The 110,784-nt window shown below is 43.9% G+C and overlaps 1 protein-coding gene across 1 annotated transcript; it reads right to left on the bottom strand.

Moving 5' to 3' along the window:
• Positions 1-12,510: 12,510 nt before the first annotated feature.
• LOC121549976 (zinc finger protein 438) lies at positions 12,511-107,897 on the bottom strand. The gene is made up of 5 exons (XM_041862013.1): positions 107,794-107,897; positions 44,902-45,002; positions 26,659-26,752; positions 14,421-16,331; positions 12,511-13,802 (listed from the first exon to the last, which is right to left on the bottom strand). Exons 4-5 carry the CDS (start codon positions 16,289-16,291, stop codon positions 13,199-13,201), a joined length of 2,475 nt encoding a protein of 824 aa, XP_041717947.1. The 5' UTR covers positions 16,292-16,331; positions 26,659-26,752; positions 44,902-45,002; positions 107,794-107,897; the 3' UTR covers positions 12,511-13,198.
• Positions 107,898-110,784: the final 2,887 nt, after the last annotated feature.

Here is a 110,784-nt window from a genome sequence, read left to right as displayed (position 1 = left end):
TTAGTTTTTTGTATCACATGGGTAATAGTGTCATTTCACTTTAACATGTACTCTGAGTTATCTGTGTGCACTGTACCAGAATATTCATCCTGGTTCATCCTGGAATCAAAAATGATGTCTTCTCCGCCTAGCACATCGCCATTCTGTCGTGATCAAGATTTTTCAGATTTTTCTGCTCTGCTTTTGTTCTTTTGGATAACCGTCTTTAGTTAATATACATTCATCATTTGTTTGAGTATATAGTAGCTTCCATCTCTCCTGTCTCCCATAACTGCTCTTAATTGAGACACGTACATTAACAGGCCAAAGCTCGGTGCTAATATAATATTCTCTTCTAGCTACAGTTGAAGTCGGAAGTTTGCATACACATTAGCCAAATACATTTAAACTCAGTTTTTCACAATTCCTGACATTTAATCCTAGTAAAAAATTCCCTGTCTTAGGTCAGTTAGGATCACCACTTTATTTTATGAATGTGAAATGTCAGAATAATAGTAGAGATAATTATTTATTTCAGAATGTATTTCTTTCATCACATTCCCAGTGGGTCAGAAGTTTACATACACTCAATTACTATTTGGTAGCATTGCCTTTAAATTGTTTAACTTGGGTCAAACGTTTCGGGTAGCCTTCCACAAGCTTCCCACAATAAGTTGGGTGAATTTTGGCCCATTCCTCCTGACAGAGCTGGTGTAACTGAGTCAGGTTTGTAGGCCTCCTTGCTCGCACACGCTTTTTCAGTTCTGCCCACAAATGTTCTATAGGATTGAGGTCAGGGCTTTGTGATGGCCACTCCAACACCTTGAGTTTGGCCATAAGCCATTTTGCCACAACTTTGGAAGTATGCTTGGGGTCATTGTCCATTTGGAAGACCCATTTGCGACCAAGCTTTAACTTCCTGACTGATGTCTTGAGATGTTGCTTCAATATATCCACATAATTTTCCTTCCTCATGATGCCATCTATTTTGTGAAGTGCACCAGTCCCTCCTGCAACAAAGCACCCCCACAGCTTGATGCTGCCACCCCCTTTCTTCACGTTGTGATTTTTATTTTTATTTCACCTTTATTTAACCAGGTAAGCCAGTTGAGAACAAGTTCTCATTTACAACTGCGACCTGGCCAAGATAAAGCAAAGCAGTGCGATAAAAACAACAACACAGAGTTACATATGGGGTAAAAAAAAACATAAAGTCAAAAAAATACAACAGAAAATATATATACAGTGTGTGCAAATGTAGCAAGTTATGGAGGTAAGGCAATAAATAGGCTATAGTGCAAAATAATTACAATTAGTATTAACACTGGAATGATAGATGTGCAAGAGATTATGTGCAAATAAAGATACTGGGGTGCAAATGAGCAAAATAAATAACAATATAGGGATGAGGTAGTTGGGTGGGCTAATTTCAGATGGGCTGTGTACAGGTGCAGTGATCGGTAAGGTGCACTGACAACTGATGCTTAAAGTTAGTGAGGGTGATAAGAGTCTCCAGCTTCAGAGATTTTTGCAATTCGTTCCAGTCATTGGCAGCAGAAAACTGGAAGGAATGGCGGCCAAAGGAGGTGTTGGCTTTGGGGATGACCAGTGAGATATACCTGCTGGAGCGCAGACTACGGGTGGGTGTTGCTATGGTGACCAATGAGCTAAGATAAGGCGGGGATTTGCCTAGCAGTGATTTATAGATGGCCTGGAGCCAGTGGGTTTGACGACGAACATGTAGTGAGGACCAGCCAACAAGAGCGTACAGGTCACAGTGGTGGGCAGTGTATGGGGCTTTGGAGACAAAACGGATGGCACTGTGATAGACTACATCCAATTTGCTGAGTAGAGTGTTGGAGGCTATTTTGTAAATGACATCGCCGAAGTCAAGGATCGGTAGGATAGTCAGTTTTACGAGGGCATGTTTGGCAGCATGAGTGAAGGAGGCTTTGTTGCGAAATAGGAAGCCGATTCTAGATTTAACTTTGGATTGGAGATTCTTAATGTGAGTCTGGAAGGAGAGTTTACAGTCTAACCAGACACCTAGGTATTTGTAGTTGTCCACATACTCTAGGTCAGACCCATCAAGAGTAGTGATTCTAGTCGGGTGGGCGGGTGCCAGCAGCGTTCGATTGAAGAGCATGCATTTCGTTTTACTAGTGTTTAAGAGCAGTTGGAGGCTACTGAAGGAGTGTTGTATGGCATTGAAGCTCGTTTGGAGGTTTGTTAACACAGTGTCCAATGAAGGGCCAGATGTATACAAAATGGTGTCGTCTGCGTAGAGGTGGATCTGAGAGTCACCAGCAGCAAGAGCGACATCATTGATATAAACGGAGAAAAGAGTCGGCCCAAGAATTGAACCCTGTGGCACCCCCATAGAGACTGCCATAGGTCCAGACAACAGGACCTCCGATTTGACACATTGAACGCTATCTGAGAAATAGTTGGTGAACCAGGCGAGGCAGTCATTTGAGAAAACAAGGCTATTTACTCTGCCAATAAGAATGTGGTGGTTGACAGAGTCGAAAGCCTTGGCCAGGTCGATGAAGACCTGGTCGATGAAGACGGCTGCACAGTACTGTCTATTATCGATCGCGGTTATAATATCGTTTAGGACCTTGAGCGTGGCTGAAGTGCACCCATGACCAGCTCGGAAACCGGATTGCATAGCGGAGAAGGTACGGTGGGATTCGAAATGGTCGGTGATCTGTTTGTTAACTTGGCTTTCAAATACTTTCGAAAGGCAGGGCAGGATGGATATAGGTCTGTAACAGTTTGGATCTAGTGTCACCCCCTTTGAAGAGGGGGATGACCGCGGCAGCTTTCCAATCTCTGGGGATCTCAGACGTTACGAAAGAGAGGTTGAACAGGCTAGTAATAGGGGTTGCGACAATTTCGGCGGCTAGTTTTAGAAAGAAAGGGTCCAGATTGTCTAGCCCAGCTGATTTGTAGGGGTCTAGATTTTGCAGCTCTTTCAGAACATCAGCTGTCTGAATTTGTGTGAGGGAGAAGCGGGGGGGGGGGGGCATGGGCAAGTTGCAGCGGAGGGTGCAGAGCTGGTGGCCGGGGTAGTGGTAGCCAGGTGGAACGCATGGCCAGCCGTAGCAAAATGCTTGTTGAAATTCTCGATTATTGTAGATTTATCGGTGGTGATAGTGTTTCCTAGCCTCAGTGCAGTGGGCAGCTGGGAGGAAGTGCTCTTATTCTTCATGGACTTTACAGTGTCCCAAAACTTTTTGGAGTTAGTGCTACAGGATGCAAATTTCTGTTTGAAAAAGTTAGCCTTTGCTTTCCTGACTGCTTGTGTATATTGGTTCCTAACTTCCCTGAAAAGTTGCATATCGCGGGGGCTATTTGATGCTAATGCAGTACGCCACAGGATGTTTTTGTGCTGGTCAAGGGCAGTCAAGTCTGAGGAGAACCAGGGGCTATATCTGTTCTTAGTTCTGGTTGAAGACAGCGGAGGTGTATTTAGAGGGTAAGTTAGTCAGGATGATATCTATGAGGGTCCCCATGTTTACGGATTTAGGGTTGTACCTGGTAGGTTCGTTGATCATTTGTGTGAGATTGAGGGCATCTAGTTTGGATTGTAGGATGGCCGGGGTGTTAAGCATATCCCAATTTAGGTCACCAAGCAGTACGAACTCTGAGGATAAATGGGGGGCAATCAATTCACATATGGTGTCCAGGGCACAGCTGGGGGCTGAGGGGGGTCTGTAGCAAGCGGCAACAGTGAGAGACTTATTTCTGGAAAGGTGGATTTTTAGAAGTAGAAGCTCAAACTGTTTGGGCACAGACCTGGATAGTATGATAGAGCTCTGCAGGCTATCTCTACAGTAGATTGCAACTCCACCCCCTTTGGCAGTTCTATCTAGACGGAAAATGTTATAGTTGGGGATGGAAATTTCAGATTTTTTTGTGGCCTTCCTAAGCCAGGATTCAAACACTGCTAGAACATCAGGGTTGGCGGAGTATGCTAACGCAGTGAATAACTCAAACTTAGGAAGGAGACTTCTGATATTAACATGCAAGAAACCAAGGTTTTTACGGTTACAGAAGTCAACAAATGATAGCGCCTGGGGAGTAGGAGTGATACTGAGGGCTGCAGGGCCTGGTGTTCTTCGGCCTTTTTCCTCCAAACATAACGATGGTCATTATGGCCAAACAGTTCTATTTTTGTTTCATCAGACCAGAGGACATTTCTCCAAAAAGTACGATCTTTGTCCCCATGTGCAGTTGCAAACCGTAGTCTGGCTTTTTTATGGCGGTTTTGGAGCAGTAGCTTCTTCCTTGCTGAGCGGCCTTTCAGGTTATGTCGATATAGGACTAATTTTACTGTGGATATAGATACTTGTGTACCTGTTTCCTCCAGCATCTTCACAAGGTCCTTTGCTGTTGTTCTGGCATTGATTTGCACTTTTCGCACCAAAGTACGTTCAGCTCTAGGAGACAGAACGCGTCTCCATCCTGAGCGGTATGACGGCTGCGTGGTCCCATGATGTTTATACTTGCGTACTATTGTTTGTACAGATGAACGTGGTACCTTCAGGCATTTGGAAATTGCTCCCAAGGATGAACCAGACTTGTGGAGGTCTACACATTTCTTTCTGAGGTCTTGGCTGATTTCTTTTGATTTTCCCATGATGTCAAGCAAAGACGCACTGAGTTTGAAGGTAGGCCTTGAAATACATCCACAGGTACACCACCAATTGACTCAAATGATGTCAATTAGCCTATCAGAAGCTTCTAAAGCCATGACATCATTTTCTGGAATTTTCCAAGCTGTTTAAAGGCACAGTCAACTTAGTGTATGTAAACTTCTGACCCACTAGAATTGTGATACAGTGAATTATAAGTGAAATGATATGTCTGTAAACAATTGTTGGAAAAATTACTTGCGTCATGCACAAGGTAGATGTCCTAACCGACTTGCCAAAACTATAGTTTGTTAACAAGTAATTTGTGGAGTCGTTGAAAAACAAGTTTTACTGACTCCAACCTAAGTGTATGTAAACTTCTGACTTCAACTGTACCTGTACCGCCAGCATCCATCTCTCGCTCTTTCTCCAACTGAGCTCCATTTAGACACTGGGTAGATGGATCTCTCTCTCTCTCTCTCCATCCCTCTCTATCTTCATCTCTCTTTCACCAGCCTTTCTCTCTCACCCTCCATATCTCTCTCACCATCCCTCTCTCTCTCCATCCCTCGCTTTCTCTCTTTTTCTCTCGCTCTCTCTCCATCCCTTTGTCCATCCGTCTCTCTCTCCATCCAGCCTTTCCATTTCTCTCTCTCCATCTCTCTCTCTCCAGTCTCCCGTCTGTCATCTATTATTCACGCTGGTCTCTCTTGCTGCTCATTAGCTGGATAATATGGGAGGGTGCGGAGAGCAGAGAGCCGGACAGCTTTGAAACATGAGAAGACTAAGACGGAGCAGAGCAGACCAGAAGGAAAATTAGACCCTTCAGTGGGCTCCATAAGTGTGTGTGATCTCTGTGAAACACTGGAGCAGTTTTACAAAGTGTAGCCGCCACACGTCCAGTTATGATAAATCTTTTAGAGAAACCAAAGACCTGCTTTGATTATGACAGACTGATTGATCCAACTTGTGCTTGTGCATATTGGTGTGTCACAGATGTTAAGTTTTGAGACAAATATGAGGGTCATAATCTAGCATGTATACTGAACAAAAATATAAACGCAATATGTAAAGTGTAGGTCCCATGTTTCATGAGCTGAAATAAAAGATCCCAAAAAGTTTCCATATGAACAACATTTTTACATTCCTGTAAGTGAGCATTTCTCCTTTGCCAATATAATCCATCCACCTGACAGGTGTGGCATATCAAGAAGCTGATTAAACAGCATGATCATTACACAGTTGCACCTTGTGGTGGGGACATTAAAAATCCACTCTAAAATGTACAGTTTTGTCACAAAACACAATGCCACAGATGTCTCAAGTTTTGAGGGAGCGTGCAATTGGCATGCTGACTACAGGAATGCCCACCAGAGCTGTTGCCAGATAATTTTATGTTAATTTCTCTACCATAAGCCGCCGCCAACATTGTTTTAGAGAATTTGGCAGTACGTCCAACCGGCCTCAACCGCAGACTAGGTTTAACCACACCAGCCCAGGACCTCCACATCTGGCTTCTTCACCTGCGGGATCGTCTGAGACCAGCCCCCCGGACAGCTGATGAAACTGAGGAGTATTTATGTCTGTAATAAAGCCCTTTTTTGGGGAGAAACTCATTCTGATTAGCTGGGCCTGGCTCCCAAGCTCACCCATGGCTGCGCCCCTGCCCAGTCATTTGAAATCCATAGATTAGGGCCTAATTAATTGATTTCAATTGACTGATTTCCTTATATGAACTGTAAGTCATTAAAATCGTTGTTGCATGTTGCTTTTATAGTTTTGTTCAGTATATGTCAATATCTTGCGAGAGAGAGCATAAAAGGAATACTTGACCGAAGGCCTGTCCAGTCCAAGGGTTGGATGTTTTCCTCAGGTTTCACCCCTCTACCTTGTTGGCCAGGACATCTGTGGTCAGTACGGGTCACATTTTACTAGCCCATAAATCTGTCCCAGTGCTCCCCTGGTGAGGTCAGCATTGTTAAGCCAGCCCAGGACCCCCTGGGTGGTGTTTAAGGGGTTGCATTACTACTCTACTGGCTCCTCCCAGTCACATCAGTCTCAGTTTTCTCACCAAGCTTACTACTAGGGATTGAGAACAAATCCTTACCCGTTGGTCCTAAATTTGAGAGCCATCAAATGGGGCACCACAGAGAGCAAAATCTATTTCTGAACACTCTTGAGTCCATGTTCTCTTTTCTGATAAGGGTGCTTAGAGACGTTGATGTGTTGTAGCAGGAACAGGCAGTCCCCGATACCTCTAGTGTTGTGCATGTGCGTGTGTGTGGTACCTCTGTCTATCTGACTGATCCTGTTAGATGTGGGAGGGGGCGGGGTGTGGGGGAGAGTTGAATCTTTGATCTCTTCCCTGTGGAGGGGCTGCTCTCCTGTAGAGGTGGGAGGCAGGAGGTAGTCAGTGTGACGGCTGTGGTACATGTTCACTCTGATTAAAGAGAAATATGCATCACACAGCGTTATAGAGTTTTCCTTTGTATCTGCTGCTCTCACCATGGCAAAGACGACAGTATGTAGATTGGGGTTGATAGCATTTTGAGTCGTAACACTGACAGAGGTGTTACACAGTAAAGCTGCAATGCTTTTCAAAACATGGGTTGTACTTGATGTGAACGTGGATGTTTTGTATTGTGTATGTGTCAGACTCTCTCTGTGTAATTAATGTTGGCAGGTTTGTCCCGAGCACCTGAAATCACACCAGAGTTCACCTCTGACCCTTTAACCTGAGGTCATGTTCCCCCAACACAATTACAGCAGAGGGCCCGCATTCCACAAGGCAGTGACAAAAGCACTACAGAAGGGTATCACACTTGAGTTTAGAGAGAGTAATGACCTTTCTTCATTGGAAGAACCAGGAGGAAGCGGAACCAGCTCTGGAGTAAGTAATTGTTGATTCCTAGAACTAAGCAATCCATTGCAATAGAAACACAACAGGAGCCAGGAATTTCCAGAAGTTCCACCTGGTTCGGCCTCATAGCGGAGAAAGGCCATATGACAGAACAGGAGAGAGGGAGCGGGAAAAAGAGGGGGAGTAAACTCCACAGTTGAATTATCATTCCCATCCATTAAATATGAATCCATCATGAGGCGTGTGATTATTGCTTTGATTCACATCTCATTCATGCACACAACATCCTACTCCTCTGCTAAACCTCAATAGGATGTTTCTGGAAAATGGCTCCAATGGCTGATGGTGTGATGTAGCAAGAAGTCATGTTATTCTTAGTAGTTAGATGATTGTGTCTGTCTGTGTGGGAAGTGGGCAAGATACATTCAAAGAGATTCCCAAGGTTACATGTTTATGTGACCATACCTTTCTCAGATTCACAATACAACCATTCCAACATACTCCCCTCCCCGACGCACACACATTTAATCATGGGGAGATTGGAGGTTACGGTAGGAAGATGCCCTCTGTCAGACAGATGGGAGGGTACTTCACCGTGAAGGTATTGAGGTAAGGCATGTGTAGGCGCTTGATAACCCTCAGGCAACCCTAGTTAACATGGTCCAGACACAAACACAAACACTCCTCCCACCCCTAGAACCCTCACTGCACAGTGTCACTCAATTAGTTCCATTCCAAGCATCTTTTGACAGATGCACACATACACCTTCTCCCACATTCTCTCGGTCTGTGATGGGGTTATCTGCTAGAATGGAGTGTCAGTGCGGTGTGTGTGGAGTATAGGGAGACAACGACACCTAGAAGGAAAATAAACAGGAAACAGGAAACAACATGAGCATGGATCTATCCTCCAACTTTATTGTTACGTACAACAGGGTTGGTTTTACAGTTACCTGAGCAGGGAAAACATACTGTTACTGGAAATAAATATGCATTTATTTTTTATCTTGTTAGATATGTCACACAGTCCTCTTGTCATATTCAATAAAGCATATATTTGTTTTATTCTGAGAAAGGTAAGGTTTTCAGGTTCACGAATAGCCACAATCACAAACACCTTCAGCCAGTCAACACAGTCACCATTTTGTGAAACAGACATATTAGCTATGTGATTACTTTTCACACCATTGATTTGTTTGTGCTGCAAGTCTAGCCTAGTTTCACTAAGGGAGGTGAGTTCTTTCTCATTGTTGCTTCTTCCTGATATGTGTCCCAAATGGCACCCGATTCCCTACATAGTGCACTACTTTTGACGAGAGCACTAGGGGCCCTGGTCAAAAGTAGTGCACTACAGTATATAGGGAATACAGTGCCATTTGGAACGCAGCCTGGCTTGTGTCAGACATAAGCAAGGAGAGCTACGCTCAGCTTAAGTTGCCGGTTTGACGATAATAACAATCAAATCCTTTCTAGTTTTGTTTCCTCCATTAAAACAAAGCAGAATATTCACTATATATTCTATGCAAATATAAATTCTCAATATACTGTATTTATACATGGCTATATATAATCTATCTATCTATAGTAGTTTATATTAAATATATAGAGAGAATTTGGTAGGGTTTTAAAACATTCAAGGTACATTCACTTAACTTACCCTGTGACTTTTTTCACATGAAAAGGTTACAGTCTGACAAATGTTTAAACCACATCTACTCCCCCTTTACAATTTACTATCCCAACCAGGAAACACAACACTGAACATCCCCCATTGTAAGAAGCAAACAGAAGCAAAAACAGGCTTTTCTGCTGGGTTTCCAATTACCAATAGGCATAAAACATGCATAAAAGTTTACTTCAGTCTCTATAAATTTTTTTTTATCACAGACCTCAGATGCACCAATTCCACAGGTTTATACTGAATAATAGCTAGCAGCATTAGTTCAATGCTTTCATAACTTCTTCATAATGTAATAGTAACAAATAGATCTACCGTATTTTCCGCACTATAAGGCGCACCGGAGTATAAGCCGCAGCAGCTAAATTGAATGATGTGTACATATATAAGCCGCACTGGACTATAAGCCGCAGGTGTTTTAATGTTTAATTACCATATGTAAGGGTTTGTGCACAGAGGGGATTGTCGGGAAAGAAATGGCTGCTTGAAAACTTCCTTTGCACAAACTGTCTCGCTCTCGTAATGTCTGTCTGTCTTGCTCTCGTTCTGTCTCTCGTACCACTCGGTTCCACTTTTACTTTTGCGCGCTACCTGTCTCACTCTTTTCCGGCCTCCAGCTTTTCCTGCTGGAGCCCGCCGCTAAAGGTGGGGGGGCGCGGACCAGTCATAGAGCCCATAGAGTTAAAGTTGGTGGACTGTAACCTGTAAAATCCATAGATTTAGGAGGTCTTCTAGTGGCCGTTAGCTGTAAAAATCCATAGATTAGCCGCACCGTTATATAAGCCGCAGGGTCGAAAAATGGGAAAAAAGGCGCGGCTTATAGTCCGAAAATTACGGTAGTTTTGTCAGTGGTTATCAATCATTCACCCTTTCCATTACCACAGAGTACACAAACAAATATACATCGAGTGTACAAAACATTATGCTCTTTCCATGACATAAGACTGACCAGGTGAATCGAGATGAAAGCTATGATCCCTTATTAATGTCACTTGTTAAATCCACTTCAATCAGTACAGATGAAGGGGAGGCGACAGGTTAAAGGAGGATTTTTAAGCCTTGAGACAATTGAGACATGGATTGTGTGTGTCATTCAAAGGGTGAATGGGCAAGACAAAATAATTGTGCCTTTAAACGGGGTATGATAGTAGGTGCCAGGCGCACTGGTTTGAGTGTGTCAAGAACTGCAATGTTGCTGGGTTTTTCAAGCTCAACAGTTTCCCGTGTGTATCAACAATGGTCCACCACCCAAAGGACATCCAATCAACTCGACACAACTGTGGGAAGCATTGGAGTCTACATGGGCCAGCATCCATGTGGAACGCTTTCGACACCTTGTAGTCCATGCCCTACACAAATTGAGGCTGTTCTGAGGGCAAAAGGGGGTGCAACTCAATACTAGGAAGGTGTCCTTAATGTTTGTACACTCAGTGTACATAATAATATATATCATCTGTTTATAAGTCGATGTTGGTTATGAGCCAGATGTATGGGTAGATCTCTAGACTGGTATTTTTCAGAAGGCCTCAGACGTTTCAGTCAGGTGTTGGTGTAGCTAGAGACGACCCTGCTACTGTAACACACAGTTGAATTGGAAAGTTTCGTCCCTAAAGTCACAACCGAGACTTTAGACTTCAGTCAATCATTTACCATAGAAGGGATGATTGTTTTCAAAAACAAGCAATTTCAAGGCCAATAGATTTTAGGTACAGTTTGACTGTGTTACTACCAGTATTATGTTTACTCAGATAGTTTTAACAAACAGTTTCACTGTGTCTGTGGTAAATTATATCTAAAAATATATATATGTACTGTATATACAGTGGCTTGCGAAAGTATTCACCCCCCTTGGCATTTTACCTATTTTGTTGCCTTACAACCTAGAATTAAAATGGATTTTTTGGGGGGGTTGTACCATTTGATTTACATAACATGTCTACCACTTTGAAGATGCAAAATAGTTTTTATTGTGAAACAAATAAGAAACAAGACAAAAAATAGAAAACTTGAGCGTGCATAACTATTCACCCCCCCAAAGTCAATACTTTGTAGAGCCACCTTTTGCAGCAATTACAGCTGCAAGCCTCTTGGAGTATGTCTCTATAAGCTTGGCACATCTAGCCACTGGTATTTTTGCCCATTCTTCAAGGCAAAACTGCTCCAGCTCCTTCAAGTTGGATGGGTTCCGCTGGTGTACAGCAATCTTTAAGTCATACCACAGATTCTCAATTGGATTGAGGTCTGGGCTTTGACTAGGTCATTCCAAGACATTTAAATGTTTCCCCTTAAACCACTTGTGTGTTGCTTTAGCGGTATGCTTAGGGTCATTGTCCTGCTAGAAGGTGAACCTCCGTCCCAGTCTCAAATCTCTGGAAGACTGAAACAGGTTTCCCTCAAGAATTTCCCTGCATTTAGTGCCATCCATCATTCCTTCAATTCTGACCAGTTTCCCAGTCCCTGCCGATGAAAAACATCCCCACAGCATGATGCTGCCACAACCATGCTTCACTGTGGGGATGGTGTTCTCGGGGTGATGAGAGGTGTTGGGTTTGCGCCAGACATAGCGTTTTCCTTGATGGCCAAAAAGCTCAATTTTAGTCTCACGTGTTTGCTTATTTTTTTCTTTAAGCAATGGCTTTTTTTCTGGCCACTCTTCCGTAAAGCCCAGCCCTGTGGAGTGTACGTCTTAAAGTGGTCCTATGGACAGATACTCCAATCTCCGCTGTGGAGCTTTGCAGCTCCTTCAGGGTTATCTTTGGTCTCTTTGTTGCCTCTCTGATTAATGCCCTCCTTGCCTGGTCCGTGAGTTTTGGTGGGCGGCCCTCTCTTGGCAGGTTTGTTGTGGTGCCATATTCTTTAAATTTTTTAATAATGGATTTAATGGTGCTCCGTTGGATGTTCAAAGTTTCTGATCTTTTTTTATAACCCAACCCTGAGCTGTACTTCACCACAACTTTGTCCCTGACCTGTTTGGAGAGCTCCTTGGTCTTCATGGTGCCGCTTGCTTGGTGGTGCCCCTTGCTTAGTGGTGTTGCAGACTCTGGGGCCTTTCAGAACAGGTGTATATATACTGAGATCATGTGACAGATCATGTGACACTTAGATTGCACAGAGGTGGACTTTATTTAACTAATTATGTGACTTCTGAAGGTAATTGGTTGCACAAGATCTTATTTAGGGGCTTCATAGCAAAGGGGGTGAATACATATGCACACACCACCTTTCCGTTATTTATTTTTTAGAAATTTCTGAAACAAGTTAATTTTTTCATTTCATTTCACCAATTTGGACTGTTTTGTGTATGTCCATTACATGAAATCCAAATAAAAATCTATTTAAATTACAGGTTGTAATGCAACAAAATAGGAAAAACGCCAAGGGGGGTGAATACTTTTGCAAGGCACTGTATGCAATACAAAACAATCCAATCCTTTCCATTTTATTAAACAAAAATATGAAACGTCAAAAAACTAAATCAACACACGACACAAAACAAAAAACTGTGCAGTCCACAAAATACCAAAATAATAATTTGTAATGTATCAAGTGGATTCTCTAACAAACTAACCTGTGCTATAACTGACCTCTGTATGGACTAATACCCTTTTCACCATACTGAGTTGAGCTGTACTTGCCTGGTTAGTGGTTACCCATCCACCATAGTTGCTGGAAATGTACTAGAAAGGACCACTTGAAAGTCCCCATTGCATCGTTGGGGTCGGCTGGATAGTGTGAATAGGGACTAACTTGGTGTGTTTGAGAGCAGCCCACAGTGCAGGATCGGCTCAGACAGACACAGATAGTGGGTACGTTTCAGGTCATATTTATTGCAGTCAGGCTGCCCCTATTATCAGATCCCACAACGCCTGGAGAAGTATTTTTTAACATCTCAGAAACCACGTTGATATGGTATAGCAATCTTCTGATGCACAGTTCAGGCCCTTCGCTTCCCTAGAAGCTAGAAGGAATAGGTAAAGTCAATCTTCTGAGATGTGCAACGTGACTGCAACAGAGACGACCTGGAACGTGTCCAGTGCCATGTTAACGTGTGCTGTGGTCGGGCGAGTCCATCTCCCTGTCCCCCGAGTAGGAGCCGAGGGCCTCCCAGAGTACCTCGGTCTCCTCACAGTGGTGGTGGCCCATCCAGTGCTCCATCACCTCCTCCTTACTGTCCAGGACCTGACTGCACAGCACACAGTTAAACACCAATCCCTGCCTCAGGACCCCTCTCCCTCCTCGGGCTGAGCGGCCGGTCGGCTCTCCCTCTCCATCTCCATCATTCTCCGGTCCCCCCTGGTGGTGGGAGAGGATATGACGCTTCAGCTTGGAGAAGGAGAAGAACTCTTCATCACAGCTCCCGCACCGGACTAGGTTCCTCTTCTCGTTGAGCTGGCGCCAGTAGTGGGCGGCGTGTTTCACCAGCTCGTCCTCTGCCTCCCGGCCCCCCCGCAGTGACCTTCCCACCCCCCCAGCCCCGTCCCGCAGGCGCACCTGGACCTCCTCTCCGTGCACGTACAGCAGGTGCAGCTTCATGTCAGCGAAGGTGGGGGTGATGGCCTGACAGCGGCTACACTTGATCTGGAGTTCCACCGGGTCCTCTCGCTCTTTCTGGCCCTGCTCGTCCCCCAGGTCTGGAGACATGGCCCTGGAGACACAAACAACATGGGGACAGACATGATGGGAGGAAGAACTGTGGTGTTTTATGAAAAGTGAAGGGCCAGAATGTTCAAACGTCAAGACTCAAGTCCTATGGATGAGATGAGTATTCAGTATTGTTAAGAACGATCATCTGCTGATTATTCCCTATTGGAATTTGGCCTCCAGGTACCCTCTCTAGGGTACCTGGAGGCCAACATAAAGCAGGTCTTAGTAACTGAGATCTGGGCCCTTGAGCCATAACATTGGCCATGGGTGTCCTTAAGCAATTAAGACGTTTCAAATGTATAGTCTATTCAACCCCTAGGTCTCAGCCTTGATTGAATGTTTTGACTCAGGACAGGGAAGGATGAGACAACCAACAGATAAGGAGTATTTAGGTTTGCTCTCCCCGCTGGAGGGGGTGAGACTTTCTGCAAACCTCTTAGAGGAACGTGTCTGTCTTCCCATATGCATATGTCTGTCCATGTCTGTCAACATCTGTTAAACCTTTAAATATAGAAGTTGTTCACCTTATTTTTTGCATCTAGCATTTCTCCACACCTTGACTGGTTTTCAATTTCTAAAAGGTATGTAGGTTTATAATGCTGAATATTTAAGTACTCACCCCTCCACAGGCACATCATCTTCATGCTGGCTGATGGACGGCTCCACGGTCAGGATGACCTTATGCACCTCCCTCAAATGGCTGAAGTACACTCCCACGTAGCCAAACGCCTTCTCACAGAACTCACAGCGAAGCGTCCGCCGTGGTCTCCCGTCAGAGTGGTGCAGCTTCATGTGGGTGCTGAGGGAGCCAGAGTGGGCATAGGCCTTACGACACACAGGACACAAGTAAGGCCTGCTGTTTGTGTGGCTGTTCATATGGCTCTGGAGGTGGTGTTTGAACTGGAAGCAGCGGCTGCAGGTAGGGCAGCGATGGAGGGGCTGGCTACTGCCCAGGTAGACCCTCTGAGAAGGGCCCCCTTTCAGGTATAGCGGGGTAGAGGCTGGCTGGGGCTGGGGAGGACCAGGCTCCAGGACCTCGGCAGAGAGCTGATGCCCCACGAGGAGCTCTGGATCCAGGCTGTCAGAGGAGGTGAGGGAGGGCAGGCTGACCAGCTGGGGTACAGTCTCCATCAGCAGCATGTGGTGAGGTTTGGGTCTGATGCTGCGGTACTTCTTAGAGATGTCCACCTCCCTCTGCTGTTTATACAGCGGGGAGGAGATGACGGCTGAGGGAGAAGGCTTCTCTGGCACCCTCCTCCGAAAGAACGACAACGACCTCTTCTTCCTCGCCTCGAAGGCCAGAATGTCCTCCATTGTCTTCCTCTTCCTCCCCCTCTTCTTGCCCGGTGGTTTCTGGATCTGTAGCATTCCCAGCAGCGACAGGGTGCCTGTGGTCTTGGCCTGTGCCTGGTTCTGCAGCAGGGAGTTTGGCATGTGGTTCTGACATAGGGCCTCAGCAGTCTCCGGGGTCTTGGACTGGGGATCAGAGGGATAAGGGGAAAGGCCGGGCTGGCTAGGGAAAGCCTTCTTGGGGGACATGGCGTTGAGGTTGAGTTTGGCGGCGGGTATGAGGGTGCTTTTCATCTTGGAGTAGGGCAGGATGGGCAGCTTGCCCTTGGGTGGGGAGGGGATGATCTGGACAGCTTTGCTGAAGATGGCTGGAGAGAGGACGGTGATGCTGCTACTAGCTGGCTGTGGATGGGGCTGGGGCTGTTGGGCTGTAGGTTTGGGTTGGCACGGCCTGATAGCAACCTTACCGCTGCTCTCCTCCTGTGATGGTTTGACTGGGGAGCTTTTAGTAACGCCACCAGATGGGTAGTGGAGGTTCTGCAGCATGCTGGTGACAGGGCCGGGGGCGTGGGCAGGAGTGGACCGGTGGTCGGTGGTGGTGTCCACCACTGCTATTCGCTCCAGCGGAGAGCCAGAGTAGAGCACAGCGTTGTCTGGGAGCAGGGCTGTGAGGGCTGAGATCTCAGAGGAGGCTGAAGAGTCGATCAGTATGACCTGTTCTGATGGCTCCTCCTTGGGCTCAGGCAATGACAACTTCTTCTTTACTGCTGCTATTGACCGTTGTTCCCAGGATGTCACGGCAACCTTGGTGGGTGTCTTCACCCCCCTGGCGCTGCCAGCGGTGGGCGTGACTGATTTGACCTTCTCCGGGGTGTTCTTGGTCCTCACTGGCTGGTACCTGGGGATGGGCAGCTTCAGGTTTTTCTGGATTGGCTGTTGCTGCTGCTGTTGTTGCTGCTGTGGCGACTGAGGGGATACGGAGGGCGGTAGGGCCACCAGAGAGAAGGTACCCTCCTGCCCTGCCACCTGCATCAGGGCATAGTTCTGGGCCGGGACCAGGATAGACTTGGAGCTGACGGCTGTGGAGGCTGCTTCCGGGAGGGCAGAGGGGTGCTGGCAGGACAGGACGGCGGCCGGGGAGGGAACCAACGCTGCTGGGGCCTTGGGGGCGATGCTTCTGAACTGGAGGCTCTTCATCATCTGGCCTGGTATGGAGGTCTAGACCGAGACCTGTCTCAGTCTATCAATACAACAACAACAGTCAAGTTAGAGAAGTATTCCCCAACATAACATTGTAGCATTTTTGGTCACAGACCCTAATGATTGCATGCCATCATCTGGCAAGGAGGCAAGGATTGTCTGTAAAAACAACAATACTGGTAGAGATAACCCTCCCCCCGTCACCAACGTAACATCCTTGTATATTTTTGGTTCCAGTCCCCAGTGATTATGTTCTCAGCAGGAGGGTTGACCTTAGTGTTCTTAATGGTGTCGTTACACAGCGGTTCATAGTCTGAGATGAGACACAGGTTGAATCCCAAATGGCACCCTATTCCCTACATAGTGCACTACTTTTGACCTTATCTATGGGACCTGGTCAAAAGTAGTGCGCCATATAGGGAATAGGGTGCCACTTGGGATACATCCTGAGATGAGAGACAGACAGAGGTAGACAGACGTTGTCACTTACACAAACATGTCTAAGGCTTCCACAAGAAAACTATTATCCTGTGGTTCCTCCTGCACTCACACGGAACCCCCCCACACACACACACACACTGAACCTCCCCCCACAAACACACACAAACTACCCCCAGGAACAGACAGAGTGCCCCCTTTGATTTGGGCCCAGCGTGCAGCCTGGTTACCGTTGTGGCTCAGCGGGGTGCTCCCTGTACCCCCCACCACCCTCCCTGTACCCCCTTCCTCCCCCCTGTACCCCATGTACTTCCTGGAAAGATTGGTCAGTAGAGCGTGAAAGCTGCCCTAGGGCAAGACAGACAGGAGCTTTACCACCACATTAAGGGTTACTCTCTCTGTCTGTCTGTCTGTCTGTCTGTGTGTCTGTGAGTGTGTGTGTGTGAGTTACCTCTGTGTGTGTGTGTGTGTGTGTGTGTGTGTGTGTGTGTGTGTGTGTGTGTGTGAGTGTGTGTGTGTGAGTGAGTGAGGGTTACCTCAGGGTGTGTGTGTGTGAGGGTTACCTCTGATATTCACTCCTTATCCTCTCCTGACCAGCATTAGTAAAGTCTGGCTGTGGGGCTAAAACAGCCTTACTGACAAAGCCCCCCATTCTCAGACCCTAATGCCCCATACTGAGTAATGATATTTCACAGTACAACACCAGGGATTATGCTTTTAAAGTAGCCTTGTAATTCTGGATGTCGAAGATAAAAATCCCAAGAAAGGGTTGAACAAGCTTTAAGTGGCGTCCAGGTAAAAGGTGAAGAACGGACATGAACTTTATCTGAGCTTTTTGACATCTGTACTGTAGTTCCATTTCAACTCTGTGTAAAGTGTATCTTGTAAAAACGAAATAAACATTCAAGCCTAAAAAAACACTTCAATATAACAAATATCCACATACCTGCTTAAAAAGAAAGATTACAGTGGAATGTTTCAAATGGACGTGATTGTCAACAGCTGATTTTGACAGGAGTTGAATTTCATTTTTTTTATACAACTTTCAATACCAATACCCGTCTTATCGTGGGCTTCTGTCCAAGTTCTGTGCATGATACCAGCCACATTCAGAATAACCACCAGGCTCTCTATAAAAAAAAAAAAAAAAAATAAAAGGCTACATTTCACTGTATCATTTCTCTCACGTAACCTACACCCAACCACTCTATCGACTTTCAAAGGACTTGGGCGGAACCAAAGGTTGCATTCATTTCAAAAGAGGGAAACACAAAAAAAAGAGCCAAAAGCACATCGTTCAACACCTGGAAGTATTTCTGAGTGAGAGCAGAATATGTATACATTGTCCACACAGCATCTTAACTCCATGCAACTGAAAGTATTCCCTCTCTGTGTGGATAGTCGATTCCAATTCAACTGTGAGTTTGGCTGTTTGGCCGGGCGTTCAGTAGAGTAGAGCGGTGGGATATCAAGAATGCTCCCAGGACATGAAGGGGGTATAAATGGTGTCTGTGTGTGTGTGTGTGTGTGTGTGTTCATGTGAGAGTGATTTTGGCAGTGGAAGGCTACCCAGGAGGTTCCTCCCATCAACTCTGAGTTTACAGTTGAACCCCAAGAGGAGAAAGGGAGTGTATAAAGGGAGGGAGTGAATAAAGGGAGGTAGTGTATAAAGGGAGGGAGTGAATAAAGGGAGGTAGTGAATAAAGGGAGGTAGTGTATAAAGGGGCGCACGATATGGACTGTACACCCCTCCTCACCCCTTTACTCTCCCCATTCCCTCTCCCTCGGTTTGGCACAAAGCAAAGATGTCTGTTGACACCAAGCCTACCCCCCACAGAAAGGAGAATTGGGCCTCACACCTTCCCTCCCGAACACTCCTCATAGAACTATGAAAACTATGCTGCTGAGACGAAGCCAAGCAACCAACCAACCACAGGCAGTGTGTGGGCCTGCTGTCTGCTTAAATCAGACTGATGACTTCTCACGGGAAAGACTGGGTCGCAAGACTGAGTGAGAACAAAGACAATGATGAGATGGAATGGAGAATGAGAGAAAAATGAGTAGACACTGTAACTGTCCAGTGTTCTGAGTTGATCATAATTGATAGCAGTGTTACACCACTGCAGCTGTTGCGTTACAACTGAGGAGGAGGCCACCCGAGTGGCGCAGTGGTCTAAGTCACTGCATTGCAGTGTTGAGGCATCACTACAGCCTGGGGTTTGATCCCAGGCTGTGTCACAGCCGGCCGTGACCGGGGGTCCCATAGGGCGGCGCACAATTGGCTCAGTGTCGTCCGGGTTAGGGGAGGGTTTGGCCGGGAGGCTTTCCTTGGCTCATCGCGCTCTAGCGACTCCTTGTGGTGGGCCGGGTGCCTGCAAGCTGACTTCATTCGTCAGTTGAACAGTGTTTCCTCCGACATATTGGTGTGGCTGGCTTCCGGGTTAAGCGAGCAGGTGTTAAGCAGCGCGGTCATATTTCGGAGGACGCATGACTCGACCTTTGCCTCCCCCGAGCCTGTTGGGGAGTTGCAGCGATGACACAAGATCGTAACTACCAATTGGATATCACAGATTTGGGGAGAAAAAGTGGGTAAAATAACAAAAAATGACTGAGGAGGAGTAGCTGCAGCTATGCTCCTAGAGTGCGTCCCAAATGACACCCTATTCCCTAATTGACCAGAGTCTTATCGACCAAGGGGCCAGGGTTCCGGTCTAGAAGCACGGTTCTTGCTTCAGTACTGCAGTTGAATTGACGTCCGGCCCAGAAAGACAATTTCCAGAGACAGCCACATAGAGAAGTCAGATTAGAAAATTCCTAATAAGACACTTTAGTCATCACCATTGTGCACAAAACATCCATTGAATTATTCAAATAATTGTCGCTGAGGACAATTTTTTTCCATCACTCACAGCCGAAGATATTAACATTTTATATTCATCCAATGTCTGCCATGTTTTTGGATGACGTCGTCGCTGCTCACGCTGCTCCCTGTGCACCCTGAGTGCTAGTGCGCATGTGAAGTTGGGCCGTGTAAACTGGATGCAACCTGGATATAGACGGTGTATGCGAACGCGAGTAGATTACGTTGACAACAACGGTCGGACATCTTGGACGCAGTCTCCAGTTCTTTTATCCCTCAGTGCTATGGACCCTTGTCAAAAGTAGTGCACTATATAAGGAATAGGATGCCATTTGAGACACAGCCCTAGTCTCCAGAGGCTGTGTGCGCTGCTTTAGTAAAACCCATCAGAAGACCTCCTAGACAAGGCCCAGGGCTGCCACAGGAAGTACACTGGTGGGACAGACAGACAGGAGGACTGGAGTGCTGTTGATGAAGACTATAGCCTCAGGCTAGCTACATCATGTTGTCCAGTCAGTGTGTGTGTGTGTGTGTGTGTGTGTGTGTGTGTGTGTGTGTGTGTGTGTGTGTGTGTGTGTGTGTGTGTTTAAACCACAAATTCAAAATCAAAATACTAGAACTGCATCTTTCCATCTCTCCCCGCCTTATATTTCATTCTTTGCACCCTACTCCTCACCCCCTCAATAAATACCAGCCCCCCCCACCGCTCTCTTCTGTCCATCATTTACCGCTCCCTCATTTCTTCTCCTCCTCTGCCTTTCTTCAGGCCCCTCCCTCTCCTTCTGTTTCCCTCTCTCTCTCGTATAGGGATTCTCCTCTCAGTGTGTGTCCCTATCTGCATAATGAGGATGCCAAAAACCCTCCCTCCCTCCTCCCCACTTCAGCCACATGTCGACCTGCCCTGGGGGGAGGGGCCTCACTGTTGAGGCCCCCCTTTCGCCACATATCGACCTGCCCTGGGGGGGATGGGCCTTACTGTTTAGGCCCCTAGTGTCAATCACGTTTTAGCTACACTTCAGATGATGATGAGAAAGAATGAGAGCGCAAGCAAGATAGACATGAAAATATAGATAGAGAAATACAGAGGAAGAGAGAGACAAAGAGAAAGATAGTGAATAGGTAGTAAACCCCTGTAACAAATGGTCCTTTCTCTCAGTGTATGGTAGGTGGTGTAGTGGTGAATAAGGGGGTATGTATTGTGCATTAGGGGGTGGTGTTATAGTAGGGCCGGCATCCCCAGCACACCTGTAATGGTCCAGGTTACAAAATGGCTCAGTGACTCGTGTTTGCATCTCAATGTGAAAAAAACTGTTTGCATGTTCTTCACAAAGAGGGCAACAGATGCTACTGAGCCAGAAGTCTATGTGTCAGGGGAGAAGCTCCAGGGGGTATCTGATTTTAAGTACCTTGGCATCATACTTGATTCCAACCTCTCTTTTAAAAAGCATGTGAAAAAGGTAATTCAAATAACCAAATTCAACCTAGCTAATTTCCGATTTATACGAAATTGTTTGACTACAGAGGTAGCAAAACTGTACTTCAAATCTATGATACTCCCCCACTTAACATACTGCTTGACTAGTTGGGCCCAAGCTTGCTGTACAACAGTAAGACCTATTCAGTCTGTCTACAAACAGGCTCTCAAAGTGCTTGATAGGAAGCCCAATAGCCATCATCACTGTCACATCCTTAGAAAGCATGAGCTCCTGAGTTGGGAAAATCTTGTGCAATACACCGATGCATGTCTTGTATTCAAGATCCTAAATGGCTTGGCTCCCCCCTCCACTCAGTATTTTTGTTAAACAGAAAACCCAAACATATGGCAGCAGATCCACAAGGTCTGCCATGAGAGGTGACTGTGTAGTTCCCCTAAGGAAAAGCACCTTTAGTAAATCTGCTTTTTCTGTGAGAGCTTCCCATGTCTGGAATACACTGCCATCAGACACACACAACTGCACCACATATCACACTTTCACAAAATGCTTGAAGACATGGCTAAAGGTCAATCAGATTTGTGAACATGGTCCCTAGCTGTGTGTTGCCGCTTTCCATGTCTGTTGTCTGTAACTTGTGAGGTGTGGAAACACTTTGTTGCTTTTATGAATTTTGTTTTGCTGCTTTTTTGTTCTATGTTGCTCGGTCTGTATGCTACGTCTTGTTTGTCCTATGTTGCTATGTCTGTATGCTATGTCTTGTTCTATGTTGTTATTGTCTATATTGTAATTGTTTTTAATAACCTGCCCAGGGACTGCGGTTGAAAATTAGCCGGCTGGCTAAAACCGGCACTTTTACTGAAACGTTGATTAATGTGCACTGTCCCTGTAAAAATAAATAAACTCAAACAAACTCAAACTCAAACCTGCGTCGGATGATAATGATATGAGTACAGCATTGAGCAGCAGCAGAGACATACACGGGGTCGGCCCAGAGGCAAGCTGGTGGGGTTAACTGGAGCGAGAGAGCAGGAGGGGAGAAGACGAGGGAGGGGTTTTACCAACATGAATCCCACCCCACAGATTTCTGACTGCTCCTTCCAACCTGGACTCATATCAGATAGCTTCATTGTTGTTGTTTCTGCTGTTATTATTGCAGTAGACAGCATTTTGATTGGCTGAGCACACATACAAGGAGGAGATCAATGTTAATACAGGGCAGGTTAGGGTCATGTGACATGAGTATGAGCAGTGGCTCTTAACATAAAACAAATATGCCAGCAATCCATTTATTTGTATCTGATAATGTGTTCGATCCCCGGGACCACCCATACACAAAAAAAATGTATGCACGCATGACTAAGTCGCTTTGGATAAAAGCGTCTGCTAAATGGCATATTATTATTATTATTATTTATACTGTTTGAATTAACCTCAATATACTACTTTTGTATATAATAAGCTTTTTACATCAGCATCATATTCCTTGTCTTTCCCAGTAGACGTCTCTACCCAAGCCTCAAAGGGAACATGAGGTCACAGACGGAGACACTTAATCCGGTGCAAGGCTTCAAAATCTACCAGGGTTCAGGGGTCAGGGATGGGCTGAGGACAGACGGACAGGGCTTCCCTGGCAGTAAAAGTATATATATATATATATATACACACAGTGAGGGAAAAAAGTATTTGATCCCCTGCTGATTTTGTACATTTGCCCACTGACAAAGAAATGATCAGTCTATAATTTTAATGGTAGGTTTATTTGAACAGTGAGAGACAGAATAACAACAAAAAAAAACAGAAAAACGCATGTCAAAAATGTTATAAATTGATTTGCATTTTAATGAGGGAAATAAGTATTTGACCCCCTCTCAATCAGAAAGATTTCTGGCTCCCAGGTGTCTTTTATACAGGTAACGAGCTGAGATTAGGAGCACACTCTTAAAGGGAGTGCTCCTAATCTCAGCTTGTTACCTATATAAAAGACACCTGTCCACAGAAGCAATCAATCAATCAGATTCCAAACTCTCCACCATGGCCAAGACCAAAGAGCTCTCCAAGGATATCAGGGACAAGATTGTAGACCTACACAAGGCTGGAATGGGCTACAAGACCATCGCCAGGCAGCTTGGTGAGAAGGTGACAACAGTTGGTGCGATTATTCGCAAATGGAAGAAACACAAAATAACTGTCAATCTCCCTCGGCCTGGGGCTCCATGCAAGATCTCACCTCGTGGAGTTGCAATGATCATGAGAACGGTGAGGAATCAGCCCAGAATTACACGGGAGGATCTTGTCAATGATCTCAAGGCAGCTGGGACCATAGTCACCAAGAAAACAATTGGTAACACACTACGCCGTGAAGGACTGAAATCCTGCAGCGCCCGCAAGGTCCCCCTGCTCAAGATAGCACATATACAGGCCTGTCTGAAGTTTGCCAATGAACATCTGAATGATTCAGAGGAGAACTGGATGAAAGTGTTATGGTCAGATGAGACCAAAATCGAGCTCTTTGGCATCAACTCAACTCGCCGTGTTTGGAGGAGGAGGAATGCTGCCTATGACCCCAATAACACCATCCCCAACATCAAACATGGAGGTGGAAACATTATGCTTTGGGGGTGTTTTTCTGCTAAGGGGACAGGACAACTTCACCGCATCAAAGGGACGATGGACGGGGCCATGTACCGTCAAATCTTGGGTGAGAACCTCCTTCCCTCAGCCAGGGCATTGAAAATGGGTCGTGTATGGGTATTCCAGCATGACAATGACCCAAAACACACGGCCAAGGCAACAAAGGAGTGGCTCAAGAAGAAGCACATTAAGGTCCTGGAGTGGCCTAGCCAGTCTCCAGACCTTAATCCCATAGAAAATCTGTGGAGGGAGCTGAAGGTTCGAGTTGCCAAATGTCAGCCTCGAAACCTTAATGACTTGGAGAAGAACTGCAAAGAGGAATGGAACAAAATCCCTCCTGAGATGTGTGCAAACCTGGTGGGCAACTACAAGAAACGTCTGACCTCTGTGATTGCCAACAAGGGTTTTGCGACCAAGTACTAAGTCATGTTTTGCAGAGGGGTCAAATACTTATTTCCCTCATTAAAATGCAAATCAATTTATAAAATTTTTGACATGCGTTTTTCTGGATTTTTTTGTTGTTATTATGTATCTCACTGTTAAAATAAACCTACCATTACAATTATAGACTGATCATGTCTTTGTCAGTGGGCAAACGTACAAAATCAGCAGGGGATCAAATACTTTTTTCCCTCACTGTGTGTATATATATATATATATATATATATATATATATATATATATATATACACTGCTCAAAAAAAATAAAGGGAACACTTAAACAACACAATGTAACTCCAAGTCAATCACACTTCTGTGAAATCAAACTGTCCACTTAGGAAGCAACACTGATTGACAATAAATTTCACATGCTGTTGTGCAAATGGAATAGACAACAGGTGGAAATTATAGGCAATTAGCAAGACACCCCCAATAAAGGACTGGTTTTGAAGGTGGTGACCACAGACCACTTCTCAGTTCCTATGCTTCCTGGCTGATGTTTTGGTCACTTTTGAATGCTGGCGGTGCTTTCACTCTAGTGGTAGCATGAGACGGAGTCTACAACCCACACAAGTGGCTCAGGTATTGCAGCTCATCCAGGATGGCACATCAATGCGAGCTGTGGCAAGAAGGTTTGCTGTGTCTGTCAGCGTAGTGTCCAGAGCATGGAGGCGCTACCAGGAGACAGGCCAGTACATCAGGAGATGTGGAGGAGGCCGTAGGAGGGCAACAACCCAGCAGCAGGACTGCTACCTCCGCCTTTGTGCAAGGAGGAGCAGGAGGAGCACTGCCAGAGCCCTGCAAAATGACCTCCAGCAGGCCACAAATGTGCATGTGTCTGCTCAAACGGTCAGAAACAGACTCCATGAGGGTGGTATGAGGGCCCGACGTCCACAGGTGGGGGTTGTGCTTACAGCCCAACACCGTGCAGGACGTTTGGCATTTGCCAGAGAACACCAAGATTGGCAAATTCGCCACTGGCGCCCTGTGCTCTTCACAAATGAAAGCAGGTTCACACTGAGCACATGTGACAGACGTGACAGAGTCTGGAGACGCCGTGGAGAACGCTCTGCTGCCTGCAACATCCTCCAGCATGACCGGTTTGGCGGTGGGTCAGTCATGGTGTGGGGTGGCATTTCTTTGGGGGGCCGCACAGCCCTCCATGTGCTCGCCAGAGGTAGCCTGACTGCCATTAGGTACCGAGATGAGATCCTCTGACCCCTTGTGAGACCATATGCTGGTGCGGTTGGCCCTGGGTTCCTCCTAATGCAAGACAATGCTTGACCTCATGTGGCTGGAGTGTGTCAGCAGTTCCTGCAAGAGGAAGGCATTGATGCTATGGACTGGCCCGCCCGTTCCCCAGACCTGAATCCAATTGAGCACATCTGGGACATCATGTCTCGCTCCATCCACCAACGCCACGTTGCACCACAGACTGTCCAGGAGTTGGCGGATGCTTTAGTCCAGGTCTGGGAGGAGATCCCTCAGGAGACCATCTGCCACCTCATCAGGAGCATGCCCAGGCGTTGTAGGGAGGTCATACAGGCACGTGGAGGCCACACACACTACTGAGCCTCATTTTGACTTGTTTTAAGGACATTACATCAAAGTTGGATCAGCCTGTAGTGTGGTTTTCCACTTTAATTTTGAGGGTGACTCCAAATCCAGACCTCCATGGGTTGATACATTTGATTTCCATTGATCATTTTTGTGTGATTTTGTTGTCAGCACATTCAACTATGTAAAGAAAAAAGTATTTAAATGAGATTATTTCATTCATTCAGATCTAGGATGTGTTATTTTTGTGTTCCCTTAATTTTTTTGAGCAGTGTATATATATATATATATATATATATATATATATATATATATATATAGCGAGAGAGAGAGAGAGAGAGAGAGACAGAGACAGACAGAGAGAGAAACAGACAGACAGAGACAGAAAGAGAGAGAGACCAGGAAACCGTGGCTATGACGTCCGAGCCAGGCCAGACCTTCCCAGGGTTACCCAGATAAGTAGGTAAGGCAGAGAGGTGAAAGGTCAGGCCTGGTGTTTACGTTAACAGCCAGGTCGCCAGTGTTACGGTAGGGCCAGGGCAGTGCTGTAGTCGGACCGGTTCACTTGACGTATCCATCCGCGTGGAATGGAATGTGCTGAGGAGGCCGGATGGATCAGATGGATGGTGGATGGATAAGGCCCAGCGGTCAATAGGTCATGTAAGCATGGTTGTGCTGCAGCCAGATAGACAGAGGCTGAGTCCTCAATGATCCCCAAATGAGCCCTGGTCAAAAGTAGTGCAATATATAGGGAATAGGGTGTCGTTTGAGACGCAGACAGACAGAGAGAGCAGCCAGTAGCCCAAACAATACACTGACCGGCCGCTGATCTGGTGTCTCCCTGATTGGTTGACATGTGGGAACATAGGCCTATAATTTGTTGTAATGACAACCCAGTTAAGAACGGGCATATCAAGCACAATGTTGTGGTCTAGGAGCATGCATTTCCACTCTCTCTCTACTGTTTTGGCCCTTGATCGTATTATGGTTTTGGCCCTACTTACTTTGTGCTTGAGGTTGGAGGTTTCAGTCAGAGTGTGGAGTCCAGCCTTCTATCCGGCTCAAGACTGGTCATGGCTCTGTCCCAAGGCAGATGTCCTGCATAAACATGAACAAACAGTACAAGACATTACGGAGAATGAAATGAACTGAATTGTGTTAATTCTATCTTCATCCAATTCCACAAGACAACCGATAAATAGGGGCAGTATGTACTGAGCGTCTCAGAGTAGGAGTGCTGATCTAGGATCAGCTTTTCATTTAGATCACAATGAATAAGATTACATCAACAGTAAGGACCTGATCCTAGATCAGCACTCCTACTCTGATATGCTTGATACATACAGTCCCAGATGGAGCAGTGCTGGTCTTGTCTCAGTCAGTGGAATAAAGAGAGAGGAGGCTTCTCTTAATTCTCTGCTTCTTTTTGTAGTAAAAAATCCATCAAGAAAACCTGGTGCTTCACGCAGAGCTAGAACAAACAGAACTTTCAAACAGCAGGAGGACTGACAGAGAGAGAGCCATACAGCAGCCACACAAAGAGCTAGGCCTGGTGAGAGACCTGTAATCCCTCCTGTAGGTGAGAGTGCTCATCTGGAGCTGAAAGATAAGAGCTGCATCCCAAGTGCCACCTTATTCCCTATATAGTACACTACTATTGTCTGGTCAAAAGTCGTGCACTATATAGGGAATAGGGTGCCAGTTGGGACGTAAACACAGGCTGGAGGAGGACGGGTGGAGGTGGAGGATGGAGGGGGGTCTGGAATGGAGGGTCAGGGGGACAGGGAAGGGGGGGAACACAACAGCAGCAGCCGGCCCAGGGGAGGCCAGGCCAACCTCCCGCAGGTCTTAGCCCAGATGAAAGCTCTGGATCTCTGCTAGATAAGGGCAGGATGCGGGTGGTCGGGGCCAGCTTCCATAGCCAGCCATGTCCAGCAAGCATGTTCCCAGCCACCCTTCCATAATCACGGTACTCTCCTCTACAACACCTCACATCTAAAGCTCTCTGAGTGCGTGTGATACCAGAACTTCAATTATATTAGGATCTGTGCGGTATTTAGTATGAGTGTGTACACTAGGTATCGGGAATTATCTACAGTAAAACAGATCTGACAGCACATGCCATTTCAGTATCAAAACACAGAGCTGCATTCTACGTATCCACCAGTGGGAAGGAATCAGATAATTCCATATTTGTTTGTGTCGTGAGTTCACTCAAGATGTCTCTGTGGTCGATTGCTTTTTCTTACATGCATACTAAGCACTAATTTCTCCCGTGGAGGCTAGGGATTCGTCCAGAGGTGGAGGTGTGTCTGTGTGTGTAGAGTAGGATCTCTGCGGTCTCTCTGAGGAGCGCAGGGCGGTCAGGGGGAAAATTAAATCAGTGTTTGCAGAACTACTTGTTTTATCCCAGAGAGGATAGAGGGAGGGAGGAGAGAGGGACAAGGAGGTAGCGACCGCATTGGGAGGAAGAGACAAAGAAAGGAGGGGGTTCTTCAGCTGTAACTCTTACAGCACAGACACAGAGGTGTAGTGTAGTGTAGTGGGGGAGGACAGAACATACCGAGTGTCCCAAATGGCACCCTATTCCCTATATACAGTACATATACAGGTAACTGCCAAAATAAAGGAAACACCAACATAAAGTGTCTTATTTGATGATTTCTTCTAGACATGGTAGCCAAAATAATGGGCAACTGGGCATTTCTATACATGACCCTACCCATGGGATGGGATGTTAATTTCTTAATTAATTCAGGAACCACACCTGTGTGGAAACACCTGCTTTCAATAGAAACTCAGCAAAAAAAGAAATGTCCTCTCACTGTCAACTGCGTATTTTCAGCAAACTTAACATGTGTAAATATTTGTATGAACATAACAAGATTCAACAACTGAGACATAAACTGAACAAGTTCCACAGACATGTGACTAACAGAAATGGAATAATGTGTCCCTGAACAAAGCGGGGGGGTCAAAATCAAAAGTAACTGTCAGTATCTGGTGTGGACACCAGCTACATTAAGTACTGCAGTGCATCTCCTCCTCATGGACTGCACCAGATTTGCCAGTTCTTGCTGTGAGATGTTACCCCACTCTTCCACCAAGGCACCTGCAAGCTCCTGGACATTTCTGGGGGGAATGGCCCTAGCCCTCACCCTCCGATCAGACAGGTCCCAGACGTGCTCAATGGGATTGAGATCCGGGCTCTTCGTTGGCCATGGCAGAACACTGACATTCCGGTCTTGCAGGAAATCACGCACAGAACGAGCAGTATGGCTGGTGGCATTGTCATGCTGGAGGGTCATGTCAGGATGAGCCTGCAGGAAGGGTACCACATGAGGGAGGAGGGTGTCTTCCCTGTAACGCACAGCGTTGAGATTGCCTGCAATGACAACAAGATCAGTCCGATGATGCTGTGACACACCGCCCCAGACCATGACAGACCCTCCATCTCCAAATCGATCCCGCTCCAGAGTACAGGCCTCGATGTAACGCTCATTCCTTTGACGATAAACGCGAATCCGACCATCACCCCTGGTGAGACAAAACCGCGACTCGTCAGTGAAGAGCACTTTTTGCCAGTCCTGTCTGGTGAGGACCTGCCTTACAACAGGCCTACAAGCCCTCAGTCCAGCCTCTTTCAGCCTATTGCGGACAGTCTGAGCACTGATGGAGGGATTGTGCGTTCCTGGTGTAACTCGGGCAGTTGTTGTTGCCATCCTGTACCTGTCCCGCAGGTGTGATGTTCGGATGTACCGATCCTGTGCAGGTGTTGTTACACGTGGTCTGCCACTGCGAGGATGATCAGCTGTCCGTCCTGTCTCCCTGTAGCGCTGTCTTAGGCGTCTCACAGTACGGACATTGCAATTTATTGCCCTGGCCACATCTGCAGTCCTCATGCCTCCTTGCAGCAAGCCTAAGGCACGTTCACGCAGATGAGCAGGGACCCTGGGCATCTTTCTTGTGGTGTTTTTCAGAGTCAGTAGAAAGGCCTCTTTAGTGTCCTAAGTTTTCATAACTGTGACTTTAATTGCCTACCATCTGTAAGCTGTTAGTGTCTTAACGACCGTTCCACAGGTGCAAGTTCATTAATTGTTTATGGTTCATTGAACAAGCATGGGAAACCGTGTTTAAACCCTTTACAATGAAGATCTGTGAAGTTATTTTGATTTTTACTAATTATCTTTGAAAGACAGGGTCCTGAAAAAGGGACGTTTCTTTTTTTGCTGAGTTTACTTTGTATCAAAGGTAGTGCACTACATATGAAATAGGGTCCCATTTGGGACGTAGCCCATGGTATTCAGCGCCATGCAGAGTGGACACACAGGAACAGAAGCACACCACCGTATGTCGTTAGCTGTCACCTGTCCTGAACAGATCAATGAGAGAAATCCATTCCAATTACGATCTAGCCGCTTGGCTCTAAATAGGGATGTGGATCAATCAATATCCATCTCAAAGCAAAAAAAGAGAAGTGTGTGTTTGTTTGAGTATGTTTGTCATCGTTCAGATTTCCCCCAAAAAACCTAGAAAGGATTCCATTCAGCTAATTTGTTAATTAAGCAAAATCTTGCTTAAATGTAGACTCACCGAAATGACATTGCCACGAGAAGCACCGCAGATATTGAGATGAACGAGATGCAAGGAGGACTGTGGCTCTCACACAGCCACACACAGTATCTGCGCATGTGCATGGGTTCACTTCACGCTGTTACAGCATGGTAGCCAGGGGAACAAAACAGCTGAGAAGTTGAGCCTTGCGCTTCAACGCTCTTAGTTGTTGCGGAAATTGACCCACTATGCCGTTTACGTTCTTCATCTATGTCCTATCGCTGAGTCTACCTTTAATTGTTACAGTAGTAAAGACGGGATATTCTGGCTACTTTGTGAAAAAATCAGATCAGTTTAAGCCAATCTCTGTATGTGATTTATTCCAACATTCTCAGGCCAAATATGGCTGTAGACTTCCAGAGTGATAATTCTGTCGGAAGGAGCCACCGTGGACAGAGCTTTCCTGTGTGGAACAGAGTGGAGGAGAAAGGCAGAATGCTGTAAACCAGCCAATCACCTTTGACCTGGCGTAGCTGTTGACGAGGCTGTGAGGGTGTAATTTCCATAACACTACCAGGGTTCAGTCACAGCTACACATGCTCACACACACACACACACACACACACACACACACACACACACACACGAAGCCGTGTGTGTGCAAGCGAGCGTGCGTGTGTATCCGTGACAGAACCCTGGTAGTGTTATGGAAATGACACCCTCACAGCCTCGTCAACAGCTACGCCAGGTCAAAGGTGATTGGCTGGTTTACAGCATCCTGCCTTTCTCCTCTCCTCTCTCTTCAACACAGGAAATGAATACCTCTCTGTCCACAGTGGCTCCTTCAGAATGATCACTCTACAGACATATTTGTCCCTATCTGTCACTGGGCCTAGGTGATGTCACTGTCACCTCCAGGTTAGAGGTCAGATAGGAGCGCTTGTAACAGTGTAGTGTTCCTGTCTCAGCTCTCTGGATGTATAGGGCACTATAAAGGAAATAGGGTGCCATTTGGGACACAGCCTTTTGGATGAGACTAACATCCCCAGAGGGTCACGGAGCAGGAAGTGTGTGCTGGTCATCTTACTGTGTTCCACACTAAACCTTTACCTGCCCTTTCATTTCACTGTAGGGCTCTGGTCAAAAGTAGTGTACGAGGGAATAGGGTGCCATTTGGGACGCAGATGCAGAATAGGTCAAACATAACTAAAGTGTGGTAAGAAGGAAGAGAGGGGGGATGGGGGGGGTTGTGCTGTCAGAGAAAATATATAGATGTAAGCCTAACTAGTATAGAAAGATGAGAAAGCACAGGAAGGAAGTAACAAGTGATGCGTTGCTCTCCTTACAAAGTGGCTTTCCCTTTCTTTCTTTCTCTCCCTCCCTCTGTCTCTCTCCCTCCCAAAGGCACACAAACACATTCCTTAACAAACAAACACAATCTCTCTCACACACACACACACCCTCTCCGCCAGCGCTGGCTCACAAACTATTTTAATTAAGCCTCCCAGTGGGGGAAAGTAATACCAACCTTGAGAGGGCCACCAAGAGCCTATTCACACTTACACTTTTTGTAAAAATACTGTCGGCTACAGATATTGAAGGATGCAGATGTTACCTTTCCCCTGGCCCAGATGGGATCAGAGCGCATAGGCTTCTCTTGGCTACCTGCAGCTGTGGTTATCAGACTGAAGCACAGACTAATTGTGCATGTTGACAAATCATGAGGCATTTTTTTTTGGGGGGGGTTCAGCGTGGCAGATGTGTTGTTACCTACCCTTACCACCTGGGGGCGGCCCATCAGGAAGTCCAGGATCCAGTTGCAGAGGGAAGTGTTTAGTCCCAGGGTCCTTAGCTTAGTGATGAGCTTTGAGGGCACTATGGCGTTGAACGCTGAGCTGTAGTCAATGAAATGCAATCTCACGTAGATGTTCCTTTTGTCCAGGTGGGAAAGAGCAGTGTGGAGTGCAATAGAGATTGCATCATCTGTGGATCTGTTGGGGCAGTATGCAAATTGCAGTGGGTCTACGGTTTCTGGGATAATGGTGTTGATGTGAGCCATGACCAGCCTTTCAAAGCACTTCATGGCTACAGACGTGAGTGTTACAGGTCTGTAGTCATTTAGGCAGGTTACCTTAGTGTTCTTGGGCACAGGGACTATGGTGGTCTGCTTGAAACATGTTGGTATTACAGACTCAGTCAGGGACAGGTTGAAAATGTCAGTGAAGACACTTGCATGTTGGTCAGCGCATGCTTGGAGTACACGTCCTAGTAATTCATCTGGCCCTGCGGCCTTGTGAATGTTGACCTGTTTAAAGGTTTTACTCACATCGGCTACAGAGAGCGTGATCACACAGTTGTCCAGAACAGCTGATGCTCTCATGCATGCCTCAGTGTTGCTTGTCTCAAAGCGAGCATAGAAGTGATTTAGCTCGTCTGGTAGGCTCGTGTCACTGGGCAGCTCGTGGCTGTGCTTCCCTTTGTAGTCTGTAATAGTTTGCAAGCCCTGCCACATCCGATGAGCGTCGGAGCCGGTGTGGTACGATTCAATCTTAGTCCTGTATTGACGCTTTGCCTGTTTGATGGTTCGTCTGAGGGCATAGCGGGATTTTTTATAAGCGTCCGGGTTAGAGTCCCGCTCCTTGAAAGTGGCAGCTCTACCCTTTAGCTCAGTGCAGATGTTGCCTGTAATCAATGGCTTCTGGTTGGGGTACGCACGGTCACTGTGGGGACGATGTCATCGATGCACTTATTGATGAAGCCAGTGACTGATGTGGTGTACTCCTCAATGCCATTGTAATGTTGTAAGGTAGGCTTACTGTACTTTTATATTTGTATGAGAGGGTTAATCGTTCATTTTTGATAGGCTAACGTTGAAGACATGCTGTTATAGCAACTCTGTGCTTTGTCTTGAAGCTCAAATGTAATGAGTGTAGCCTACAGACGAGACAATAAACTGTTTGTCTGCACATACAGTATATGCTTGTGAATTGTTGCATTATTCAATCGTGTAATATGTTTTAGAAGAAAAGTTTGTCATTGTTGAATAGTTTGTGCTTACTGGCTAGTGGCTACTGTGATATTTAGGGTCAATTTGAGCTGCACACTAAGAATGGCACATTGCCAGCCACTACAAAAGGAAAGGCAAGGATGTACTGTAATGTGAATTGAAAAGTAGAATTATTTTTCGCCACCCCGCTCCTCAGACTCTCTTTCATATCTCGTAGTGGGAATAGGGCCTAAGAAAACACCTGTTTCTCTAGTCCCACCTTAATGACCACACAACACAGCAAATCACAGTGCTATGGGAGAACTTGTTTAATGGGGCTCCGCAGGGAAGGAAGGGATCTTGTGGCTTTCTAATTTTAGACACTATGTAATGTGTACACAGAGCAGATGAAACGGTAGAACGTGGGGCGCAGTCAGAGAGGTGGGGAAATTCTCTGTCTGTCTGTGTGTGTATGTATAAACACAGCTCTGTCTGTGTGATGCTAATTAGAGCCAGTTCAGGGACGTGACGAACGGAGAGACCGATAAACAGAGAGGAGGAAGGAGAGGAAGAGGAGGAAACATCCCTCCATCCAAGGGCAATACACCTCTATCAGTGGACTGGGTGGTGAAGGACAGAGCGGCTTTGACCGCACCTCGAGGAGCTGTTTGAAGTGAAGGGCAGCTTCATGCTTCAGAGAAGGGCGATCTTGCGGTGGGGGAGTGGTAGTGCTAGCAGCACCAGGTAGCAGAAGGGCTAGCGTAAGAGGCATCCAGTCTGTCTCACCATCCTCTTTTCTTTAATGATGATGATGATGATGATTCTCCCTGAGACCTGGTTGATGGAGATCAAAGGAATATGTAGATCATCCCACAGGTTCTCCTCCTCTAAGAGGTGATATGATGTTTCTAAAAGCAGGTCACCTCAAGGCAAGGCAACACTCTCCTCATTTACATATACAGTGGGGAGAACAAGTATTTGATACACTGCCGATGTTGCAGGTTTTCCTACTTACAAAGCATGTAGAGGTCTGTAATTTTTATCATAGGTACACTTCAACTGTGAGAGACGGAATCTAAAACAAAAATCCAGAAAATCACATTGTATGATTTTTAAGTAATTAATTTGCATTTTATTGCATGACATATGTATTTGATACATCAGAAAAGCAGAACTTAATATTTGGTACAGAAACCTTTGTTTGCAATTACAGAGATCATACGTTTCCTGTAGGTCTTGACCAGGTTTGCACACACTGCAGCAGGGATTTTGGCCCACTCCTCCATACAGACCTTCTCCAGAACCTTCAGGTTTCGGGGCTGCCGCTGGGCAATACGAACTTTCAGCTCCCTCCAAAGATGTTCTATTGGGTTCAGGTCTGGAGACTGGCTAGGCCACTCCAGGACCTTGAGATGCTTCTTACGGAGCCACTCCTTAGTTGCCCTGGCTGTGTGTTTCGGGTCGTTGTCATGCTGGAAGACCCAGCCACGACACATCTTCAATGCTCTTACTGAGGGAAGGAGGTTGTTGGCCAAGATCTTGCGATACATGGCCCCATCCATCCTCCCCTCAATACGGTGCAGTCGTCCTGTCCCCTTTGCAGAAAAGCATCCCCAAAGAATGATGTTTCCATCTCCATGCTTCACGGTTGGGATGGTGTTCTTGGGGTTGTACTCATCCTTCTTCTTCCTCCAAACACGGCGAGTGGAGTTTAGACCAAAAAGCTATATTTTTGTCTCATCAGACCACATGACCTTCTCCCATTCCTCCTCTGGATCATCCAGATGGTCATTGGCAAACTTCAGACGGGCCTGGACATGCGCTGGCTTGAGCAGGGGGACCTTGCGTGCGCTGCAGGATTTTAATCCATGACGGCGTAGTGTGTTACTAATGGTTTTCTTTGAGACTGTGGTCCCAGCTCTCTTCAGGTCATTGACCATGGTCCTGCCGTGTAGTTCTGGGCTGATCCCTCACCTTCCTCATGATCATTGATGCCCCACGAGGTGAGATCTTGCATGGAGCCCCAGACTGAGGGTGATTGACCGTCATCTTGAACTTCTTCCATTTTCTAATAATTGCGCCAACAGTTGTTGCCTTCTCACCAAGCTGCTTGCCTATTGTCCTGTAGCCCATCCCAGCCTTGTGCAGGTCTACAATTTTATCCCTGATGTCCTTACACAGCTCTCTGGTCTTGGCCATTGTGGAGAGGTTGGAGTCTGTTTGATTGAGTGTTTGGACAGGTGTCTTTTATACAGGTAACGAGTTCAAACAGGTGCAGTTAATACAGGTAATGAGTGGAGAACAGGAGGGCTTCTTAAAGAAAAACTAACAGGTCTGTGAGAGCCGGAATTCTTACTGGTTGGTAGGTGATCAAATACTTATGTCATGCAATAAAATGCAAATTAATTACTTAAAAATCATACAATGTGATTTTCTGGATTTTAGATTCCGTCTCTCACAGTTGAAGTGTACCTATGACAAAAATTACAGACCTCTACATGCTTTGTAAGTAGGAAAACCTGCAAAATCGGCAGTGTATCAAATACTTGTTCTCCCCACTGTAAGTAGCCTGGAGTATTAGTACTTATTATGTAGAGCCTGATGCTAGTATTAAAATGGGTATTGTGGCTCAAATCAAATCAAACATATTTGTAACTTGGCTCGTAAACAACAGGTGTGGACTAACAGTGAAATGCTTACTTACGGGCCCTTCCAAACAACGCAGAGAGATTTTATTTTGAACAAATATAAAAATAATAACACGAGGAATAAATACACAATGAGTAACGATAACTTGGCTATATACACAGGGTGCCGGTACCGAGTCGATGTGCAGAAGTATGAGGAAACTGAGGGAGATACAGTGCATTTGGAAAGTATTCAGACCCCTTGACTTTTTCCACATTTTGTTACGTTACAGCCTTATTCTAAAATTGATTAAATCGTTTTTTTTCAGGCCAAAGAGTTCAATCTTGGTTTCATCAGACCAGAGAATCTTGTTTCTCATGGTCCGAGAGTCCTTTAGGTGCCTTTTGGCAAACTCCAAGCGGGCTGTCATGTGCCTTTTATTGAGGAGTGGCTTCCGTCTGGCCACTCTACCATAAAGGCCTGATTGGTGGAGTGCTGCAGAGATGGTTGTCCTTCTGGAAGGTTCTCCCATCTCCACAGAGGAACTCTGGAGCTCTGTCAGAATGACCATCGGGTTCTTGGTCACCTCCCTGACCAAGGCCCTTCTCCCCCGATTGCTCAGTTTGGCCGGGCGGCCAGCTCTAGGAAGAGTCTTGGTGGTTCCAAACATCTTCCATTTAAGATTTTATTTAATTTTGTATTTGATTTAACCTTTATTTAACTAGGCAAGTCAGTTGAGAACGAATTCTTATTTACAATGATGGCCTAAAAGGCAAAAGGCCCCCTGCAGGGACGGGGGCTGGGATTAAAAATAAAATTATAGGACAAAACACACATCACGACAAGAGAGACACCACAACACCACATAAAGAGAGCCCTAAGACAACAACATAGCATGGCAGCAACACATGACAACAGAGCATGGTAGCAACACCACATGACAACATGGTAGCAACACAACATGGCAGAAGCACAACATGGTAGCAGCACAAAACATGTTACAAACATTATTGGGCACAGACAACAGCACAAAGGCAAGAAGGTAGAGACAACAATACATCACGCGAAGCAGCCACAACTGTCAGTAAGAGTGTCCATGATTGAGTCTTTGAATGAAGAGATGGAGATAACTGTCCAGTTTGAGTGTTTTTTACAGCTCTTTCCAGTCGCTAGCTGCAGCTAACTGAAAAAAGGAGCGACCCAGGGATGTGTGTGCTTTGGGGATCTTTAAAAGAATGTGACTGGCAGAACGGGTGTTGTATGTGGAGGATGAGGGCTGCAGTAGGTACAGTGAGGGAAAAAAGTATTTGATCCCCTGCTGATTTTGTACGTTTGCCCACTGACAAAGAAATGATCAGTCTATCATTTTAATGGAAGATTTATTTGAATAGTGAGAGACAGAATAACAAACAAAAAAATCCAGATCCAAATCAGATTCCAAACTCTCCACCATGGCCAAGACCAAAGAGCTCTCCAAGGATGTCAGGGACAAGATTGTAGACCTACACAAGGCTGGAATGGGCTACAAGACCATCGCCAAGCAGCTTGGTGAGAAGGTGACAACAGTTGGTGCGATTATTCGCAAATGGAAGAAACACAAAAGAACTGTCAATCTCCCTCGGCCTGGGGCTCCATGCAAGATCTCACCTCGTGGAGTTGCAATGATCATGAGAACGGTGAGGAATCAGCCCAAAACTACACGGGAGAATCTTGTCAATGATCTCAAGGCAGCTGGGACCATAGTCACCAAGAAAACAATTGGTAACACACTACGCCGTGAAGGACTGAAATCCTGCAGCGCCCGCAAGGTCCCCCTGTACAACAAAGCACATATACAGGCCCGTCTGAAGTTTGCCAATGAACATCTGAATGATTCAGAGGAGAACTGGGTGAAAGTGTTGTGGTCAGATGAGACCAAAATGGAGCTCTTTGGCATCAACTCAACTCGCCGTGTTTGGAGGAGGAGGAATGCTGCCTATGACCCCAAGAACACCATCCCCACCGTCAAACATGGAGGTGGAAACATTATGCTTTGGGGGTGTTTTTCTGCTAAGGGGACAGGACAACTTCACCGCATCAAAGGGACGATGGACGGGGCCATGTACCGTCAAATCTTGGGTGAGAACCTCCTTCCCTCAGCCAGGGCATTGAAAATGGGTCGTGGATGGGTATTCCAGCATGACAATGACCCAGAACACACGGCCAAGGCAACAAAGGAGTGGCTCAAGAAGAAGCACATTAAGGTCCTGGAGTGGCCTAGCCAGTCTCCAGACCTTAATCCCATAGAAAATCTATGGAGGGAGCTGAAGGTTCGAGTTGCCAAACGTCAGCCTCAAAACATTAATGACTAGGAGAAGATCTGCAAAGAGGAGTGGGACAAAATCCCTCCTGAGATGTGTGCAAACCTGGTGGCCAACTACAAGAAACATCTGACCTCTGTGATTGCCAACAAGGGTTTTGCCACCAAGTACTAAGTCATGTTTTGCAGAGGGGTCAAATACTTATTTCCCTCATTAAAATGCAAATCAATTTATAACATTTTTGACATGCGTTTTTCTGGATTTTTTTGTTGTTGTTATTCTGTCTCTCACTGTTCAAATAAACCTACCATTAAAATTATAGACTGATCATTTCTTTGTCAGTGGGCAAACGTACAAAATCAGCAGGGGATCAAATACTTTTTTCCCTCACTGTATCTCAGATAGGGGGGATTGAGGCCTAAGAGAGTTTTATAAATAAGCATCAACCAGTGGGTCTTGCGACGGGAATACAGAGATGACCAGTTTTCAGAGGAGTGTAGAGTGCAGTGATGTGTCCTATAAGGAGCATTGGTGGCAAATCTGATGGCCGAATGGTAAAGAACATCTAGCCGCTCGAGAGCACCCTTACCTGCCGATCAATAAATTACGTCTCCGTAATCTAGCATGGGTAGGATGGTCATCTGAATCAGGGTTAGTTTGGCAGCTGGGGTGAAAGAGGAGCGATTATGATAGAGGAAACCAAGTCTAGATTTAACCTTAGCCTGCAGCTTGGATATGTGCTGAGAGAAGGACAGTGTACCGTCTAGCCATACTCCCAAGTACTTGTATGAGGTGACTTCCTCAAGCTCTAAACCCTCAGAGGTAGTAATCACACCGGTGGGGAGAGGGGCATTCTTCTTACCAAACCACATTACCTTTGTTTTGGAGGTGTTCAGAACAAGGTTATGGGCAGAGAAAGCTTGATGGACACTAAGAAAGCTTTTTTGTAGAGCATTTAACACAAAATCCAGGGAGGGGCCAGCTGAGTATAATAGGCAGTAGCTGAGACAGCAGATGTTCTGACTTTATACACTGCCCTCTTTGAGAGAGGTAGTTAGCAAACCAGGCCAAAGACCCCTCAGAGACACCAATACTCCTTAGCTGACCCACAATAATGGAATGCTCTACCGTATCAAAAGCTTTGGCCAAGTCAATAAAAAATAGCAGCAAAACATTGCTTAGAATCAAGGGCAATGGTGACATCATTTAGGACCTTTAAGGGTGCAGTGACACATCCATAACCTGAGCAGAAACCAGACTGCATACCAGAGAGAATACTATAGACATCAAGAAAGCCAGTCAGTTGATTATTGACAAGTTTTTCCAACACTTTTGATAAACATTGCAAAACAGAAATTGGCCTATAACAGTTAGGATCAGCTTGATCTCCCCCTTTAAATAAAGGATGCACCGTGGCTGCCTTCCAAGCAATGGGAACCTCCCCAGAGAGGAGAGACAGGTTAAAAAGGTCAGATAGGCTTAGCGATGATAGGGGCTGCAACCTTAAAGAAGAAAGGATCTAAACCATCTGACCCAGATGGGGTCAAGTTTAAGGAGCTCCTTTAGCACCTCAGACTCAGTGACTGCCTGCAGGGAGAAACTTTGTAGCGGGGCAGGGGAACAAGAGGGAGGAGCATCGGGGCTAGTCGCATTAGAAGGGCTGGGAGATGAGGAAATGTTGGATGGGTAATGAGGCATGGCTGAGTCAAATAGGAATCCTGACTTAATGAAGTGGTGATTAAAGAGCTCAGCCATGTGCTCCTTGTCAGTAACAACCACATCATCAACATTAAGGGACATGGGCAGCTGTGAGGAGGAGGGTTTATTCTCCAGGTCTTTAACCGTTTTCCAGAACTTCTTGGGGTTAGACCCACAGAGAGAGAATTTCTCCTTAAAGTAACTAACTTTGGCCTTCCGGATAGCCTGAGTGCACTTATTTCTCATTTGCCTGAACGAGAGCCAGTCAGCCTGAGTATGCATGTGCCGAGCCTTTCGCCAAATGGAATTCTTGAGGTGGAGTAACTCTGCCAGATCACGGTCGAACCAGGGGCTGAACCTGTTTTTAATTCTCGTTTTCTTTATGGGGGCGTGTTTGTTAACAATACCACTGAAAATATAAAAAAAAAGAAGATCCAAGTGTCTTTGACAGAAGGGATCAAGCTGATTCTATACCAATTTACAGAGGCCAGGACATGAAGGAAGGCTTGCTCATTAAAGTTTTTTAGCAAGCGTCTATGACAAATCAGGACAGGTCCCATTAGGAACACAGGCTGTAAAACAGTGATCACTAAAGGTCACTACAGAAAACACCAGACTGATACCTATCAGGATTATTTGTGAGGATAACATCAAGGAGAGTAGCCTTTTCTGGCTGTTTGGAGTCATACCTTGTGGGATTGGTAATAATCAGAGAAATATTTAGGGAGTCCTATTGCTTTAGGACTTGGTCAGGTGGTTTAAGCATGTCCCAGTTTAGGTCACCTAGCAGGACAAATTCAGACTTAGTGTAATGGGCCTGGAGAGAGCTTAGGGCAGGTAGGGTACAGGCCGGTGCTGATGGTGGACGATAATACCCAGCAACAGTCAACAAAGAGCTATTTGAAAGTTCAATGCTTAAAACCAGCAAATCAAATTGTTTGGAGACAGACAACTGAGCACTGAAGGTGTTCCTTGGTAAAGATTGCCACTCCACCCACTTTGGAAGATCTGTCTTGCCGAAAAAGGTTATAACCAGAAAGGTTATCATCAGCGTTCAAAACACTCTCTTAACCACGTCTCAGTAATGACCAACACATCTGGATTGGAGCTGTGAACCCACACTTTCAATTGATCAATTAAACCCATGCTTTTACAAGAGCAGAAATCAGTGAAACATATCAGAGCACAAGTCAGAATTGGGGCTAGCAACAGTAGATGGGCCAGGGTGTACATGCACATTTCCAGATATCATCAGCAGTAATACAATCAGGGCACGGCAGAGGACAGGGAGAGCTCTGCAATGTTTATTTTTTATGACATTTGAATGTGCATCAGATGGCAACAAGATATTGTACAGCAATTTTATCAGGTAACATGAATACAAAGCCGGCGAGAGGTGGTTAGAATAGGATGGGAGGCCAAGAGTCTGTGTAACCAATAGAGAGTCAGAGTCCCGAGTGTGGGAACAAACATAGTCTGTCCCACAGTTGGGTAAACAAGCAAGTTCATAGTCAACAAAGTCAACAAAGCACGAAGAATGATGGAGGCCACTGTGTTCTTGGGGACCTTCAATGCTGCAGAAATGTTTTGGTACCCTTCCCCAGATCTGTGCCTTGACCCAATCCTGTCTTGGAGCTCTATGGACAATTCCTTCGACCTCATAGCTTGGTTTTTGCTCTGACATGCACTGTCAACTGTGGGACCTTATATAGACAGGTGTGTGCCTTTCCAAATAATGTCCAATCAATTTAATTTACCACAGGTGGACTCCAATCAAGTTGTAGAAACATCTCAAGGATGATCAATGGAAACAGGATGTACCTGAGCTCAATTTCGAGTCTCATAGCAAAGGGTCTGAATACTTATGTAAATAAGGTATTTATTTTATTTTTTCTGCTTTGTCATTATGGGGTATTGTGTGTAGATTGATGAGAATAAAAAATAAAATAAAATTAGAATAAGGCTGTAAAGTAACACAATGTGGAAAAAGTCCAGGGGTCTGAATACTTTCCAAAGGCACTGTATGTACATCTAAGTAGGGATAAAGTAGATAGATATAAACAGTGACAGCAGCGTATGTGTTGAGTCAAAAGAGTTAGTGCAAACAGGGGTCAATGCAGATAGTTAAATAGTTAACCAATTGCTACCCGGACAAACTATTTAGCAGTCTTATGGCTTGGGGGTAAAAGCTGTTCATGGTTCTGTTGGTTGCAGAGAAAAGAGTCTCTGACTTGGGTGGCTGGAGTCTGACTCCGGCTATGTTTGAGCACCTGTTTACAGATAAAAGCTTAGCTCAAATTACATACACTAAAACTCACAAAGCGACTAGGCAATCAGGATAGATAATAAACAGAGTAGCAGCAACGTATGTGGTGTGAAAGTGTGTGTGTGTGTGTGTGTGTGTGTGTGTGTGTGGCATCAATATGCATGTGTGTGTGTGTTTTGTGTGTGTGTATGTGTGAGTAGAGTCAGTGCAAAAAAGGGTAAATGCAATAGTATGGGTAGCCATTTGATTAACTGTTCAGCAGTCTTATGGCTTGGGGGTAGAAGCTGTTCAGGTGCCTTTTGGTCCCAGACTTGGCGCTCCGGTGCCACTAGCCGTGCGGTAGCAGAGTGAACAGTCTATGGCTTGGATGGCTGGGGTCTTTGACAATTTTCCGGGCCTTCCTCTGACACCGCCTGGTATAGAGGTCCTGGATGGTGGGGAACTCGGCCCCAGTAATGTACTGGGCCGTCCGCACCACCCTCTGTAGCGCCTTGTGACTGAAGGCGGTGCAGTTGCCATACCAATCGGTGATGCAGCCAGTCAAGATGCTCTTAAATGGTGCAGCTGTAAAACCTTTTTGAAGATCTGAGGGGCCAATGCAAATTGTTTTCAACCTCCTGAGGCGCTATTATGCCTTCTTCATGACTGTGCTGGTTTGAGGACCATTTTAAGTCCTTAGTGATGTGGGCACCAAGGAACTTGAAGTTCTTGACCTTCTCCACTATAGCCCCGTCGACGTAGTCCACGATCAGCTCCTTTGTCTTGCTCACGTTAAGGGAGAGGTTATTTTGCTGGCACCACACAGCCAGGTCTCTGACCTCCTCACTGTAGGCTGTCTCGTCGTCGTCGGTGATCAGGCCTACCACCGTCGTGTCATCAACAAACTTGATGATGGTGTTGGAGTCGTGCATGGCCATACAGTCATGGGTGAACAGGGAGTACAGGAGGGGACTAAGCACACACTGGATTCAAAACGTATTTTAAATATTTCAAGGACTAACTGTATTTGTTTGAGCTTGCCTGGCGCAATGGAACCAATGGAATAGTCCAGAAACTGCAAACCCACACGTCTAGGCACTCCAATCAAATGCTGAAAAGTATTTGAAAATTAATCTAATACCACTTGAACCCAGGTCTGGTTAGTTAGCGCTGAACCAAAAACACAGTGCTCATTCCTGAGTTATAGAGAGAGAAAGGTGAAAGCCTGTCTGTCTCTCTTTTGTCTCAGCAGAGTTAGAAAAGGTTACTGCACTAATTCTTTGATGGGCATTAGAACCTGGGAAACATTGTCTGGCAGGATCAAAGGGAACCCTGGGTAATTACTGTAGTTACCTTCAGTGATGCTGTTAAATTAACCACACACACAGACAGACAGACACAACCTTACCCTCACTAGCTAGTTTTAATGGGCTTCGAAAGAAGAGGCATAAAGCAGAGGGAAAACAGTGGCAGTGTCTCAATCGAGACAGCTATCTTCCTTTTCTTGTGTCCTTTCCTCAGCTAGCTTCCTTTCCTTGTGTCCTTTCCTCCATGACCCCCAACCTGTCATGGCCAGGACAGGAGAAGGCCATTGAGGATCAACTCATCCAGTCCTGTCAGCCATTACAGTACAGAGTTGATGAAAAGAGAAAATTGAGGAAAAGGGAGATAGATGGTAAAAGATGTGATCGCTGAGTTAGATTATCTATTTTTATAACGAGATCAATGATGGCTGAGGGATTTGACTCTCCTGGGATGAGGAGAGGAGGATCACACACAGGAGATGAGATGTGGATACGTTCGTTTGGCGCTCTTTTGCTCTGGCTGTCTGTGTAAACAGGACATGATAAGGAGCGAGGAGAGGAAATGGCAGGCTTTTGGGAGTTTCTCCCCCTTTACCTCGACAGATCTTTGTGATGCATGGAGAAGCGTTTAACCTGTCAATTTCCTATGATATAACAATATTCTGTGCAGGTCTATCTCAAACTAGGGCTGGGCTGTATACCGTATTTTACTATACACCGGTATTGATGCACGGACCGGTTTGGGTTTTTACTTACCTTCTATCACGGTATTTGAATGTTTGGTTTGTTAAATGTGATACGCTGTGTGTAATGTCAATTTTTATAGTTTACACCGCTACTGGAGTCATCTCTCTCCGCTCTCTTGCTCCATGCTGCTTTCCACACAGACCTAGTCCTGCCCCCTGTCACTCAAGGAGCGCATGTGTTGTTGCTCGACCATGAGACACTTGCGTTAAGTCTGCATGGTCAATGCAGCAGCACATGCAACAATGTTGATGACTACAATGCGGTTTCCACTTTGCTTCTTAATATAAATCCACAAGCGTTCTACAATTACACTATTAGTTTGTGTTTCTTACATCTGCAAACAGCTAGTTTGTCTTTTCTTAGCAAGACCTGTTAGCCGCTAATGCTAATCACTAGTTAGCTGGCTAGCTAATAAATGTACTGAGTCAGAGTAAATGTAGCTAGTTATACAGCCTGGTACCAGTGATGGTGTAGGCCTAAATCAGCATGTTGTTTGTGCAACAATATCTTCTAAATCAAAGAGGAATAGGCGAAGTAGCTAAGAGAAAACATTTAATGTAGCCAAAGATTATAGGGTCCCCTAGGATTGTTTTTTTGTGTTTAAGTTTAACTGAACATTATAAAACAATCAGAATTGAGAGAGACCGATTGAAATCACTTAGAATGTATGTGTTTCCAACCGTCAAAAATTCAAAAAATACAGTGATATTATGTTTTTGCCATATGGCCCAGCCCTATCTCAAACACGCAGAATAAAAAAATAAAAAAAATAAAAACATCATTACCAATGGGCTTGTTCAGTCCTCCTCCCTCTGTTGTGGCCCCTCCTCTCTCCCAGGGCCGGTGCCAGAGGTCTGCTCCTCTCCCTGACCCTCTCCACGGGCCCCTGGAACACAGTACATATAGGCTGAATGAAGCTAAATATACTACTGTAAAATCACATTATTTCTGACAGTCTTTTTAAGGCATCCATTAGACACAGATTGTGGTGACGCACGGCCGAGCGCCTGCTGCCCCAACATTAGCCAAAGGGACGTTTCGTTTAACATACCAGGCTACCAGCCAGGCGAGTGATTGGGGACCCCTGGCCACTCTGTCAGGCTCTATATTCAATAAACCAAGAGCATTCTACTGTGTAAATTATTCAGTTAACACACCTTATCCTCTTCAAACAACCTTGTTAGAGAACCTCAAGAGTGAAAAGCAGGATGAAAGGGAGGGGAAAAAAGACAAGGGAAGGAAAATAAGCAATACAACTCAGACACCATCATTCACCTGCAACTCAGCAAAACTCTGGGTACATCTCTAAGCTCTCGGAGTACTCAGCCAGAGAAAAGAGATAATTCACCCTGACACCTCCATTGTTTCAGAGTAACGGTAACACACGTGCGTGTGCACACAGACACACACACAGAACATTGTTTTCAGTACATATTTGTTATTTTTATTTTACCTTTATTTAACTAGGCAAGTCAGTTAAGAACAAATTCTTATTTACAATGACGGCCTACACCGGCCAATTGTGCACCGCCCTATGGGACTCCCAATCACGGCCGGTTGTGATACAGCCTGGAATCGAACCAGGGGTCTGTAGTGACGCCTCAAGCACTGAGATGCAGTGCCTTAGACCGCTGCGCCACTTGGGAATAATGGCTCTAGATCAGGGATTGGCAACTTTGATGGGGGTGGGGGCCACAAAAAAACGGAACTCATCATGAGGGGCCGCAGTGGCTCGTGGGTCTGCGTACCCACATCCATACAAATGTTTTATTTGTCCGCGGGCCTACATAAGGGAATGATGCCTCTGTTCTTCTGCAGTTTTAAAACACATAGAGAAATGCTTAAGTCAACCCATATGCAACATATGTACACTACCGGTCAAAAGTTTTAGAACACCTACTCATTCAAGGGTTTTTCTTTATTTTCACTATTTTCTACATTGTTGAATAATAGTGAAGACATCAAAACTATGAAATAACACATATGGAATCATGTAGTAACCAAAAAAGATTCTTCAAATAGCCACCCTTTGCCTTGATGACAGCTTTGCACAATCTTGGCATTCTCTCATCCAGCTTCACTTGGAATGGTTTTCCAACAGTCTTGAAGAAGTTCCCACATATGCTGAGCACTTGTTGGCTGCTTTTCCATCACTCTGCTGTCCGACTCATCCCAAACCATCTCAATTGGGTTGAGGTCGGGGGATTGTGGAGGCCAGGTCAACTAATGCAGCACTCTGTCACTCTCCTTCTTGGTAAAATAGCCCTTACACTTGTTGGAGGTGTGTTGAGTCATTGTCCTGTTGAAAAACAAATGATAGTCCCACTAAGCCCAAACCAGATGGGATGGCGTATTGCTGCAGAATGCTGTGGTAGCCATGCTGGTTAAGTGTGCCTTGAATTCTAAATAAATCACAGACAGTGTCACCAGCAAAGCACCCCCACACCATAACACCTCCTCCTCCATGCTTTACGGTGGGAACTACACATGCAGAGATCATCCGTTCACCAACACCACGTCTCACAAAGACACGACGGTTGGAACCAAAAATGTCCAATTTGGACTCCAGACCAAAGGACAAATTTCCACCGGTCTAATGTCCATTGCTCGTGTTTCTTGGCCCAAGCAAGTCTCTTCTTCTTATTAGTGTCCTTTAGTAGTGGTTTCTTTGCAGCAATTCGACCATGAAGGCCTGATTCACACAGTCTCTTCTGAACAGTTGATGAGATGTGTCTGTTACTTGAACTCTGTGAAGCATTTATTTGGGCTGCAATTTCTGAGGCTGGTAACTCTAATGAACTTATCCTCTGCAGCAGAGGTAACTCTGGGTCTTCCATTCCTGTGGCGGTCCCCATGAGAGACAGTTTCATCATAGCGCTTGATGGTTTTGCGACTGCACTTGAAGAAACTTTCAAAGTTCTTGAAATGTTCCAGATTGACTGACCTTCATGTCTTAAAGTAATGATGGACTGTCGTTTCTCTTTGCTTATTTGAGCTGTTCCTGCCATAATATGGACTTGGTCTTTTACCAAATAGGGCTATCTTCTGTATACCCCCCCTACCTTGATACAACACAACTGATTGTCTCAAACGCATTAAGAAGGAAAGAAATTCCACACATTAACTTTTAAGAAGGCACACCTGTTAACTGAAATGCATTCCAGGTGACTACCTCATGAAGCTGGTTGAGAGAATGCCAAGAGTGTGCAAAGCTGTCATCAAGGCAAAGGGTGGCTATTTGAAGAATCTCAAATCTCAAATATATTTTGCTTTGTTTAACACTTTTCTGGTTACTACCTGATTCCATATGTGTTATTTCATAGTTTTGATGTCTTCACTATTATTCTACAATGTAGAAAATAGTAAAAATAAAGAAAAACCCTTGAATGAGTAGGTGTTCTAAAACTTTTGACCGGTAGTGTACATATGTTGCAGTATATAGGAAAGGAACACTAAACTTTAAACATACAGGGCCGGTTTCCCAGATACAGATTGAGCCTCATCCTGGATTTAAAAGCTAGATCTATGGAGAATATCAATTAAAATGCTTTAGGGTTGGGCGGTATCCAGATTTCCATACCTTAATACCGTGCTTGTGCCATCGAGGGATATACGGTATTACCGGTAATGCACACAAGGGTGATATTTTTTTGGGGGAAACAAAAAAAACTAACTAAAAAGACGTCACTTACCAGAATGCTAACAAAATTCTAACCAGTACTAAGGAATTCTCATAGCGGATGCTAGGTAAATGCTAATGAGCGCATGCAAACATTTACTACTAGGGCAGACAACCCAGCTCATAAAGTATCTCAAAGCGCAGTTTGCAGCACGCACAAAACAAATATTAGGCAGCAGGGATCTTAATCCAGGAGGGGATTGTCTCTGCTGCTATTACCAAGCTTGATCTTGCAAGCTAACATCAGCCACATAGCTAACATTTACATGACATTTACATTTTTCTTTACATTTTAGTTATTTAGCAGACGCTCTTATCCAGAGCGACTTGCAGTTAGTGAATGCATACGTTTCTTAAATTTTTTATACTGGCAAACCCCGTGGGAAACGAACCCACATCCCTGCCGGCCAAACCCTCCCCTACCTTGGACGACGCTGGACCAATTGTGCGCCGCCCATGGGTCTCCCGGTTGTGGCCGGCTGCGACAGAGCCTGGACTCGAACCAGGATCTCTAGTGGCACAGCTAGCACTGCGATGCAGTGCCTTAGACCACTGCGCCACTCGGGAGTCATTAGCAAGTTAGCAAAACCCAGCTGGAGAGGATTTATTTGGCAGATCTTAGATAGTTAACTTAATAGTTATAAGATATATAGCTGGCAAACAGTATTGAATTTCATAATTTCACTTGATCACCTCACTTAAGTTGTACTGCAGGAGTGACTCATCTCAGGAAGCTCCCATTTTGCTCGTTGTGCTTCTTTGTAAACAAACACACGTAACTGGTTCAAACCACTGTTTTGGGAAACCTTCATAAATGAACAATTATCTAACGGGCGAAACGATGAACGCGATCTGGTTGATCTATTACCATAATGCACTGGAAATATGCATATGCAGCTGGAAAGGTAAGTCTAGGCTCCAGTTTCAGGTATTGTGAGTAAGAAATGTCAGTCACATGGTAAACAAGCATTGTATCAATGTAACAGCGATAGGTTTAGGCTACTACATGTTACTCTAATTTTCCCTATACCCATCATTCCCTATACCCATCATGCTACAACCTAGCCTTAAAATGAAAGTTTACAACGTAGGTGCACACAGGTCGAGAGATAAATTTGAGGTGACAGACACTGACATATGCAATACTGCCATGCACACTCTTGCCTGCATCTAGCTGATCTAGGGTGTAATTATTAGTTCAATAGTTGCAAACATAAGTTTCTATTGGACAAATTCAGGTATGTTTATTACCGTTTCGTTCCATTTGCTTCCGTTTTTAAGAAATGTTTTTCAACTGAATCGGCGGAATGAATACACCCCTTATCACGCGTAAATACAGTTCACTTTCATAGCAGCCACGTTGTATTCCTTCTCGCATCTATGCACTCTCCTTCTCTCAGCTTTTCCATTCGCTTGTGGACTTCAATGCACAACACATCAGCCGTATGTGACAAGTCAAAACAACCTTTCCAAGCCAAACCATATCATAACCGCTACACACAGCCTACATCGTTGTCACCATATTAGCTAAAGTAATGTCATAGTCAACATAGCAAATAGAACTAAAGCGTTAGTAAACCCGCTACAAACATGCAGTGACGTTACAGTGTACAGTCAGTAAGCAGTTTAGCACTGACACCGCCAGGCACTAGTGGCAATACATTTGTAAAACCAAAAGCTTACCTTGACTTGGAAGAGTTCCCGTGTTGTGTTGGATAGTCATAGCCAGCTAGCTAACATAGCATCCCTCTGTTTGAGCAGGGGCTAAACTAGCTAGCAGCATTTGCTAGCTAAGTAAGTGAAACTGAAAGAAAATGATGAAATCTCTATCTCTCTCTAGCTTCTCTTTCATTTTGGAAGAAATGAATTTGTTCAAAACTGTTCAACTATTGTCTTTCTCTTTCTTTGAGTCAACTACTCACTACATTTTATGCACTACAGTGCTAGCTAGCTGTAGCTTATGCTTTCAGTACTAGATTCATTTTCTGATCCTTTGATTGGGTGGACAACATGTCAGTTCATGCTGCAAGAGCTCTGATAGGTTGGAGGACGTCCTCCGGAAGTTACTGTGTACATCTATGGAAGGCGGGTGAGAACCATGAGCCTCCTAAATTTTGTATTGAAGTCAATGTACCCAGAGCAGGACGGAAGCTAGCTGTCCTCCGGCTACACCATGGTGCTACCCTACAGAGTGCTGTCGAGGATACTGTAGACAGTCATTGCAAAACAGTGTTTTAATCAATCATTTGGTGACATTAATATATTTAAAATATAGTTTGATCTAAAAAGGATAACTTTTTAAATGTTAATCTGAAATTCACTGAGGAGAATGGTCCTCCCCTTCATCCTCTGAGGAGCCTCCACTGCGGTATATACTCTCTTTCCACAGTACAGAAAGTCCTTGAAGAGTAATATGCATGTTCTTTCCACAGACAGAGAGAGAAAGAGAGAGAGAGAGAGAAAATAACCTTGAAAAGAGCGAGAAAGAAAGACAGAGAGAGAGAGAGAGAGAGAGAGCTAGTCCCAGGGCTGTGAGGCTTTAAGTCAACTGACCGACACTCCTCATTATCAACTCACACAGTACGAATTGGAGCTAACAGGCTTTGGCCCCGGCAGAGAGGCCCATGAGACAGTGTGTGTGAGACATTGTGCTGAGGAGCAGTGAAAGGGGTCAGCTCTTAAACCACAATCCTTTCCAAATAGCCTCTCAGGCTTTGTAGGATGACCGGAGCATACTTCTGACAGCTACTACCCAAGTAGCTAATATAATTTCCACACACTAAAATACTGCTGTGTGTACTTCGCTATTGGTTAGTGGCGCAAGGTTGCTACAGTATGTACAGAAGGAGGTAAAAAGTTATGCTACTGGTGTTTTATATATTCTATGACATTACATTTTATGTACCAAGATGTTCAAATAAACAGTTAAAACTTCCATTCTGTTTTTCCTCCCACCATCCCATGCAGCTATCAGGTTCATCTTCCCTCCACAGGGCTGGGCTGGCATTTACATTGCCACTCCCTCCCTCCGCCATCACCATCCAGACCAGGGCTGTAACCAGTAACCTTGCAATGTAAATTATTACATTTGTGATTCAAGCTTTCCACTTCAAACATGCTGTTTATACAGGCCCTTGATATAGCGAGAGATAAAGAGCAACGGCCAGAGCCATAGAGATGTGTGTTTTCCTCTGTTTTGTGTGTTTTCCTGGGGGTGTTGAATGTCATTAGCCTACGCCGAGGCTTTGTGTGTGTATGTTATTCATAATGGCATTCTATCTACATACTACAGGGCCATGCCTCTCGTTCTGCTAGCTTATAAACTCAACATCAACTCAGCCGCAGGGCAGTGGAATGGCAATGGCATATGTGGATTTGAATTCAAAATGATTAAGTTTCTTTAGATGGAGGTGACAGAGGAAATGGATTGCCTTTTGTTTTATAGATTAAATGAATCTAAAAGCTCCTGAAACCATTTTCACTTCAGTTCCATTTTACTCACAAATGTAGATTGGTTAACTGATTAAAGTCCAAACTGTTTGGTTCACCATCTCTGACTGCATCCCAAATGGAACCCTATACCCGGCCCCTGGTCAAAAGAAGTGTACAATATAGGGAATGGGGTGCCATTTGGCACACAATCTCTGGTTATTAAAAAAATTACTTGGTCCGACCTTAGTCCCCTGATGTTAGTTTTATGCTATAGCACAGATCATTTCATCTTGTCATTGTTTTCATTATCAAACAAAATGGCCCATCGGCAGGTGGTCCAAGCTCCCTTCCCTCACCTGTCATGCTAAAGTCTTAAACTTGGAGACAAAAACAAAGAGCAAGGTGTTTTTTTGTAAAATCACATACAGCTGCACCGTACCACCGAATCCCAAATTAACCTCGACCACATGAAAACCTGCCGTCTCCATTTCGGGTAGGGGAGGAAAATTACACCCCTCCACTCCGTGCCTTGGTATAAAACCTCAATTAGAGCACAGCAGTGATGTCACCAGTGAGAGAATAAGGGGTTCTGTTGTTGCCAAGGCAGGGTGCTTCACTAAATAGACTCGCATCTAAAAACACCTCTAAAGTTAGTTTGTTAACTTTGTGTGTAGAGGGCTAGTGTAGGCCAAGCCTTGGCTTATGGGTAGTTCAAAGAAAGTTGTTCATCCCATCCAACTGGCAAGAACTGGCCTGTCATGCTGCCTCACATGGTGACACAACGTACAGTTCAAATGTAATCATTCAATCACCACCATTTGGGCTCCTACTACTAGGCCTAGTCTACATGTTTAGCCCTGTGTATATAAAAAACTTGGTATGATACACACACACACACACACACACACACACACACACGTATGCACACACACTCCGTTTGACCTGCTCTGATCCTACTGGAGACGAGTGGGAGAGTCCTGGCTGGCTCCTGTCTGTCTCTCCTCTCTACTTCTGCCCCCATTTTAACCCTATATTAACAACTACTAGAATACACATACACAGGCCCTGTATTAGTAAGGCCTCTCACACTGCCCACCATGCTGTACTGTGCTGGGCATTCAGATATTTTCTTTCCACATTGCATTTTCTAGCACAGCTTGGCTCTCTAGAAGCGAACAGAACTCACCCCATAACATATCCCGTCCCATATGTGTGAGAGCTATATGAGAAAAGAAAGCAGGGTGGCCCTATATCGTATCATACTAACTGAATAGAGCATGGCTGTGTCCCAATTGGCACCTTATTCATTAGTGATGGGAAGAAAAAAGAAATCGATAGTTACATATCGCAATTTTATTTTTGGATATTATATATCAATATTTGACTCCAAGTATCGATTTGTAAAAAAAAAGATATATGTTTTGCTACAGTAGGTAGCAATTGCTAGCACTAGTCGGCTGTACCGGAGCCAAAACTCCAGTATTTTTCATCCTAAAGCTTGTTCTCCATCTTCTTTTTAAATAGTGAGCCAATTTGTTTTCAGTACTTTTATTTCCATGACTGATCAAAACTCGTTTTCTCATGGCTCTCGTCTCTCTGCAGCAGACATATGGTGAGCAATATGTTTGGAACATCAAATCGCAATATCGAATTGCAATACATACAGAATCGAGAGAATCGCAATACGTATCGGCACCTAAGTGTCGTGATAATATCGTACCATGAGGTCCCTGGCAATTCCCAGCCCTATTCCCTATGGTGCACTACTTTTTCCCAGAGCCCATAGGGTCCACCTGCCATGGTTGAGCGAGAGACACAGTTCAACTGTTCAGCCAGGGACAACAGAGACTGCTCGCAAGTGCCAGCAGCGTTCCTTTCCTTCTCTTTGTGACCGACGGGAGAAAAGTAGATCCACAATGTGTGAATACATTGGAGCTGTGAGCCACTTCTAACCAGAGTAACAGTACTGTGTGTCAAGAAGCAAGCTGCTCAGTGCCTACAGAAGTCAACCAGGGGGAGGCATTTTATTCTTACATTGAAAAACAGCAGTAGACTCACTAAATATGTACAACCCAATAGGTTGGTACAAAAGAAAACGTTGAAAAGATTGAAACAACTCACACAGGTGCAAACCCAGAGACACAGATACTCTGTAAAGTGGAACAGAAACCCTGTTGGATTATGAAGACAAGACTTTGAGCGCCAAGCTCCCAAAACTTAACGAGGGAGAGATCAAAAGCCTGTGTGTTCCTGGCGAGCGGAACCAATCAGCCAGGAGGGCCCGGCCAGGAGAGGAGAGGAGGAGAGACAAGCGCTTCCCTTTTAAATTGATCCCACAGAGACCCTGATGGTGGTTACCCTTGACTCAGGAGATATAACAACTCTCCAAGCCCCACGGATCTGAGAAGACTCGGTGAAGAGACACCGGAGAGAGGGAGGGATAGAGAGAGATGGAGGGATAGAGAGAGATGGAGGGATAGAGGGAGAGAGAGAGGGGGAAAAAAGAGTGAGAGAAGACAGAGTTGAGGCTAGGATAGAGAGCAGGGTGGAGACAGAGAACAGAACAAAGAGCTGACCTCAGTCTCTGGGGCAGTCAGTTAGTCAGTCAGTCAATGTGTATCCAGACAGCGTCCGATCCAAGCCCTCCCTGGATATGATGCCAAAAGACAGACACGGATTCTGGAGTATCAACTATCAAAACTAACCGATGTTACATGTCCTGATGATGTACTTTAGCAGCAAGTGTCTATTTACTCTGTCCTGTTCTGGCAGATTAAGCCTTGTCTCAGTAAGGTCTGAGATCAGACTCTGGACCACACCAGTCTGTTTAATCCCCCTGAGCATGGAGCTCGAGGGAACAATGGTATCACTTCAGCCCAGAGACCCAACATGCTCCCAGACTCTCAACACAGCCTGCCCGGTGACCAACACATCGGCTCAGACACACTTTGCTGTGTGTGTGTGTCCGTTTTTTGTGTGTGTCCTATCCGTTTTCGCTAGTCTTATTCCTTTATTGCATTAATAAAGGTGATACAGTACTCAGTTGTTGATCTCTCTAGCTGCTTGCTATAAAGATCTCATTCTCTCTCTCTCCCTCCCTCCCTCGCTTTCTCTCTCTCTGTAGACACATGAAGCCTACCTTTCAGAGAGGTGAAGGGTCAAAAGCTAGTATGTGTTGTGACTACATCTTGGTGGAGGCAATTTATTAGGTACAGTGCCTTCAGAAAGTATTCACACCCCTTGACTTTATCCATATTTTGCTGTTACAGCCTGAATTTAAAAATTGATTAAATTTAGATTTTTTTTGTCACTGGCCTACACACACACAATACCCCATAATGTCAAAGTGGAATTATGTTTTTAGAAACGTGTACAAATTAATAAAAAATGAAAAGATGAAATGTGTTGAGTCAATAAGTATTCAACTAAGTTCCCGAGTGGCGCAGTGGTCTAAGGCACTGCATTGCAGTGCTAGCTGTGCCACTAGAGATCCTGGTTCGAATCCAGGCTCTGTCATAGCCGGCCGCGACTGGGAGACCCATGGGGTGGCGCACAATTTGTCCAGGGTAGGGGAGGGAATGGCCGGCAGGGATGTAGCTCAGTTGGTAGAGCATGGTGTTGTGGGTTCGATTCCCACGTATGAAAAATAAAATTAAAAAATAATGTATGCACTAACTGTAAGTTGCTCTGGATAAGAGTGTCTACTAAAATGTAAACTCCTTTGTTATGACACGCCTAAATAAGTTCAGGAGTTAACGTTTGCTTAATAAGTTGCATGGAATCACTGTGTGCAATAATAGTGTTTAGCATGATTTTTGAATGACTACCTCATCTCTGTACCCCACGCATACAATTATCTGTAAGGTACCTCAGTCGAGCAGTGAATTTCAAATACAGATTCAACCACAAAGATCAGGGAGGTTTTCCAATGCCTCGCAAAGAAGGGCACCTATTGGTAGTCACTACAAAGAATCAGTTACAGAGTTTAATGGCTGTGATAGGAAAAACCTGAGGATGGATCAATAACATTGTAGTTACTCCACAATACTAATCTAAATGACATAGTGAAAAGAAGGAAGCCTGTACAGAATACAAATATTCCAAAACATGAATCCTGTTTGCAATAAGGCACTAAAGTCAAACTGAAAAGATTTGGCAAAGAAATTAACTTTATGTCGTGAATACAAAGCATTATGTTTGGGGCAAATCCAACACAACACATCACTGAGTACCACTCTTCATATTTTCAAGCATGGTAGTGGCTGCATCATGTTATGGGTATGCTTGTCATTGGCAGGGACTAGGGAGTTTATGATACAAATTCATGGATTAGAGCTAAGCACAGGTAAAATCCTAGAGGAAAACCTGGTTCAATCTGCTCTCCACCAGACACTGGGAGACAAATTCACCTTTTAGCAAGACGATAACCTAAAACACAAGGCCAAATATACATTGAAGTTGCTTACCAAGACGACATTGAATGTTCCTGAGTGGCCTAGTTAGTTTTTACTTAAATCGGCTTGAAAATCTATGTTAAGACTTGAAAATGGCTGTCTAGCAATGATTAACAACCAACTTGACAGAGCTTGAAGAATTGTTTAAATAATAACGTGAAAATATTGTACAATGCAGGTGTGCAAACCTCTTAGAAACGTACCCAGAAAAACTAACATGTATTGACTCAGGGGGTTGAGTACTTATGTAATCAAGATACAGTATATTAGTGTTTTATTTTTCATCATTCTTTACAAATGTTAGGATTTTTCTTCCAGTTTGACAGAGTATTTTATGTAGATCGTTGACAAAGAAATGACAATTAAATCAACAGCAAAATGTGGAAAAAGTCAAGGGGTATAAATACTTTCTGAAGGCACTGTAAAGGCTTTACATGCCCTCTCCACACTAAAACACATGCACTGTCTCCACTGGCCTTAGAGGTGCCTCTGAGATATAGAGTCTCCTTACAGGACGAGAAGAGGTGAGCCGGGGGGAGTTGAGAGGTGAGAAGCAGGAGTTGAGGTAAGGGGGAGCTAGCAAAAGTAATCTATAGCATTCCAACACACATTTACATTTAAGTCATTTAGCAGACGCTCTTATCCAGAGCGACTTACAGGAGCCTTAGATGTAGGCCTGCCAGCCAGGTCAACTACAGTTTGAGGGGGAGTGCAAACAGGGAGAGGAGAGGAGAGGAGAGGAGGGTTATGGGTAAATGCAATACAGGAGGATCCATCCATATAATTAGAATGATTCAATACAATACCTTGGAAATAAAAGAAAGAGAGGATAGCTTGTCCACTTCAGGGTTCTACACTAACTTTTTCAGTTGGTGGCACCTGCACATGATTTGGTCACACAAATGTTCTTTCAAAAATGTATAATGACTCCCATAATGTGCCTGCATTCTATACAGAACCAGGCTAATAATGACTAGCCTTCTTTTAAATTAGAATGCCCTTGTGTTCTTATGTTGATTTGGATCGATTTACTGTAACAGCAAAGAGACTGTTAAAATGTAATTATTGCAGATTACAAAAGTGCCATATTTTCTGCTAAATCCTCTAGAGGGCAGAATTAGGAAAAACAATACTTTATACCAAAACGATACTTTCAAACCCCACCCCACCAAAAAAGCGGAGAGAAGGACTGTGATTTCCCTGGTTTTTTCCTGGTTTTCGCACTTTGTTTCATAGAAAAACAAACATTGGATATTCTAAGTCCACAACAATGCTTAAACCACATCAGGTGACCATTTTTGAGAAATTCAATGTTTTTGTAGTTACCCTTTAATTCAGGTGCACACCAGCCAGACTGTTGTGTTTGGATAGTCGTGTTTCTGTAGCCATAGGCGGCGCGTGAGTTTCAAGTTTGGGGAAGCAAATTTTCACCATAGAAATGCACTGCTACAATAAATAATTCCATGCATCATCACATTTGCAAATTTATGTAAGATAGCCTACTATTCTTAATGTGATGAGTAGATTGGATTGTCATAATTTAGGCTAATAATATAACAAATCACTGTTTGCAAAAAAGACCATTCACTGCATGGCTGAGCAGGTAGTGGCATAGAGTAGGCCAAGGCTACAGCGTACAGTGCATTGGGAAAGTATTCAGACCTTCACCTTTTCCACATTTTGTTATGTTACAGGCTTATTCTAAAATGGATTATCTAGTTTTTTCCCCTCATCAATCTACACACAATACCCCATTATGACAGGTTTTTAGACATTTTTGCAAATGTATTAAAAATAAAAAACTGAAAAATATGACATTTACATAAGTACTCAGCCCCTTTACTCAGTACTTTGTTTAAGCACCTTTGGCAGCGATTACAGCCTAGAGCCTTCTTGGGTATGACGCTACAAGATTGGCACACCTGTATTTGGGGAGCTTTTCCCATTCTTCTCTGCAGATCCTCTCAAGCTCTGTCAGGTTGGTATGGCAACTGCTCGGCATCCGACCGCAAGGCACTACAGAGGGTAGTGTGTACAGCCCAGTACATCACTGGGGTCAAACTCCCTGCCATCCAGGACTATACCTTGGCCTACTCTATGCACAGCTATTTTCAGGTCTCTCTAGAGACGTTCGATCAGGTTCAAGTCCGGGCTCTGGCTGGGCCACTCAAGGACATTCAGAGACTTGTCCAGAAGCTACTCCTGCGTTGTCTTGGCTGTGTGCTTACGGTCGTTGTCCTGTTGGAAGGTGAACCTTCGCCTCAGTCTGAGGTCCTGAGCACTCTGGAGCAGGTTTTCATCAAGGATCTCTCAGTACTTTGCTCCGTTCATCTTTCCCTCGATCCTGACAAGTCTCCCTGCCGCTGAAAAATATCCCCACAGCATGATGCTCTCACCACCATGCTTCACTGTAGGGATGGTGCCTGGTTTCCTCCAGACGTGACGCTTGGCATTCAGGCCAAAGAGTCCAATCTTGGTTTCATCAGACCAGAGAATCTTGTTACTCATGGTCTGAGTCCTTTAGGTGCCTTTTGGTAAACTCCAAGCGGGCAGTCATGTGCCTTTTACTGAGGAGTGGCTTTCGTCTGGCCACTCTACCATAAAGGCCTGATTGGTGGAGTGCTGCAGTGATGGTTGTCCTTCTGGAAGGTTCTCTCATCTCCACAGAGGAACTCTGGAACTCTGTCAACCATTGGGTTCTTGGTTACCTCCCTGACCAAGGCCCTTCTCCCCTGATTGCTCAGTTTGGCCGGGCGGCCAGCTCTAGGAAGAGTCTTGGTGGTTCCAAACTTCTTCCAATTAAGAATGATGGAGGCCACTCTGTTCTTGGGGACCTTCAATGCTGTAGAAATTATTTGGTACCCTTCCCCAGATCTGTGCCTCGAATCAATCCTGTCTCGGAGCTCTATGGACAATTCCTTCGACCTCATGGCTTGGTTTTTGCTCTGACATGCACTGTCAACTGTTGGACCTTATATAGACAGGTGTGTGCCTTTCCAAATCATGTCCAATCATTTGAATTTATCACAGATGGACTCCAATCAAGTTGTAGAAACATCTCAAGGATGATCAATGTAAACAGGATGCACCTGAGCTCAATTTCGAGTCTCATAGCAAAGGGTCTGAATACTTATGTAAATAAGTATCCGTTTAAAAAACCTGTTTTCGCTTTGTCATTATGGGGCATTGTGTGTAGATTGATGAGGAAGAAAATTAATTGAATTTTAGAATAAGGCTGTAACGTAACAAAATGTGGAAAGAGTCAAGGGATCTGAATACTTTCTGAATGCAATGTATATCAGATACATTCCTTTGCCTATTATAACGACATTTAATGCAATTCTCCTACACTTTATAGGCATGGAGACATTAGCCGAATCTTTTTTAATACAACAAAAATTACCGGGTAGCCTACTCTGGTGACACTGACAAACAGATATATTAAAACAACGTTGTCTGATCAATATAATAGGCCTAAGAGAAGGGGAGAAACAAGTAGCCTACAATATGACATCCATTTAACCTGGAGGAGGAAATTGTTGTCCAAAAACTAAAACGTTCAAGTGGCACTGGCCCAACAATGATAAAGAGTGAATATGCGCACTCACGGGGATATGGCCGATGCTCTCCGCTGGTACCAATGCGATAGGGTATACTGTTCAATCAATTAAGATACACATTTGTAGAACTATAAAAAGACAGATTAGTCCATTTATTGTCTTCTCTTTACAGCAATAGCCATTTGCTTTCTAAACTCTACTTTTCACTGACAGTCGCAACTCAACAATCATCTATGTGGTATTTGCCACACGCTGCCCAAATTGCAGGCCCTTCCGACTGTAGGCAATGGGATAAAAAACATCCACTGCTTATTTCTTAAAAGAAGCTAATAATCCTCGGTGGCCAAATCATGCTTTCTGGTGTAGTAGCCTATTTTGAATGATTTTATATATTTCTGTATAGACAGGAGTAGGCTAATTAGTATATATAATTTTGCCAATTTAATTCAATTTACTTTAGGGGAAGCTTAGCTGATGGACGCGGCACCTATGTCTGTAGTGCACTTGTGATGGAGTTTTCAAAACAAATGGCCACTGGATTGATGCAAATAATCATGATTCTGCCAGGCAGGCATAGGCTGCTTTGTAGTTACCTTTTATTTGCATTTCCATCTACCCGAAGACGGTACGGCTATACAAAGTGGTAGACATCTAGGCAGTACGCGCACTGCACACACACAGACGGGAATTCCCGTGACGTTGTTTCCTCCTTAGAAAGTTGGTTTATTTTTGGTCAATTGCACATTACTGTTTGAATAAATCATGATAATAAAAAATTTAAAAGCAAATTGTGAAACTAATGTGACCAGGTAAAAAAAGATTCACTGGCACCCTTGCGACTAATTAAAAATGTGTGTCGCACTGCCAAGTTAAAACGGTCGCAAATGCGACTGTATTGGTCGCAGTATCGAACTCTGCACTTGTACAAATATGGAGTCCAATGGAGCATCTCCTAATTGGACAATATCAGGTAATAAAAGTTTCAAAACGTTTCCTCCCTACTGAACACCACCTGGTTGTAGTACTTAAGGCCACCACCAGGGGCAGAGGGGTGAAGAAGACACTTAAGACAGTAAATAATTTTTAAGACTTTCAAGTAGCGCAGCGTAGCGACCGCCAGTATTTAGCCAGACTATAATTGGCTCCAGTCAAAGCACTCAGCTCAAGCTGTGACAGATAGCCAGCACGGGGCATGAATAACTTACAGCCTCATAAATAACTAGATCACTACTAATATCATTAAAGTACCACCTGGTTGGCACAGCCACTCCTAATTCCTCCACACAGCTTCTACAGCTACGGCCTGCCTGCCTGTCGCTCCCCATAACAAACGCCCTAAAATCACATCACATCACTATTTAACATCAATATTTTGACATTTCATTCAGCTCACTCTCCAGGCCAATGCTTTTTTAAAATTAGTTGAATAGAAAATTGGCAGGATTGGGGTTACGTGGCTGGCTGGGTCTCTATTGCCACAGTTAACCTTCTTTTGAGGGATTTAGCACAGAGAATTGATTGCTTGAAAGAGCAGACTCATCATCTCGGCTAATTTTCCGTGCAAAGCGGGCAGAGCAGGGGAGAAAATAGAGAAAGAGATATAGGTGGAGGAGAGAAGGAACAGGATTAGCTTGTCATTAGGATGAGGAGCAGAGGAGAATAGAAAACATTTCTGGGGTTTAAAAAGCTGACAAACACAGTTTACTCTCTCCCTCCCTCACTCGGCCGCAAGAGCGCCTCTTCTTGACATCCCCAAAGTACCACAGAGTACAGAATGAGGGGAGGTGGGGAAGCTAGATATGATACTGTATGTATCACATAATAGCCTATCATAAAAATAGGGTGAGGAATGTTCCCAACCACGTGACTTCATCAGGAAAAATGCAGCGAATGCTAAATTACAGGACTATTTTGCTAGACTGGAATATGTTCTAGATTCATCAGAGGAGTTTACCACATCAGTCACCGGCTTCATTAATAAAGTGCATCGATGGCGTTGTCCCCACAGTGACCGTACGTACAGGACATATCCCAACCAGAAGCTATGGATTACAGGCAACATCCGCACTGAGCTAAAGGATAGAGCTGCCGCTTTCAAGGAGCCGGATATTAATCTGGACGCTTAAAAGAGATCCCGCTACGACCTCCAATGAGCCATCAAACAGGCAAAGCGTCAATATAGAACTAAGATCGAATCCTACTATGCATGATTGATTGATTGAATTTATTTGACAATTTGTAAATACATACATAAGGGCACTCCAGCCGGTGTCACCTCCACATATCCTTGATGATATTAATAAACTGTAACACAATAAAGCTTAACAGCTTATTTCCATTGTGATCCTTTTGAAGAGGGAAGGGGGAACGGGGAACGCTCGTCGGATGTGGCAGGGCTTGCAATCTATCACGGATTACAAAGATAAAACCAGCCACGAGCTGCCCAGTGACGTGAGCTAAATGCTTTCTATGTTCGCTTCGAAGCAAGTAACACTGAACCATGCATGAGAGCACCAGCTATTCCGGATGACTGTGGGATCTCGCTCTCCATAGCTGATGTGAGTAAGACCTTTAAACAGGTTAACATTCACAAGACCGCGGGGCCAGATGGATTACCAGGACGTGTACTCAGAGCATGCGCTGACCAGCTGGGCAAGTGTCTTGACTGACATTTTCAACCTCTCCCTGATCCAGTCTGTAATGCCTACATGTTTCAAGCAGACCACCATGGTCTCTGTGAGCAAGAACACCAAGGTAACCTGTCTAAATGACTATCGCCCCGTAGCACTCACATCTATACCCATGAAATGCTTTAAAAGGCTAGTCATGGCTCACAACACCATCATCCCAGACACCCTGGACCCACTCCAATTCACATACCTCCCCAACAGATCCACAGATGACTCCATCTCTATTGCACTCCACACTGCCCTCTCCCACCTGGACTAGAGGAACACCTACGTGAGAATGCTGTTCATTGACTACAGCTCAGCGTTCAACACCATAGTGCCCTCCAAGCTCATCACTAAGCTCAGCACCCTGGGACTGAACACCTCCCTCTGCAACTGAATCCTGGACTTCCTGACTGGCCACCCCCAGGTGGCGACGGTAGGCAACAACACATCCGCCACACTGACCCTCAACACGTGAGACCAGAAGGGGTGCGCGCTTAGTCCCCTCCTTTACTCCCTGTTCACCCACGACTGCGTGGCTGCGCATGACTCCAACACCATCAAGATTGCTGACGACACGACGGTGGTAGGCCTGATCACCGACAACGATGAGACAGCCTATAGGGAGGAGGTCAGTGACCTTAAAGTGTGGTGCCACCTGAGCGACCCACACACTAAAGAGAAATCCTTATCTGTTTAATAGGTCTACTGCAAGTAGCCTATATGCAGCCAAGACAGAAAGATAAACGCGGTCAGAGACCCACTAAAGCAGCACTGCCCAACAAAGCCAAAGCCCCCGGATGGGTGAGCATAATATACAAGGAATTTCTCAAAGCTGCTAATGAGAACCTTGATGACCTTGTACCTAGCCGGTGGGGATTCCGGTGGGGTGCCCCCACCCAGGTAGTGGCAGTGCTGGCAACACTTGCTGCAGTAACCCATGGGGAGGGAGTCACACTCAGACAATCAGAGAGAGGGGGCAAATGATTGTGGCCCTGGTGGCACAAAATAATCAAAAGGTCTGACTGCACAGAGATGCTTGGGAAAATGGTCACAACGGGGGACCAGTGTGTGTGTGTGTGTGTGTGTTTCAGGGTAGGGGGGTGTATCTGAGCGCCATCAGCTAGAACTTGAAATTGGTTAATCAAATCTCCCCAATCTTGCTCAATTTTGCATGCCTTCTCAAACAGCTACAACTGTATATGCAAAACTGTTGAACATCTAATCTTGTGGTTGTTTGTGGGGGAAGGGTGGGGAGTGTGTTTGTGTGCATCCCACATCTGTAGCTATGGGGAAATTATGTTAGGGACAATACAGGATGAATCACAATAATTGTTTGCCAAAATAATGATTGCTTGCCAGAAAATGTAATTTTTGTAATGCCAATCCTGGTTATAAGTAACAATCCTTCATATGAACTGCCAACATTATTACACATATTATTCGTTAATTGCGGAAATAAATTAAGATATGCAAGATTTCTTAATATATATATATTATTAAAGGAAATAGAGGGACTAACTGTACAGATAGATAGCAATAAAACAGTACCATAGAGGCACATAATACGTTAGCGGTAAAAATACAAAAGTTATGGAGGAACTTATTCAAGTAGATCAAGTGTAATATATTATAAAAATAAAGCAAATTGGATGGAATATGGGGAAAAACGCAAAACAAAATATTAAATCTTCAACATAGAAATGATACCAAAAATAATTTACTGAAACTTGTTACAAATGAGTCACCCATTATTCACCAAACTATATTTTGAAAGAAGAAGCAAAGTACTTTATAGAGCACTACTTTTGACCAGAGCCCAAAGGGTTCTGGTCAAAAGTAGCGCACTTATATAGGGAAAAGGGTGCCATTTGGGATGCAGCCTGTTGCGAGTACATATCTCTATTCTCCATAGTGTGAGATTTCTGTACCGCTAAATAAAGAGTTCAGTCTCTACTACAGCAGGGCCATGGGATACTCCACAAGTTGTGTAGAAAGTATTTTGTAACATGTCTGGAGCCTGAATGTTCTGGTGGTAGGGGGATTTGGTTGGAAATGTGGTTGACTTGAGAACACCACGTACAATACTTCTCTTGACTACTTCAATACTTCTTCTTCTAACCATAACTTGAACTTCAAACAACTTCCTAAAAGTATGAGCTGCAGTGTTTCCGCTATATGCAACCGTCACACATTTATGGGTCCTGGACAAAAGAAGTGCACTGTATAGGAAATAATAGGGTGTCATTTGGGACAAACCCATTTTCCCATTACCCTCCATGTTCTTGCCCTAGATGTCTTTATCATTTGCACCATAGTCATAATGACTTTCAGTGGGGGAAAAAAAGTATTTAGTCAGCCACCAATTGTGCAAGTTCTCCCACTTAAAAAGATGAGAGAGGCCTGTAATTTTCATCATAGGTACACGTCAACTATGACAGACAAATTGAGAAGAAAAAAATCCAGAAAATCACATTGTAGGATTTTTAATTAATTTATTTGCAAATTATAGTGGAAAATAAGTAGACACCTGTCCACAACCTCAAACAGTCACACTCCAAACTCCACTATGGCCAAGACCAAAGAGCTGTCAAAGGACACCAGAAACAAAATTGTAGACCTGCACCAGGCTGGGAAGACTGAATCTGCAATAGGTAAGCAGCTTGGTTTGAAGAAATCAACTGTGGGAGCAATTATTAGGAAATGGAAGACATACAAGACCACTGATAATCTCCCTCGATCTGGGGCTCCATGCAAGATCTCACCCCGTGGGGTCAAAATGATCACAAGAACGGTGAGCAAAAATCCCAGAACCACACAGGGGGACCTAGTGAATGACCTGCAGAGAGCTGGGACCAAAGTAACAAAGCCTACCATCAGTAACACACTACGCCGCCAGGGACTCAAATCCTGCAGTGCCAGACGTGTCCCCCTGCTTAAGCCAGTACATGTCCAGGCCCGTCTGAAGTTTGCTAGAGTGCATTTGGATGATCCAGAAGAGGATTGGGAGAATGTCATATGGTCAGATGAAACCAAAATAGAACTTTTTGGTAAAAACTCAACTCGTCGTGTTTGGAGGACAAAGAATGCAGAGTTGCATCCAAAGAACATCATACCTACTGTGAAGCATGGGGGTGGAAACATCATGCTTTGGGGCTGTTTTTCTGCAAAGGGACCAGGACGACTGATCCGTGTAAAGGAAAGAATGAATGGGGCCATGTATCGTGAGATTTTGAGTGAAAACCTCCTTCCATCAGCAAGGGCATTGAAGATGAAACGTGGCTGGGTCTTTCAGCATGACAATGATCCCAAACACACCGCCCGGGCAACGAAGGAGTGGCTTCGTAAGAAGCATTTCAAGGTCCTGGAGTGGCCTAGCCAGTCTCCAGATCTCAACCCCATAGAAAATCTTTGGAGGGAGTTGAAAGTCCGTGTTGCCCAGCGACAGCCCCAAAACATCACTGCTCTAGAGGAGATCTGCATGGAGGAATGGGCCAAAATACCAGCAACAGAGTGTGAAAACCTTGTGAAGACTTACAGAAAACGTTTGACCTGTGTCATTGCCAACAAAGGGTATATAACAAAGTATTGAGAAACTTTTGTTATTGACCAAATACTTATTTTCCACCATAATTTGCAAATACATTCATTAAAAATCCTACAATGTGATTTTCTGGAATTTTTTATCTCATTTTGTCTGTCATAGTTGACGTGTACCTATGATGAAAATTACAGGCCTCTCTCATCTTTTTAAGTGGGAGAACTTGCACAATTGGTGGCTGACTAAATACTTTTTTCCCCACTGTGTATATATATATATATATATATATATATATATATATTGTGATGTCACGAGAGGCTGTGTCCTGGAGGGACGTTACATCCCCCTGAGGTGGCTGCAAACCCAGACAGCTATGGCTCCATCTGCTGGTATGGTCGGGAACTCCACCCCTCTATGGCCAATCTTCCCACGCAGCTGAAACAAATGAGGAGCTGATGAGCTGAAGGTTTGGGAAGGGAAGAGACACACTGAGGGAGTGTGTGGGGGGTGAAGAGACACAGTCTCCAACCTGGGCTCTCTGGAGGACAAGAGTGCTGCACGTCCACTTCCATGAGGAATATAAGGATTTGGAGATACTTACCTTTGGGAAATACTCACCTTTGGATATATGCACCTGTGGAAATACGTGAGAGACATTTGGAAGGACTTTTTGCTGGGTTGGCCACTAGCTGCAACGTGGACTACAGTAAGGCTGGGGAAAAGTTATCTGAGCGAGTGAGAATTATGATTTTGGATGTGGAAGAGACATCCCTGAACTGTTAACCCTTAAAGAGCCACAAGAGAACAGAATTTTGTTATATTTTCGTTAATTTCCCAAGACCTATAATAAAATCCTTGTTTTGTTTGAACCTTGTCTCCTTGCACTACTTGAGCAATCCCGCTGAAAGCTGTGTAGCCCTCGTGACGTCACAGATGGTGGAGAATACGGGCACGCTCAAGCGTTAATAGTGCATGTCAGAGGAGGATACCGAAGGTTTGATCACCCAGTTTTCCAAGTTGGCCGTAGGCTCCCGCCCGACTGAAATGGAGGACATATTGAAAGCCCTTGTTGCTGGCCAGCAAGCCCAGATGCAAGCAAACGTGGCTCTCTTGGAGGAGCAAAAGAAAGCCAACCTTCTGAAGGCAGAGGAATTGCAGTTGCAGAGACAGAGGGTTGTCCAAAATACCCGCCCAATAAAGGCAAGTGACTTTATATCTAAGATGGGAGCTACCGATGACATTGAGGCATACCTGCATGCATTTGAGGTCACGGCCACTAGGGAAGCCTGGCCCAAGCAACAGTGGGTTGGTCTGTTAGCCCCCCTTTCTAACCGGGGAATCACTGAATGCTGTCCGGGACCTGGGCCCTGACCAGGTTACTGACTATGATGCCCTGAAGTCTGAGATCCTCAGCAGATATGGACTCACAAAGTTTGGTATGGCCCAGCGCTTTCACGGCTGGACCTTCCAACCAGACCAACCTCCTCGGGCGCAGATGCATGAACTTGTCCGAATCGCAAGGAAATGGCTGGATCCGCAGAGGAATACAGCAGCGGCGGTGGTGGAGGCCGTTGTGGTGGATCGAGTCCTTGCGCCCCACAAGAGGTACGCAGTGGCTTATTTGGATGATGTTGTTATACAAAGTCCGGATTGGGCCAGCCACATACCCCGGGTACAAGCGGTGCTGGATTCGCTCAGGGAAGCAGGGCTCACGGCAAACCCGAAGAAGTGCAAGCTGGCCTTCAGTGAGACAAACTACCTGGGGTACACCATTGGGCGGGGGTTGGTCAAACCACAGGAAGCCAAACTGCGGGCCATACAGGACTGGCCGCAGCCCATCACCAAGAAGCAAGTAAGGTCATTTTTGGGCCTCGCTGGCTACTATAGACGCTTTATTGCAGATTTTGCTACCATAGCTGCACCGTTGACGGAGCTGACGACCAAACGCCACTCACGAATGGTGAAGTGGAACCCTGCGGCGGAGGCGGCTTTCCTCAACCTGAAGTGAGCACTCTGCTCCAGTCCGATCCTGGTAGCACCAGACTTCAAGAAGGAATTCATTGTCCAAGCGGATGCTTCGGAGGTGGGTCTGGGTGCTGTCCTCACCCAGGCACATGACGGTGAAGAACATCCCATTCTCTACCTAAGCAGAAAGTTACTTCCAAGAGAGAAGAACTATTCAACGGTGGAGAAAGAATGTCTGGCTGTAGTCTGGGCCCTGGAGTCCCTTCGGTTCTATCTCCTGGGCCGACGTTTCATGGTGGTATCTGATCACGCCCCTCTGCAGTGGATGGCCAAGAACAAGGAATCAAACAGTAGAGTAACCAGATGGTTTTTGAGCTTGCAACCGTTTAACTTTTCTGTTGTCCACAGGGCTGGCAAGCACCACGGCAATGCGGACGCCCTCTCCCGGCGGGATGCCTTCTTCGCTGCCTTTACCCCGACGAGGACGTCGGTCCCGAGGAGGGGGATGTGTGATGTCACGAGAGGCTGTGTCCTGGATGGACGTTACATCCCCCTGAGGTGGCTGCAAACCCAGACAGCTATGGCTCCATCTGCTGGTATGGTCGGGAACTCCACCCCTCTATGGCCAATCTTCCCACGCAGCTGAAACAAATGAGGAGCTGATGAGCTGAAGGTTTGGGAAGGGAAGAGACACACTGAGGGAGTGTGTGGGGGGTGAAGAGACACAGTCTCCAACCTGGGCTCTCTGGAGGACAAGAGTGCTGCACGTCCACTTCCATGAGGAATATAAGGATTTGGAGATACTTACCTTTGGGAAATACTCACCTTTGGATATATGCACCTGTGGAAATACGTGAGAGACATTTGGAAGGACTTTTTGCTGGGTTGGCCACTAGCTGCAACGTGGACTACAGTAAGGCTGGGGAAAAGTTATCTGAGCGAGTGAGAATTATGATTTTGGATGTGGAAGAGACATCCCTGAACTGTTAACCCTTAAAGAGCCACAAGAGAACAGAATTTTGTTATATTTTCGTTAATTTCCCAAGACCTATAATAAAATCCTTGTTTTGTTTGAACCTTGTCTCCTTGCACTACTTGAGCAATCCCGCTGAAAGCTGTGTAGCCTCTCGTGACGTCACAATATATATATATATATATATATATGGGGATACAACCATCCCAGCTCTGCAGATTTTGCTGTGAAGAAACAGAATCATTAGATCCTTTGTTTTGGCACTGTCCATTTGTAGCTTGTTTTTGGTCGCAAGTTCAGGAATGGCTGAAGAATTGCAACATTTACCTGGAGCTAACTCTGTAAATAGCACTGCTAGATGATTTTAAAAGTCATAGTCAATCGATTAATAATATAATACTCTTACCAATAAATGTTAATCTTTAAGTTACAATATGTAGAATCTATGAGAATAGAAAGGTTCAGAACTTTTGTGAAACATCACAGCACAGTTGAAAAATGTATGGCAAATAGAAATCAAAACTGGATGGGGTTCTGAGATAGATAGGAGGGGTTGAGTGGAGCTGAAGGATGGGACAAAAAACAAACAAAAGATAACTATTGTAAACTATACTGTGCCCGTGAAATGTTTAAGCTGGAAGTAGAAGCCTAAGAGTTGTTGTCCATTAGTTTACTCCAATTAGGGGAGGGATGGTAGGGTTAGGGGAAAATAATAAAGGAAAATATATATTGTTTAAAAATACACAGTACCAGTCAAATGTTTGGACACACATACTCATTCAAGGGGTTTTCTTTATTTGTAAAAATTTTTACATTGTAGAATAATAGTGAAGACATCAAAACTATGAAATAACACCTATGGAATCATGTAGTAAGCAAAAAAGTGTTAAATAAATCAAAATATTTGTTATATTTGAGATTCTTCAAATAGCCACCCTTTTCCTTGATGACAGCTTTGCAAACTCTTGGCATTCTCTCAACCAGCTTCACCTGGAATGCTTTTCCAACAGTCTTGAAGGAGTTCCCACATATGCCGAGCACTTGTTGGCTGCTTTTCCTTCACTCTGCCGTCCGACTCATCCCAAACCATCTCAATTGGGTTGAGGTCGGGGGATTGTGGAGGCCAGGTCATCTGATGCAGCACTCCATCACTCTCCTTCTTGGTAAAATAGCCCTTACACAGCCTGGAGGTGTGTTGGGTCATTGTCCTGTTGAAAAACAAATGATAGTCCCACTAAGCCCAAACCAGATGGGATGGCGTATCGCTGCAGAATGCTGTGGTAGCCATGCTGGTTAAGTGTGCCTTGAATTCTAAATAAATCACAGACAGTGTCACCAGCAAAGCACCCCCACATCATAACACCTCCTCCTCCATGCTTTACGGTGAGAAATACAAATGCGGAAATAATCTGTTCACCCACACGCATCTGACAAAGACACAGCGGTTTGAACCAAAAATCTCAAATTTGGACTCCAGACCAAAGGACAAATTTCCACCGGTCTAATGTCCATTGCGCGTGTTTCTTGGCCCAAGCAGGTCTCTTCTTCTTATTGGTGTCCTTTAGTAGTGGTTTCTTTGCAGCAATTCGATCCATGAAGCGCTGATTCACACGGTCCCCTCTGAACAGTTGATGTTGAGCTGTGTCTGTTACTTGAACTCTGTGAAGCATTTATTTGGGCTGCAATTTTTGAGGCTGGTAACTCTAATGAACTTATCCTCTGCAGCAGAGGTAACTCTGGGTCTTCCATTCCTGTGGCGGTCCTCATGAGCCAGTTTCATCATAGCGCTTGATGGTTTTTGCGACTGCACTCTTTCAAAGTTCTTGAAATGTTCAGTATTGACTGACCTTCATGTCTTAAAGTAATTATGGACTGTTGTTTCTCTTTGCTTATTTGAGCTGTTCTTGCCATAATATGGACTTGGTCTTTTACCAAATAGGGCAATCTTCTGTATACCCCCCTACCTTGTCGCAACACAACTGATTGGCTCAAATGCATTAAGAAGGAAATATATTCCACAAATTAACCTTTAAGAAGGTACACCTGTTAATTGAAATGCATTCCAGGTGACTACCTCATGAAGCTGGTTGAGAGAATGCCAAGAGTGTGCAAAGCTGTCATCAAGGAAAAGGGTGGCTATTTGAAGAACAAATATTTTGATTTATTTCACACTTTTTTGGTTACTACATGATTCCATATATGTTATTCCATAGTTTTGATGTCTTCACTATTATTCTACGATGTAAAAAATTATAATATAATAATAATAAAGAAAAACCCTTGAATGAGTAGGTGTGTCCAAACCTTTGACTGGTACTGTATATATTTACAAAATAATGTATGGGGGATTGGAAATGACGCAGACAATTACATTGATGGAAGCCACAATCTAGCTGCAATATTAAAGCTGATCTACCCCCTAGGAAGAAAAAAAAGGAAAACAACCTCTCCCTCAACGTTAGCAAGACAAAGGAGATGATCGTGGACTACCGGAAACGGAGGGCCGAGCATGCCCCCATCCACATCGACAGGGCTGTAGTGGAACGGGTTGGAGAGCTTCAAGTTCCTCGGTGTCCACATCACTAAGGAATTAACATGGTCCACACACACCAACACAATCATGAAGAAGGCATGACAATGCCTCTTCCCCCTCAGGAGGCTGAAAAGATTTCGCATGGGCCCTTAGATCCTCTTTTTTTTTTTTTACAGCCGCACCATTGAGAGCATCTTGACTGGCTGCATCACCGCTTGGTATGGCAACTGCTTGGCATCCGACCATAAGGTGTTACAGAGGGTAATACTGCCCAGTACATCACTGGGGCCGAGCTCTCTGCCATCAAGGACCTCTATAGCAGGCGGTGTCAGAGGAAGGCCCTAAAAGTTGTCAAAGACTCCAGCCACCCAAGTCATAGACTGTTCTCTCTGCTACTGCTCGGTAAGCGGTACCAATGCACCAGGTCTGGAACCAACAGGACCCTAAACAGCTTCTACCCCCATGCAATATGAATTCTACTGTAAATAGTTAACCAAATAGCTACCCGGACTATCTGCATTGACCCTTTTTGCACTAACTCTTTTGACTCATCATATACGGTGCTGCAACTGTTTATTATCTATCCTGTTGTTTAGTCATTCTACCCCTACCCATATGTACATATCTACCTCAATTACCTCGTACCCCTGCACATCGACTAGGTACTGGTACCCGAGTATATAGCCCAAGTTATCGTTACTCATTGTGTATTTATTCCTTGTGTTATTATTTTTCTATTTTTCTCTCTGCATTGTTGTCAAGTAAGCATTTCACCATTGGGTCTACAGCTGTTGTTTACTAAGCATGTGACAAATAACGTTTTATTTTATTTTAGGTATCCAACTGTGATGGAAATTCCCATGGAAAGGCCTGGGAGGCCACAGGTTTCCCAGAGTTCCTGTGAGAGAACAACCAGGAAGGAAAGCCTCTTTCCTGGGGCTTTAGAAGGCTCAAGGCAGGGCCGCCTCTCAGAATTCTCCCTCTCCGCTCTTCCTACCACAACTCCTCACCCCCTGACCCTGACGATCATGTGTCCGCGGCTTCACCGGGGCGAGAGCGGGGACAGGAACCACACAGGAAACAGTGCTGTAACCCAACACACGGAGGAGGGTGAAAACACCTGGAGCGGTAAGTAGACTTTGCAACCAGAACCAGCACACCACCACATTGTATGTTGGCAACAAACTCAGCTAGCAAGGGTTGGGCAACCCCATACTGCCTGGCCTGGCCTACCATCAGTCCTAATGGAGCCCACGTGGTGCAGCTATCCGGTGGATGGGAGATGCTTCCTGTGTGAAAGCTGTGATAGAGCTTTGAGGGTTAGTGCTGCTGGCAGGTGTTGGTACAGTTACAGTGTGTTTCACTGGACTGGTCTGTTGAAGTATACCTATAGTCTGTAGTGCTGAGCGATAATGATTTTTGAGGTTGGTTTGGTTTCGGTTCAAAAAAAAAATTCTCACGGTTTTTGGTTTCAACCATTTATTTTAACATGAATGATTAGAGCTTTTTTATGGAAATTCCAAAGCCAAAAATAGTGAACATTCAATTGCCAGGTCAACATAGAAAAATAGGAAATTACTACGAAATAATTAAACATTTAAGTTGTGTATATTATTTATATATTTGAGGGTGGGGGTGCTTAGTGGGACTATTACTACTATAGCGCATAGAAACGTATTGAATAACACATTCATAAATGGCAAAAAAGACAACAAAAACATGTATCATAAGGAATAAGGTTTTGAAGTCTGTCCAAGACGCTCTGTCATTGCTTGTCCATATATGTATATATTCTTAAATCCCATTCCTTACTAGTTTTGTGTGTATTGGGTATATGTTGTGAAATTGTTAGATATTACTTGTTAGATAATACTGCACTGTCGGAGCTAGAAGCACAAGCATTTTGCTACACCCGCTATAACATCTGCTAAGAGATATAAGAAAGCTCAGGAAATATTGTAGTTTTTTTGGACACATATTAACCCACTTATTTTTGTCATTTTAGTTTGTAGCGCAAACGGTTCGGACGCTACAGATGTTTTTGTGAGACGACAGATTTTTGGGATGTCTCACGGTCTGACAAACACCTCTGTAGCAAGGCCACCTTCCACCGCAGATGTGGAAGGCCGACATAGACGGATGCGGTGGATTGAGATGCAGCCCACGCAAACAAATATCTATACCTTAAACTGATGTATTTTGATGCCGATTTTTTTATAATGTTACTTATACTGAACAAAAATATAAAACGCAACATGCAACAATTTCAAAGATTTTACTGAGTTACAGTTCATAAGGAAATAAGTCAATTTAAATAAATTCATTAGGCCCTAATCTATGGATTTCACATGACTGGGAATACAGATATGAATCTGTTGGTCACTGATACGTAAAAAAAAAAGGCACGACAATGGCACATCAATGGGACTCAGGATCTCATCACAGTATCTCTGTGCATTCAAATTGCCGATAAAATGCAATTGTGCTCGTTGTCCGTAGCTGCCAAATTCTCTAAAACAACGTTGGAGGTGGCTTATAGTAGAGAAATGAACATTAAATTATCTGGCAACAGCTCTGGTGGACATTCCTGCAGTCAGCATGCCAATTGCACGCTCCCTCAAAACTTGAGACATCTGTGGCATTGTGTTATGTGACAAAACTGCACATTTTAGAGTGGTACTTTCTTGTCCCCAGCGCAAGGTGTACCTGGGTAATGATCATGCCGTTTAATCAGCTTATATGGGCTAAAGACCACCCTAATTTGCCTCATGTTTGCAGAGCCCTGACATCATGGTTGATGTTGGGAACTTAACATCAGGGTAGCAGTCAGTGTTCTGGCTTCTGCAATCATTTGTTTGCTGCTCTGGGAGCCTGGAAATGATTAGGCCTCGGAGGGCAATTATCTGGAGCATCACTGGTCTAAATATAGGGCTTCCTTGGCAGGTCTGATCCTGGGTCCTGGGTGAGGTCTATGACAAGAAGTCCTTAATGTTGTTTATCCAGTCTGGGCTTGATGTATTTTATACCAATCACGCGAATCACTAGACGTTCCGTTCAGTCGGACAAGACATCGTGAACACAGCCCAAACATGTCCGTCGGTCCATCTACCAGGTGTCCCGAGAGAGATGGACCGGCGTGGGAAAAAATGTGTTGGGAGAAAGAAAGAAAGAACGTGGGAATGAGACCGCAGGAAATTTTGGGATGCAGAATTGTTTTTGTTTGGCAAACAATAACTGTCTCAAATTGCAGAGGAGGAATCCATATGCGCTTGTAAATTCTCAACGATGATCTGATCTTTAGTCCAATTGGAGTAGATTATCTATTGTAATTTAGCATAGCCATACCTCATGCTCATACGTTTGTCAATTTTCTATTGACGGACATATGCAAAAATGTGTTTCTGCTATGTCAGAAGAACCTCTCAGCTAGGCTAGTTAAGGTAGTCAATGGAACACATTCTTCATTTTGACATCTCTTGGCTGGGTCAATGAGTGGACTCCATCATTGGGCTTAGCTACCTCACAAACCCTAGAAGTTCTTAAACCTAACTCTTTGTGCAATGTATAGGCTACTGCAGGGATCATCAACTAGATTAAGCCGCGTGACCATTTTTTCTTGAGCGGATGGTCAATCACATAATGTATATCTCTCTATTATGCGTGGGAATACTTTGGAACAGATTTCCAAAATTGATATCACTTGGAGCTGATTTGCTGGTGTTTTTACAATCTTTCATGAACAACAATAAAATGAAGTGTATTTATATATATATATATATATATATATATATATATATATATATATATATATATATATATATATATATATATATATATATAGCTCTGAAAACCCAGTTGGGGAACCCTGGGTTACCGTATCAGACACAGTGTAGGCTACAAGTGAGGTTCAGCATTGCTTGTTTCCACTAAAATGTAAGGGTTGCATACATACAGTATGGTTTTATACACCTTAGCCAATTCAACAAAACATGGTTCAGGAAACATGCTTTCCCATTGCGTGGTTCTAAGGAATTCATGCAAAAAGAGAGAATGCTTTCACAACCTTCCCACCACCCACAAAATAAATAAATAAAACACTGAAGAGATTTTATCCTTAAAACACAGGAGGTTCGCCCACTTGTTCACCTGGGACAACTCTTGGCTGGTGCAGGCTAACTAGAAGGTTATAGGAGCCTGGGAATGTTTAACATCAAGAAGGCAATCAGAACATAGCAAGAGCACTGGGAATACCGCAGGAAACATGGAGAGTAACCCTTTCCTGTCTGCCAGAGGAAAGAACGGAAAACCAGGAGGAAGGCTATTGGGAATTTGACTTATTCCTGATCCAAACTAATGTGAGTGAAAGCATTGTAGGCATTTATAGGTACAAACTGTAGAAAAAAAAAGAAAATAGGATATAGAAATTGAGGTGGGTTAGCACTTTAAGTTAGACTTATACTTTAAGTTAGACATACATTAAACAGACCTCTACCTACATCAGAGAGGATGTCTAAACATTTTGTATTTATGTATACTGAACAAAAATATAAACGCAACATGCAACAATTTCAAGTATTTACTGAGTTACATGTAAGGAAATCAGTCAATTGAAATAAATAAATTAGGCCCTAATCTACGGATTTTCACATCTCTGGGAATACAGATATGCATCTGTTGGTCACAGATACCTTTAAAAAAAAAAAGGCACGACAATGGCACGTCAATGGGACTCAGGATCTCGTCACGGTATCTCTGTGCATTCAAATTGCCATCGATAAAATGCAATTGTGTTCATTGTCCGTAGTTTATGCCTGCCCATACCATAACCCCACTGCCACCATGGGGCACTTTGTTCACAACGTTGACATCAGAAAACCGCTCGTCCACACAACGCCATCCACGTGGTCTGCGGTTGTGAGGCCGGTTGGACGTACTGCCAAATTCTTTAAAATGACGGAGGTGGCTTATGGTAGAGAAATTAACATTACATTCTCTGGCCACAGCTCTGGTGGACATTCCTGCAGTCAGCATGCCAATTGCACGCTCCCTCAAACCTTGAGACATCTGTGGCATTGTGTTGTGTGACAAAAATGCACATTTTAGAGTGGTCTTTTATTGTCCCCAGCACAAGGTACACCTGTGTAATGATCATGCTGTTTAATCCGCTTCTTGATATGCCACACCTGTCAGGTGGATGGATTATCTTGGCAATGGAGAAATGCTTATTAACAGGGATGTAAACTAATTTGTGGAGAACATTTGAGAGAAATAAGCTTTTTGTGTGTATGGAAAATTTCTGGAGTCTTATTTCAGCTCTTGAAACATGGTACCAACACTTTACATGTTGCATTTATATTTTTCTTCAGGATACATAAAGCTTTTCAGGAAACAGAGGTTTTCTTTGTAACCCAGGCAGAGAACACATCACCAGTAAGTCCTGCTTTAAGTAGCCCTATGCTATGGAAGTCACATGACTGGGGGGGAGCCTATAGTGTGCAACAGACAAGAAAACCAAAACAGAATAATTTATAGAAATTGGCAGTCATCATGATGAATGTCCAGTCTAGATGATTTCAACAGACTTTAAAATAAAGACGAATGAACTACAGGATAAAGTCGAATAATGAGAAGGTCAAACCACTAACTGTGATGTCAAATATAGACAACCTAACTGAGTGTACATGGCACATTTCTAAGCAAAACACGCTGGATGCTCCAAAAAGGAGCCAGAAAGTATTGACTTTGTAAGGGAGCATTTACTGTTTTAATCACATTGCATTAGACAACATCACAACAAAGATGATTTGTACCATCACATTTTGCATCATTGATGCCATCATGCCAAATACGTAGCATAGCATAGACGTAGTTTTTAATGATCAAGTAGATCCCTACAGAGAGAATCTAGGTTCCTTCCCAAATAGCACCATATTCCCTATATAGGCTAGTGCACTCCTTTTGACCTGAGCCCTGTGGGTCCTGGTCAAAAGTAGTGCACTAGAAGGGAATAGGATGCCATTTGGGACACAGCCCTGAGTTCTACACTACAGCACTATGAGAAAAACTGTAACCAGATCCATGAATCCCTCAGAAAAAAAAAAGAGGTTATTTTGGCAGAGCATAGCAGTGATAAAAGTGTGGACATGCTCTATGGACAGTTTATAGAAATGTTTGTTTATCTATCATTTACCACATGAGGAATGGGTGAGATAATGTGGTTGGGCTTTAAGACGGTTTAGGGTAAAGTATATGGGACTATGTGATATATACTGAACAAAAATATAAATGCAACATGCAACAATTTCAAAGATTTTACTGAGTTACAGTTCATAGAAGGATATCAGTTAATTGAAAAAAGGTCAATAGGCCCTAATCTATGGATTTCACATGACTGGGCAGGGGCGCAGCCATAGATGGGCCTGGGAGGGCATAGGCCCACCCACTGGGGAGCCAGGCCCAGCCAATCAGAATGAATTTATCCCCACAAAAGGGCTTTATTACAGACTAAAATACTCCTGAGCACCCCCCCTCATACAATCCCGCAGGTGAAGAAGTCAGATGTGGAGGTCCTGGGCTGGCGTGGTTACATGTGGTCTGCGGTTGTGAGGCCGGTTGGATGCACTGCCAAATTCTCTAAAACGACGTTGGCTTATGGTAGAGAAATTAACAATTCTCTGGCAACAGCTCTGTTGGCATTGTGTTGTGTGACAAAAATGCACATTTTAGAGTGGCCTTTTATTGTCCCCAGCACAAGGTGCACCTGTGTAATGATCATGCTGTTTAATCAGCTTCTTGATATGCCACAACCGTTAGGTGGATGCTCACTAACATGGATGTAAATATTTGAGAGAAATAAGCTTTTTGTGCGTATGGAACATTTCTGGGATCTTTTATTTCAGCCAAAGAAAAATTGGACCAACACTTTACATGTTGCGTTTATATTTTTGTTCAGTATATATTGAAGAGTGTCCTTGAAGTGACATCATTTATTGAAATAAATTCAGTTGCTTGATACATGTATAGCGAATGCATAATGAACAATCATTCAGAGAGTGCATAGACAGGATTTTTACTCGGCGTAACATTGCGCTCTCCAACAGATGTCCCGGGTGACACAGGAAAGGGCAGAATATAAAAAGAGAAAATGGGATTGTTACGGTTGAATTCTGCCCCCTTTCATGAATGGTACTTTTGAAGGTTGATTTGAATATATAGACAATTTGGGGCTTTTGCTCTCTGTCTCGGCAAAGATTACAATCTTAATTACTTTCTTAATTAGCTGTGATTCTCAGGGAAAACGCAAGTCAAGTTGCTTTTACACAATCATAGGACATTGAAAATGTAGCCTAGTACTACATCCTCACTCTGAGATTCACACTTGACACTGATTATCAAGTCTGTCTTTTGCTGACATTTGGAGGAAAAAGCCCACCTTCAGCACATACAAGCTCTGTAATAATAGCCCATCTCTAATTCCAGTGGGTAGAAATGTGAACGGATCAGCTTTTACTTGTTCAGTACTGCAGACTTATAGGACAGTCACATTCCCTGGATTTACGTTGATCGTTTTCTGATGAAAAAGGGCCGGCTTGTGGAGAGGCAGACAACATCCTTCCTGTATGCTGCTCAGGACTGCTTGTGATAAATATGGTTCCTCCTCCACACATACTTCTCGCCTGGCGGATCAATGAAGCATTTAGCTAATCAAGAGGAAAGTGGCAGTAGGAAGAATAAGGAAAGGCATGAGACCTTGGAGCGATCAGTGTTAAGTAAATCTAAATTGGTTTATTATTCATTGGATAAATGGACCAGATGGATAGGTTGAGTTACCTTTCTCAGGCCAAAACAACGTTACTTGTCTCAGTAAGTTGACCATGTCTGTTGGTCACAGACTAGCAGCATACACCATTAGCATGAGACAGGTGTTTATTACCTTTACTTAAAATCAGGAAGGTTATTGAGAAAACATTCCCTTTTCCAATAAAGACCTGACCAAGAGGTGTGCCATGCTTGGTCACATGGCCTGCTATGGTGAGAGCTAGCAACGACTGGAAAGACTGGGAAAGACAAGCGGAGAGCAAGAGAATGAGAAGGAGTAAGAGGGGATTTCCACATAACACCATAATTCATGTGGGTGCTAGGAAGCAGGCTAGGTAGTGCTTGTATCAACAGCCAATCCAGTCGCTTCTGGAAGTTATGAGTTTCGATTGGTCAATAGCGTCGCGATATCGCAGAGTATGTGCATAAAGTTCAGCTTTCCCCAACTTTGGTCCCGCCCTGTTCATGCTCCCTCGCCCATGCTCGCATTGCCGAACGGTCCTCCTGCCCACTCCACTTCCCTCTATTGAAAATGAATGGGGTGCCGTTGTTTCATCGCACCCAACATGTTATGTGTAAATGCATTGTAAGAGAGAGAGAGAGATAGAGAGAGTGCAGGAGAAGGAAAGGTAAGGTCCAGCTGAGCCAGCTGCATGCTATTACCCCATTCCCCCTCCGCAGGAAATGAGCATCATTTAGTACTGACAGGTACATGATGAGCCTCGCCATCTCTGCTCTAAAACATACCAAATAATGTATTACAGCAGTTTAACATTAACCCTTTTTCAAGGTTGGTCTCATACCTTTACAGTGTGTGTGTGTGTGTACGCACGCTATAAGAGTCTGTTTTTTTTTACCTTTATTTAACTAGGCAAGTCAGTTAAGAAAAAAGTATTATTTACAATGACGGCCTACCCCGGCCAAACCCGGCCAACGCTGGGCCAATTGTGCGCCGCCCTATGGGACTCCCAATCACAGCCGGATTGTGATACAGCCTGGAATCGATCCAGGGTCTGTAGTAACGCCTCTAGCAATGAGATGCAGTGCCTTAGACCGCTGTGCCACTCGGGAGCCTCTGAGACAGGAAAAACATAACAGACAAAAACTACTAAAACATCTGAATCACTTTTCTGGTCGTGAAAAGCAGTAATTTAGAGGTCTCATTTGAGCTGTAGAAGGCTTAGCGTGTCCAACTTGACCTGGGGTGTAGCTGAAAGCCTACCTTAATGCACTGCCAGGTCTCTCACTTTAAGGAGGGAGAGGCTGAGCTATCATGCCAGGTACTGGATCTGAGGGACTATTCAGTTGCTCTCTCCACAGTGCTGGGTGAAAGAGTCTAACCACAACTAGGGAGTGATCACACTTCATCACAACAAGAGGCCAAGGGCCTCACTTAAAAATATTGCGTAGAAACTATTCTAAAATACTACTTACGAATGCAATTTAGAATGGTCGTACGTATGCATAGAAAAAGTGTGATTTATCAAACAATCCTACGAGTGTCATACGCACACTGGTAGGAGATAACCATTGGTAAATAACAATTGTTCTCAGCCTCAGTGCTCGTGCACGACCTTAACCATATATGGTGAAAATAATCCCTTTAACCCGTGGGGAATATACAAAGGTCATGAAATACAACAGCGCAACCAAAAAAAGCTACGAAAAATGTTACATTCCAAAACTGAAATAGAGGTGCTAGTGTCAGAGATTGAGTACAACCAAAATTTTTTAGTTGGCTCGCTCAGTTGTGGCTTGACGAGTAAAAATAAAAACACTAAAAAGAGAGGACCATTTCAAGTTACTTTAGCAATGGGAAATATACTTCAAATGAGTAGGCAACAGTCAACAATAAGCCATCCATTCTCAACAGCTCCCTCCTGTAGGCATATAGGCCAACATTGCGTTCCACCTGGCCACCACATTCAGCAACGTCTTTTGTGCATCACATAACCTATCATCTGCACACAAAGAGTGGAAGCCTTTTCTGTTCACATAATTGAAATCGTTTTGGGATGGTGATTATATGGAGATGTGGGTGCTGTCTATTGCTCCGTTCGTATTTGGGAACCCATTGATGGCATCATGGCAAAGAAATACCTCTTGACTTTAACCTGTTGTGCGATGGTGTATGGAAATTGTATGTGTTACTGTTTGTTTTACTAATGATTGCATCCAAAACATTGGCTCAGCCCCGGTCAGCAAGATCCTGCTGAAAAGTGCCTGTTGCCAAATACCCGAGGGTGGATAGCACTTGGATGTGAACCGGAATGGCATTTGCCTTTTTAAAGTAGGTATTTCTGAAATCCTTGCAAAAATCCTATAAGATTGGTTTTTGGAAACGATATCTGATGAGCCAATCTGTACTTTCTGCAGAAAAACTCCCAACTGTCTCTGAAAACGTGCTCTCTCCAAAATGCAGCTTTGGCCAAATATTTAAACAGAGCAAGACCAGCCACCTCTCATTCGATTTCCCATTATCTCAATCTTTTATAGTATTTCAACAATGGTTTCACTTCCACAGGTACATCTCATTTAACAAATGACTGTACTTTATATGGATTATTATTGTAACAAATGCACTGATGTGGTCAGATTATAAAGCATGTCAAGATACACTATGACTCAATCAAGCTAGTTGTCTTGACTTCTTTCTTATGTCATTCTCGTTGGCACCAAAAGTTTAAAAAGTGTTGATAGGGGACAGAATGCGGTCGGACCATCATATAATTGGCCTATACATTACTCTTACTGAATTTCCACGTGGGCGAGGATATTGGAAATTTTATCAAAGCCTATTGGATGATAACTTGTTTTTAACTAGGACAGAGGAATTTATAACTGATTTTTTCCGACATAACATAGGTACAGCAAATCCCCTTATTGTATGGGACACCTTTAAATATGCCTTTACAGACCGTGCAATTCAGTACTCATCTCGAAAACAAAAGCTATTTAGGTCAAAAGAGTCCTTACTAACAAAGGAAATAGAAGGTCTAACAGAACAGATAGATAGCAATAAAAACTGTAACATAGAGGATCAGAATAAATTAGAGGAAAAACTAAAAGAAATTGAGAAACTTATTCAAGAAAGATCAAGTGTAATACATTATAAAAATTAAGCAAACTGGATGGAATACAGGGAAAAATACACCAAATTATTTTTTAATCTTCAACATAGAAATGCTACCAAAAATAATTTACTGAAACGGGTTACAAATGACAGAGTCACCCATGATTCACCAAATGATATTTTGAAGGAGGAAACAAAGTACTTTAAGCATATGTTTTCGTTTCAGTCCCTTCCATCTCCTCTAACTGAAGCAAATTGTAGAGATTTTTTTTCTATTGATAATGTAAAATTAACAGCCATACAGAAAGACTCACGTGAAGGTGAAATTACAGAGGAGGAACTTCTGGATGCAATTAAAGACTTTAAGTCCGGGAAAACTCAAGGGTTGGATGGCATATACGACCGTTATTAGCATGTTTTAACCACTCCTATGTAATTGGTAGATTATCAGACACTCAAGAAGTAGGTCTGATTTCATTATTACTGAAACAGGATACAAGTGGAAAATACAAAGATCCAGTCCATTTAAAAGATTGGAGGCCCCTTACACTTCAATGTTGTGATGCAAAAATTCTAGCAAAATGTATAGCGCATAGAATAAAAAAGGTATTGTCGGACATTATTCATTCTAATCAGACAGGTTTTTTACATAGACGATACATTGGAGATAATATAAGGCAAGTACTGGAAACAATAGAACACTATGAGAAATCTGGGAAACCAGGCCTGCTATTCATAGCAGACTTCGAAAAGGCATTTGATAAAGTACGACTGGGGTTTATATATAAATGGCTGGAGCATTTCAATTTTGGAGAATCTCTTATAAATTGGGTTAAAATCATGTATAGTAACCCTAGGTGTAAAATAGTAAATAATGGCTATTTCTCAGAAAGTTTTAAACTGTCAAGAGGAGTGAAACAAGGTTGTCCACTATCGGCATATCTATTTATTATGGCCATCGAGATGTTAGCTATTAAAATCAGATCCAATAATAATATCAAGGGATTAGAAATCCAGGGTTTAAAAACAAAGGTGTCATTGTACGCTGATGATTTATGTTTTCTTTTAAATCCACAACTTGAATCCCTCCACAGCCTAATAGAGGATCTAGATACATGTTCTAACCTCTCTGGATTACAACCAAATTATGATAAATGTACTATATTACATATTGGATCATTAAAAAATACAATTTTTACATTACCAAGTAGTTTACCAATAAAATGGTCTGATGGTGATGTGGATATACTCGGAGTACATATCCCAAATGAAATAAATGATCTCACTCCAATAACTTTTAATAGAAAGTTAGTAAAAATAGATAAGATCTTGCTACCATGGAAAGGAAAAATCATCCTGATTAACTCTTTAGTATTTACGCCTAGCGAACAGTTTTTAAAATTATATGAGAAAAAAAGATTCCATTTTATTTGGAACGGCAAACCAGACAAAATTAAACGGGCCTATTTATATAATTAATATGAATTCGGAGGACAGAAATTATTAAATATTAAAGCAATAGACCTATCACTAAAAGCTTCAGTCATACAAAAGTTATACTTAAATCCGAACTGGTTCTCTAGCAAATTAGTAAGATTGTCTCACCCAATGTTCAAGAATGGCCTTTTTCCCTTTATTCAGATTACAACCTCTCACTATCAGGCATTTGAAAAGGAAATCATCTCCCAAATATCACTATTTCTAAAACAAGCCATAGAATGTTGGTTGCAATTTCTATTTAATCCTCCAGAAACGACAGAACAAATAATGCAACAAATATTGTGGTTAAACTCAAATATACCAATTGATTAAAAAATTAAAAAATTTGACAAAATGTTTAAAAAAGGTATAATCTTCATAAATGATGATTATAGTTAGGACTGGTGGAGTTATGTCGCACATGCAGCTAACAAAAACATATGAAAATGTCTGCTATACCCAAAATTACAACCAAATAATTGCAGCATTACCGCAAAAATGGAAGAGGAAAGTGGAAGGGGGAAAAGTAAGGAACTTGTCTGTCGGCCCTGCATTAAATAACATAATTGGTTAAAGAAAATTGTGATAAATTAAAAAGTATACCAGTTTCATTTAAGGACCAAAGGATTGACAGCCGTCCCATATAGTTTGAAAAATAGTTGGGAAGAGATTTTTGACATACCGATTCCATGGCATAGTGTTTATGAACTGATGTGCAAAACGACACTGGATTCAAAACGTATAATTTTTCTATTTAAATTATATAAAATTCTTGCTACCAATATAATGTTATTTATATGGGGGATACAATCTTCCCAGCTCTGCAGATTTTGCTGCGAAGAGACAGAATCATTAGATCATTTGTTTTGGTACTGTCCATTTGTAGCTTGTTTTTGGACACAGGTCCAGGAATGGCTAAAGGATTGCAATATTTACCTGGAGCTAACCCTGCAGATAGCACTACTGGGTGATCTGAAAAGTCATAATCAATCGATCAATAATATAATAATACTTTTAGCAAAAATGTTTATTTTCAATTTACAATCTGTAGAAACAATGAGAATAGAAAGGTCCAGAACTTTTGTAAAACATCACAGTACAGTTGAAAAATATATAGCAAATAGAAATCCAATATGGATGGTGTTAAGAGATAGATGGGTGGTGTTGAATGAAGTTGAAGGATGGAACTAATAACAACAAGTTAACTAATGTAAAGCATACTGTGTCCATAATAAGTATATAGGTTATAAGTTGAGAGCTTTTGTGAAAGAGCACAGAAAGATATGGTATATAGAAGGAAACCGGATGGACATCATGAAAATGATTGGAGAGGTTGAGGGTAGAGGAAGTTCAGGAGTAAAAACAAACAAAATATAATTATTGTAAAATTGACTGTGTCCATAAAATTTATATAGTATGTATAACCTGGAAGTAGAGGCCTAAGCATTGTTGTTCACTAGTTTACTCCAATTAGTTTTACAGCCCTCTAACCAATTGTACTATTATGTGTGTTTTTCCGCGTTATTTGTAATTTATTTTGTACATAATGTTTCTGCCATCGTCTCTTACAACCAAAAAGAGCTTCTGGATATCAGGACAGCGATTACTCACCTCGTATTGGACGAAGATTTTTTCTTCAACGAGGCGGCCGCGAAGGATATCCTACAGACACCCGACAAGGCCCAAATCCCCGTCATTCGCGTGAGGAAGAGACGGAGATATCGTGGACGTAGGGCGGGGTGCCTTGTAAGGATCCGACGGCGAGCGAGTAAACTGCCTCTTCCATCAATCCTATTAGCCAATCTTCAATCATTGGAGAACAAATTGGATGACCTAAGATAACGGTTATCCTACCAACGGGACATTAGAAACTGTAATATCTTATGTTTCACCGAGTCGTGGCTGAACGACGACATGGATAACATACAGCTAGCGGGCTATATGCTACATCGGCAGGATAGAACGGCTGACCGGTAAGACAAGGGGTGGCGGTCTGTGTAAACAACAGCTGGTGCACAAAATCAAATACTAAGGAAGTCTCAAGGTTTTGCTCGCCTGAGGTAGAGTATCTTATGATAAGCTGTAGACCACACTATTTACCAAGATAGTTTTCATCTATATTTTTCATAGCTGTCTATTTACCACCACAAACCAATGCTGGCATTAAGATTGCATTGAATGAGCTGTATAAGGCCATAAATCAGCAGGAAAACGCTCATCCAGATGTAGCGCTCCTAGTGGCCGGGGACTTTAATGCAGGGAAACTTAAATCCGTTCTACCTAATTTCTACCAGCATGTTAAATGTGCAACCAGAGGAAAAAAAACTCTAGACCACCTTTACTCCACACACAGAGACGCATACAAAGCTCTCCCTCGCCCTCCATTTGGCAAATCTGACCATAACTCTATCCCCCTGATTCCTGCTTATTAGCAAAAACTAAAGCAGGAAGCACCAGTGACTCGGTTAATAAAAAAGTGGTCAGATGACACAGATGCTAAGCTACAGGACTGTTTTGCTAGCACAGACTGAAACATGTTCCGGGATTCTTCAGATAGCATTGAGGAGTATACCACATCAGTCACTGGCTTCATCAATAAGTGCATCGATGATGTCGTCCCCACAGTGACCGTACGTACATACCCCAACCAGAAGCCATGGATTACAGGAACATACCCCAACCAGAAGCCATGGATTACAGGAAACATCCGCACTGAGCTAAAGGGTAGAGCTGCCACTTTCAAGGAGCGGGACTCTAACCCGGACGCTTATAAGAAATCCCGCTATGCCCTCCGACGAACCATCAAACAGGCAAAGAGTCAATACAGGACTAAGATTGAATCGTACTACACTGGCTCTGACGCTCGTCGGATGTGGCAGGGCTTGAAAACTATTACAGACTACAAAGGGAAGCACAGCCGCGAGCTTCCCAGTGACACAAGACTTCCAGACGAGCTAAACCACTTCTATGCTCGCCCGAGGCAAAGCAACACTGAAGCATGCATGAGAGCACCAGCTGTTCCGGATGACTATGTGATCACGCTCTCCGTAGCCGATGTGAGTAAGACTTTTAAGCAGGTCAACATTCACAAGGCCGCAGGGCCAGACGGATTACCAGGACGTGTACTCCTAGCATGTGCTGACCAACTGGCAAGTGTCTTCACTGACATTTTCAACATGTCCCTGACTGAGTCTGTAATACCAACATGTTTCAAGCAGACCACCATAGTCCCCGTGCCCAAGGACTCTAAGATAACATGCCTAAATGACTACCGACCCGTAGCACTGACGTCTGTAGCCATGAAGTGCTTTGAAAGGCTGGTCATGGCTCACATCAACAGCATTATCCCAGAAACCCTAGACCCACTCCAATTTGCATACCGCCCCAACAGATCCACAGATGATGCAATCTCTATTGCACTCCACACTGCCCTTTCCCACCTGGACAAGAGGAACACCTACGTGAGAATGTTATTCATTGACTACAGCTCAGCATTCAACACCATAGTGCCCTCAAAGCTCATCACTAAGCTAAGGATCCTGGGACTAAACACCTCCCTCTGCAACTGGATCCTGGACTTCCTGACAGGCCGCCCCCAAGTGGTAAGGGTAGGTAACAACACATCTGCCACACTGATCCTCAACACGGGCTGTAGTGGAACAGGTTGAGAGCTTCAAGTTCCTTGGTGTCCACATCACCAGCGAACTATCATGGTCCAAACACACCAAGACAGTCGTGAAGAGGGCACGACAAAGCCTATTCCCCCTCAGGAGACTGAAAAGATTTGGCATGGGTCCTCAGATCCTCAAAAAATTCTACAGCTGCACCATCGAGAGCATCCTGACTGGTTGCATCACCGCCTGGTATGGCAACTGCTTGGCCTCCGACCGCAAGGCACTACAGAGGGTAGTGCATACGGCCCAGTACATCACCGGGGCCAAGCTTCCTGCCATCCAGGACCTCTATACCAGGCGGTGTCAGAGGAAAGCCCTCAAAATTGTCAAAGACTCCAGCCACCCTAGTCATAGACTGTTCTCTCTGCTACCGCACGGCAAGCGGTACCGGAGTGCCAAGTCTAGGTCCAAAAGACTTCTCAACAGCTTCTACCCCCAAGCCATAAGTCTCCTGAACAGCTAATCATGGCTACCCAGACTATTTGCACTGCCCCCCCACCCCATCCTTTTACGCTGCTGCTACTCTGTTAATTATTTATGCATAGTCACTTTAACTCTGCCCACATGTACATATTACTTCAACTACCTCAACTAGCCGGTGCCCCCGCACATTGACTCTGCACCGGCACCCCCCTGTATATATAGCCTCCCTACTGTTATTTTATTTTACTTCTGCTCTTTTTTTCTCAACACTTTTTTTGTTGTTGTTTAATTTTTTATTAAAAATAAATGCACTGTTGGTTAAGGGCTGTAAATAAGCATTTCACTGTAATGTCTGCACCTGTTGTATTCGGCGCATGTGGCCAATACAATTTGATTTGATTTGATATATATACACATATACAGTGGGGAGAACAAGTATTTCATACACTGCCGATTTTGCAGGTTTTCCTACTTACAAAGCATGTAGAGGTCTGTAATTTTTATCATAGGTACACTTCAACTGTGAGAGACGGAATCTAAAACAAAAATCCAGAAAATCACATTGTATGATTTTTAAGTAATTAATTTGCTTTTTATTTTATTATTGCATTATATATATACACACACACACACACACACACAGCTCTTTTATTTATTTATTTAATTTATTTTTTATTTCACCTTTATTTAACCAGGTAAGCCAGTTGAGAACAAGTTCTCATTTACAACTGCGACCTGGCCAAGATAAAGCAAAGCAGTGCGATAAAAACAACACAGAGTTACATATGGGGTAAAAAAAACATAAAGTCAAAAAATACAACAGAAAATATATATACAGTGGTGCAAATGTAGCAAGTTATGGAGGTAAGGCAATAAATAGGCTATAGTGCAAAATAATTACAATAGTATTAACACTGGAATGCTAGATGTGCAAGAGATTAATTATGTGCAAATAGAGATACTGGGGTGCAAAAGAGCAAAATAAATAACAATATAGGGATGAGGTAGTTGGGTGGGCTAATTTCAGATGGGCTGTGTACAGGTGCAGTGATCGGTAAGATGCTCTGACAACTGATGCTTAAAGTTAGTGAGGGAGATAAGAGTCTCCAGCTTCAGAGATTTTTGCAATTCGTTCCAGTCATTGGCAGCAGAGAACTGGAAGGAATGGCGGCCAAAGGAGGTGTTGGCTTTGGGAATGACCAGTGAGATATACCTGCTGGAGCGCAGACTACGAGTGGGTGCTGCTATGGTGACCAATGACCTAAGATAAGGCGGGGATTTGCCTAGCAGTGATTTATAGATGGCCTGGAGCCAGTGGGTTTGACGACGAACATGTAGTGAGGACCAGCCAACAAGAGCGTACAGGTCACAGTGGTGGGTAGTGTATGGGGCTTTGGAGACAAAACGGATGGCACTGTGATAGACTACATCCAGTTTGCTGAGTAGAGTGTTGGAGGCTATTTTGTAAATGACATCGCCGAAGTCAAGGATCGGTAGGATAGTCAGTTTTACGAGGGCATGTTTGGCAGCATGAGTGAAGGAGGCTTTGTTGCGAAATAGGAAAGCGATTCTAGATTTAACTTTGGATTGGAGATTCTTAATGTGAGTCTGGAAGGAGAGTTTACAGTCTAACCAGACACCTAGGTATTTGTAGTTGTCCACATACTCTAGGTCAGACCCGTCGAGAGTGGTGATTCTAGTCGGGTGGGCGGGGTGCCAGCAGCGTTCGATTGAAAAGCATGCATTTAGTTTTACTAGTGTTTAAGAGCAGTTGGAGGCTACTGAAGGAGTGTTGTATGGCATTGAAGCTCGTTTGGAGGTTTGTTAACACAGTGTCCAATGAAGGGCCAGATGTATACAAAATGGTGTCGTCTGCGTAGAGGTGGATCTGAGAGTCACCAGCAGCAAGAGCGACATCATTGATATACACGGAGAAAAGTGTCGGCCCAAGAATTGAACCCTGTGGCACCCCCATAGAGACTGCCATAGGTCCAGACAACAGGCCCTCCGATTTGACACACTGAACTCTATCTGAGAAGTAGTTGGTGAACCAGGCGAGGCAGTCATTTGAGAAACCAAGGCTATTTAGTCTGCCAATAAGAATGCGGTGGTTGACAGAGTCGAAAGCCTTAGCCAGGTCGATGAAGACGGCTGCACAGTACTGTCTATTATCAATCGCGGTTATAATATCGTTTAGGACCTTGAGTGTGGCTGAAGTGCACCCATGACCAGCTCGGAAACCGGATTGCATAGCGGAGAAGGTACGGTGGTATTCGAAATGGTCGGTGATCTGTTTGTTAACTTGGCTTTCAAATACTTTCAAAGGCAGGGCAGGATGGATATAGGTCTGTAGCAGTTTGGATCTAGAGTGTCACCCCCTTTGAAGAGGGGGATGACCGCGGCAGCTTTCCAATCTCTGGGGATCTCAGACGTTATGAAAGAGAGGTTGAACAGACTAGTAATAGGGGGTTGCGACAATTTCGGCTAGTTTTAGAAAGAAAGGGTCCAGATTGTCTAGCCCAGCTGATTTGTAGGGGTCCAGATTTTGCAGCTCTTTCAGAACATCAGCTGTCTGAATTTGTGTGAAGGAGAAGCGGGGGGGCATGGGCAAGTTGCAGCGGAGGGTGCAGAGTTGGTGGCCGGGGTAGTGGTAGCCAGATGGAAAGCATGGCCAGCTGTAGCAAAATGCTTGTTGAAATTCTCGATTATTGTAGATTTATCGGTGGTGATAGTGTTTCCTAGCCTCAGTGCAGTGGGCAACTGGGAGGAAGTGCTCTTATTCTCCATGGACTTTACAGTGTCCCAAAACGTTTTGGAGTTAGTGCTACAGGATGCAAATTTCTGTTTGAAAAAGTTAGCCTTTGCTTTCCTGACTGCTTGTGTATATTGGTTCCTAACTTCCCTGAAAAGTTGCATATCGCGGGGGCTTTTTGATGCTAATGCAGTACGCCACAGGATGTTTTTGTGCTGGTCAAGGGCAGTCAAGTCTGAGGAGAACCAGGGGCTATATCGGTTCTTAGTTCTGTATTTTTTGAATGGGGCATGTTTATTTAAGATTGAGAGGAAATTACTTTTAAGGAACAACCAGGCATCCTCTACTGACGGAATGAGATCTATATCCATCCAGGATACCTGGGCCAGGTCAATTAGGAAGGCCTGCTCGCTAAAGTGTTTTAGGGAGCGTTTGAGAGTGATGAGGGGTGTTCGTTTGACCGCGGACCCGTTACGGACGCAGGCAATAAGGCAGTGATCGCTGAGATCCTGGTTGAAGACAGCTGAGGTGTATTTAGAAGGTATGTTAGTCAGGATGATATCTATGAGGGTACCCATGTTTACGGATTTAGGGTTGTACCTGGTAGGTTCGTTGATAATTTGCGTGAGATTGAGGGCATCTAGTTTGGATTGTAGGATGGCCGGGGTATTAAGCATATCCCAATTTAGGTCACCAAGCAGTACGAACTCTGAGGATAAATGGGGGCAATCAATTCACATATGGTGTCCAGGGCACAGCTGGGGGGCTGAGGGGGTCTGTAGCAAGCGGCAACAGTGAGAGACTTATTTCTGGAAAGGTGGATTTTTAGAAGTAGAAGCTCAAACTGTTTGGGCACAGACCTGGATAGTATGATAGAGCTCTGCAGGCTATCTCTACAGTAGATTGCAACTCCACCCCCCTTTGGCAGTTCTATCTAGACGGAAAATGTTATAGTTGGGGATGGACATTTCAGAATTTTTGGTGGCCTTCCTGAGCCAGGATTCAGACACTGCTAGAACATCAGGGTTGGCGGAGTGTGCTAACGCAGTGAATAACTCAAACTTAGGAAGTAGACTTCTGATATTTACGTGCAAGAAACCAAGACTTTTGCGATTACAGAAGTCAGCAAATGATAGCGCCTGGGGAGTTGGAGTGATACTGAGGGCTGCAGGGCCTGGGTTAGCCTCTACATCACCAGAGGAACAGAGGAGGACTAGAATAAGGATACGGCTAAAGGCTTTAAGAACTGGTCTTCTAGTGCGTTGGGTACATAGAATAAAGGGGGCAGATTTCCGGGTGTTGTAGAAAAGATTCAGAGCATTATGTACAGACAAGGATATGGAAGGATATGAGTAAAGTGGAGGTAAACCTAAGCGTTGGGTAACAATGAAAGAGATAGCATCTCTGGAGGCACCAATTGAGTCAGTCTCGGCGTGTATGGGGGGTGGGACAAAGGAGCTATCTAAGGCAGGTTTAGCTGGGCTGGGGGAACTACAGTGAAATAGTACAATTAGAAATACCCGAAATACCCGAAACTCTGGGAAAAATTAAAGAGACCACTGCAAATATTTCTTAAATCAGCATCTCTACATGTATGACAGCCATTCCATTCCAGTGTCTGTTGAATTCCAACACAGGCACACCTCATTCTACTGAATTAGGTACTGATTAGGTGATCACCTGAACCAAATCTTATTTAACGAGGAAAAGTATAAAAACCACTGCTGTGGTCATCACTACCCTCTTGCAATAGGACCAGCTGGATGGCAAAAACAGTGCTAATAGTACCTCAAAAGTAAAATTAATCAAAAAATAACTATTGACCATGCCAAAAGAGTTGAAAAGGAAAGTTTTGAGTGAGGAAAAGAAGGGTTCAATTCTGGCTTTACTGGCAGAGGGATACAGTGAGCGTCAGGTTGCTTCCATCCTTAACATTTCAAAGACGGTGGTTCATAAGAACAAGGTCAAGCAGCAGACATTGGGGACAACAAAGCTACAGACCGGCAGAGGGTGAAAACGACTCTCTACTGACCGCCAACTCATTCGAATGTCACTCAACAACTGTAGGATGACATCAAGTGACCTACAATAAGAATGGCAAACGGCAGCTGGGGTGAAGTGCACGGCGAGGACAGTTCGAAACAGGCTCCTAGGGGAAGGGCTGAAGTCGTGCAAAGCTAGAAAAAAGCCCTTCATCAATGAGAAGCAAAGAAGAGCCAGGCTGAGGTTTGCAAAATACCATAAGGATTGGACCATAGAAGACTGGAGTAAGGTAATCTTCTCTGATGAGTCCAATTTTCAGCTTTGCCAAACACCTGGTCGTCTAATGGTTAGACAGAGACCTGGAGAGGCCTACAAGCCACAGTGTCTCGCACCCACTGTGAAATTTGGTGGAGGATCGGTGATGATCTGGGGGTGCTTCAGCAAGGCTGGAATCGGGCAGATTTGTCTTTGTGAAGGACGCATGAATCAAGCCACGTAAAAGGTTGTCCTTGAAGAAAATTGCTTCCTTTTGCTCTGACATTGTTCCCCAACTCTGAGGATTTGTTTTTCCAGCAGGACAATGCACCATGCCACACAGCCAGGTCAATCAAGGTGTGGATGGAGGACAACCAGATCAAGACCCTGTCATGGCCTGCCCAATCTCCAGACCTGAAAACTTCTGGAATGTGATCAAGAAGAAGATGGATGGTCACAAGCCATCAAACAAAGCCGAGCTGCTTGAATTTTTGCGGCAGGAGTGGCATAAAGTCACCCAACATCAATGTGAAAGACTGGTGGAGAGCATAACAAGACGCATGAAAGCTGTGATTGAAAATCAGGGTTATTCCACCAAATATTGATTTCTGAACTCGTCCTAAATTGAAACATTAGTATTGTGTTGTTTAAAAATGAACATGAACTTATTTTCTTTGCATTATTCGAGGTCTGACAACACTGCATCTTTTTTGTTATTTTGACCAGTTGTCATTTTCTGCAAATAAATGCTCTAAATGACAATATTTTTATTTGGAATTTGGGAGAAATGTTGTCAGTAGTTTATAGAATAAAACAAAAATGTTATTTTTACCCAAACACATACAGTGAGGGAAAAAAGTATTTGATCCCCTGCTGATTTTGTACGTTTGCCCACTGACAAAGAAATGATCCGTCTATAATTTTAATGGTAGGTTTATTTGAACAGTGAAAGACAGAATAACAACAAAAAAATCCAGAAAAACGCATGTCAAAAATATTATAAATTGATTTGCATTTTAAATGAGGGAAATAAGTATTTGACCCCCTCTCAATCAGAAAGATTTCTGGCTTCCCAGGTGTCTTTATACAGTAACGAGCTGAGATTAGGAGCACACTCTTAAAGGGAGTGCTCCTAATCTCAGCTTGTTACCTGTATAAAAGACACCTGTCCACAGAAGCAATCAATCAATCAGATTCCAAACTCTCCACCATGGCCAAGACCAAAGAGCTCTCCAAGGATGTCAGGGACAAGATTGTAGACCTACACAAGGCTGGAATGGGCTACAAGACCATCGCCAAGCAGCTTGGTGAGAAGGTGACAACAGTTGGTGTGATTATTCGCAAATGGAAGAAACACAAAATAACTGTCAATCTCCCTCGGCCTGGGGCTCCATGCAAGATCTCACCTCATGGAGTTGCAATGATCATAAGAACGGTGAGGAATCAGCCCAGACCTACACGGGAGGATCTTGTCAATGATCTCAAGGCAGCTGGGACCATAGTCACCAAGAAAACAATTGGTAACACACTATGCCGTGAAGGACTGAAATCCTGCAGCGCCCGCAAGGTCCCCCTGCTCAAGAAAGCACATATACAGGCCTGTCTGAAGTTTGCCAATGAACATCTGAATGATTCAGAGGAGAACTGGGTGAAAGTGTCGTGGTCAGATGAGACAAAAATCGAGCTCTTTGGTATCAACTCAACTCGCCGTGTTTGGAGGAGGAGGAATGCTGCCTATGACCCCAAGAACACCATCCCCACCGTCAAACATGGAGGTGGAAACATTATGCTTTGGGGGTGTTTTTCTGCTAAGGGGACAGGACAACTTCACCGCATCAAAAGGGACGATGGACGGCGCCATGTACCGTCAAATCTTGGGTGAGAACCTCCTTCCCTCAGCCAGGGCATTGAAAATGGGTCGTGGATGGGTATTCCAGCATGACAATGACCCAAAACACACGGCCAAGGCAACACGGCCAAGGCAACAAATGAGTGGCTCAAGAAGAAGCACATTAAGGTCCTGGAGTGGCCTACCCAGTCTCTAGACCTTAATCCCATAGAAAATCTGTGGAGGGAGCTGAAGGTTCGAGTTGCCAAACGTCAGGCTCAAAACCTTAATGACTTGGAGAAGAACTGCAAAGAGGAGTGGGACAAAATCCCTCCTGAGATGTGTGCAAACCTGGTGGCCAACTACAAGAAATGTCTGACCTCTGTGATTGCCAACAAGGGTTTTGCCACCAAGTACTAAGTCATGTTTTGCAGAGGGGTCAAATACTTATTTCCCTCATTAAAATGCAAATTAATTTATAACATTTTTGACATGCGTTTTTCTGGATTTTTTTGTTGTTATTCTGTCTCTCACTGTTCAAATAAACCTACCATTAAAATTATAGACTGATCATGTCTTTGTCAGTGGGCAAACGTACAAAATCAGCAGGGGATCAAATACTTTTTTCCCCTCACTGTACCTATAAATAGTAAAACCAGAGAAACTTATAATTTTGAAGTGGTCTCTTAATTTTTTCGACAGCTGTATATTTGCGAGACAAAAAAACATATGGGGGATTGGAAGTGATGCAGACAATTACATTGATGGAAGTTACAATATATCTGCAATATTAGAGCTGATCTACCCCCTAAAAATAAAAAAGATACACTATGTTCAATTCACAATGGAAATACAATGAAATCGAAAAATCATTTAATTATTACTCTCACAATTTCATACATTTTCAACATATAATTTCCCCATTCTATGCTTGACAAGCAGTTCCCTTATTCCACCACATGGCACTGTGTTACGCATGGTCATGGCTGTGCGTAAATTTAGACACACTCTCAAGCAAACGTTCATATTGATATTTCACACTTTGCGTGGAAATGATCCCATGCATGGTTTACGCACAGATTGTGCCTACGCACGGTTGATAAATGAGGCCCCAAGAGTGGGATCTCCCGCTTCTAACAAAACAAGGCAAGGGACTATTCATCTCAAAATTCATCCCCAAAATGTTCAAATGCAGCAGTTTGTATCTATTAAACTGTCCGCTTCATTCCTAGTGACATTAATAGCCTGATTTCAAAACATCAGCAGAAAGATGCACCGTAATCAGAAAGACTTTCTGGAATAAGATCAGAGAAATAGAAGATCTCCTTGTTGCCTATAAATTCTAAGATCTGAGAGAGAGAATAATCATCCTGCTGTCTAATTGAACTCTTCAGGGCAAAAAGACGCCCTGGATATAGGTTGTCCTAAATATTCCAAACCCCATCTATAATTCTACATGAGAAAAAAAAAATCACATAAAACATCTCTCCTGTGCAAATAATGCTGCTGTGCCATACATTATGCTGCATGAATGCAAGCACACACTGCACAGGGAGGGAGGACAGAGTGGAAGGCAATGAAACAGGCTGCAATAAACAAGAGTCTGTCTGCAGCCCCATTGTTTTGTCTGTGACAGAACAACAGCCCCTCAGGCACAGGAGCCGTCCCTCGCTCCCTTGCTACTAGACAATCATTCCCAAGCACAGATGTCTAATTACTATAAAACAACTAGAGAGATGAGGAACGAACAGATCACTGCCCCGAGCCCTCCACCTCCCCGACGACATGGCTTCCCTTCTCAATTACACTGGATTACCTCTGATAGGCTGGCTGACCTGTGTCATCAGATGCTGCTATAGCTACTGTGTCTTGTGATGCGGTTGGCTCAACTTGGCTGTTGACATAATGCATATAGTCTGGTGAACCCCACCCTAGGTAACCATCTGCCTAGGGAGACTATAATGCATAGGCATTTGTCAATCATAGACTAGAATAAGGAATGGAGGAATGGAATGGCCCAAGTCTAGCCTGACCTGGAAGTCTTGTTAGTAACACCCACGATCACGACATGCAAGCAAACACACACACCAGAGATCCCACACACACACTACAATATCTCCCAGACAGCTTCTCAGATTTTTTCTTTCATTCAGCATCCATTTATCAGCCGATAAATATCAGCCAGTGAAAATCCTGCAGCGTCATGCTTTGACCAAGAAGCCTCTGTCCAGACCGTCCGACCACTCACATCCCATCCCTTCCCAGTTCCCACATCCCCCAGCAGCAGCACTACAGCAGGGTCATCCTTAACACAGTGGCAGGAAGGCCCGCATCTATGGCCTACATCACTCACTTTTATGGGAGTAGGGTGGTGTAAGGTTTAACAAGACATTTTACTCGTCAAGAGACCCGACATTACACAACCATAAAACGATGAGGTCCACAAATCTCTGTCTGACGTTGCAAGCAGGCCTTGTTGTGCAGTCGGGTCCTCGATGTACGGCATTGCCTCTAAATAGAATACTGGAGCCAAGATTCTTGGTTGCCTACATGAGCTGCAAAATATCTAGCAAAATAAGAAAATACATTTTTAGGAGTTTTAACAATGAACCCAGAAAATTATATTCAAGAACAAAAAGTATCTTTAAAATAAAATAAAACCATCCAAGAGATCTAAGATCATAATTTCTTAAACTGCAGGATGAAAGAACCTAGCTAGCTCCTAGGTCCACATCCTACTCTGTAATAGAGCATGAAATACAGCTCTGGGGTTTATGGAGAGTCAGCTGAGCCACCATTCACCCGACTGTGTCATTTTCCTCTGAGCCTATGCCATAGCTGGAGCGGCTCCACTGACCAGGGGCGTCTGTGGTCTGCTCTGTGCGCCAGGCAGTCAGCCTGGTCTGGGTCTAGGACTGGACCGGTGAGGCACTGCGGCAGGGCAGGCTCCCCGCCCGCCTCCCCGCCCCTGACACAGAGCACCCGCGCTGGGGAACATCTGAGTAATGGCAGGGTAACCTGATCCAGCCAGAGGGAAGGCGGTAGGGAGGGGGAGAGAGGGAACAGGAGGGAGAGATTGGGAGGCCTGGAGACAGGAGGATAAAAGTAAACTAAACTTCTCCCTCCTGCCTCTGAGGATACGCATGTGCCACACCCTCTGCTGGGCTAGGGAGTTACACAGAGAGATGACAGGGAGTGGGCTTGGAGTTCAACCTTACCGCATGCCATGTCATGGACATATTTCAATACAAAAAGCCCACATGAAACAAGCTAGATCTACGTTTTCTCCAACGCTTGCGCAATTAAGTGCATAGATTTGAAAAATATGAATAAATAAAACTGAGGAGTTAGAGGGGGAAAGCCCAGCACGTGTAGGCTATTAATGTGCGTCTCTACCAGCCTATATGGACCAATGTCGACCTGAGTCTAGACCTCAGTGTCTTTCTTATCGTATCCTAACTAAACAAGGTATTCTCTTTTCTGTCATTATTACAGAAAAGTCATTATTACAGCGTTTCCCTTGACTGCTTCCTTACTAAACACAGCTTCCCGTTTACATTATGAAAGATGGTTTCATTTCACGTGCCATCAGTCCAGCTAGGTGCCTTTATGACTGAAACAGGATATCATGAGGTCGTGAGTCGGCGTCATTTCAGCTTTCTCGTGTTATTATTACAACTTCATTATTGAACACCGGACACACGGTTTCCCTCTCATCAACTGACTGTGGCTCAGAACTGGCGCCAGAGAACGTGATTATTACATTGAAATACAGTATGTTCAGCCTATAACTGGACAATGAACCACTGAAATAACGATGAATAACAAATGGCTTACTAAGCATAACGCCTCATATACACTGAGTATAGCAAACATTAGGAACACCTTCCTAATATTGAGTTGCACCCCCTTTTGCCCTCAGAACAGCCTCAATTCGTCGGGGAATGGACTCTACAAGGTGTTGAAAGCTTTCCACAGGGATGCTGGCCTATGTTGACTCCAATGCTTCCCACAGTTATGTCAAGTTTGCTGGATGTCCTTTGGATGGTGGACCATTCTTGATACACACGGGAAACTGTTGAGCGTGGAAAAACCCAGCAGTGTTGCAGTTCTTGACACAAACCGGTGTGCATGGCACCTACTACCGACGGTTTCCGTTAGCCAGTAATAGCCAGCTTTTGGCCTATAACAAATTTGAAAAGCCGATAAATAAAATTGCCGCCGGCCCAATTGTCCGGGAGAAGATAAAAAAATCCCATTGCGAAATAATACTTTTTAGCCTATTCATTGATGGAAATGCCAGTCAATGTAAATACATTTCACTGGTCATGCTTATCGGTCTATAGGTTAATTTGCATTATGTAGTGGAATTAAATTGGCACGTGTTTAGTCTATAGTATATTCGTAATGTATTTGATTTGTCAGACAGTGTGAGAGCTGAGGCATGTCTTACCTTGTTTCAAAGTAGCCTTTTAGATCTCCTCTCTTTCTAAATTTCTAACGGATATTTTCAGCTCTTTCACATGAAACCGCTTGCATGTGCAGTGCCCTTTGACAATGGTGTTTTCTCACTAATTGCATTATGGAACGAACATTTGTGCGTAGCCTACTGCATTGCTGTGCTTATAATGTTAAGAAAAAAAAGTTTAACAACATTTTAAGCTAAACGTTCTGATCTGTTGCATCAGACTCATTGCTTTTTAAGTTTATTTTTGATATTGCCTAGGCCTACTGGTTGGATGAATGTAGGATCCATCTTCCCACAACTGTCCCAGAGTCTGTTTGGAATAGGCAGTTTCTTTCTCGACATGCTGACCAACAGAATAGGTAAACGTTTCTACTATGGGGGATAGTAGATTGACATAGGCTAGTGATTTTGCTGTTCGTTACTCGTCTTGTTGGCTGAGGAAAAGTAAATATGGACAGTTATTCTAACATCTTCAAAGTGCACATTAGAATTCAGAAAGAAGGACCGCACATCATTGCATCCTCGACTTGCATGTTCTGTTAATATTAATTACTATAATCTAAATGTGATTTCTGTCATTCTGAGCACCGTGGGTGGTTGCTCTAATCAGGTTATGCACCCAATGCATTAAGGTCCGGCAGATTTCTAAAATTTCCGGTAAATTAAAATGTTGCCAGTCAAACGTCCGGCGCAACATTTTCCTAACAGAAACCCTGCTACTACCATTCAAAGACACGTTAATATTTTGTCTTGCCCATTAACCTCTGAATGGCACACATATACAATCCATGTCTTAAATGTCTCAAGGCTTAAAAATCCTTCTTTAACAGGTCTCCTCACCTTCATCTACACTGATTTAATTGGATTTAACAAGTGATATCAATAAGGGATCATAGCTTTCACCTGGATTCACCTGGACAGTCTGTCATGGAAAGAGCAGGTGTTCATAATGTTTTGTATACTCAGTATATAAGGCTACTCTACTAAAAGTGCGCATCAAAAACAGCCACGTTCTTGTCAGAAAGTTAAACCACGGCCTAACCAGTGACTGAAACATTCACTAGCCTATTTCTGTACCTGTACCACATCCAGCCACCCACAATATGGACCTTATTCATTATTCAGACTTATATGCACTTTCCTTAATAGGTATGCACTGTTCCTTTTCCTCTTACAAGCTGTTCTTTTGCAGGTCTGAATAGATATTAAGGCCCTCTGATTAAGGTAGGGCTGAGTCACTATAATGTTTCATGAAACACCTTCCAGGATAATCTATACATTTTGAGGTAGGTCAGGTTGGTCAAGTTCTTTTACAGATGTTTTCATCAAAAATGGATATCCCTTTTGACAGCAAGATTACAACCTCAATGACCATAACATTGAGAATACATTACACATGAAATACAGTATGTACTGTATATGGATGTGTATCCTTTGGCATGTAGGCCTAGTCTCACCTTGCATAGCAGCTCTCAGTTTATACCATGATATTATACTTATCCTGTACAGCCTAACTATTCTCCAGAACCGACCTCCTATCTTCTATCATAAAGACTTGGCACATGTCTAACATACCTTCTTGTTCTTTCAACAATAAACACAAGGGTGAGCTTTATAATTTAAAAGTCTACAGAATTGAGATGAGTAGAGCTAAGCATTAATTCACTATCTCCATCTCTTCTCTCTTGCAACAAATGAGCGATACCGACATGATTATAATTGACCGGAAGTTTCTTTCATCCCTCTCCCCCCTCCTCCTCACCCCTCTCTCCCCCATCTCCCCTCCTCCACACCCGTCTCTCCCCATCCTCCTCACCCCTCTCCCCCTCCTCCTCCTCCTCACCCCTCTCCCCCACCCCCTCTCCCCCTCCTCCTCCTCACCCCTCTCTCCCCTCCTCCTCCTCCTCCTCCTCACCCCTCTCTCCCCTCCTCCTCACCCCTCTCTCCCCTCCTCCTCCCTCTCTCCCCCCATCCTCACCACTCTCCCCTCTTCCTCACCCCTCCTCCTCACCCCCCTCACCCCTCTCTCCTCACCAGTCTTCTCCTCACACCACATGTGAAACCACACTGTAGCTCCTAACATGCCAAAGTAAGCGCTCCACATCTTTCAAACAGAGTGTGTTTACACTAGATCAGAGTCCCACACTTCCACTGGATATCACTGTAATGTATTGGACTTTCTTAATAAAATAAAACAGAGGGAATTCCTTTTTAGTGTTACATGATACATAAGAAATGCATTAAGCCTAATCAAGAATACCTTACACTACATGACCAAAGGTATGTGGACACATTCTCGTTAAACATCTCATTCCAGAATCATGGGTATTAATATGGAATTGGTCCCCCTTCGCTGCTACAACAGCCTCCACTCTTCTGTGAAGGCTTTCCACTAGATGTTGGAACATTGCTGCGGGTACTTGCTTCCATTCAGCCACAAGAGCATTAGTGAGGTCAGGCACTGATGTTGGGCGATTAGGCCTGGCTCGCTGTCGGCGTTCCAATTCATCCAAAAGGTGTTTGATGGGGTTGAGGTCAGGGCTCTGTGCAGGCCAGTAAAGTTCTTCCACACCAATCTCGACAAACCATTTCTGTATGGACCTCGCTTTGTGCACGGGGACATTGTCATGCTGAAACAGGAAAGGGCCTTCCCCAAACTGTTGCCACAAAGTTGGAAGTACAGAATCATCTAGAATGTCATTGTATGCTGTAGCGTTAAGATTTTCCTTCACTGGAATTAGGGGTCCCAAACCATGAAAAACACTCCCAGAACATTATTCCTCCTACACCAAACTTTACAGTTGACACTATGCATTAGGGCAGGTAGTGTTCTCCTGGCATCCACCAAACTCAGATTCGTCCATCGGACTGCCAGATGGTGAAACGTGATTCATCACTCCAGAGAACACGTTTCCACTGCTCCAGAGTCCAATGGCTTTACACCACTCCAGCCGCCGACGCTTGGCATTGCGCATGGTGATTTTAGGCATATGTGCTACTGCTCGGCCATGAACACCCATTTCATGAAGCTCCCGATGATCAGTTCTTGTGCTGACGTTGCTTCCAGAGGCAGTTTGGAACTCGGTAGTGAGTGTTGCAACTGAGGACAGATGATCTTTTCGCGCAACGCACTTCAGTGGTCCCGTTCTGTGAGCTTGTGTGACCTACCACTTCGCGGCTGAGCCATAGTTGCTCCTTAGACGTTTCCACTTCACAATAACTGCACTTAGAATTGACCTGGGCAGCACTAGAAGGACAGAAACGTGACGAACTGACCTGTTGGAAAGGTGGCATCCTATGACGGTGCCACCTAACTCCTGAGTGGCGCAGTGGTCTAAGGCACTGCATCGCAGTGCTAACTGTGCCACTAGATCCTGGTTCGAATCCAGGCTCTGTCGCAGCCGGCCGCGACCGGGAGACTCATGGGCGGCGCACAATTGGCCCAGCGTCGTCCAGGGTAGGGGAGGGAATGGCCGGCAGGGATGTAGCTCAGTTGATAGAGCATGGCGTTTGCAACGCCAGGGTTGTGGGTTCGATTCCACGGGGGCCAGTATTAAAAAAATATGTATTCACTAACTGTAAGTCGCTCTGGATAAGAGCGTCTGCTAAATGACTAAAAAAAAAAAAAAAAAAAAAACGTTGAAAGTCACTGAGCTCTTCAGTATGGCCATTCTACTGCCAATGTTTGTCTATGGAGAATGCATGGCTGTGTGCTCGATTTTATACACCTGTCAGCAACGGGTGTGGCTGAAATAACTGAATCCACTAATTTGAAGGGGTGTCCACATACTTTTGCATATATAGTGTATCATTAGCAACACATGCTATTCGTTGCTATGAAACATACAGGCTGTGGTCGATTCGATAGAGATCGGAGTAGGCCTACAGTGCCTTGCAAAAGTATTCATCCCCTTGGCGTTTTTCCTATTTTGTTGCATTACAACCTGGAATTTAAATGGATTTTTATTTGGATTTCATGTAATGGACATACACAAAATAGTCAAAATTGGTGAAGTGAAATGAAAAAAATAACTTGTTTAAAAAAAGTCTAAAAAATTAATAACGGAAAAGTGGTGCGTGCATATATATTCACCCCCTATTCTATGAAGTCCCTAAATAAGATCTGGTGCAACCAATTACATTCAGAAGTCACATAATTAGTTAAATAAAGTCCACCTGTGTGCAATCTAAGCATACTGCTAAAGCAACACTCGAGTGGTTTAAGGGGTAACATTGAAATGTCTTGGAATGGCCTAGTCAAAGCCCAGACCTCAATCCAATTGAGAATCTGTGGTATGACTTAAAGAATGCTGTACACCAGCGGAACCCATCCAACTTGAAGGAGCTGGAGCAGTTTTGCCTTGAAGAATGGGCAAAAATCCCAGTGGCTAGATGTGCCAAGCTTATAAAGACATACCCCAAGAGACTTGCAGCTGTAATTGCTGCAAAAGGTGGCTCTACAAAGTATTGACTTTGGGGGGGGTGAATAGTTATGCATGCTCAAGTTCTTTTTTTTCTGTCTTATTTCTTGTTTGTTTCATAATAAAAACTATTTTGCATCTTCAAAGTGGTAGACATGTTGTGTAAATCAAATGATACAAACCACCCAAAAATCCATTTTAATTCCAGGTTGTAAGGCAACAAAATAGGAAAAATGCCAAGGGGGATGAATACTTTCGCAAGCCACTGTATTTGTCCATATGCTGCTTCAGGGAAAGCAAAATAAATGTGATATGGTAAGGAAATCACCCTAGAACACAACACAAACATGGAAGCAGACATCTTCATCATTTTGTCTAGGGCTAGGATTTTAAATGGCTCTTCCTTAGTGGAATGTTCCCCCCTTTCCATCCTGCCATCATAAATCCACCTCAGTGAATCACTTCATAGGACTCCATGCCTTGGTGTGTCCTCAGAAACACTGAGTGTGCATATTCAGTGTTTCTCTTCACATTTAGGCCAACTGCCATTCATCAGACTGCATGCAGTTCTTTTCTCTGTCATCATGAAATAGCAAATGCAATGTTTTAAGGGGAGCATGTTTAACAATAACATGTTTACAACATCTATATTATAATATGCTGGGCATTCTAAGCTGCGGGAGGATCTACTTCTATAATTTTGCGCCGATTTCCTTCATTTTAGAATCAAAAGAAGCGTGCCATCCTCTTACATTCCACTGGCCACTTTATAATGGGCTGTGTTTTGTATTTATTATGTTTTTTCCGGTTTTTGTATTTGGAATGGCACGGTTATTATGGGAGATTCAGCTGTCATAATGCAATTGATATAAGCGTTTGTGGGCCAATTTTGAATATGTAGAATGATGGCTACATTAACCTTGCTACAGAATTGTTAACAGGATATGTGATTCTCCATACCTGTTACAGGTTCGCTAATGGAAAGCCTCGCAAGGAATCGTTGAAAAAAAGCATCTTATTAATGTGTGTGTCCAGTTGCAGGTAGTTCTACAAAAAACTGCGAAAACTCAGAGATATTAAATCCATGTTTTGCACTGAGTGAGGAGTTCCCTTGCCATTTTAGCTGCGAGACATCCTTGTACACTACCGGTCAAAAGTTTTACAACACCTACTCATTCAAGGTTTTTTTTTTAAACAAATGAAAATATATTTTATATTTGAGATTCTTCAAATAGCCACCCTTTGCCTTGATGACAGCTTTGCACACTCTTTGCATTCTCTCAACCAGCTTCACCTGAAATGCTTTTCCAACAGTCTTGAAGGAGTTCCCACATATGCTGAGCACTTGTTGGCTGCTTTTCCTTCACTCTGCTGTCCGACTCATCCCAAACCATCTCAATTTGGTTGAGGTCAGGGGATTGTGGAGACCAGGTCATCTGATGCAGCACTCCATCACTCTCCTTCTTGGTAAAATAGCTCTTACACAGCCTGGAGGTGTGTTGGGTCATTGTTCTGTTGAAAATCAAATGATAGTCCCACTAAGCCCAAACCAGATGGGATGGTGTATCGCTGCAGAATGCTGTGGTAGCCATGCTGGTTAAGTGTGCCTTGAATTCTAAATAAATCACAGAAAGTGTCACCAGCAAAGCACCCCCACACCATAACACCTCCTCCTCCATGCTTTACGGTGGGAAATACACATGCGGAGATCATCCGTTCACCCACACGCGGTTGGAACCAGAAATCTCAAATTTGGACTCCGGACCAAAGGACACATTTCCACCGGTCTAATGCCCATTGCTCGTGTTTCTTGGCACAAGCAAGTATCTTCTTATTATTGGTGTCCTTTAGTAGTGGTTTCTTTGCAGCAATTCGACCATGAAGGCCTGATTCACAGTATCCTCTGAACAGTTGATGTTGAGATGTGTCTGTTACTTGAACTCTGTGAAACATTCATTTGGGCTGCAATTTCTGAGGCTGGTAACTCTAATGAACTTATCCTCTGCAGCAGTGGTAACTCTGGGTCTTCCATTCCTGTGGCGGTCCTCATGAGAGCCAGTTTCATCATAGCGCTTGATGGTTTTTGAGAATGCACTTGAAGAAACTTTCAAAGTTCTTGAAATATTCCGTATTGACGGACCTTCATATCTTAAAGTAATGATGGACTGTCTTTAATCTTTGCTTATTTGAGCTGTTCTTGCCATAATATGGACTTGGGTATTTTACCAAATAGGGCTATCTTCTGTTTACCCTCCCTACCTTGTCACAACACAACTGATTGGCTCAAACGCATTATGAAGGAAAAAAATTCCACAAATTAACTTTTAAGAATGCACACCTGTTAATTGAAATGCATTCCAGGTGACTACCTCATGGGTTGAGAGAATGCCAAGAGTGTGCAAAGCCGTTATCAAGGCAAAGGGTGGCTATTTGAGGAATCTCAAATATAAAATATATTTTAATTTGTTTAACACTTTTTTGGTTACTACATGATTCCATATGTGTTATTTAATGGTTTTGATGTCTTGACTATTATTCTACAATGTAGAAAATAGTAAAAAATAAAGAAAAACCCTTGAATGAGTAGGTGTTCTAAAACTTTTGACCAGTAGTGTATATCCCAACATCTTTGCAGGAACTAGTAGTTTCTATGCGCCATGGCAACGTGTAGAAGTAGATGACAGCGTGTCACACAGTGCGACCAAAACAAAGATCTACACAAATGCAAGAGGCATTTCAATCTCGGTACAAAACATGGATTTCATATCTTTCTGAGTTTCGCTGTTTTTTGTAGAACCACCTGCAACTGTATTTCTAAGATACTTTCTTCACCGAATCGAGAACAAAAAAAGTTTCACCAAGAACAGGTTAGTTGAAAAATGTATGCCGATGTTTTGTATAGGGCTTTCCTGTAACGCACAGTATGGAAACATAGTTATCACATATTTGGCTTACAAACTGGTAGCTAGCATTAATCATAATGCTAATTGACTGGACATTCCAAATTACTATGGCAATTATGCATCATAATAGTATTTTTCTATGGTGAAGGCAAAGGCTTTCTAAGGTGTAGGGCAGGTCAGTAACTTTTGCAACCAAATGATTTTATTGTGCCCGCCCAGTTTCACACAGACTTTTATGGTCACACAAGGTGCCACCGGTGGTTTCAAAATGAGTAGCCTAACAGTTATTTACATGGCCCCAGTTGCATTTGTAAACAAATATTTTTTTTATGTACAAAATCAATAATATGTAAACATAGGTTGACAGCGAGCAATTGACAGTGAGCAGTGAGCAAAATAACCATAGACGGTAAGTTGAAAATGGCTTATTAATAAGTATAAATACTTGTACTGTATTTAACAGTACAAGTAGGTTCGAATCCAGGCTCTGTCGTAGCCGGCCGCGACCGGGAGACCCATGGGGCGGCGCACAATTGGTCCAGGGTAGGGGAGAGAATGGCCGGCAGGGATGTAGCTCAGTTGGTAGAGCATGGGTTGTGGGTTCGATTCCCACAGGGGGCCAGTATGAAATAAATAAAATAAAAAAATGTTTAAGAGCGTCTGCTCTGGATAAGAGCGTCTGCTAAATGACTAAAATGTTAATGTATTTCAAACATTGAATTGCTATTAATCTAATTGATCAGATCCAATGATTTACCACCACTAGTGCATCATAATAACACTGCGCTAACAAATAGCAGTACACCTTAAAACAATCTTTAAGAGAACATCCAACAATGTTTGAAAAGTAACCTTGTCCTCACTAATTGAGCCTGAGCGGAAGTGAGAAAGTGAAATCATCACACGAGAAAGGCCATAAATCAGGTGTACTTCCTATTTTCTCTTCTTCTTAGAAAACTATTTTTGGTACAAGTAGGGAACGTTTCTGTGTTGAATTTTTCAACAAATGATTAAATTATCCCTTTTCAACCGTGGCACAGGGGATTTGTCTACAGGCCACTATCAGTGCCACTGTATCTCTGTGGCACCTGGACAGGTAGATGCAGCATCTGTATACATCTACGCAGTTACATGATTGCTTTTCCAATTGTAACTACGAATGACAAAATAAAGCTAGTCGTTTTCTTATGTTGGCTGATCGTGAAGGTGTCAAGGACAACACACTGACATATATGACCGTCGTCACTAGTTACCACAGCCACAAAGCCATAATCCCCCGCCTATTTCTACAACTTATCTTCTTAACATTTTATTTTAAACCTAACATTAACCACACTGTTAACCTTATGCCGAACCTAAAATTAAGACCAAACATTTTTGTTTTCATGAAATTTTACGATATAGCCAATTTTGGCATTGTGGCTGTGGTAACTATAATATACATAATGACATGGGCTGATACATTACTTAGTCTACTGTAGTTAAATGCATGGCCCAAAAAATAGATGCACGACTTTCGTGTTTGCAAATCAGTGGAAAGCACACATTCACAGCTATTTCACACACCTAAACACACTGGTTGAACACCGGTAGCTTGTGTTTTTCCTGATATGCAATGTTATGAAAAGGCCAAAGCCTGCTATCGCTCCCTCTGTATCGTTACTTTCCTATTGGCTGAAATTACCATCGTAATATCATTGCACAGCAAGTTCGTTGCTATTGGGCTTTATTTTCTATAGCCAACGGTGAAAGGCTTTGACGAAATTGCAGAGTTACTTTCAGACATCTCACCTGTATCCCGGGTTGTTTTGGAGGCTTCTTTGTTAATTTGTCAATTGCGACATATTCATTTCTTGTAGAACCGCGGATCTTCATAACTGTTTCTCTACAGCCATTTTGAGCTGGACCTCGAGCCAAGAACGGCGGGGGAGAGAGTAATAAGTCGCTGCACTTTCAATCAAAATGTTAGTCAAATTTCAGTTGGTAATAGTGAGACAAATAGAAACTGAAAATCTAGTATGATTTCATTACGATATTTTTCATGCATTTTGTAAAGAATGGAATGTGTTGCAATCGCATAGTTCACAAAAAACCCCTTTTGAGTGAAATGGTATGACTCTTAGAATACTGGGTTATCCCGTCAAATGTAGCCAATCAGCGGCGTTGAAATGTAACCCTCCAATATTGTCAAGAGAAAGGGGATTTGACGCTTGCAAGTACAGTAGAGGTATGATGAGAATACGTTTCAGACCGTTTTTAAAATCTTCAATCAGTATTTGAATTTACCATGATGAACAGCTCTGCAATGCTCTGTGCTCCCGGTCAAGATCTGTGCACACACAATATAATAAATAGCCTATGCTGTCCTATCTTAGAGTTAGATGTGGGTTTCACATAGGCATGGACTGTAGTTGGACCGCAAACAGTTTGGGCGTCATCATTCTCTGTCATTGTTTTTTAAATTACTCAATACAGTAGGTTATCAAATTATGAGAAGCCATATTTTTCTGTGTTACAGTAGTAATACAAGTAATAGTAGTAGTAGTAGGAGTAGTAGTAGTATAGTAGTAGGCTATTCTGATGACACTTTCCATTATAGAAGCACACCATGTTGCTTCTGAAAGCAGGTGGTGTTGCTCACTGCTGTGGCCTTGTAGTTAGGCAGAGAGAGGGGGCTTTTCACAGTCATGCACGCACACACACACAGACACACACACACAGACATTCTCTCGCTCTATCCAACATGCAAAATATTGTGTTACAGATGTTATTATCGAATACACATATTACATGCTGTTGCATGGTTTTCTTCCTATAGGATGTTGTTAGTGTTGGTGCAACACAGTTACAGGTAGTGTATAATGAATGATGTGGTGCTGTGTTGTTATCTTTCATGCTGATTGCGGACCAGAGGCAGCTTATCAATATTTCACAGCTCCCAAAGCAGGAAGGGAAAAACATAGGTGACTAGCTTCTAATGAAATACTGAGGAAGCATACAGTTTTCCCTCAGACATACTGTATTATTGACATTGAATAGATAACTATTCACAGAGATCCTATTAAATTACTAATATGTTCTAGTATGTAATTCTAGGTTACTATTACCATTTTGAGCAGGACCTGGCATAGAGGTCCTGTGCCAATGAACAATAGACTTAAACAATTTGAAAAGTAGGTGGCACTTCTCTACTTTTTGGGATCAATACCTTAATCTTTGCTTCATTTTTTTATTTTTGTCATTTAGCAGATGTTCTTATCCAGAGCGATTTACAGGAGCAATTAGGGTGCCTTGCTCAAGCACACATCGACAGATTTTTCACCTAGTCGGCTCAAGGATTCGAACCAGAGACCTTTCGATTTTCTGACCCTACGCTCTTAACCGCTAGGTAAAGTTAATTCTATTTACCTTCATCACTAAATAGAATTAAGAATGGGCTGTGCTGTGGCAGTAATGACAGTATTGATCGGCTCACAGAAACCCTTTCAGGCTGGTAATCACAAAGCGGCTTCCATGGATGGAGGGATAGGGTGATTTGATTTGATTTGATTTGAAGGAGGAGTGAGACAGACAGACATGTGGTTTGCCCATTTAGTCAGGTAATCCTTACCCATTACGAGTCACATACATGCCTACAGTCGTGGTAAAACGTTTTGAGAATGACACAAGTATTGGTCTTCACAAAGTTTGCTGCTTTCGATGTTTTGTTCCCCGAGCCACTAAGTTATCACTTTTGCCTTATGGCAAGGTGCTCCATCATGCTGGAAAAGGCATTGTTCGTCACCAAACTGTTCTTGGATGGTTGGGAGAAGTTGCTCTCGGAGGATGTGTTGGTACCATTCTTTATTCATGGCTGTGTTCTTAGGCAAAATTGTGAGTGAGCCCACTCCCTTGGCTGAGAAGCAACCCCACACATGAATGGTCTCAGGATGCTTTGCTGTTTGCATGACACAGGACTGATCGTGGCGCTCACCTTGTCTTCTCCGGACAAGCTTTTTTCCGGATGCCCCAAACAATCGGAAAGGGGATTCATCAGAGAAAATCACTTTCCCCAGTCCTAAGCAGTCCAATCCCTGTACCTTTTGCAGAATATCAGTCTGTCCCTGATGTTTTTCCTGGAGAGAAGTGGCTTCCTCGCTGCCCTTCTTGACACCAGGCCATCCTCCAAAAGTCTTCGCCTCACTGTGCGTGCAGATGCACTCACACCTGCCTGCTGCCATTCCTGAGCAAGCTCTGCACTGGTGGTGCCCCGATCCCGCAGCTGAATCAACTTTAGGAGACGGTCCTGGCGCTTGCTGGACTTTCTTGGGGCGCCCTGAAGCCTTTTTTACAACAATTGAACCTCTCTCCTTGAAGTTCTTGATGATCCGATAAATGGTTGATTTAGGTGCAATCTTACTAGCAGCAATATGTCAAATGATGACGGCACGTGTTTCCTTGCAGGTAACCATGGTTAACAGAGGAAGAACAACGATTTTAAGCACCACCCTCCTTTTAAAGCATCCAGTCTGTTATTCTAACTCAATCAGCATGACAGAGTGATCTCCAGCCTTGTCCTCGTCAACACTCTCACCTGTGTTAACGAGAGAATCACTGACATGATGTCAGCTGGTCCTTTTGTGGCAAGGCTGAAATGCAGTGGAAATGTTTTTTGTGGATTAAGTTCATTTTCATGGCAAAGAGGGACTTTGCAATTAATAGCAATTCATCTGATCACTCTTCATAACATTCTGGAGATTATGCAAATTGGCATCATAAAAACTGAGGCAGCAGACTTTGTGA

Source organism: Coregonus clupeaformis, chromosome 34 (genome assembly GCF_020615455.1).
Source record: "Coregonus clupeaformis isolate EN_2021a chromosome 34, ASM2061545v1, whole genome shotgun sequence".
NCBI lineage: Eukaryota > Metazoa > Chordata > Actinopteri > Salmoniformes > Salmonidae > Coregonus > Coregonus clupeaformis.
Note: the sequence above shows the minus strand (reverse complement) of the source record. Positions and strands in the feature narration are given on the sequence as shown.

Excerpts from the sequence above, each read along its gene's own strand:
- LOC121549976 (XM_041862013.1), bottom strand. The coding sequence starts at position 16,291 with ATGATGAAGAGCCTCCAGTTCAGAAGCATCGCCCCCAAGGCCCCAGCA. Across the intron at positions 13,803-14,420 it reads GATGATGTGCCTGTGGAGGG|GGCCATGTCTCCAGACCTGG; the intron begins GTGAGTACTTAA and ends TTGTGTCTCCAG.